At 44.3% G+C, this 144,179-nt stretch overlaps 2 protein-coding genes and 1 long non-coding RNA gene across 4 annotated transcripts; 1 reads left to right on the plus strand and 2 right to left on the minus strand.

The window, feature by feature from the left end:
• The first annotated feature begins 3,493 nt into the window (after positions 1–3,493).
• Positions 3,494–28,104, plus strand: SIAH1 (siah E3 ubiquitin protein ligase 1). Of its 2 annotated transcripts, none has more exons than XM_084756017.1 (2): positions 3,494–3,776; positions 26,176–28,104. In XM_084756017.1, exon 2 carries the CDS (start codon positions 26,178–26,180, stop codon positions 27,024–27,026), a length of 849 nt encoding a protein of 282 aa, XP_084612143.1. In that variant the 5' UTR covers positions 3,494–3,776; positions 26,176–26,177; the 3' UTR covers positions 27,027–28,104. The 2 variants fall into 2 exon arrangements, with proteins under 2 accessions (XP_084612143.1, XP_084612142.1); XM_084756016.1 differs by lacking the exon at positions 3,494–3,776 and adding an exon at positions 23,311–23,818.
• Positions 28,105–32,171: 4,067 nt separating this feature from the next.
• LONP2 (lon peptidase 2, peroxisomal) lies at positions 32,172–115,551 on the minus strand. The gene is made up of 15 exons (XM_084756004.1): positions 115,185–115,551; positions 107,393–107,627; positions 104,351–104,482; positions 102,171–102,293; positions 100,705–100,868; positions 99,329–99,423; positions 95,584–95,842; positions 85,648–85,789; positions 77,110–77,260; positions 75,742–75,868; positions 70,835–70,968; positions 40,902–41,044; positions 36,085–36,292; positions 35,503–35,693; positions 32,172–32,583 (listed from the first exon to the last, which is right to left on the minus strand). The coding sequence occupies exons 1-15, from the start codon at positions 115,415–115,417 to the stop codon at positions 32,362–32,364; spliced, it is 2,559 nt and encodes an 852-aa protein (XP_084612130.1). The 5' UTR covers positions 115,418–115,551; the 3' UTR covers positions 32,172–32,361.
• On the minus strand, positions 87,014–95,567 carry LOC311582773. Its single transcript, XR_014774227.1, has 2 exons — positions 90,193–95,567; positions 87,014–89,601 (listed from the first exon to the last, which is right to left on the minus strand). It is a non-coding gene; the product is annotated as an uncharacterized lncRNA (long non-coding RNA).
• Positions 115,552–144,179: the final 28,628 nt, after the last annotated feature.

Consider the following 144,179-nt stretch of genomic DNA (forward strand, 5'->3'; position numbering starts at 1 on the left):
AAATGGGCTTCAAGAGCAAGATGTCATGTCTGACCTGTCAGCTTTTTTATTTTATTCTGGCAAGTTTGCTGAGATAACAGTTGTGGAGTATTTTTGTTTGTTTGTTGTTGCTTTTGAGACAATGTATCATTCTGTGCTGACCTGAAATTTACAGTGTAGTCCAGGCTGGTACTGGAACTCTTACCTGAGCCATGAGCCATCATTACTTGAAACTATATTCCATAGTACCATTTTATATTAAGTTATGCAGTAATGACATCGACAAACTTCAACATGTCCATTCCAACCCGAACCCTTTTTAGCTCATTTTCCTTTCGTCGACTCACACCTGTGACTCCGAACACCTGCCCTGGTGCAGCCTCACCGGGCTCCCCTCGTGCAGCCTCACCGGGCTTCCCTCGTGCAGCCTCACCGGGCTTCCCTCAGGGGCAAAGGACTTGTGATCTCCTTGAGGTCTCAGGCCCCATTTCTATGCTTTGTACATGTGCTCCGAGCTCTGTGCATTTAAAGACTGTGCCTTCTGATGGGTACACGCCTTTAATTCCAGGCAGAGGCAGGGGGATCTCTGAGTTTGAGGCCTGCCCGGTGTACAGAGTACCAGGACACCCAAGGCTACACATTTAAGTCCTGTCCCGAAAAGCAAAGCAAAACAAAACAACAAAAAGACTACATCTTGCTTCCTTAGAACCTTAGAATATCGGTTAGGACACTGAAGCTGGCAAATTTTTTTTTTTTTTTAAAAACAATGTCTTCCAATGTGGCCTACAGTAGCTTTGAACTTTTGGTGATCCACTTGTGTCAATCTCCCAAGTATGGGGACGCTAAGTATGTCCCTCGCACTACCTGGGTTGGGTTGGATTCTGACCCTGTCACCTAGCACCGCTACGATTTTAGGTTTCATGTGTCTTACTTGTTCTAGATCCAATGGGAACAGTAATGGTAGTCATTTTGTGGAGTTTTCTTGTTTGTTTGTTTGTTTGTTTGTTTCCCCAAGACAGGGTTTCTCTGTGTAGTTCTGGATGTCCTGGATCTGAGTTCTGGGATTAAAGGCGTGTGCCACCACGCCTGGCTTGACTTGCCATTCTTATTAGCATTTTGTTTTTCATTTTTCTCTGTGTGTGTGTGTGTGTGTGTGTGTGTGTGTGTGTGTGTGTGTGTTCTGAGACAGGGTTTCTCTGTGTAATAACCTGGCTGTCCTAGAATTCTCTTTGTAGACCAGGCTGGCCTCGAACTCTCAGAGATGCACTTGCCTCTGCCTCCTAAGTGCTGTGATTACAGGCTTGCGTCACCACGCCCGGTGAGATAGATTCTTGTCTAAGACACTGCATCTCCTTAGAAAACCTCTCCCTCCTCCCTGGGTGAAACGCTCATCCCTTAACCGTGACCCACTTCAAACTTCAAAGCCGCCATGACTTCTTTTTTTGGTGTCACCAGGTTGAGAAATAGTTTGAGTTCCTTGGTCCTCAAAAGCACAGCTCTCTCTGACCCCGCAAGGCTCTTCCAAAGTGGAGAATTCTGCGGTTGTTCTTCTGCCTCATCACTGTCCCCACCTTTTACAGCCTCCCTCCAACCTGGTTAATCCCTTCCTGTCCCTCAGCGTTGGGGTAGACACCTGTGCTCTCACGTGCCTCTTAGATACTTCATTAGTACCTGGCACCTTGTTTCCTAGTTTTTTCTTTTTTTTTCTCTCACAGTTGTAGGAGTACATTAATGTTTGTGCCACGAATTGTAAATGTCTAATACAATGAAAATACGGTGGGTAGATCAATGGTAAATGAGGCTAAGGTTACAGAGTAAAACCCTATTGTATAGTTAATAACAATAATAATCAGCAGTTAATAAATACTTCCTAACTGCCCAGCCATTGCTCTGTATTCTCAGGACTAATGTGACTATCACTTGTTCAATAGACAGCAGACCTAATGAATGACTTCCTCTTTGCTAAGCTTCATGACTGAGCAGTGTACGATGGCTTATTTTAGGCTATGCAAATAAATATGTTGAACAAGAACACCATTAATATCTAAAATCTTCATGGACCTGCACAATGCAAGCGCCTTAACTGGCTTTTGGGCTTTGGGGACCAACACATTTGTAGTAGATGGTGCTTTAGGCTAGAAATATTTTTATTTTTTAAACATCTTTCTCAACTGTTTGGATGTGCTAATGGTCCCAGAGGAAGACTACAATAAGAATATTAGATTGAGGACACGGGTATCAACACAGGCAAAGACTAGATATATCGAGGGAGTGGAACAGTTTGCCTTTGAGCACAAATTTGGGTTCCGGTGGGGGTGGGGGGTGAGTGGGCGTGTTTGTGCTGGAGATAGGTCTGGGAGGAGACTTTCTTGGTTTCTTGAAATTCCATAGAAAAAGTACTTTGTTGCCGGGTGGTGGTGCCCCACGCCTTTAATCCCAGCATTTGGGAGGCAGAGGCAGGTGGATCTCTGTGAGTTCGAGGCCAGCCTGGTCTACAAAGTGAGGCCAGGACAGCCAAAGCTACAGAGAGAAACCCTCACTCGAAAAACAAAACAAAAACAAACAAACAAAAAAAGGAAAGTATTTTGTTTTTATTCAGCATTCCATTTCTACAGTTCTTCCCTGAAAATCCACTCAGGATTTCTAAGTGACCCTCCGTTAAGGTAGTCAAACTGAAGCATCCATCAGAAAATTCTAAGAGGCCCTGCCATGAAGGCTAACCACTCTCTCCACTCCCAGGACCCAAAAGTTGTCTTCCGACTTACACACACACACACAGAGCCCCCACACCACAGACTCTTTCCTCCCTCCCCCTCCCCCAGACAGGGTTTCTCTGTGTAGCCTTGGCTTCCCTGAACTCACTTTGTAGAGCAGGCTGGCCTCGAACTCACAGAGATCTGCCTGCTTCTGCCTTTTGAGTCTCATCCTAGGCAAGCACTCCACAGGAGTACATCCCTAGCCCTGATGATGAGGTTTTCATTTAATTATTTTGGATACAGGGTCTCATCGTGTAGCCCTAGGCAACTCTTCATAGATCAGAGTGGCGGCGGCAGCAAACTTGTAAGATCCCGCTTCTGCTTCTTTGGGGCTCGGTTCTGTTTTTTTATTTTATTTTATTTAATTTAAGGCAGCAGGATGGGCAGTCCCTAACGAGGCGCTTCCTAGAAGAGCGGGGAAGTAGAGGAAAAGGCGTGCTTCTAACTGGCCAGCTTCCAACTAGCCTACAGGGAAGCCTGGCCCTCTCCTCATCCAGGAGTGGGGGCTCCTGGAGCCGCTATAGGCCGCGGTCCCAGGGAGAGGCGCGGCGCAGACTCAGGCAATCCCGCAGGAAAGGCCCGAGACTGCAGAGCCGCCTCGCGGGGGGTGGGATGCTCGGCGACCGGCTCCGGTAAACCGAAGCGTCCCGACGCCAACCGCCACCGCGGGAACCAGTACCGCGGTACGCGCGCGGGCCGCAGCCTCCAGCCGCCTCTGCGCCTGCGCGGCCCCGGGAAGCCCCGCCCAACAGGGGGGCTCTCCGCGCGCGTCCGCTCATGGCGGCCGCCGCAGTGTGTGGTGCTTAGCGGGCGCGCGCGGCGGGCTCGAGGACGCGCGGGGCGGCGGCGGCGGCGGCGGCAGGGGAGCCGGGCTGCCGGGCAGGCGCGCTCTCGAGGGCGGCGGCCCAGGGTGTCCGGTCGGTCTCGGCGCAGGGAAGAGGTTGGAGGCGCGGCCCGCGGCGGCGGTGGCGGCGGCGGCGGCAGCTGGCGACCGGGCGCGTTAGACGGGGCCGGGGTCCGCGGCGCGCTCTCCGCCCACAGGTAAGCGGGCGGCCTGGAGGGAGGAGCCGGCCGCGGCCCGGGGAGGGCCGGCGGGTCCCTGGCGGAGTCGCGGCGTCTTTGTCTCGGCCTCCCCGGGCGGGCCCAGCCGAGAGCGGCCGTGTGGGGCAGTGGCGGACGGGCCGGCGCGCCGAGGCTACGGCCCCGCGCCCTCGCGCAGCCTTTGTTGTGAGGCCGGGTGTACGGCCAACATGGCGGAGGTCAGCGGCGCGCTGCGCGGGCGGCGGTCGGGCCTCGCCTCGCCTCGCCTCGCCTCGGCGGCTCCGGGAGGGAGGCCGGCCTGCCCGGGACCTGCGCCTTCATTGTGCGGGGAAGAACGCATCCTCCGCCCTTGTTTATGTCGCCACGAGTGAGCGAGCGCGCGGACGCCCGCCCGGGCCGCTCCAGCCTTTAAGCATAAGCCTTGCTCCGCCCAGCTTCCTTTGCGGGATAGTTCGGGGTCCTTCCTCCACGCTCCCAGTTGCAACTTTAGTGTGCGCGCCCTGGGCTCCCCCCGGGGACCGTGGGTTCCTGGAAAGATACGGGATTTATTTACCCCGGCCGAAGAGTCGCATCTGTGCACTCGGAAAATGAGGCCATGAAGCTGTTTTGTCAAAGTCATGGGAGCCCTGAACGTGGATGTAGGACGGGGATCTTTACTGCTCTTCCCAGCGTCGAACATGTGCCATTTCGTGATAGGTGACTGTCAAGGGTGAAATGTTAGCTCGTTGAAGGCTTAGGAACGCGGGCTCCGAACTCTACCCCCCCGCACCCCCCCCCCTTTGGTTCAAATCCTGCCCCACCGGTTTGTGACCTTGGGCAAAATTTCTAATCGTTTGGCGCTTCATTTTCCTAATCTGCAAAATGGGTCTAAATGGAGAGTATATTTGCCTTACGCCTGTTGAGAACTGATGAGACGGGACATAGTTGAAGTTCAGAGAGCTCCTATAGTAAGTGCTTAGCAAATGACCGCTGAGGCTCTTGCCTCATAAGATACGCTTAAGTTATTTTGGCATGGGTGCGTTGGAAGTACATCGACCAAAATAATTGAAATCAGGTTATATAGATTGCTAGCACTTGGGCTTTGCTGTTAATAAAAAAAAAATGAACAGGATTTGGAGGACAAAATGACGTGCTTTCTGAGATGATGGAATTTTGGGACTTGAGTAGGGGATGTGAATGGGTAGATACTATTGTACATTATGGAATTTGGAAAGTCAAACAGATTAAAAGGAAGTTTCCTTTTAGCAGTTTTAGATCATGGACCAGTTCACTTTCAAGGACTTCATTTACCTAACTTGGAAAAGTAGGACAGTGGATCTCTTTAATTAGTGTAGTTACCTGTGGTGTCACCTTCTACTTCAGAAGCTGCTGAAGAGCCTATCGTGCTGTGACAAATGGAATGGCATAGTAACTGTCTGCGGAGAGACTGGCCCACGTGGTGGGGACTGTGTTTACGTTTCTGACTAGATTTTTCTCAAAGTGGATTACATAAATTAACCATACTTTTTTGTTTTGGAAATTTAAATGACACAAATTTATGTATTCTGGATAGGTTAGTTGCAGTTTTGTCCAGAGGTTTTTACTTAAAATGGGCTTTAAGTTTTGCTTGTGGTTTAAGAAATCCCTTTTAGCATCTTTGCATCATTTTTGTAACAGTATTTAAAACTGAAATACAGTGTAGCAAATTTGGGGAATTGCAAATTTGTCTGGATAGCATCTCACACACACACAAAAAAACAAACCAAAAAAACAAAAACAAAAAAACCCCAACAACATTCAGAAACAAATGTAATTCATTTTGCATTAGAATATCTGCTCCCTTAACCCTTTAGAAATTCCTACACTGTAAAGCTGGCTTGCCTGTAGAAACCGGAACTCAAGCTACTTGCCAGGAATTCCAACATTTGGGAGGCTGAGACAGGAGAATAGAAAAGTTTTAGGCCAGCTAGGACTGTCTAGTGAAACCATGTTACAAACAGACAAACATAAAGCAAAAGCAAAAACAAAACACCACACCAAAAAATTGTTATAGCCTTAATGTTTGTAATTCAGAAGAATATTTTATTTGGTAAGATTAATAAATTGCAATTCCCAGATAAGCCACTGATTTGAGGAGTAGGATTTTGTTTTCAATGTATAAGGTGTTTTGACAACCAGTCTTACATAATTAAGGTAACAAAACAAGTTTAGTGACTTTGCATAGTTTTAGATGACTGCTTACTTTTTATTTTTTGGAATTGATACACTCAAAAAAAATTTTTTTTCAAGACAGGGTTTCTCTGTGTAGCCTTGGCTTTGTAGACCAGGCTGGCCTCGAATTCACAGCCATCCGCCTGCCTCTACCTCCCAAGTGATGCACTCAGTTTTTAAATACTGAAACTTCTCTTATCTAAATCTGTTTCATATCTTTAAATAAAAATAGGAATTTCTTTTTTTCTTTCCTCCTCTTCCTTCTCCTCCTTCTTTTTCTTTTTCTTTTTTGGTTTTCTGAGACAGACTTTCTCTCTGTAGCCCTGGCTATCCTGGACTGGCTTTGTAGACTACGCTGGCCTTGAACTCAGAGAGCCACTTGCCTCTGCCTCCCTCAGTGCTAGGATTACAGGTATGGCTAAAAATAGAAATTTCTATATGTAATTTGAAAAATATTTAAATACTTGATGTATTTCATTTAGATCTTGTTTTCAACCAGATCTTTATGAAAACTTGAGAGCTCCCCGCTTCCAGAAACAGACAAATCTGGGGAAGGAATTTGCTTCTTTACCATATTTATAGTTACTGGTAATGGTCTGATGGCAAAGGCCAGAAGAGGTCAGTCAGATCTCCTGGAGGTGAAATGACAGGCAGTTAAGCTCCCTGACAGGGGTGCCTGAACTGGGGTGCTCTGGAAGAACTGCAAGGGCTCCTAACAGCGGAGTCCTCTCTCCAGCCCTGACGAGCCATTCCTATGGCTGCCTAATGTCATCAGTGTAAATGAGCTTTCTGATTAAACTATGAATCTGACTTGAAAGGCCTTCAGTATGTATATGTAGTCCCACGTTCCCTGATGTGCTGATCGTGCAGAGCCATTTCCGAGCTGCCCCTTCTGTTATTTCTCTACCTTTTTGATGGACTGTGCGCTTCCAGGTCACTCTTTACTAAACTCACTGTCCTAGTCATCATTAGCTGAACTCCTCCTGAACTCCACCTTGAATTGGGTACCATCTCTCCACGTTTCCACAGTACTCAGTCCCCACTACAATGTCTCCTGAGCTACTTTTCTGTAGTTCTTTGCTTTTCCAAATCTCTGTAATCTCTTTGAGAGTTAGCCTTGTTTACCTCCTTGTTCAGCACTACCTTGGCATATAGTTGGTGTTCAGTAAAATCAGTACTCAGTTACTAGGTTTTTTTTTGTTTTTTGTTTTTGTTGGTTTTTTTTGAGACAGGGTGTCTTTGTGTAGCCTTGGCTGTCCTGGAACTCACTCTGTAGACTAGGCTGGCCTCAAACTCACAGAGATCCACCTGCCTCTGCCTCCCTGAGTGCTGGGATTAAAGGTGTGTGCTACCACTACCTGGCAATAACTAGTATTTTAACATTGGCTAAAGAAAATTTTCTAGCCTTATTTCTAGTGTTTCATTTTTGCCCTACCTATTCAAACTAGATTATTTTGTTCCTTGAACACAGTACATTTCTGTAATAATTTGTGGTTGTGTGTAACCTTCAATTTTGTTTTTTATTATTTTGGGAAGATTAGTTTCTCTGAGCCTTGGTCTCCAATACAATGTGATGAGCTGTTAAGTATATAACTTTACCCACCACCCAGGCCCTACTGTTGAAATACTATTGTAATTGTGTAGTTAAAAGGACAGGCCGTTAGCCGGGCGTGGTGGCGCACGCCTTTAATCCCAGCACTTGGGAGGCAGAGGCAGGTGGATCGCTGTGAGTTCGAGGCCAGCTTGGTCTACAAAGTGAGTCCGAGATGGCCAAGGCTACACAGAGAAACCCTGTCTCAAACCCCCCCCCCCCAAAGAAAAAGGACAGGCTGTTAAGAGTCAGACCTGGATGTGTCTTTTGGCCCTGTCATCTGCCAGTTTCTAAGATCTGTGAGCACAGAGATACTGCCTGCTTCTGCATTAAAACAAAACAACACTGTACAGCCAGGAGGGTGGCATGCCTTTAATTCCAGCACTCTGGAGACAGAGGCAGGGTCATATCTGGGTTCAAGGCTAGCCTGGTCTACAGAGTAAGTTCCAGGGTACCCAGGGCTACACAGAGAGACCCTGTCTCCATAAACAAACCAATGTACACATAGGTTAAATAATTAAAATTGCAATATAGTACTCTTTCTTTCTTTTTTCTCTTTTGGTTTTTTGAGACAGGGCTTCTCTTATAGTCCTGGCTGTAGATCAGGCTGGCCCGAACTCACAGAAATCTACCTGCCTCTGCCTCCCAAGGGCTGGAATTAAAGCTGTGCGCCACCACACCCAGCCTTACTTTCTTTTTTGTTTTTTGAGACAGGGTTTCTCTGTGTAGTCTTGGCTGTCCTGGACTCACTTTGTAGACCAGGCTGGCCTCAAACTCACAGAGATCCACCTGCCTCTGCCTCCCAGTGCTGGGATTACAGATTGTGCCACAACACCTGGCAAGCAGTCAGTACTTGTAAATATTAGCAGTGAGGAAGTAAAATTACAAGTTTTTTTTTTTTTTAAGTAGTATGGAAGGATTCAAAGGTATTGAAGTAGAGACAGGGTGGGAGGGACAGCTGCTTCTTGGGATGGTAACATTTAAAGGGAGTGGAAGAACTGGAGCTAGCCCTTTGGAACAGGGGAGAGCCTAGTAAAGGTCCTTGAGACTGGAGGAATTTGGAGTGTTCAAGGAACCAGGAGAATGGCCCTGAAATGAAATGATAGATTGAGGAAGCAGGCAGGTGGAGTCAGATTCTGTTGAGTCAGCAGGCAATGTGCGTTTTAAGAGTACTGAGGTGGGCTGTAGAGATGGCTCAGAGGTTAAGAGCACTGCCTGCTCTTCCAAAAGTCCTGAGTTCAGTTCCCAGCAACCGCATGGTGGCTCACAACCATCTATAAGGAGATCTGATGCTTTCTTCTGACCTGCAGGCAGAACACTGTGTACTTAATAAATACATCTTAAAAAGAATATGGAGGGGACTCTCAAAAAGCTTTACTTACGAGGATGATGTAACCTACTGATTTTTAAAGACGACTTTAGCCGTTTGGAGAGACTTGATTATTCCTTATAATTTGTGATAGCTAATTATGACCTAGATTAAAGAGAGCTGGCAGTGAAAATAAAGAGAAGTAGATGGATTTGAGGTATATTTTGGATACATAATAACAGATCTTGCTGATGGGTTAGATATGAGAGAGGAAGGAAGGACTAAGATTTCTGGCTAGTGTGACTGTGGGTTGTATTGCTGCTTGCCAGGATGAAGAACTGGAGGAGGTAATGTGCTTGTATTGAGCTGTCTATTAAATCAGAGGCATACAGTGGCATAGAAGCCAGGTGGGGCCTAGGAGTGGTGGAGAGACCTGGTACAAGAGGGAAGGAAGTGAAACATTTAGAAAGGAGAAGATGGCAGGCAGGGTTCTTCTTGAACACTGTAGGTGTTCTTGAACTTGAACACATTAGCTTCTAAGCTTTATGCAGGGAAGACAGTAGTTTAGGCTTTGGCTTCTGCTGTCTGAAGGGTGAGGTGAAGCCCTGGGTAAATGCAGGTACAGTATGTGGCAGGCCAGAGACACAGAATAATAGGTTGGCCATCTGAGCTGGGGGAAAGAGGAGCTGCAACCAAGTGCTTGCTGATGACTCCTGTTTGCTGTTCAGGGAGCTCCGAGGAGAACACAGCACTAAAGCAATTGAATGATGCACTTGGGTTCTTTTTTGATCCGCCTGCCTCTGCCTCCCCAGTGCTGGGATTAAAGGTGTGCGCCACCACGCCTGGCTGCACACTGGTTCTTAAATGTTGACAATTTACATAAGTACATATAGAAAGGTGCGCAGGTCATGTGTAGGCCTTGAATATTCAGCATTACTATTGTAACCAATCTCCCGGGTTAAGACCATTACCAGCACAAGAAACCCTCTTTTCTCATCTAATTACTACTCCCCCCAGGATGCACCTCTCGCCTTTGAGTGCCACAGATGGAATTTACTTAGGTTTGAGCTCTCTCTGAGTGGATCAGTGCTGCGTGTGCTCCTTCCCATCTGTTTTAGTTCTTGAGTTTGTTCCTGACAAGGTCACCAAGTATGACCTTGCATCCCAGTACTTGCACACTCTGTGCATGTGTGGTGTGTGTGTGTGTGTGTGTGTGTGTGTGTGTGTGTGTGTGTGTGTGTGTGTTTGGGTGTGTGTATGGGCGTGCGTGCCCACGCACGCATGCCCATACACAGATGCTACAGCTTGAATAATGCTGATAAAGTCTGACCAAATGATTCTGGCTGGCAAAGACTTTTCATTAAGTTCGACATACTGAGCTTGTTTGTATTTTCACTTGTACATTTTTTGTTTTGAACAGAGGTTTGGGCCCGTGAACCAGAAAGAGAAAAACAAATCTGTATTTATATAGAGAGACTGCCAGTGAGAACTATTTTCTTCCTTCCTTTCCCCTCTTCTCTTCTTCTTTTTGGTTTTCTGTGAGGGTTTCTGTAGCTGGACCTCCTGGAACTGGAGCAGTAGGCGGTTGTGAGCTGCTGTGTGGGTGCTGGGAACCAAACCTTGGTCCTCTGCAGGAGTAGTAAGTGCTCTTAAGCAGCATGCACCTCCACAGTTCCCAACTTATTGAAGGGTTTCTCTTTTATAACATTTATTTATTTTCAAATTATTTATTTCCAAATTTCGTGTGTGTGTGTGTGTGTGTGTGTGTGTGTGTGTGTGTGTGTGTGTGTGAGCGAGCGAGCATGCGGTGCCCTCAGAGGCTAGAAGAGGGTGTTGGGTATCATGTAGGTGAAGTTACAGGCTGTTTTGTGCTGGAAGTCGAACTCAGAGTCTCTGTAAGAACAGAGAATGTTCTTAACCACTGAGCCATTTCTTCAGCTCCAGCCATAAATCATTTAAGTTTAAAAATTTAAATCTGACTGAAATAGGCATTTTTTTCACTAAATGATTGATACCTGTTAGTAATTGTTGAACAGGCCATATCAAAGGCATTTGTGCTTGTAAGTCTTGATATCATATAACTTGGTTCTTATTTGTGATTGTAGGTACATTTGCCCCATGTCCTCTGTGCTGATTCTATTCTGTGTCTTTCCTCCCTCTACTTATTATTACTGTTGTTATTTTGTGGCACTAGGGATTAAATCTAGAGCCTCTCATATGCTAGGCAAGTGCTTTACTCCTCAGCTATGTCCCCAGAAGCCTGATCAATTTTAGCAGTTGATTCTCACATGTGTGATATATAGTCTTATGCACCACAGTATCTGTTATCTGGACCCACATTGAAGCCACTTTCTCAAGGAAGAGCTGTTTTCCGTTTATTCCTTACTATACAGGAAGTTGTAGATATTTGTGTTCAATCAGAAGAAAGACCCTTGGAAGAAAATGTGCTGGATCACAGAAATACACACTTAGAGCCTTTTCCATTAAGTATTCCCCAAGGAGTTGGAAAATTTCCCACTTTTTTTGCAAAGAGTGAAGATGAAAATCTTTGAAAACAAATTAATGTTACTTCCTTTTTAAAAAATTCTTTTCAAATTTCCCTTTGGTTGAAAAGGTTTTATATATAGTGTAGAATTCACAGGTGTTTTTGAGTTTCTGTTTTGCTGTGAGATCTCACTGTAGCCCAGTTTGGAGCTCACTGTGTAGTCCTGTCTAGCTAATTTGCAGCCCCTCTCCTGTCTCTGCCTCCCAAGCACAGAGACTGCAGGTATGAGCCACTGTGCCTAGCTTCTGCAAGAGTTTTGTTGTATTAGGGATGGACCATCGGGCCTCTCAAATGCCAGGCAAACACTCCATCACTAAGCTTTACAGACGCCAACTCACAACCCTCTGAAGGGTTTTGGTTTATTGGTTTGATTGTTTTGTTGTTGTTTCTTTATTTTTCGAGATAGGGTTTCTTAGACTCGCTTTGTAGACCAGGCTGGCTTCAAACTCAAATCCATGTGCCAGCCTCTGCCTTCTGTGTGCTGGGATTAAAGGTGTGTGCTACACCATACCTGACTTCCTGGCTCCCTGGTTCTTGTTTTTCAGGGACATCTAGGCCTAGCTGATTATTTTTGTGTTTATCATTGTCTGTTGATTTCTTGCTGTGGATGGAACTCCTGCTGCACTTTCTCTTCCCAGTTCTGCGGTGCCTCAGCTGGCCCGCACAGCTTGCTTATAATTGGACCAACATAGTGACTGATGAGTTTCCCTTTTCCTCACATCATTTAAGTTGTATTTGTTTTCTTTCTTTCTTTTTCTTTTTCTTTCTTTATTTCTTCTTTTGTTTTTGTTTTTGTTTTTGTTTTCGAGGCAGGGCTTCTCTGTGTAGCCTTGGCTGTCTTGCGCTCACTTTGTAGGCCAGGCTGGCATTGATCCCCCTGCCTCTGCCACTGCTGGGATTAAAGGCGAGGGCCACCATGCCTTTCAGTTGTATTTCTTACAGCTAGTACTCTCTGTTTTAAGCTTTACTCTGTTTTCTGTGCTTTACTGTAACAGTACCATAGCCTTTGTACTAAATGTTGAAGTTGCTTGCAGGCTGCAGACTATAATAGGTCAGTGCCTTCCCAGCCCAGGTTGTCGTTCTTACAGCTCCCTTTGCTGCACTGAGTTTACTTTAGGCTCTGCTTACTGCAGTCCCTGTGCCTTCCTGCTTCATTGCCTTGAATTTTAAGAGCTTGTCCAGTTTCCTGAGAACATATGTAGAGGAGGTAGTATTTCAAAGTCTTGCGTCATTATTTTGCTCTCAACACTTCTGGCATAGTTTGATTTGGATAGATGAGTCTCAGGATAACTATTTTCATCAAAAATTTAAAAAGCAGTACCATATTGCTTTGTAACTGGATGTTGCTGTTCAAAAGTGCAGTGCTTCTGTGCTTTCTGCTTACCCACGCAGCACTGTTTGCTGAGCGTATGCTGTGTATACCAAGCCTTACTTACGTATCGGAGATGCCTCATTGAACTAGGCATTATCTTCCAGGTGAGGGTGAGTGAGTGGGCCTGGAACGTAAACATAAGTAAATGTGTAACATATAGAAAGTAATGCAGTCTAAGTAGTAAACATCAGAGATGACTGGGAAATAGGAGAAAAGAGGGTTAACACTTAGTAAAGATTTTGAAGAGTGCACAAAAGAGGGGTTAGTGGTCAGGGCACATGCTTTTTTTTTTTCTTTCAATTTTAATTTTTTAAAAAAGCCCTTTTAAGCCGTGCCGTGGTAGTGCATGCCTTTAATTCCAGCACTAAGGAGGCAGAGGTGGGTGGCTCTCCATGAGTTTGAGGCCAGCCTGGACAACAGAGCGAGCTTGAGGACAGCCAGAGCTGTTAGACAGAGAAGCCCTATCTCGAAAAACCAAGACAAAAAACAGAAACAAAAAAACCCTGAACATTTTAAGAAATTACATTTTAGTGTATGTGGGTTGTGTATGCACATGTCCATGTGGCATAACAATGTGTGTGGATGTAAGAGGACACACACTACAGGAATCGCTTCTATTCTAGAGCTGTATGTGTAGGTCCTGGGGACTCAGGGTCGAACTGTCCTTGAATGAGGTTCCTTTTTTTTTCCCCAGGGAGGGGGTATATCATGTGAGGGTGCTGTCTATCCCCTGGAATAGCAGACAGTTGTGAGCTGCCATGTGGGTGCTGGGAATTGAACCTGTGTCTTCTGGAAGAGCAGCCAGTGCTCTTAACTGCTGAGCCCTCTCTTCAGCTCCCGTGAATGAGGTTCTTACAGCCTCAGCCTCTTAAGTTGCAGACATGCCCCTCCTTAGCCTACAATTCAAAATAGAAAAACCAGGTTGGTCTCATTGAGGAGGTAATGCATGAGTGAGGATTTGAAGGGAATGAAGGAGTGAGCCACGCGGATATCCTTCTGTTTGCTTGAACCCAACCCTAGCCCTGTCACAGAAGAATGAGGAGAAAGAAGTGATTGACACAAACACGCTGTCACATTGTGTAGGGCCTTAAAGGCCATGTATAGGATTTTAGTTTTCATCTTGTATGAGCAACCAGGGGATGGTCTGGAGCACAGGAATGAGATAATGTGATATAAATTTGATTGCACTAACACTGTGGGTGAATGTGGGAGACAAAGGTGGAAAGAGGAAGAGTAGATTAGCAAGATATTGTAATCGGTGTTTCAGGTGAGAAAATAGTCTTAGGCCACATGGTACTATAGAGATGTGGAGGAATGGTCAGATTTTTTTGTTTGTTTTTGTTTTTTTCTCTGTGTAATAGCCCTGGCTGACCTAGACTCACTATATAGACCAGGCTGGCCTAGAACTCACAGAGATCTGCCTGCCTCTGCCTCCCAGGGGCTGGGATTAAAGGCGTGCGAACCATCGCCTGGCCCTAATGGTCAGGTTCGTGTGTGTGTGTGTGTGTGTGTGTGTGTGTGTGTGTGTGTTTTGAAGGAAGGACAATAAGATTCCTGGTTGTTTTAGGTACACCTGTTGATATTACAGACAGCTGGGTTTAGATACACTTTTTATTTATTTATTTATTTATTTATTTATTTATGTATGTATTTTTTGACCTGGGTGTGGTGGTGCACACCTTTAATCACAGCAGTTGGGAGGCAGAGGCAGGTGGATCTCGACAGCTTGGTCTACAGAGGACAGCCAAGGCTACACAGAGAAACCTTGTCTCAGAAACCAAAAAAAAAAAAAAAAAAAAAAAAAATTCCCCCTCCGCCTTCAACCCTCCCGTGTATAGCTCCACTTGCTCTCTCAAACATATGGCCTCTTTTTCTTTAGTTGTTTACTTATGTGTATTGCATAGTACATAAATAAAACATGCTCAGTTTGTATAATGCTAATGATGTATATTCTGTGATCTCAGTTGACTACTTGGTATCGGATAACCAATTGGGTGGAGAGTCTTCCCTGAGTACAACCATTTTTTCTCCTCAGCCTTTCCCTGTTACTTTCTTTAGGATTGAGGCTCCCTGTGCCTTTTCCCACTTCATGCTAGCATATGCATTAGTGGTGTCCTTGTTCATGTCTTGTTTAGGCAGCCATATTGATGAGACTTCATAGGCATAGCTTCTGACATTTCTAGGAGACACGGTTGCACAGCAAACTGACAATTCCTGCTCCTCTTTCTCTTTGTTTTTTGGGGACAGGGCTTCTCTGTGTAACAGCTTGGCTGTCTTGGACCTCATTTTGTAGACCAGAACTCACAGAAATCCACCCACTTCTGCTTCTCAAATGCTGGGATTAAAGGTGTGTGGACCACTCCCGCCATCTCTGTCTCTTAATATTTCTGCCCTTCTTCCCTCTTACACAGTGATCTCTCTAACCTTAATCTCTAACACTGACCCTCAGTTGCAGGACTTTTGTTGTAGATGTGTCAATTGGGATGGGCAGGACACACCCTTTTCTCTCTGCATTTGGTTAGTTTTAGTTTTCTGTAATGGTCTGTTATAAAGAGAATTTCCTTTAATGAGGGGTGAGAAAACTTATGTGTGTATAAGAATAAGTATTTAAAATGTAATTAGAAATTATGTTGGTTTAGTAAAGTGCCACTTGTAGGTTTTCCTCCAAGAGCCATGACTTTACTAGCCCTAGGTGATTGGCTTCCGTCTTGTTGAGTGGAGCTGCCGTCTAATTAGAGAGCTGTTGGTTACTGCCAGCATGGGCATGCCGCTGCACTCTTGGGGTGTTGTGGCTCATAGGTGTCATGGCTTGGTAGGAGTATTGAATGCTTTCATCCTGTGGGAGCTTGGCACTGTGCCTTTGGTATCAAGCTAGTCCTCAAGAGGAGGCCTACAGGTTAGATCCAGTTCAGGGTCTCTGAGTCCTGCATCCAAAGTGCGTGGTGTCTTCAGCAATAGGGACTTACCTTCCACCTCTGGGAGGCAACCAAGGGCAGTAGCATGCAATGTTTGGGAGTCTGTTGGACAACCCTAACAACTCAAAATAAGGTTTCTCTGGCATAGTGTTGGATTTTTTGTTAGATATACTATGGCTCTGTGGGGAACATTGTCAGCGCAGAAGGAAATTTTTCATTAAAAAAAATATATATATACATACATATATAGACACAGATTGTATATATTCTTTCCTCCTTCTATAGTTTATATCCCTCCTTCATAACTAAGCCTTTTCATTTTTTCCATTTCTCCCACCAATTACTTGCGATCTGCTGTTCCTGTCTCTGTTGCTCTTCCTCCCTCTCCATAGTCCCCTCTACTTTCCTGGATTCTGAGGCTACTCCAGGTTTTATACTCACATTTGAAGACTTGAAGCTAGGAGCCTCAGATGAGAAAGACCTTGGGATGTTTGTCTTTCTGGGTCTGGGTTACCTGAATATGCTCTTTCCTGGTTCCATCCACTTACCTGGCTAGCCTCTGGTGAAGGGTGTACCTGGAGATACAAACTTAAAGAGTCATCCAGGCTAGCAATGTAAGAAAAGGTGGCTGTGGGCAACTCTGAAGTTCAGGCCTTTAGAGAAAAGGATGCTGAGAAGGGTTAGTAACAGAATACAATGCTATCACAGTGAATAAAGTGAAAAAAGGTTATAAGGTCCATCTGTAAACTTTGTCACATGTTGGTGATAGTTCACAACTTGGAAACAAAACATACTGAACTGCTGGGTTTCACTGCATTCAGTGTACTAAGTCTGTCTTAAGGCAGTAGTGGAATGAACCGTCAGCATGCAGGCAGATTGTTCCGGAGGTCAGAGTGCCCAGCAGGGCATAGTTTAGTTGGCAGTGTTCTTTTCTAGCAGGAATAAAGCTCTGAGTTTGACCCATAGTACTTCATACAACTGACCATTGGGCTAGGAGGATCAAGAGTTCAGCTTCGTGCCAGTGAGTTAGAGACTGCTGTGGACGACAGGAAAGCTTATCTGGAAAACAGAATGAGGCTGGGTGTGGTAGGGCACACCTTCAATCCCAGCACTCTGGAGGCAGAGGCAGGTGGATGGATCTCTGTGAGTTCAAGGCCAGCTTGGTCTACAAAGCCAGGCTAAAACAGCCAGGGCTGTTGTGTGAAAAACCTAAAAACAACAAACCCAAAATGAACACAAAAAGTTTTATTTTATTTTATTTATTACCACACCTGGCTTTATTGGTAGTCTCTTACCTGTGCCTAATTTTAAATTAAACTTTGTCAATAACACACACACACACACACACACACACACACACACACACACACACACACTCCCCAAACCAGTGTTGTATATGGTGTAATACTGTCCACAATTTCTGGCATCAGCTGTAGGTCTTGTACTTGTTCATGAATAAGGAAGGAAAAATACTGTATTGGGGTGGGCAAATGTTTTGTTTGGGGATGTTCATACTTCATTTTTTGACGTTACTGTAGACGAATTGTGTGTACTGCCTGGTAGAAGTGACTGCAGTGGTGAAGCTATGGCCATACCATTCCCACAGTGAAGTCTGGATTTGCAGAGGTCCATGTACTTGGTACTGCTGGCAGTCATGTAGTTATTCATGGGTTTGGTGCAGAGACAAGAGAACATATTAAGCCAATAATGACAGATCAGTTTTCCTTTGGTGGAAGAAAGACAGTAGGAAGAGGTTTATGGGATTCACAGTGATGATGTAACATTTAGCAGGTTTGTTTCTTGGCTTTTGGTTTTTTTGAGACAGGGTCTCTTATGTAGCTTTGGCTGGGCTGAGAACTCAGAGACGGATGTGCCTCTGTCTGCTGGGATTAAAGGTACACATTACCATGTCACCTGTCCCTCTCTCCCAAGAGCCCGGTGAAGGTGCTTCCTTTACAATGAAAATGGGAAACATATTTTCTTAGCCCTTTCAATGCTGACTGAATTCATACTCTTTTGTTCTGTTGATATGGAGGAAATTCCTTTATTTTCTCAGGTGCTGCAGTGCATGGGGGTGGGCAGGGCATGGGACACACACGTCACAAGCACTGAGCTGCAGCCTGTCATTTTAGTTTTTGGATAGGATCTCACTAAGTTGCCCAGGCTGGCCTTGAACTCGCATTTACTTGTCATTTTGCTCAGCCTCCCATGTAGTTGGCATTATTGGCCAGACTCACCAGGTCTGGGTAAAAAGGTGAGGAGGTGGGTTCTGTCCTCTTCTGACAGCCTGGTTCTTGTTTGAGGTAAACATCTCATTTCACCTTATTCTGAATGTTATTTGCTCTGTTTCTTGGGCACCTCCTTCCCTGTTTACTGGACTCTTTAATGCTTACTGTGTTCTGGTATCTTCTATTTAAAGACAGAAAAGTGAAAAGTCTCAGATCCTTTCAGCCTCCAGGCACTTGCTTCTCTGTGGGCTCCTCTTTAAGTGCTGCTCTGAGACCACACCCTCCTCATCCTTCTGGGTGATTACCCAAGTTGTGTCTCCAAGCCTGCTTTTGTGTAAGTCCCCTCTGTGGCCTGGGCTGGTGCTGTGCTGTTACTATTTACTCACCATGTGACTACTATTACTGCCTTGCTGAAGGGAGTAGGGGAAAACAACCACTTTTCTGCTTCACGTTCAAGAACCTTAACCTTGGCCGGGAGGTGGTGATGCACGCCTGCAATCCCAAGCACTCGGGAGGCAGAGGCAGGCGGATCTCTGAGTTTGAGGCCAGCCTGGTCTACAAAGATAGTCCAGGACAGCCAGGGCTCTGTTACACAGAGAAACCCTGTCTCGAAAAAACAAAACCAAACCAAACCTTAATCAGATAGGTTTGGGTTTCATACATATCAAGCTCTCCAGCCAGGACCAGTTGGGTGTCCTGTAATTGGGTCCTACACTTCTTCCCTGAAGCTTGACCCTTCAAGTTAAGCTCTGGGCTTGGAGGTTTGGATGTCCCTCTCAGATTGTAATTATAAAGTAGGGTTCACAGGACTTTATCTGATTTGATAGTTACAGTGGTTCACAGAGCTCTGGGACATATTTGGCTGATTTTTATGTGATATTATAATTAACATACGGTGAGCAGCCAAGGAGAAGAAATGAGCAAGGCAAGCTAGAAGGGAAGGGGCCTGGAACTTGTGCGCCTTTGTTTTGTGTAGACCTCTAGACACTTCCACATACCCCTCTTTCTGGAAACTAAGCTCTGTCCTTGTGGGATTTTTAGGAAGGCTTTTTGGTTTTTCGAAACAGGGTTTTTCTGTGTAGTCCTAGCTATCCTGGACTTGGCTTTGTAGACCAGGCTGGCCTCGAGCTCACAGTGATGTGGCTGCCTCTGCCTCCCGAGTGCTGGGATTACAGATGTGCGCCACCACATCCGGTTTGGAGTTTCATTATTTAAACATGGTTGACTAAATCATTGGTCTTTAGTAGTCAGCCCTACCGTAAGCCAAGTCTTTTTAAGGTCAACTTTTCGAGTGACAAAGCTATATTCTTGGCCACCAGCTCTGTCCTCTAGGTAACCTGTAACCTGCCAGCTATCAGCCACCATTAGCATCCAAATAGTTCAAGGATTTCTTCTCTTTTCAAAGTGCTGATGACTAGGGCGTGCATCCCTGTGGTAGGCTAAGACTCCCTTTCTTGTTAATCATTGGATATGTTTAGCTACTTCAATAGTAGTTTTCTTTTCTTATCTTTCTTTCTTTCTTCTTTTTTTTTGTTTTTTGTTTTTTGAGACAGGGTCTCTCTGTGTAGCCTTGACTGTCTGTAGAGTAGGCTGACCTCGAACTCACAGCAATCTGCCTGACTCTGCTGCCTAAGTGCTGGGATCAAAGGCGTGCGCCACCACCGCCCGGCAACAGCAGTTTTCTTAAAAGTTCCTTTCATTGGTATTGTTTGAGTCCTTGCATAGTTAAATGTCTGCTTATTACCATTTTACAACTTCCAAAAAAGGAATAATCTGAGTCCATGAATTTATCCTAACAGTGTTATACATTGCAGTTTTTATGTCTTTGTTTGCTTGTTTTCGAGACAGGGTTTCTCTGTGTAGCCTTGGCTGTCCTGGACTCACTTTGTAGACAAGACCGGCCTTGAACTCACAGCGACCCACCTGCTTGTGCCTCCAGAGTGCTGGTATTAAAGGCGTGAGCCACCACACCCGACTTGGAGTTTTTATGTCTTTTTACTCTGGCTTCTGCCTTCTGTTAACTTGATGTTTCCCTTTTTAGTTTTTATACTTTGTTATGGCCTCCATGTGAAGAGCAGTCCTGGCTATACTTAGAAGCACGCCCTGGAACATTTCAGAGCCCTGTTACTGGAGTAGGGTCATAGCAATATCCCACTAGGTGAGGTGTAGTCACTTATCCTCAATAAACAAATGAAAAGGACCAAAGTGAAAAGGAGGAAGGAGGATTTGTTCAATGCATCCACTTTGGGAGAGGGGCAGAGCTAAGCCCTGCCTGTCCCCGACTAGAGTTTAAAGTGGAGAGGTGCACCTGATTAAGCAGTTTGGCCAAGTATTGCCCTGTCCTTGTCTCTATTCCCTGTCTTCCCTTCAAGTTCATTTGACATGTTGTAAACCTTTGTGTTGGAGACAAGAGCCGACTCTTCTTGTCCTCCAGTGCCTCAGGCAACTCAGAGGAATTCCTATTTTGTGGGATCAATTTCAGTAAGAGAGAGAGGCACAAGCATGCCTTTAGACCAGGCAGGCTGGTTGTACTTGGCCTAGATCCCCAGAAGTACAACATACAAAACAAAATGAAATCCAGAAAACATAGCTTTAGCTCTGCCAAGTTAGAAGCTATGTTTAAAACAAGATCCCTCGATGGTTATTAAGCACAGTGAATTGAGAACCAGGGCTTCAGGTGGACTCTTCCTTTAATGAGCACCTCTCAGGTGCTGAGATGCATCATTTCTAGACTCACTCTTACTTTGCATTTTATTTATTAACATTCCCCTGCCCCCCCCCCCCCAAAATCTCTCTTCAAGGGTTTCTCTGTGTAGCCTTGGCTGTCCTGGAGTTGCTTTGTAGACCATGCTGGTTTCTAACTCAGAGATCCACCTGCCTCTGCCTCCTAAGCATATTTCTTTTACATAGTACCTATGAGGTTCTGATTAGGTGTTTTCTGAAGTGGAAGCCTCTTGAAAGCAACAGATGCCTCACAAATTTGAGTTGCCTTGAAAGTCACCCCCTGCATTCCTTTTCCATAGCAGCTGTCAGGTCCTTTTTTCGACACAAGGACATCAAATTTACCTCCCTTGAGAATGGGTCTCATTGACCTGGAACACACCAGTTTAACAAGACTGGCTGCCCAGAGGCTTCGGGAAGCCTCTTGTCTCCATTTCCTAGTACTGGAATAACAAGAACTTCCCCACACTTGGCTTTTTAGGTGTGTGAGGGGTTGAACTAGGTCCCCATGCTTGCAGAAGTGAACTATGTGGCCACATGTTTAAGTGTTTTAACTCAAATCCCTAATATAAAACATAACATGGGGCTGGAGAGATGGCTCAGAGGTTAAGAGCACTGACTGTTCTTCCAGAGGTCCTGAGTTCAATTCCCAGCAACCACATGGTGGCTCACAACCATCTATAATATGATCTGATACCCTCTTCTGGCCTGCAGGTGTACATGCAGACAAACCATTGTATACACAATAATAAACAGATCTTTAAAAGAAAAAAAAAACCACATAACTTCGCTGGGCGTGGTGGCACATACCTTTAATCCCAGCATTCAAGAGACAGAGGCAGATGGATCGCTGTGAGTTCAAGGCCAGCCTGGTCTACAAAGTGAGTCCAGGATAGCCAAAGATGCACAGAGAAACCCTGTCTTGAAAAACAAAAACAAACAAACAAAAAAAGAAAAACAAAACCAACAAAAATAAACAACCCCCCCCCCCCACAAAACCTCATAATTGGATAGATGTACTTTTATTAGCTATTTTTGCCACTTGGAATTTGAACTAAAGGCCGTGCATCCAAACCAATCCAAAATAGTTTGTAGATCTGTTGTTTTTTTAGTCTAAAAGGATAACAGAGGGCTCAGCAGTACTAAAAAGTTTTGTGTTGCCTTAGTTGTTTATAGTATTCAGCCACCATAAGATGGTGGTTAAGTCCCATGGCATGTACCCTTTAACCTTAGTAAAGATGGCTGCCAGCCATGTGACTTATTTATTTATTTATTTTTTTTTCATGTGACTTATTTAAAAGATCTATTTCTTTGCAGTGGTGGCACACATCTTTAATCCTAGAAGCAGAGGCAGGTGTATCAGGATCACTGAGTTCCAGGATAGTCAGAGCTAACAGAGAAACCCTGTCTCTAGCAGACAAACAAGAGTTGAATTCAGGTTACATCTACAGTATATTCTAAGCAAGAGAGGAAGCACATATATAGTAAGTTGTAGCATATTACGAGTACCTACATAGATTTTTACCCATAAGCCTTTTGTTAAAATTTAAAGCCAAGTTTTGTTACAGATTTTTAAAAACCATCCTGAAATAGTTTGTAGCATAGGTTTTTTTGGTTTGTTTTGTTTTGTTGAGTTCCCCCAGAGGGAGGAGCCTATTAGCAGGCTTACGGAAGAGATAGAGCAAGCTAAGAAGGGAGACGAAGCTCTAGGAGGGACCCCAGAGCGGAGGCTGCAGAGAGATAGCTTAGTGGGACTGTAGTAGTTCCTAGGGGGAGGCATGAGAAGGCTAACTGAGCTGAGGTGGACAGTGCCGCTGTGACAAGAATTTCTGTCCTGGGTGTACCCAAGCTGAGTGGCAAACCTGGTAACGAGAAAAAGATCTTCGAAACCACAGAGGAAAGGTGTTTCTTCCCATGCGACTGGGGCCCAAGTAGGGCAAGACGCTTAGTACCTGAAGTAAGGCGAAAGTAACTGTACACAGTGAAGGTAGGCAGTTGGTTGGAGTTGAAGTTGCTGAAAGTAGTAAAACCCATTGTATTGGATGCTGCTCACTTGCAGGTTTTGGTTGTATTTAAAGGCTGTCTTACGCACCATATGACATCATTTAAACCTCAGACGCTCCAGCTGACACCATCCAGGTCTGAGGTGCACAGGGCTTTATGGGACAAGGGTAATGCTTGTTTAAAAACAAGGCAAGCCACTCTAGTTTAATGAGGCCAGTTAAAGCTTTCCCAGAGTGGGGTGAAAGTATAATCTCAATTTGAAAGTAGAAGTACAGTTTTGTGTGTTTACGATTCTCACTGCACTGTAAGGGGGCATTTGAAATAGGCTGGCACACAAGTGGCAGAGTTAGAATTGAGGAAAATGGTCCCTGAAGCCTGGAAGAATCGAGTGGGTTGGGGAGAATGTTTTTCACTCTATGCAAACTTGAGAATTCACAGGACGCATTGACGTTAGGGTTGCTTGCTTGGCTGTGCACGTCTCTTCCCTGTGTGTTTCCTACCCTGGAGCCTTATGAGAGCACAGAGATCCCTCGGGAAACATGTTACACCAGACTTAACTGCTGCCAGGTGCACAGGCTTCATGTTGTGGGTGGCGCCAGCCAGAGCTGTGCAGGTGGTCTGTGGGGCGGGGCTTGAGGGAAAGCCGGCCCCCTTGCTAAGGCTCTGCCCGGCGGGAGCCCGCCAGGTGTTGTGCCTAAGCAGCAGGAAGCTGGAGCTGCAGACCTTCTTGTGTTGGTTAAGCTATAAGAGACCACTAGTTTACAATTAGAGTTCATGGGAGGTGTGGTCCCTCCTGGGGACAGGCCACCTTTGAGCTTCTTTAAGACTGAATGGAAGTGAGCAGCCGTCTCTGCTTAGGGGAGCACTCTGCTGCAGGCTGGCCTCGGGGGCTGCAGGAACCCGAGCAGTCGCTTCTCATGACCTGGAAGCCTCCTGCACTCTTTCTGCACTCCTGGAAGGGAGTCCTGCTCACATGCTTGCCAACGATTAGGACCAGGACCAGGAAGAGGAAAGGTTCCGACACAAAAGCATCTGTTTCCAAAACAGAAACTGGACTGCGCAAATCGGTGGATTCTGGTTTAGGCCACACCGCTGTGCCTGGCTCTGTGAGGACGGCAGTGAGCTTTCAGTGGAGCTACGGCAACTCTAATTTAAATGAAGCTTCAGGTGTGTCACGACTTCTCCGACCTGTCCCTGGTTTCTCCCGCCCGGCTGCTGTGTGGTTGAGAGTGTGTGTGGCTCAAGACGGAGAGGAATTCTACCTTTCCTACTCAGCAGTGGTGTAGCAGCTTTCTGTGCTGCAATTACTTCAGACCACATTGTTTATTGTGCCGAGTGAAATCAGTATGCTTTCTACAATATTTGGAAGCTAATAAAACGTAACATGATCCTGAATTACTTCTGATAAGTGCCAGAAGTATTTTGCTGGGTCTAGGCACTGGCTTGTGCTTTTCTTGTGAACTTGGTTAAATTACGTTTAAATATAAACTGAGCACTTCGATGATGTGACCGGAGCTCTGCTTTCAAGGAATCACTTTCCAATTACTGTGTTCCTTTGAGTGAGCTACACTTAAACATGGCGGAGTAGGTGGGAAACTGACCACCCTGGTAATGCCAAGCCCATTGTTTCACAAGTGACCTAAAATTGCCAAATCATCTACATAAAGAACCTGCGGGGGTGGAAGCTGCTTCCAGAGCCCCCTTCTCATTGATTCATGTCCTACCATGAGCCTGAGTGATGTGATGAGTTGTGTTACACTGTGTGTGAGAGAAACCCGAGGGCCACAGGCAAGCCAAACATGTGTTAATACCTTTTCAGCCTTTGACCTATGAGTATTGCTTTAGTCACTAAAAGAAAAAAAAAAAATTAAACCCCCACCGCCCGGCTACATTTGTTACCATTGTTTTTGAAATTTTAAGGTCTTTGCAACACAATGATTATAACTGGGAGGAAATGCTATATTAAGGATTTAGCGTAGACCTGGGGAGTGTACTGTTCGGACATTGATCTTTGTCAGCGTCTGAGACAAATTGCGACCTGCTGTATTCTACAGAAGCAGAGTCCAGGGGAAAGGAGCTTATTGTGCATGGCTCTCAGTCGCTGGTCCTTTCTCCAGACGACTCGGGAGTCCTGTGTACTGCTGTGGGTGCTGCAGCCGCACAGGGAGCTGAAGGGCGTGGGAGTTCTTTGCTTATCCTCACCCAGTGTTTGTTTCTGTGTGGCACTTTTACCCTTGTTTCCCCTATCTTTTTCTGACTTTCCCTCCCTCTTTACTTTATATGAGATTTGTGTTGCAGAATGGAAGTAGAATAAGAACTTTTAAGAAAACACTAGAGCTTTCCATGGCTTCCTGTTCTTTCAACCTTAAGGTGGCGCTGATTGATAGGAGACAAAAGTGATACCTAGCTAGCTCATTTGAAGAAAAACTTAGTAGGTAGTACAGGTGCATAGTGTGGTGACAGCGACTGCTTTCCCTGTGACCTCCGAGCCTCCTGCCCAAGAGCATACCTACAGGAGATGCTGTTCACTGCTGGGGGGGGGAGGGGCTGCTCTGATGGCCTCTGCTGGATGAGTACACAGGCCTTGAGGTCCTGAAGCTGTGAGTGAGCTCAGACTTGAAGAACTAGAAGGAGGTGGGGGCTCAGTGGAAAGAAAGTCCAGCCCAAATAGATTTTATATTGTATTTGCATAGCTCTTCTTTTTAAAGATGATTTGTTTTTATTTTACGTGTATGGGTGTTTTGCCTGCATATATGTGTGTCTGTTTACCACATATATGCAGTGCCCTGGAGGCCTCTCTTGAGCCACCATTTGGGTACTAGGATTTGAAACCTGTCCTCAGGAAGAGCAGTCAGTATTCTCAGCCGCTGGGCCCGCTCTCCAACCACCTCCAGCCCTATATTTATGTTCTTTGTTTTTGGTTTTTCAAAACAGGATTTCTCTGTGTAGCCCTGGCAGGCTGGCCTCAAACTCAGAAATCCACTTGCTTCTGCCTTCCAAGTGCTGGGATTAAAGTGTGTGCCACCACTGCCTGGCCGGGTTTACATTCTTAGTGTAGAGTTTGTAGCTCTTATTGTTTGGGATCTTTTTTGAAACTGGGGCTCACTATATAGTCGTGGCAGACCTGGGATCCTCTATGTATTTAGAGCAGACCTGCTTCTGCCTCTGAAGGGATTAAACATATGGCTGTCATGCCTGGTGATTTTATCCTGTGTAGTCCACCTGAAGATTTTCAGTTATTTTAAAACAAAGTTATTTTAAACATGCTATAGAACATTTTGGAAATATGGCTTACTCATATAACAACAAACAAACAAACAAAAAACCCAAAAACTTTAGCATATAGTTTTTATTTTATTTGTATGTAGGTTTAGAACCAAATTTATTCAACTTAATTCTTTTGTGCATGATAAATATTATGGAATGTTTTACAAGTATTTATGACATGTATACATTATTTAATAAATGCATTATAGCTATAACTGTTTTTCTCCTGTCTCCTTTTGTCTTCTTTTTCATGACAGAAATGAGCCGTCAGACTGCTACAGCTTTACCCACTGGCACCTCAAAGTGTCCCCCATCCCAGAGGGTACCCGCCCTGACCGGCACAACTGCATCCAACAATGACTTGGCGAGTCTCTTTGAGTGTCCTGTCTGCTTTGACTATGTGTTGCCACCCATTCTTCAGTGTCAGAGTGGCCATCTTGTTTGTAGCAACTGTCGCCCCAAACTTACATGTTGCCCCACCTGCCGGGGGCCATTGGGATCCATTCGCAACTTGGCTATGGAGAAAGTGGCCAATTCGGTACTTTTCCCTTGTAAATATGCCTCTTCTGGATGTGAAATAACTCTGCCGCACACAGAGAAGGCAGAACACGAGGAGCTCTGCGAGTTCAGGCCTTACTCCTGCCCCTGCCCTGGTGCTTCCTGTAAGTGGCAAGGCTCCTTGGATGCTGTCATGCCCCACCTGATGCATCAGCACAAGTCCATTACAACCCTGCAAGGAGAAGATATTGTTTTCCTTGCTACAGACATTAACCTTCCTGGTGCTGTTGACTGGGTTATGATGCAGTCTTGTTTTGGCTTTCATTTTATGTTAGTCTTGGAGAAACAAGAAAAATACGACGGTCACCAGCAGTTCTTCGCAATTGTACAGCTGATAGGAACACGCAAGCAAGCTGAAAATTTTGCTTATCGACTTGAGCTAAATGGTCATAGGCGGCGACTGACTTGGGAAGCGACTCCTCGATCTATTCATGAGGGAATTGCAACAGCCATTATGAATAGTGACTGCCTAGTGTTTGACACCAGCATTGCACAGCTTTTTGCAGAAAATGGCAATTTAGGCATCAATGTAACTATTTCCATGTGTTGAAACGGCAATCAAATATTTCTGGCCAGTGTTTAAAATTTACATTTGACTTCACAGAGAATAAGGCACCCATCTGCTTGCCAACCTAAAACTCGATCCTGGTAGGTAGAAGCTAGACACATGAAGGTAAATAAAAAGAAAGGCTGTTAATACAGGAAACAGTTGCATGTAGTAACACTAATATATTTAAAAATAATTCAACAGTAAACCACTGAAAATATATATATATATACCCAAGATGGGCATCTTTTGTATTAAGAAAGGAGACATTGTAAAATATTTCTGAACTTTGTGTTTGTTGTAGATTGATTGTATTGTTGACAACAATTTTTTTGGGGTGTGTGTTTGTGCGCGCATGCGTGCACATGTATGGTTGGTTTTCCTTTAACTGACAAGCCATCTATGTGGTCATGGACCACTGCTTTCCCCTTGTGAGTCAATACATAGTGCTGCTGTGGTTTTGTTTTGTTTTTTGTTTTTTTTGTTTTTTTTTGGTGTGTGTGTGTATTTGCTAATTTTTATTCTAGTTTTTCATTAAATAAATTTGATTTTCTTTTCTGTAATTCAGGTTTTTCTCACTTTTGTACCTTTTAAGTTAGTGTCTTTTTGATATTCATACTTGCTTATGTCAGAAGTTTGTGTTCAGTACATACTTTCTTTTCCTTCAATCAATTTATTAGAAATATTTTTAATTCAGCCCTTTTGTGAAAATAGGAATTCCAGAAAGGAAAGGTAACAGCAGAACAGCTGAAACAAGTGTCGGATGGTCTTGTCTCTCACTCGGTCACTCTCCTGTGTGAGCCACACCGGCAGGCTTACTCTTGGAAAGCTTAGGTTAGGGAGTAAACTCTGATTTATATAAATATTCAAAAGAATCAGGTTTTTCCTCTCTTCAGATGTCTTGGGCAAATCACATGTTTAAATTGGTTCTTGTATTTATTGGTTTTGCAAAAGAGTGCATCATCAAACACAGTATTTGTAATTAAAGTAAATCATTTGTTTTTAAAAAAAGCAGTTTGCAAAAAATGTTTTTGGTCTTTTATAATTCTCATTAAAAGATTATCTGGCAAATTAAAAACAATCTTAATGTGTTTACTTTAGTTCTAGGCTTGTTTGTTTTTCTTGGAGCTGAGGACTGAACACAGGCCTTAGCGGTTGCCAGCTCTCTGCTGCTGAGCTACATCCCCAACCCCTCGTCCTAAGTTTGATCAAGTCCAAAGGTATTTTCCCGTTTCAGTTTGTATTTTAGCGCAGAAGATTGCATGACACTGTTTTGAAGTATGCTAGTTTTATGCGGAAGCACAGAAAAGACGGGCACCTCCCCCTCCCATTTTGATTCCCATAAGGACTTTAGGGAGATGGCTGATAATTGCTGATCACTCTTTTCCTTTACAAAAAGTGAGTTATCCTTTCATAGCTCCTGGGGTGGTCTTGACTGTGCAGTGTGATTTCCAAGTTTCTAGGTACTAGTTTACCTCTACCCAGCTTAACCAGCTGTCTGGTCCTGGGCCCAGTTTCCTAATGTGTCATGGTGAGTATGTGAAGGGTTAAATGATGAGCAAGTACTTTAACCTGAAATAGTGCTTCACAGGCCATAAGCATCCAACCAATGTGGGCTCCTAGATTTTACCTTCAGTGTCATATTCCTAGTTACACTCGGGCACACAGCAGAAATCTAGCCATTGATAATTTTATATTTTTCTTGTGAGTGCCCCAGACTTTGAAAGTCACTGAGAATTTAGTTTTCTCCCTTATCCTGATTCTACTTCTGGATCCCGGAGCTTGGTTTTGGTTAGCTGTTTTCAGTACAGGTAAGCTTTATATTGAATTGGGTTTCATGTGCTTATGAGTTATATTTGGGGTAAAAGGAATAGTTACAGATTAGAACCAGAATTTTACTTTCATGAATGTTTGGAAAAGCAAGTGTGGGGCTGGAGAGATGGCTCAGAGGTTAAGAGCACTGGCTGTTCTTCTAGAGGTCCTGAATTCAATTCCCAGCAACCACATGGTGGCTCACAACCATCTATATATGATATCTGGTGCCCTCTTCTGGCCTGCAGGCAGAATATTAAATAAATAATTAAAAAAGAAAAAGCAAAGTGTGTGTGTGTTGAGAATGTCCTGGGCAGCCCTGAATCCCAATCTTAACCTCAGTCCTCCAAGTGCTACGATGACATGATAGATGCCACAGTGCTAGGCTGAAAGCAGCTTAGTATTCCTTTGGGAGAATATCATTTGCAGTTTCAGTGTATTTTGCCTAGACTTTAAAATCTCAACATGGCACATCCAGGGTAGATCTGTAGTCTTCACGGTGAATACAGAGCTGACTAACATTTTATTTTACAGTTAAATGTGTACACATGGTCTCGTACTCATTTATTTTGAAAATGTTGTTTATGTAATCCTCACCACATAACATGATCACTCTAGACGTTCACCATTTTGATAGTCTTGGCGAGTCTGGTCATGGTTCACACCTGTGATCTCAGAGCATGGAAGTCAAGGCAGCAGACTCAAGAGTTTGAGGATGCCCTGCTCTACACAGCAAAATTTTGTCTCAAAAATACAAACAAAAAACTTGGGCTTTTATTTTTTGTATTGGGCTTGATCTTGGGCCCCATGCATGCTCCTCAAGCAAGCAAGCTTTTCACTGAGCTGAATCCCTAGCAAAATCATTGTGTTAACTTGACCACTAGCTAATATTTTGTTGTGAGATATATCAAGATTTTTTTCCCTATGTACAAACTAGCATCATATCAGTATGTTTTGGGCATTAATTTAAAAGTCTTGATACTTTATAGACGGTTGTGAGCCACCGTGTGGTTGCTGGGAATTGAACTCAGGACCCCTGGAAGAGCAGGCCATGCTCTTAACCACTGAGCCATCTCTACAGCCCAAGTCTTGATACTTTTATTGTTGCTTCCAGGGGAGGCTTCAGTGGGACTTAGAAGTGTGAAGGATTTTGCTTACTTTCTGGTTTTGCTAATTTTAGCAAGTGAAGGCATATTTTATGTGTTTTTAGCAGGTAAGGTTGACACATTAACATTTATTCAGCAATTATAGTTAAGTCTTCATATTCTTGACACACAAAAGAGATTTGTTTCTTTGAGATTTAGCATATAACAGTTAACTCTTGCCTTCAGATGTTTTGTTAGCGTGGATAGTCTCTGCAGAGGGTTATGTTTTGTTTTTATTTATACAGTATTATTCCAGGATGTACACCTGCAGGCCAGAAGAGGGCACCAGATCTCATTACAGATGGTTGTGAGCCACCATGTGGTTACTGGGAATTGAACTCAGGACCTTTGGAAGAGCAGCCAGTGCTCTTATCCTCTGAGCCATCTCTCCAGCCTTGTCTCTGTGGAGTTTTATGTGTAGGTGTCCATGATCCTTCTTGACTTTGTTCTGCTTTCAGCACTCCTGTTTGTATTGCTTGGGATCAAACTAGCGCCTCATGGTGCACGCCCAGCTCTCAAGCTTTAGTTTGTCATTTTGAATTGAATCTTGGGCCAGTTTGGTGGGTGTGTATCAGTGGTTGGTGTAAGTTTCTTTTCTTTCTTGCTTTTTTTTTTTTTTGAGACAGAGCTTCTCTCTGTAGCGTTGACTGACCTGGACTCAATTTGTATACCAGGCTGGCCTCGAACTCACAGAGATCCACCTGCCTCTGCCTCCCGAGTGCTGGGATTACAGGCGTGTGCTCCAGGGGATCTGCCTCCCTCCCTCTTCTGGCTCTGCAGGTACCTGTATGTGCACACACAAAGATAGAAGCACATAGCACTCTTCTTTAAAAGACAAACCAACCCCTTATGACAGCACAGAAGATGCCCTGTGACATTTCCCAAGTAGATGTCAGTGCTGATGTCTAGGACCCAGAGAAGCCCACGCTTTTGAAAGATGTTCTTTGTTACCACCTCAGGCCAGCATGAGGCAGAAGAGCTGGCCGTGGAGATGCCCTGGCTGGAGGCAGTGTTGTCAGTGCTCAGGCCTTTCCCATCCACAGTGCCCCAGCCAGTCCCTGCATAGATTGCAGGCCCAAGCAGGAGTTCAGGTAACTTGCAGACCCCATGCCCACCCAGGAACTGTCCAAATACCTTTATATTATCTCTCTTTACATTTTAGAATGTAAGATTCTGACTCTAGAATTAAGTGGGTGTTATGTTGCATTCTTACTGAATCAGCAATACTGCTAAACTATTATTTCACACATGGACATGTTAGAAACTGTGTTCAGAAAGTTAACCCCTAAGGGGCTGCCTTCGATCTCTGGTACCTCGGACGGAGTCACAGGAGGGCAGGCATGGGAAGCTGACACCCTTGGGATTTGGCGTAAGTAAGGAGAAGGGGTAGCAGAGTGAGGAGTCTGAGTTAGGGACGTTTGCAGATCACACAGCTGCTTCCCCTTGAGCCTGTACTTTGAGCTGCAGGCACCCAGAGCTCCTGTGTTGCTGTAGTGACTGCCGATGCATGCCCCTTCCCCATGTAGTGTTCCCATTGATGCCTCCCTCCTAAGACTTGAACTGTCATGTCTGGGCCTCATGCTAGACTCCTTTAACACAAGAACAGTTGCCTAGCTGGGCGTGGTGGCACACACCTGTAATCCCAGCACTCGGGAGGCAGAGGCAGGCGGATCTCTGTGAGTTCGAGGCCAGCCTTGTCTCCAAAGCAAGTCCAGGACAGCCAAGGCTACACAGAGAAACCCTGTTTCCAGAAACAAAAATAAAGAACAGTTGCCTAGAGTTTTTCTTTGCTAGTTTCCCTTCTAAGTGATTGGTTACTGGATCCAATAAAGTACATGTGGGTCTCCATAGGAGTGTATGCCAACTGTTCCTCCTCCCCTTCCCCCCACCCCCCCGCCAGAGCTGAGGTTGTTTTGTTTTTTGAGACAGGGTCTCCCTATGCATCCCTGGCTGTGAATTCACAGGGATCGCCTGCCTCTGCCTCTGAGTGCCCGTGCCACTGTCACCCACAGTTATAAAGCACATTAGACATACCTGTGAGAGGGGTTCCTAGATTGACACTCCACATCTCTGAGTTGAATTTAGGTCTGTACTGGGCCTGATGTTTCTAGCAAGTTCTTTGTTCTGGGACCATGGAGAACCTCTGTTCTGTATCATTTCTAGGAATACCAAACCCAATGAAGACCAGAACTCTAGTTTTAATTTCTTTATTAAACCAACATTTCTGTAATAAACACCAACAACTATTTTGAACAGACTCGTTGCTATTTTGATTATGTCCACAAATTAGGGCTATTTTGTTTACTCTTAATGGTGCCTAAAGCCAGCCTTGCTAGGACCTCTTGGCACCTCACAACTAAAATTACAACCAGTGTTGGGGCCTAAAGTTTGCTGTCAAGAAGACCAGGTCTGGTTTTGACTGTAAAGCCACCATCAAAAGCTGCATTCAGAACTTCATCCAGGCAGCTTGCTGTGACAAAACTCAGGTCCTGCCTGACGTTGCCTGGGATCTCTTCAAGGTCTTTTTCGTTCCTCTGCGGAATTATGATCTGCTTCAGTCCTGCTCGGTGTGCTGCTAGTACTTTGTCTTTAATTCCACCCACCTGCCAGGCAAAAGAAGACAGCTTTCAAGGTTTATGGTCACTGCCAAGTGCATCTGCCTCGTCCCGACCCGTTACTGACTTAGACATTCAGCCCACCTCCCATTTTGTGATAGAAGCTGGGAAGCCACTAAAAGGCTTAATGGTCACCTATTTAAAATTTTTTTCTGTTACTCCCATATTTTTCCAGGTTATTTATTTTTTGTTTTTTTGAGACAGGGTTTCTCTGTGTAGCAGCATTGGCTGTCCTGGATTTGCCCTGTAGATCAGGCTGGCCTCGAACTCAGAGATCTGCCTGCCTCTGCCTCCTGAGTGGTGGGATTAAAGGTGTGGGTCACCTTGCTCAGCTACTTCCATATTTTTAACAACAGAAAATCTAAAAATTTGATAACTATGGATATTTAAAAAAAAAAAGATTTATTTATTATGTATACAGTGTTTTGCCTGAATGTAACACCTGCAGTCCAGAAGAGGGCACCAGATCTTATTGTTGATGGTTGTGAGCCATCATGTAGTTGCTGGGAACTGAACTCAGGACCTTTGAAGAGCAGGCAGTGCTCTTGTTTTTGTTTTCATGACAGAGTTTCCCTGTGTAGCCCTGGCTGGCCTCGAACTCACTGCAATCTGCTTGCCTCTGCCTCCCAAGTGCTGGGATTAAAGGCATGTGCCATTATGCCTAGCTATAGATAGTGTTCTTAACCACACAGCCGTCTCTCCAGCCCCCAGCCTGGCTCCTCTGTGGTTTAAGAGAAAATTGCCTGGCAGTGGTGGCACATGCCTTTAATCCCAGCACTGAGGAAGTACAGGCAGGAGGGTCTTGTCTGAGGTGGAGGCCACCTGCTCTACAGAGCATGTTCCAGGGTAGGCAAGGCTATACAGAGAAACCCTATCTTGAAACACTCCAAAAAATGAAACAAAACAAACGGAAAAAACCCTCTGCCCATAATGGCTTCTTCACAAAAGGAGGAGTCTAACTTCCTTTCTCTCCATTGTGGGCCTGGCTCTAACTTGTCTGTGTGGGAAGTGATGCTATGCGAATTTCAAGGCTAAGGCATAAAAAGAAAGCTTCTGCCTGGATTGATGTCTTGCCGTAGAGGTAGCAAGGTATCATGTTTGAGGTTATCCACAGAGACTGGTGAAGCCTCCTATGCATCATGCAGAAGCAGGTCCCCCTGCTCAGTCACCAGGTGACTGTGGCCTGCAATTGGAGACCCTGAGCCAGAAAGAGACTGCCTGCTGCTTGTCTGCTTTAACACCTGCTGCAGCCTAGCCAGCTAGGCTGTGGGCCTCCCTCCACAGCTGTCACCCAGCTTTACTGTGCTTTTCTGGAGTGTCTTCTTCAGAGCAAATTCTGAGACAAACAGTATGAAATGTCTATTTTGCACCCACGCTTGATGGAGAGCAAGACCCTATATATAATACTGTTGACTGTATATCCAGTGTCATTCAGTGAGCTGAGAGCTCCAAGAGCATCTGCTGGGTGGTGCAGCCCTTCAAGTTGAGGCTGCCTTCTGCTATAGGACATGCTCCTGCTGTCTCTGTGACTATTCCATCCCATCTTCCTGTTTGCTGTAACTTCTGTCAGACGCTGGATACGCCAGGTTGATTATACCATACACTTTTTCCTAGTCACTCTTTAACCAGTTCTAACTAAGTCACAGGCAATCACAAAGCTTCCCTTTTACGTGAATCTTAGTTAAAAAAAATTTTTTTTTAACTCTACCATTTTTTTTCATGGTCCTTACATGGTTGAATGAAAATATTTGGAAACAATAGTTTCTAGTGGTTTTTCAGTTTTTCAGTATTAGGAATTGAAGTGAGTCTTACGTGCAAGGCTAAACAAGCCCTCGCTACGGAGTCAAAGCTCTGGCTCCTTTTGACTTTGAGGCAGGGTCTGAGTTGCCCATGTTGCTACAGTCTTCCAGATTGCTGGGGTTAGGTGTGCCTGGCCCTGTTAGGGTCCTAACTACTGACATAGAATATAATCTTAGTCATAAAAAGACTTCTGCAGAGTAAAGGATTAAGTCCTTGTTCTGTTTGTTTTTTGCTATGGCTCTGTCAAAATTTTGTCCTTGTCAGACACTGAAAGCCCCTGCAGTCCTGTGTGTTTAACCACAGCATGGAGCCCAAGAACTTACAGATGCAGGCAGTCTTTCTGAATGTAAAGTTAGACAACTTTATTTCAGTTCCCATTTCTGTGCTGCTGGTTTTGTTTTAAATCTTGCCAATTACAGTAATCTAAGAGTCCTGCAAGGTGCTGGGATGTCTCAAAAGGAACTTTAAACACTGTGGAATGAACTTAAAAGCAACAGTCTCATTTTATGTACATGTAGTGCACGTGACTGTTCATTCAGGTGAACGGCTGATTCTGACAACCACACTAATATTTTTAAAAATAATTATTTATTTTTAAATAAATCTTTTTAGATGACAGAGAAGCATGGGTTATGATCATGTTTCCTTCTACTTGACTGAAGGTTTAAAATATGTTACTTACAGGTATTAAAATTTTAATGTCAGCCAGGCGTGGTGGTGCGTGCCTGTAACCCCAGCACTTGGGGAGGCAAAGGCAGGCAGATCTCTGAGTTTGAGGCCAGCCTGGTCTACAAAGCATGTCCAGAGAAACCAAATTAGTTTTGTTTTGTTTTTAGTTTTTTGAGACAGGGATTCTGTGTTATCTTGGCTGTCCTGAACTCACTTTGTAGACCAGGCTGGCCTTGAACTCACAGTGATCTGCCTGCCTCTGCCTCCCTCGTGCTGGGATTAAAGGCGTGTGCCACCACACCCGGCCCGGTACGAAACAAAATTTTAATGTCTATTTTAAACCAAAGTTTTTTACAGAAAGAAAGCAAACTTCATGTAAATTTAAAATTATTAATTTAAGTAAAAATGGTAAGCACACGATCTGTTTTCTATACTTACTGGAAGAACCAGCCCTCTCAGCGTAATCTCCCCAGTCATGGCTACATCTGAGCGTACCAGCCGCCCACTGAAAAGTGAGGCAAGACAAGTTACTATGGTAACACCAGCAGATGGTCCATCTTTTGTGACAGCTCCAGCTGGGAAGTGCAGATGGATGTCTGTGTTGTCAAGAAGATCAAAACTTCCAAAAGCTTGAAAAAGAAAAAAAAAGGGGGGCGGATTTTAATATAGAAAAATTAAACACATTTTTTTCTCTGAATAAAATCAAACATAAAAATGAATGTTTTGTGTAAATGATCCTTAAGAATATTAATGGATAGTGTACTTAGGAGTGAGGTCTGGATGGAAAGATTCATTATATTCTAAGCACTGATTTAAGACAAAACTTTGCTCTTGTTTCTAATTCAAGGACTAGGCTAAATAGCCCTAACATGGTCACTAGGGTCTCCACAGGGGTCAGAAGCCCAGCTCTGGGCTTTCCTGAATGGTGTCACCTTTGTCGAACAGTGTAGGATGCTTCCTGGATTACGATCCAAGGCCGGCCTCCCCACCCCCGTCCCCAACTGTGGCTAGGCCACATACCATTAGTCAGGTGGTATTTCTTGGCATTGCTTCGAAGCCAGCTAATGGCGAGATGGGCAGACTCCTTCATGACGTCCCCAAGCTGGCCAGTCAGTGTTAGCTGGCCTTCACCGTCCATTCGACTTGCCTCCACAAACATGATTTTGCCACCCAAGGGAGTCCATGCTAGCCCTATTGCCACTCCAGGTTGACTTAAACGCTCAGATACCTTGAAAGACGAAAATATCAGTCATGTCAACATTGTCTCTAGAGCAACTTAACCATCCTGTCCTGTACACTGCTGTTCCACAGCAGGCGTCAGCACCAACCTCTAGCTGACAGCATCTGGAGTAATGTCCCACTATCTGGACGTCTGCCACAGAGTTACTTACCTTGTTATTTAGCATTTACCAGATGCAATTTAGCCCTGGAACATGGGTAAGTACCTGACTTCCAAGAGCTTGGTCCAATTCTATATGCCTTGGGCTTCAAGAACCGCTAGCTTTATCAGTGCATAGTGCAGCCTCCTGGGTCTTCAGTACGCGAATCTGCTTCAGGGAGCAGCTATCTCTCACTATCAATTGTCTCAGAAGCAGTGGCTCGCACGGATTTCTGTTGCCACTTAGTGATATCCTAGACTCAGGACCCCGACAGCCCGACAGCCCAGTGCTGCTGGCTGCCAGCTGAAGTGGAACAAGCCGCTTGGTTGGGATTATGAGTTCACATGATAAGCTATAGGTTAGCCCACCCCAGGTACGAAAATGCAAAGTAACAGTTGGAAGACACCAAAGCTAACTTTGACTATACCCCTGTGTCTCAGACACAGAGGAAGTAAGTTTAGTATGTCACCAAGTACAATCTAGTGTGGGGCTTCTCTGCTGTCAGCTACTATGGTACAGCAGGGACTGGCTGGCTTCTGGGAGAGGCTGGGTGCTCATACCCAGTCTCTTTCTAGCAGGCATGTGCTGTGGAAACCGTTGCATCTGTGAAGCCACTGGCTAGTCAGTCAGCCCACATGAAGAGCTCACTTTGACCGTTAACTTCACAGGTAGATGGCGGATTCAGCTAGCCGTCAGCCCAGCTCACACCATAGTCACTTCCCTCTAGCACTAGCGCCTGCTTTGCTCTTTATTTAATTGAGAAACACAGGAAAGATCAATATATAGGCCTCCAGTGGTTTGAGAACAACTCAAGCCTTTAATCCTGGCACTCGGGAGGCAGAGGCAGGTGGATCACTGTGAGTTCAAGGCCAGCCTGGTCTACAAAGCGAGTCCAGGACAGCCAAGGCTACACAGAGGGACCCTGTCTTGAAAAACTCAAATAGATGATAAAACTGCTTACAATTTAAAAAGATTAATATAGAGTCAATTTTCTTACTCTATTATATGGCTTCTTTCCAGGACTGGAAGTACTAGAACCCTAGCGAGTAATCTTCAGAATACAAAGTCCTGTTCTAACAGAATGAGCCATTTGTTACAATTTTATTAACTGTCAATCATGTTCTTACAGCTGAATACTCAAAATGATTAACTGTTGTTTCAAGAACCCAGGTAAGGGGCTGGTAGCTCGGCTGTCGGGGTCGCTCATGCTTACAGAGGACCCAGGGCCAGCTGCCAGCACTCACAGGGCTGCTTACAGAGGACCCAGGGCCAGCTGCCAGCACTCACAGGGCTGCTTACAGAGGACCCAGGGCCAGCTGCCAGCACTCACAGGGCTGCTCAGCCATCGGTCAACCCCAGCCTCACAGCACCCATCCCCCCGCTGGCTCCCGTGGGCAGCATGTATGCGAGCGGTATATAGACATATACTCAGGCAAACAGCATACACAAAGTTTTAAAAGGCTGGGAGGATGGTGCAGTGGTAAAAGCTTACCCTGTAAATCTGATGACCTGAGTTCAATGCCAGGCTCAAGTAAAAAGCCGACAATGGCAGTGTGTAGCTAAGCACCAGCATCCCTACAGGAAATGGGAGGCAGCCATGGAGAGCTTGCAGACCAGTTAGCCTGAAATCTAGTGTCAAAACCTCTAAAACAAGGTGGGAAGGCAAAGGTGTGGATAGAATTCCTTACGTGGTTCAACAAAACCAACTTCTAAACCCTGTTACCCAGCAGCACTGACTATTAACTTCCCATTATAGCCACTGATTTGTGGGGTCAGCAGTTATATCAGCTAACACAGCTGGAGGCTGAAGAGATGGCTCCGCTGACCTGAGTGTGATCCATAGAAGAATTCCTATGGTGAAAGGAGAGAACTGCTTCCAAGATCCGTGCTCTGACCTGCACATGCATACTTGGTATCTGCACGCACACACGCACCTTCTAAAAACGTTTTTCTGTGTGTCAAAGTAGGATAAAAGCATCTCAAGCTCTTCCTGTCTCCTAAGGCCTGTGCAAGCGATGCTCCTAAGGCCTGTGCAAGCGAGCTCTACCTGCCTTCAGGCTGACCTCTCTTACCTTCCCACTCATACTGCAGACTAGGTTAACATGCAGATAGACTGAGGAAGCATTTAGCATGCTGAAAGAAAAGCTTAAAGAATGCTAGACTGGGTCTCTTAGCGGTTGCATTTTTTTTTTTAAAGAAAAAAATTGAAAACATTTGTGTTTTCATGTGTGTACATGCACCTGCACACCATAGCACATTTGTGAAGGTCAGAGGACAACTTTGTGGAATCTGTCCTCACCTTCCACTGTGTAGGTTCTGGGGACCGAACCTTGGATCTCAGGCATAGCGGTAATCTCTTTTAGCCTGCTGAGTTTTCTCCAGCCATAATCATTTTAATCTTCAAAGATCAACACATAGGAGCATTTGCATATCTAATGGCGGCCAACTTTATATTGCTTTTACTTCACATGCCTAAAATAGTGGTGTTTGCAAATGTGCAGAGTTCTTTGTGACCTTTTTACTCTAGAGGAAGACTTATGGACCCACCACGATTTTACAGTCACTTCAGTCCTTTCTTAAGGAGACACGGCATCCGAGACAGGCTCTGACAAACATTACAAGGATACAAGTGTGAATATGCTCGAGGACTGACAGACTACGGGAAGATGAAGGACAGTGGTACGAAAGCATAGGAAGCCACAAGCGCAGGGAGCCCTGGGGAGGCAGAGGTGGGCAATGTCAGGAGAAAGGATGAGTAAGCTCTTAAAACAAGAGTGGGGCCGGGCAAGGTGGCGCACGCTTGTAATCCCACCACTCTGGGAGGCAGAGGCCGGCAGATCTCTGTGAGCTCGAGGCCAGCCTGGTCTGCAAAGCGAGTCAGGGCAGCTAAGGCTACACAGAGAAAGAAACCCTATCTTGGAACAAACCAAACCAAAACAAGTGAGGTCTGCAGACTGCCTACTGGAATCTTCCTTTACATTCAAGTTGGTAGAAGCATTCACATGTAATAGCTAAGATGCTGTAAGCAAAATCAAATGACATCAAAGAGCACTGTTAAGCCATGTTTACAGTCTCCTTTTTGTTCTTTCTGCTGTTCCTCTGCCAGAGCTCCTGGAGTGGCAAAAAAAAAAAAAAAAAAAAAAAAAAAAAAAAAATGCATCCAAACCCAACATCAACTGAGAAGGGTTATAAAACAGAGAGATGTATCGGCCCTTGGTTTTAATATAGTCTAAATTCTCAGAGAGCTGCTAGAGTGAGCTTTTCTGTAAAGTCTAGAGAAAGAGGCCATGGCACATAGGATCAGAACCCATCTTCACTCATAAACTCACTTTAACAGCAAGAAAGCAGAATCACTAATCCTCCCCCCACCCCCACCCCCGCCCAAGACAGGGTTTCTCTGTATAACAGAACCCTGGCTGTCCTGGACTCTCTTTGTAGATCAGGCTGTCCTCGAACTCACAGAGATCCGCCTGCCTCTGCTTCCCGAGTGCTGGGATGAAAGGTGTGTGCTACTACCACCCAGGTGATGAACTACTTTTTAAAACCAAAATTAAGCTCCATTTCTTTTAAGTTCAAACCCATGGATTCTTAAGAATTCAAACAACCAAATAACGTTTTCGGTTATGTGATTCAAGTTCAGACTCACTCAAGAACAAACAAGGACTGTTCTGGTGGCGGGGAGCTCTGTGGGATGGGTACAGGGCTCTTCTCCCTAGCTGAAACCCTGGGGAAACCATCACCACTGGTAGTGATTGTGCGTTTCTGCTGGAGAGGCTGCCTTCTGCCCAGTTAACATTTTCTAGTCATCGTCACAAGCCTTTCCTAGGACCTTACCTGTGAATGCCTGAACATCTAGACACCTCAGAGGACATAATGCCTTCAACGCCCTGTTTTATAACCTATATCATCTCTGCTTCAACTCGTCCTGGCTGTTAGGTAGGAAAGGAAAGGGCAGAGAAAGATAGTGAGATGTGAAAGATAGAGACGGAGAAAGATAGGGTGAGGTGTGTCCATGGTTTAGCCCCTGAGGAGTATCCACGGGACAGCAGGGTTGGCACTAGCAGCAGTCTGCCAGGAAAGCTAGTTCCTGTGTTCAGACAGTTGGGAGCAGGCTGATTCACTGCCTCCTTCCCAGGCCCTCAGTGGCACAGGACAACAGGATGTCCTTGACTGAAATGCATTGAAACAGGTTAACTGTTTGAATTCTTCTGCAGGGGCAAGTCGGTGAACGCGAGCCACTCATGAAATAGAGGCCATGAGTGCGTCACATCAGCCTGGCTGCCCAGAAGAGGCCATGACTCGGGCCGCTTCCCTTCAAGAGCCACACTGTCACATTAGCACCTAGGTGCACCAGCAGATAGGGGAGTGTCCCGCTTATGACACAGCTTCAGAAGCCCCAGCTCTACAACCCCAACATCAAGCAGGCAGCAGTGTAAACATAGCCATGAGAATTGTCACCTCCAGCTCATACAGCGGCGGCCCCAGGATGTCTTTCAGGGCATGGGAGTCGATCAGAATGGGCATTTCCGGTGGCAGGGCCAAGTCTGCAGTGTCTCCAATGGACTCAGGCTTTGCATCTTCCAGCACATGTTCTTTGCAACCTAAGGGAGACATTTATTGAGAAGTTCCAGGAGAGCTGCTGGTTTGAAAATTCCTTAGCAGTAAGGAGCAACCGGAAGCTGAGTGAGGGCGCCGGCTGAGTCCTCGATGCACCTACAGGCAGACTTCACTTCCCTGTACACAGGCAGAGCAATCAGCCTTTCATAGCCCTGCAGGGAGTATTTGCTTTGTCTTTATTTGTTTACTGTCTCTGCCCTGTGAAAAGAGGCAACTTGACTGTCTTCTTTTAAAATATAAATTCTTTCACGGAGAATCATGTTTGGTTGAGAGGAGTGGCTTGAACCTGCCAGCAATTGGGAGGCTGCTGAAAATTTTAAGGTCAGCCTGGGCTACATAGTGAGTTCCATGCCAGCCTAGGCTATCAGATCCTGCCTACAAACAGACAACAAACATCTTCCAAAGCAATAACACAACACTGAGGCTAGTAAGATGGACTATATCCTGACCCTTGGGAGGCTCAGGCAGGAGGATCACAAGTTCAAAGCTTGCCTGGGTTATAGAGCGAATTTAAGAGTAACCTGAGCAATGTAGTAAGACTGCCTCAAAAATAAACAGCCTGTCATGATGGCGCATACCTTTAATCCACTCAGGACAGGGCAGGCAAACTTATGTAAATTCAAGGCCAGCCTGGTTTATAGAGCCAGCTCTAGGATAGTAAAGGCTCTCACTATATAGTGAGACCCTGAATAGTGCTCACATTTTAAAAAAATAGGTAAATAAATAGTAGAAGCAGCTGGGAATATATTCATTGGGAGAGTGCTTGCTTAATTTATGAGGACTTAGATTCAAAACTAAGCACTGAAAAACAAAACAACAATGAATACCAGGTACAATTCAACTAGTGGCCGCAGAGGTCAGATGCTGACGATGCAGACACAATATATTAGTACAGTTCCGTTGGATCAGCAGAGCCTGGGCCTTGGAAAAACTCAACTCCATCTTAGGGGAGTTTGATATGGTGTCCCATGTTCCTTTTTATGTTTTTGGAGATCAAGTTTTACTACACAGATTAGGCTGGCCTTAAATATTCAAACTCTTGGCCTCAACCTCCTAAGTGCAGCAATTACAGACATGTGCTACCAGTTTTTGACTGGGGGTCTTGCACTATTCTCTAATGGGCAATGTAAGCCTGGGAATTACAGAATCCATACAGGCAATGTGTGGTTTTTGTTTGTATGTTTGTATGTTTGTTTAAGATCCTTCTGCCTTGCTCTTTTTTTTTTTTCCTGCCTCACTCTTGAGTGCTGGGATAGTGGGCATGTGCCAAGGCACCTCGCCAGCAATGGGTCTTCTGTAAGATTGAAGCTCAACCTCAAGGCTGTTACTTACCCATAAATAATTGGGCATGCCTCAGTGAAAGATACAGCAGCCCAGTCTGAGGTACTTCTCCCCACTGGCGTGTGCTGCCCGATGGTAAAGTAAAAAGTCCCCGTCTTCACTTGAGTTTAGCTTATGAGGGCGGGACCATGCTGAGCTCAGAGCTTACCCTCTCACTCCCATCAGTTTTTGTAATTCATCAGGTGAAAGATACTACACGACCTGCAATCAGGTCTAAAAGGAGTTAAGGTTTAAAACTGCAGAGGTCAGGGGAGCTGGAGAAATGGCTCAGGAGCACTTGCTGCCCTTGCAGACGACCTGGGCTTAGCTCCCATCCCCACCTGGCAGCTCACTACCTTCTGGGACTCTGGTTCTAGGGGACCCAAGGCCTCTTCTGGCATTGTGAGTGCCAGGCACACACGGGGTGCAAAAAAGGCAAATCATCCATGGACATAAAAACCAAGCAAACACGGAAGACAACCCCCACCTCCAACCTGCACGGGGCTGGTGAGGTGGCTTAAGAGGGAAAGGCATCTGCAGCTAAGCCCGGCAAGCTTGGTTCCCAGGCCCTACACGGTGGATCCGAGGGCTGACTCCCTTCAGCACTCTCCTGTGACCTCTGTGTGCACGTGTGCACACACAGTTTTAAAATTAATACCAGTGGTTTTAGACAGGGTCTGGTTAGACTAGGCAGACCTCAAACTAAAAGAGATCTGCCCTTCTTGAAGGCTCAGAATTCAGAATAATGTATGCGTCACCATGCTGGGCACAAAACTGCTTAGAAATTGTAGGAAACTGTGCCTCTGTTTTGTCTCATAGCTACTGTGCTGATAAGTTTTTGTCAATGTTACAAACTGGAGTTACCTGAGAAGAGGAAACCTCAATTGAGGAACTGCTGGCCTCTGACAGGCCTGTGGGCATGTCTGTGGGTTTGTTTTCTTGGTAAATGACGGCCCAGCCCACTGTAGGTGGAGAGAATTCTCCCAGGTACCTGCTTCATTTCCATCCCTAGGCTCCTGCTCTGACGCCCCTTGCTGATGGACTGTGAGCCAAATAAACCCTTCCCTCCCTCAGGCTGATTGTGGCCGCGTTGCTTATCACAGCAACAGAAAGCAGACTAAAACACTAGCCTTGTTTTCTCTTGCCCTTGCCTTGTGTGCTAGCTTAAAATGTACTTAAACTGTTTCATCTTTTCTGAGCTTTTCCATATTCCCAACTAGAAAGTGATTACAGTGCACACTAAAAAGAAACATATAGTGATTACAGTTAGCTAAAATTATGTTCACCTTTGTTATGATTTCTCCCTATTCTTTTTTCTTTCTTCTACTCTTACAGATCACAAAATTAAGACTTCTTTTCATTGATCTCTCTTCTTGCCAAAGTGAGTCTGATGTGTCACAGCAGCACACCTACATTGACTCTCTCAGGCTAAGTGGAGTCACTATGCGGGGACCACTGAATGACACTTGGACCTAAGGTAAAGGCTCCTTGGCCTTCTCTTCACAAATGAATCATGGGTAGGTTGATGGGAGAATAAACTGAGCTATGAAAGCCTCAATACCCTCATTTCCTACTTCTGTGGGGTTCTCAGAATTACAAAGGAAATCTTCTGTAGATTCTACAATGCAGTGCACACGTACCAGAGGTGTGAAGTCTTCCCACACAGATCCTCATAACCACGCCTGCAGCGCACATGACCTTCCAAAGTTTGGCTCAATGCATCCCACGAAGCCTTTTGATCTTCCTACCTTCCTTCCCAGTACTTCTTTCACAAAAAACGAGCACCCGTTAGCTACTCTGAGGCTTGTGAAATGTCAGACTTTCTGAAAGTGACTGTTTTCCACTGCATTAGATCTTAGAGGAGAAGAGAAAGCAGCTCTCACTCATTAGTAAGGTTAGCATGCAGGGAGAAAAGCACTACTTGCTTCAGGTTACTGGCTGCAGAGTGCAGAGTGCCTCAGACAGCTGCCAGCTGCCCTGCTCTGAAGTGCCCCGCAAGTTCTGCTGAGATGCAACTGCTTTTGTTGAATTTCATTTTACTGTCACCAGAGGGGATAAGGCCACATGGGTGGAGGTCAAGACACAGTATGGAGCCAAAGCCTTGAGACAACTGACCGTTTCCAAGTGTGGCACTGGCTACAGTGCACAGAGGGAGCAGGGGTAAGAACTCTTTCCACAGAAAGCACAGCCCCGTAGGCACCAGGTCAGAGCTAATCTATACTAAGAATGTTCCGTAATTAAAACACATGCTTTGCTCCCCAGCACTGGTCTCTCTCTGCTTTTGACCACTGGCATATGGAACCGGTCACCACATGCTCCTGCTGCCACGAGGCCACCACCATGTCTTCTCCTCAAACTGTGAGCCAAAAGAAACCTCTGCTCCTTTAAATTGCTTTTTGTTTTTCTTTTTGGGGACAGAGTTTCTCTGCATAATATCCCTGGCTGTCCTAGACTTGCTTTGTAGATCAGGCTGGCCTCAAACTCACAGAGACTCGCCTGTCTCTGCCTCCCGAGTGCTGGGATTAAAGGTGTGCACCACCATGCCTGGCTTACGTCACTTCTTGTGGAGCACCTAGAAAAAAAGTGGTCTGGCAAAATGGAGCTGTTGTGATAAACATGACTATGAGGTTTGTAGGCTTCTTATAACTGGTTTGTAGAGGAAATCTGGAAGAGTTAGGAGTAGTGGGCTAGAGAGGCCAGAGGATGCTGTCAGCTCCTGGCTATTCTGATGGGAGCTTGGGCTGTGGAGAGGGTCGGGTAGGCTCATCACATTTCAGAAAAGCTCAGAGCTACTGGGAACTGCGTCAGAGGCTACCAGTGTTACATTCTGGCAAAGACTATGACTGAGTTCTATCTGGGTCCAGAAACTTTGAGTAAGTCGTAAGTATTAGTTAAGCTTTCTATGGAGGAGATTCAAAGACAGTATAATATCCAGGCCACAGCATGATTACTGCACAGTGGCCTTTGCCAGATTTACAACAAGATAGAGAAGTGTATTTTATTTTATTTATTTTATTTTATTTTTGGTTTTTTTGAGACAGGGTTTCTCTGTCTTGGCTGTCCTGGACTCCCTTTGTAGACCAGGCTGGCCTCGAACTCACAGCGATCCGCCTGCCTCTGCCTCCTGAGTGAGTGCTGGGATTAAAGGCGTGCAAGAAGTGTATCTTTAAAGCCATGTGGTTTGGTGAGGAAAGGAATATAAGTTTGAAGTTGTGAACAGAGTTAAAGTTGTGGACAGGGGCAGTGCTGACAAAGTGTGCACAATGAGATTAGTTGCTATTAAAGAGAGCAGAGGGGCTTGGCACTTGCATGGGAAACTGGAAAGCTGTCTTGAGGTAGGACCTCACCACAGAGAGCATGCATCAATGCAAACTCATCTGGAAGGAGGATGGCTGAACAAAGGGAGCCTCTAGGACATCCTACGGAACCAGGGGTACTCAGGGAAATACTCCCAAGCAGAGGCCACTCAAGCTGTGGTACAGGGAACCAAGGTATAGCGTAAGCTGGTGGTGCAACCTGGCATCACCTACATGGCACTGGTCTTACAGGCACGCCAAATGCAAGAGTTATAGGATCGTGGAGGCTTACACCAAAGCCAGGTAACCTGTCGTGGTGCTGGAGTCCCTGCATGGAGCTCCTGAGCAGGCTGTGTGTGAAGCTGCAAGAGTGAAACCCACACTGTAACAGAGACCTCAAATGCCAGAGATGCAGAAACTGTAAGCTGAGGAAAGCGGTACTCAGAGACTAACACAGCTACAGTCAAGCTGGCAGCACAATTTGGCAGTGGCGCACAAATGGTACTCGTTCTGCAAGTATGACAAACTGCATTCCTGAAGAGGTTGTGTGGATGGGCACCAATGATCCAGGAGGCTGCCAAGCCCAGGCAATGTATTTCAAGGTTGGACAATGAACTCTAACCCATAAGATGTAAGAAACCCTCTCCTCCCAGGTTGCTTTTGGTCATGGTGTTTATCGTGGTATCAGAAAGCAAACTATCGCAACACCTACAGTCCTAGCACTTGGGAGGCGGAGGCAGGATGGCTGCCAGGGATTCTAAACCAGCCTGAGCTACATCGTAGTTTGAAGCCAGACCTCAAACTGTACAGAGTGAGAATCTATTCTGACAAACAACAACAACAACAAAAATAAACAAAATCCACACAACCTCTTCTAATAAATAACCTTGCACAGTCAGTAAAATTGTTTTCCAAGTGTCTTACAGTATTATACAAAAGTTCTTTTGGTTAGCCGGGCGTGGTGGCGCACGCACTCGGGAGGCAGAGGCAGGAGGATCGCTGTGAGTTCCTTTGAAACAAATTTAGGAGGGAAATGAGGGGAGGATATAATTTCATACAGTATAACACCCCTCCACACACAGTTTTGTAGCCCTGCCTCTGACTTCTAAGTCACCCTTAACAAAGTTACTTTACCTCCTTGCATTTGTTTTTCTAATCAAACAAAACAAACAAAAAGTAGAGAGCCTCCGGAAGTAAGGCAGGTACTGAGTGACAATATTCCCCCCTTCCCTTTTTTAGAATAACACTCATGCCAGATTTCTAGACCTCAAGTGTTCCTACCCTATTGTCCTCTCGTTAAAAGGACAGAAAGTGTTCTCCACAACCTATGTCATAATTACATAATTGTTTTGAATTATGTAAATTAAATATATGTAAGAAAAAAGGATGTTAATATTCAAGACTTATCTCTGTGCTTACTGTATATTGCCAATTTATTTAATATAAACAGTATCTACTAGCCAGGCAGTGGTAGCACATGTCTTTAACCCTAGCACTTGAGAGGAAGAGGCAGGCGGATCTCTGTGAGTTCGAGGCCAGCCTGGTCTACAAAGTGAGTCCAGGACAGCTAAGGCTTCACAAAGAAACCCTGTCTTGAAAAACAGGGTTTTTCAACAAAACAAACAAAAAAGTATCTATTAAAGTTCTAGAATAACTTAGAAGCTATTACTGAAAATAATAGAGCCTGGCAGTGGTGGTGCACGTCTTTAATCCTAGCACTCTGGGAGGCAGAGACAGGCGGATCTCTGGTGAGTTCAAGGCCAGCCTGGTCTGTAGTCAAAGCTACTCCACAGGTTTCAGAGACAGGACATGGGAAAATAAAATGGATCTTTGACCTTCATGCAGCTGCATGGACAAGTCACTTCTAAGAATTCCTTTCTTTTTATTTTTTAATATTCACGCTTGCATATTACGTATCATGATGGGTTTGCTTTTGTTTGCATATTGCTCAGCTAGGTTTCAGAACTGTTATTTATGCTCCTCTGTTTAGTTTTTTCTTTTTCTTATCCTTTTTTCCCTACATATTTATTTATTTATTTTACAGTGCCTTATCTGCATGTATGCTTGCATGCTAGAAGAGGGCATCAGATCACTTTGTAGATGGCTGTGGGCCACCGTGTGGTTTCTTTGCACTCAGGACCCCTGGAAGAGCAGGCAGTGCTCTTAACCACTGAGCCGTCTCTCTAGGCCCCTGTTTTCTTATTCTCAACCCCTCCTCTTTTTACTTAAAACATTCTATAACTTTAACAGTCTCTAAAATCTGTGTACTTTCATAGTATCCTCACTTTCTATTCCTAGCTACTTTATCCACTTCATTTTTTTTCTTTTAAAAGTCAACACAGTATTTAGCCTGTATCTTTACCTACCCTACCCTTGCCTTTATTCTTCCCTCCACTCCTAGTCCAATTACTATCCCAGGCTAGACCATACTGTCCTTGGCCCCTCGTCTTCTAACAGTGGTTGGGGGCAAATGGGACAGTGTTATTAATTGGTTTGTACAACACAGGCAGAGCGGGCTAGGGTTGATCTCACAGTTAATAGTCCATGTAGGGAACAAATAGGAGGTTACGCCAGGTATCCTGAGCTCCTGGAGTAAGGAACTATTTTCTGAACTACATACTCATTAAAGCCCTACATGAACACAGCAAATATGTCAGCTGAAAGAATATTGATCATAAAAAATAAACTAAGCAAAGAAATAGTTCCAGATGTGTATATCCCTAGGCAGTAACAGAGGAAACATGAAAAGCGAAGCCAATTCCAAAAATTACTAATTCAACAATAATGGTGAGCGACTTAGATTGAATACCAGCAAAAGAACTCAAAAGAATGCCTGTAATAATTATAAGAATGAGGCAGCTGTGGCGGTGCCTCCCTATAATCCCAGCACCCGGGAGGCAGAGGCAGACAGATCTCTGTGATTTTGAGGCCATCCTGGTTTACAAAGTGAGTGCAGGACAGCCAGGGCTACACAGAGAAACCCTGTCTCAAAAAGACAAAAACGAAACAAAAAAATTCTGAAGGAACTCAGAACATAAGAAACATTTATGACAGATGTACAGCATCATACGAAGCTGGAGAAGCCCCAAAGCAGCGCCACTGTTGCCCACCTTCTCCATTCTTATGCACTATAGCACTGGGAGCCTTGAGTTCAGCAGGGTACAAGAGACCGATAGCAACAGGCCAGGAAGAAGCCACGGTGCCTTATTTGTAGGTGATATAATTCTGTATGTAAAAGACCTAAAGACTCTCCAGAAGATCCCTTAAAACTTACAGGCATTTTCAATAGAGTGCGAGATACAAATAAACACACAAAAATCACTAGCTGTATTATATACCAATGGCAAACAAAGTGAAAATGAAATCAGGGAAACAATCCCATTTGCAACAATCTTAAAAAATACACTGGTATAAACAGAACCAGGGATGGGAAAGACCTCTACCAAGTAAAAACTTGGTAACACAGTTGAAAGAAACTGAAGAGAACTGGGTGTAGCGGTACATGCCTTTGATCCCAGCACTTGGGACGAAGAGGTAGGCGGATCTTTATGAGTTTGAGGCCAATCTGGTCTACAGAGTGAGTTCCAGGACAGCTAGGGCATTATAGTCCTGTTTAGGAAAAAGAAAGAAAGAGAGAGAGAGAGAGAGAGAGAGAGAGAGAGAGAGGAGAAAGAAAGGAAGGAAGAAAAAATATTGTAAAAATGGCCATACTATAAAAAGCAATATATAGATTCAATACAATCCCCATCAAAATTACAATGCCATTCTTCACAGAAATAGGAAAAACAATCTTAAAGTTGAAGCCAGGTGTGATGGCACACGCTTTTAATCCCAGCACTTGGGAGGCAGAAGCAAGTGGATCTCTGTGGGTCTACAGGACAGTCAAGGATACACAGAGAAACCCTGTCTTGAAAAACCAAATAAATAAATAAATAAATAAATAAATAAATAAATAAAACTGATATAGAACCATGAAAGACCTCAAATATTCAAACTAATTCTGAGCAAGAAGAATACTACTGGAGTTAACACCACTTGATTTTAAATTATATTGCAGAGCCAAAATAATAAAAACAGCACGGCTGGGAAGGTAAGGTAGCTCAGAGGGAAGCACCTACAGAGTGGAAGAGGAGAACCAGTTCATACAGACTGTCCTCTGACCATATGCCTCATGGCATGTGTCCACCCACATATACACATACAAAATAATAAAATACAATAAAATAATTTGCAAAGAAGCATGGCACTACCACAAAAACAGACACAAAATTTAATGAAGTAGAGGAGAGGACTTAGATGTAATTATAGCCACCTGATTTTGACAAAGAGGTCAAAGATAGTATCTTCAATAAACAATGCTGGGGAAACTGGATAAACATGTAGAGGGATGAAACTAAGTCCTTATCTCTCACCCTTAACACAATCAATTCTAAGTAGGTCAAGGGCCTCAGCAAAAGACTTGAAACTGGCTATCACAAATAAAGCTGCTGCCGGGTGTGGTGGCGCACGCCTTTAATCCCAGCACTCGGGAGGCAGAGGCAGGCGGATCGCTGTGAGTTCGAGGCCAGCCTGGTCTACAAAGGGAGTCTAGGAGAGCCAAGGCTACACAGGGAAACCCTGTCTCAAAAAACCAAAAACAAACAAACAAACAAACAAAACCAAAAACAAAAACAAATAAAGCTGCTATGGACAACATAGTTGAGGGAAATACATACATATACACACACATACATACATACATCCTGACTACTTTTAGTGTTGCTCGTGTGTGTGTGTGTGTGTGTGTGTGTGTGTGTGTGATTCACAGATTTCTTGGGTAACCCATCAGGCCCCATTCCTAGAGAACATTGGTTCTCCATACCAGCCATTCATTGCTTACAGCTCTCCATAGGGGTGGGGCCTTGTGAGATCACACCCATCTGTGCTGACATACTAACTGCTGGTGGTGTGCAGGTCTTGTTTAGGCAACCATATTTTTGAGATTGCACAGGTCCTCTGGCTTCTACAATCTTTTCTGCTCCTTCTTCTTTGATGTTCCCCGAGCCGTCGGTGTACAGGCTGTATTATAAATGTGTACAGGATGCATTATAAATGTGTACAGGATGTGTTATATAAATGTGTACAGGATGCATTATAAATGTGTACAGGATGTGTTATATAAATGTGTACAGGATGCATTATAAATGTGTACAGGATGTGTTATATAAATGTATACAGGATGTATTATAAATGTATACAGGATGCATTATAAATGTGTACAGGATGTATTATAAATGTATACAGGATGTATTATAAATGTGTGCAGGATGTATTATAAATATATCTACAAGGCTTGGCACCCACAGTTCTTTGCTTTTTGACCAATTGTGGATTTTGGTAATAGTCGCCATCTGCTGCTTCTTTGATGAGTGGTGAGCACTATGCTCATTTAGGCATATAAGAACAGCCCGATCTACACAGTGAGTCTAGGACAGCCAAGGCTACACAGAGAAACCGTATCTTGAAAAACCAAAACAACAACACCACCACCAACAACAACAATAACAACAAAAACCAGACATTTAGAATATAGCTGGAATCATATTGGTTTAGAAAAGTGGCAGTAGTAGGTTCTCTTCTGGAGTCTTTGACCTCACCAGCCACAAGTAGTTGGCTAGATTTACAGTAATAGGCATGGCTTCCCTCCGGTTGAGCAGGCCTTTAGTCTAATTAGTCAGCTGCTGGGTGCCGTCAAGATAGAGTGCTACTATTGCATTCTTAGGAATACCATTGCAGGTTGGTAGTTCTGTGGCCCAGTATTTGTCAGATTGTTTGTTTTCTTAATGTTTAGGCTCTTGATATATATTTTAGACACTAATATTTTCTCAAATACATAGCTGGAAAAGATTCTTTCCCACTCTGTAAGCTGTCTCCTCAGCTGATTATTAGTTTCATTGGCTGGACAAAGCCTTTTATTCTTATAGGATCCCATTGGTTAATTATTGGCTTTCTTTCCTGAGTGATTAGAATCCTATTAAGAAAGTCTTTACTTAAAGCCAGTGTCTTGAGTCTACTTGCTCCTTCTTCCTGTAGCAGTTTCAGGATTTCAAGTCAGTTGTTGTTTACTTTATATCCCAACTGTAGCCCCCTCTCTCAACACCTCCCAGTCCCACACTGCCTCCCTCATCCTTGCCTCCCTCCCTCCCCTAGTCCTCAGATAGGGGGAGAGGAGGTCCTCCCCTAACATCTGACCTGAGCCTATCCAGTCTGATCTGTACTGCCTGTATCCTCTTCCTCTGTGGCCTGCCCCTCCAGGAGGAAGTGGTCAACATGTGGGGACCAGAGTCCATGTCAGAAGTAGTCCCTACTCCCCATATTATGGGAACCACATGGAGACTGTGCTGCCTGTCTACTTACTACATCTCAGTCCTCACCGTGCACGATCCTTGCTTGGTGCATCAGTCTCTGCAGCACCTCCTCCTCTGCCCGGATTTGTTGGCTCCGCTGGTCTCCTTGTGGAGCTCCTGGCCCCTCCAGGTCCTTCTATTCCCCAACTCTTCCATGAGACTCCTGCTCCACCCAAAGCTTGGCTGTGAGTCTCAGTATCTGCTTTGATGCCCGGCTGGAATCTTTCAGAGGACCTCTATGGTAGATTCCTGTTCTCTTCCTTCTCTTCAACTGCTTTTGTTGTCTTTTCTATTTGTCCTTCTGAATGAGAATTAAGCATGCTCCCTAGGGTCCTCCTTATTTAATTTCTTTAGGTCTGTGTATTGTAGAGTGTTTATCCTGTATTATGTGGCTGATATCCACTTATAAGTGAGTATATACCATGTGTGTCTTTCTGTGTCTGGGTTACCTCAGGATGATCTTTTCTAGTTCTATCCATTTTCCTGAAAATTTCAAGATTTCCTTGTTTTTAATAGCTGAGTAGTATTCCATTGTGTAAATGTACCACAGTTTCTTTATCAACTCTTTGGTTGAGGGATATCTACCTCTAACCAAGCAAGTGGAAGACCTGTATGAAAAAAAACTTCAAGTTTCTGAAGAAAGAAACTGAGACAGAGGCAGGCGGATCGCTGTGAGTTCGAGGCCAGCCTGGTCTACAAAGCAAGTCCAGGACAGCTCCCCTGTCTTGGGGGAAAAAAGACTACATATTGGGGATGGAGAGATGGCTCAGAAGTTAAGAACCCTGACTGCTCTTCCAAAGGTCCTGAGTTCAATTCCCAGCAACCACATCTATAATGAGATCTGGTGTCCTCTTCTGGCCTGCCGGTGTATATGCAGCACTGTATACATAATAATAAATAAATCTTTGAAAGAAAGAAAGGAAGGAAGAAAGAAAGAAAGAAAGAAAAAGAAAGAAAGAAATTGAAGAAGATATCAGAAGATAGAAAGAGCTCCATGCTTATGGACTGGTGGGATGAACATAGTAAAAATGGCTATCTTACCAAAAGCAATCTATAAATTCAATGCAATTCCCATCAAAATGCCAACACAATTCATTACAGACCTTGAAAGAACAATTCTCCACTTCATATGAAAAAAACAAAACAAAACAAAACAAAACAAAAACCCAAATAGCTAAGACAATCCTATACAATAAAATATCTTCTGGTGATATCCTCATCCCTGATCTCAAGCTCAACTATAGAGCATTGTAGGATCATTGTGAGTTTGAGGCCAGCTTGGTCTGCAAAGCGACTCCCAAACAGCCAGGGCTAACACAGAGAGACCTTTTATTTAAAAACAAACAAGCAACAACAACAACAAAAGTATTGTACTGGCACAGAAACAGACAGGTGGATCAATGAAATAAAATCAAAGACCCAGAAATAAACCCACACACCTATGAACACTTGGTTTTTGACAAAGAAGCTAAAACCATACAATGGAAAAAAGAAAGCATCTTCAACAAATGATGCTGGTCTGATTGTCTACATGTGGAAAAATACAAATAGACTCTTATTTCTCACCTTACACAAAACTAAAGTCCAAATGGATTAAAGATCTCAACATAAAACCAGACTCCCTAGATCTGTTAGAAGAAAAATTTCTTTCTTCAGAAACTTGAAGTTTTTTTCATACAGGTCTTCCACTTGCTTGGTTAGAGTTAGATATCCCTCAACCAAAGAGTGGATAAAGAAACTGTGGGATGACATTACAAAAAGTATGGTGACACATGCCTGTACATACAGTACAGGAAGTGATGGCAGGAATATCCAAAGTTCAAGAGTATATACTGGGTTTGAGGCTAGCTTTGCCTACAACAGACTCTGTCTTAAAAAAAAAAAGGCGAGGTAAAGAGAAAGACTATAGGGTATAAAACCTCAGGAAATTGCAGTAGGTCTCTAAAAGCCCCGAGAATTGCCTTTCAAATAAATCTTCCCCTTAAATGGCGTTCCTTAAGGTGATCTGCCTTGGAGGCCAGGAGTATAGAAAGCTTAACACCTGTGAATGAAAATTCCGGAAAAGAAGCTGTGTCTGGCTGTGGACCAAACTCCTGGAAGGGATGTGTGTCTGCAGAGACTGATGGAACTCCAGTCCTGGGGAGAGGCTGGGCTCCTGTAGGCTCAGGGGCTGATTACTTCATCCTGGGCTGGCGTTAGCTTTCTTCTTTACCCAACTCTGTATCTGAACTAACCCGTTCTGATAACAAACAAACAAAACCAAAAAACCTCTTACTGGAACACTAGCTTCCACCAATTCAAGAGCTAAGTACGTCATCAGATAACATCTTGGGCCTATAGAAAAGCTTCCCCCATCTTAACGTATCTGCCTCTGTGGTGTAATACAAATGTATTTTAAAGTTGGCTTGATTTATGACGTTCTTTGTTCTATATAACTATAAAAACCCCGTGAAACTGCTTCTACATAGGAATTTAAGGCAACACAACCTGTATCCCTGGGCCATGGCCACGCATAGTGGCTCTGGAATAAACCCTCACTCCCTTTAGGATGAGCGCTGTGATGTGAGCACCAAAAGGCAGCCCTAGGATGGACACCTGTACTCGTCATTTCTCCTCTCCATACTGCTGAACAGGCGCAGTTAGGTTCAAATGCTACACTTTGAGGTCTTTGGACAGCTCTTTCAGAGATTATGAAAGGTGTGTTTATTTCCAAAGAAAGCAGGGTTGTAATGACTGAGGGGCAGGTGAAAGCTGAAACAACAGCAAGAACCAGAGCATTGAACATTGTTAACTACAGCCGGTAACTGAGTACAGACACAGATGGGGTAACTCAGCTTATGGAAATAATTCTACATGAACAGAACTATATAAACATCTGTGCTCTTCCCTGCCGGTGTAAACAGTGCCTAGGAAGAGAGCTGCTGGATTACACTGCAGGTCTGTTTACCTTTTTGAAGAACTGCCAAGTTCTCTTCTAGAGCGGCTGCACTATCTGACAGAGATGCACTGTTGTCCTCACTTCTCCATATTCCTGCCAACACTTACATGTCCTTTAAAATTATTATAGCTACCTTATAAGCACAAAGGCCCCAAAATATAAAAAAAAAAGGGGGGGGGGGAGATGGCCCAGCTAGTACAGGCCTTGTGCAAGCAGGAACACCCGAGTTTATATCCTCAATACTCATGTAAAGCTCTATGTGGTGAAGTGTAATTCCAGCACGAGGAAACAGACAGGATCTAGCCAACTGGTGAACTCCAGGTTTGGTGAGAGGTCCTGTCTCAAAAAGTAAAGTGGAGCTGGATGTGGTCATGAACGCCTTTAATCCCCCGCACGAGGCAGGTGAATCGCTATGAGTTCAAGGCCAGCCTGGTCTACAAAGCAAGTCCAGGACAGCCAAGGCTACACAGAGAAACCCTGTCTCTAAAAACTGAAATAACTAACTAAATAAGTAAAGTGGAGAGCAAGAGGAGAGACCTGATGTTGACCCCTGGCTTCCACAGACACACACATCAACAACTCCTGCCTCTTCCCGACACACACATACTTTTTTAAAATTAAGATATAAATACCTTTGTTATTTTATAAGACAGAAGAATTATGTGCCTTAAACCCAGACCATTGACTGTGGAAGATATGAGCGTCTTCTCAGGGGAACTCAGAAAGGGCAAAACAATATTTTGAAAAATCAGAAAAATCTGAACATATCCAACTGTATAATTTGTGCTGTCAGTTTCAGGTTAATCTCTTCCAGAAAGTCCTCTTCCTAACTAAAGGAAGTATGCCAAAGGAAAGGAGAGTCAGGTTACTAACCATGGCAGACTAAGCATCTGAGCCTGCATGCTTTCTTTCTTTCTTTCTTCCCTTTTTTTTTGGAGACACAGTTTCTCTCCGTAGCCCTGGCTGGCCTGGAACTCTGAGATCTGCCTCCTGAGTGCTGGGATTACAGGTGTCCTCCACCACACTAGGCTTCAATTTTTTTCTTTTCTTTTTCTTTTTCTTTTCCCTTTCTTTCTTTCTTTCTTTCTTTCTTTCTTTCTTTCTTTCTTTCTTTCTTTGTGTGTTCCTATTTTTGTGCAGGGACAAAAATAAAGCAGAGATTAAGGAAATGTCCAGCCAATGCCTGGCTCAATCCGAGACCCACCCCATGGGAGAGAGCCAACCCCTGACACTATTAACAATTCTCTGTTATGCTTGCAGATGGGAGCCTAACATAGCTGTCCTCTGAGTGGCTCTACCTAGCAGCTGATGGAAACAGATGGAGAGACTCATAGCTAAGCATTTCAGGGTGCACAGGGAGTCTTATGGAAGAGTTGGGGTAAAGACGGAAGGCCTCAGAGGGGACAGGAGCTGCACAAGAAGACCAATAGAGCTATGTGACCAGGGCCTGGGGGCCTGTAGAGACTGAAGCTCTAACCAAGGGCCATGAATGGACCGGTCTTAGGGCCCTACACAGATGTAGCAGGTGGGCAGTGCAGTCTTCATCTGGGTCTCCTAGTAGGGGCATGGGGGCTGACTCTGGCATGGACCCTTTGTCTGCGTTTCCATCATTTTCCCCTGGCAGGGCTGTTTCCCCAGTCCACAGAGGAAGAGGATGAGCTCAGTCCTGATGTGACTTGACATGCTAGGGTAGGTAGGTGGGTGGGGCTCCCTTCTGAGGAGTAGGGGAGGGAAGACAGAGGAAACAGGGAGGGAGGGTAGGACTGGAAGGTGAGGAGGGAGGGGGCTATGACTGAGATGTAGAGTGAATAATTAATAAAAATTAAAAAAAAGAAAGAAACAAAGAAACAAGGCAGCCACAGCACCTGGGGGATAGCTTGGTGGAGAGCTTAGCAACAAGGCCCGAGTTCCACAACCACACAGAAATGGTAACGATAAACAACGTGAAGCCAGGCAGGGGCTCCAAGGCTAATGACCTGAGTTTTGTCCCCAGACCCACCTGGAAGAAGAAGACAACAATTCCTCAAAATGTCCTCTGATTTCCATTGGCGCTCAGTGGCATGCATATATGCACACACACATAAACACAATGCAATAAACAAAATTCAAAATCTCTTCAAAATACAGAATTTAATATATAAAAATATCTTTAAACTAGTAATAAATGGAGGAATCAATGGATTAAATACCCAAAGGAACCTCCATGCTAGTAATAGTTTATTTTCTTTCTGTCAATATTTTCTTCATTATTTTGGGGGTATAATAGAACCTACATATTACAAAGCATGTTTTATTTCAGCTTGCCCACAAGCATTCCACAAATAATCACTGCAGTACAGCTAGAAGTAATGACTGTGAGTCATATTTCAACCTAAGTAACAATTATTAAAATAAAAAATATAGTTAACCTACCTTTATTGTTCATATGAATTTAGATGTCTAAGTAAATTGATTTTTGTTTCAATTTATTAAAAGTTTTTAAAGCCACAGTATCTATAGTAGAAGCTGACATCCAGTTACTGCTGATGGGAATGTAAGTTAGGTCAGAGTATGGAAATTAATATGGCAGTTACTCGAAAATGAAAAGTAGGATTGCTGAATAACGCAGCTCTGCTCTCCCTGGATATTTACCAGAACATTCCAGTCAGAGAGGCGCTCACACACCCATTTCTATGGCCCTGCTCACAATGGCCAAGTTAGGGAGTCAGCCTGGGTGTTGTCAGCAGATAGTGGACAGAGATGTAGCAAGCAAATGGAGTGTTAGGAGAATGAAATTGTGTGGTTTATTGAAAAATGGGTCAACATGAGATGATCATATTAGTGAAGTAAGCCAGGCTCAGATAGAGGGAAGGGGAAGGAGTGGAGGAGGGACGGCCCAGGCGGGGAATATACTCAAAATACACAACACACTTGAAAGGAGCTTGTAACTGGGCTTTGCTACATCGTGGACTCTTCTTTCTTCCACCCTTCTTCATCCCCTTTCTTCTTCACCCCTAACACTAGATATGAGAGAAAAAGGACAGAGAAGAAAGGAAAGAGATCCCTGAACAAAGTCAGGGGTCAGAAAGGAGGTGGCGTTACCTTTAGACCACTTCCTGCTGCTTAGGGGCACTGAGCTCCTTGGGGGCAAGCTTCAGCTTCAGCTTCAAGGTATCTGATTTCTTCTTGTTTCTTCCTTCTACATGACTGCTTAACAAACCACAACTAATAGCAACCACCACCACCAACCGCCACGAACCACCAATCCCACCTAGCATTTATATGCCTTCTGAAAAGTCTCCAGAATTCCAAATGTCACACAATCGTGGAAACGATCTGCAGCTGGCAAAATCACACCCTTGTCAGGGTCGAGGCAAATGATAGCCAACTGCTGTGAAGCTGCCCCAGATCCCTGGGATTAAACCCAAAACGTTCTTATAATATTTCTGTGTTTTTAAAGAAACCAAAATTCCAAAATTTTCACTACAGGAACTGCCTTTATGAAACCCTGCACTACATGTGACACCAACAGCTATCTCTTTATGCATCTACTTCAACCAGTAGACCATACCCTGGCTACAAAGTCTACTCAATTTGCAGATATGACTTAGAGCATAGCATGCAGTCAGCTTTCAGCAATGCTAGAGGGTTTGGTAACCGAATGAACCAATATACTCCAAGCCATACACGATCCTGCTTGGTACCAGAGGAATCTGCACTCCAGTTTATCAAAGAGTTTGCAAGAGTTACCTAACAAAACTCATTTTCTATGCTGGAGATTCAGAAAGCAGTCTCAATTATTTGGATTAGTTTAGCTGCAAAGACGATGCAACAATATTTTTAAAGTCCCAGTGTAACCCCAAGTATTCTTGCAGTTTAGAGGGGCTGGTTCTCCCTGCATCTGCATACAGAGGCAAACTCCGTTCTCCTGAGCCAGGCCAGTACTCATACGAAAACAAATGGTAAGTCAGTGTAAATATCAGGCTCAGAAAAAAAAATCAGTGCACTTTCATGATATCAGCAGATGTGAATAACATATTTCACTCTAGTATTAGAATACTGTCTGATTTTAGATGTTTAGACACAACATGCTGTTAGTAAGCACAAAGGATTTACTATAAAAGCTTGCAGTCTCTGGCCCTAAAATTTATAATTTTAGTTTACAGAAGGCTATAAAAGCCCCCAAGCTTTATCAGAAAGACAAGTGTCTTGAAAAATGAAAGTGTCTCTGAAATCCATAATCCCCAATAGTAACCTCAGTTTCTTGACAGTGGCAGATTTTTCATTTGTTCTCAGCTATTGATATAATCAAAGGCCAGAAAAGAATTGACAAGATGGAGGAAGACTTTCAACACTGAAGATGTGAAACATAATTCACACTTCACGCCCTATCTGCATAACTTCAGTCTCGAGTAAGAAACTTCAGTATTGGATACAATGTTCTGATAATAAATTCCTCTCATAATGCAATGACTGTTGACTGTCACAACTTTTCAATGACCAAACTTGCTGGCAATGGCAGAGTTCAAAGCTGTACAGTCTGAAGATCAGGAAAATAGAGGTCAGCTTTATTTAGCCCCCATAATACAGAAATTGTGACCTGTCACAACCTTGCCTTCAGACCCAGGCATGATTCTAGTAACTAAATCTCACTTCTGAGTCTTGTAGCAATCCAAAATAAGCAGCCAAAGCATGTGCTTTGTGGTTTTGCTGTATGGAGGCAGATACACAAAGTATTCTCTTTATTCTAAATCCAACTAGAAACAAAGAAAGGCATGGAAGGTAACATATTTGAGGACTTTTATATGTGTATGTGCTGCTGAAGTGAGCCTGAGGACTTTTAAATGTAATCAGAAGCCTTCCAATTACTTTCACTTCACTAAAAATAGTGGGGAGTTTAAAAAATAGATTTATTGATTTTTATGTGTATAATAAGTGTTTGCTGTCTGACTACCATGTAGCTGGTCTTTGCTACTTTGTAGGTTTTTTTCCCTACCCTTTATCCACCCCAACTCTGTTTTACCCCCACCACTGATCTGATTTCTTTCCTTTTGTTTCTTCTTTGATCATGGCTATTACCAAACCACAATGGCCAGACGGTGGTGGTGCACGCCTTTAATCCCAGCACTCAGGAGGCAGAGACAGGCAGATCTCTGCAAGTTGGAAGCCAGCCTAGTTTACAAAATGAGTACAGGAGAGCCAGGGCTACACAGAGAAACCATGTCTCGAAAAAACCAAACAACAACAACAACAACAACAACAAAAAAAAAAAAAACCCCAAAAAATTACGAACGAACAACAACCAACCCCCCCTAAACAAATATCAACCACCAACCCTGCCTCTGGGGTTTCAGCATTTATATACTCTCTGAAACTTTCCCAGAATTCCAAACATCACACAATCATAGAAACTATCTACAGCTGCAAAACCACACCTCTGCTAGAGCACAAGGCAAATCAGGCAACTGCTGCAGACACTTGGACAGTTTGAAGCAGCTCCGTCCACATCAGCACACCTGGGACTAAAGCAAAAGCATATTCTTATAATATTTCTGTTTTTTTGTTTTTTGTTTTTTGTTTTTAAGAAACCAAAATTCCAGAATTGTCACTATACTACCACTTTTGTGCCTGGTGCCTGCAGAAGTCAGAAGCAGACATCAAATCCTCTGGAGTGGAGCTACAGATGGTTGTGAGCCACCATGTGGGCTCTGGGAAGCAAACCTTAGGTCCTCTGTAAGAACAGCAAGAACTCTTAACTACGGAACCATCTCTCCAGCCCCATGAATGAAGTTTTTATGTCTTGAAACAAGAACAACAAGATCCACACTGAAAGCATCGTCTCAATTTTTGCTAAAGATTCATTTACTTATGAGTCTTACAGACTTTTCTTCCCCTCAAGGCCACTTAACAATGGTCCAAACCTATTCTTTATGTTTCTGTGTCACAGAAATGTCTACTCTCTATCAACAGCCAAACACAGGATTTCTTTAGAATTCGAAACTAATTAATCTCTGGGAAATAGGGCTGCATCAACAGAGATTAGCTGTATGAACACCTCCCAAAGCAGCAATAAACTGGGCTCCCTTCGGCACTGAAACTGGATACAGAGAAGATACGCATGGGCTCTTGCTGCTACGACTCCTGCTCGGTGGAGACATGGCACAATCTACCCCTTCTCCTAGGGTTCCAATGACAAAGCAGGATGTGATTCAGCAGTGTTCACTGTGGGGAACCAATGCGTCTACTGGCTTTCTTACGGAGCTTAGGTGGTGGTTTCTTACAGCGGTGTGGGTGCTCCTAACCTGACAACCATGACTGCAAAACCGTTATCAGCAGTGATGGAGGTGTCTCCGCATCCGCACTGATGGGGCGCTCGTCCTCTAGTCTTCCCTGTGTACGTCCTTTAGCCAGGCCTCCAGGCCACATGCAATCAAGGTGGAGCTGCACACAAAAGGCAGCAGGGAACAAGAGGATATGGCTGAGTGTCTCAAAATGGTGGTGGCTTGGCTTGGAGGATAGTCACTCCAAAGTAGCACACTGCTGGGAGTGGTGGCATATGTCTGTAGTTCTAGTATTAGGGAGGCTGAGGTAGGAGAATGGTACACTCAAGGCCAGACGGGTTACAAAATGCTCACTCCCTTTAACCCTCAGCATTCCTTGCTCTCTGCTTCCTGATCCATCGGAGACCCTAGGAGTCTCAGCTGAAAGCTCCCAACCATCATGATTGACTGTCCCTTAAATGGTGGAAAATCCACCCTTCCTTTCTTCACCTGCTTCCATCAGGGGCATTGTCACAGCAACAGGTGCTAGCAACACAGTGGCAAAGCTGACTAAAGCACTGCCTGTTGGTCTTTAAAAAGATCAAACCAAGATGTGACCCCTGAATCTACCTTGTAATATAAAACACTGCAAGGAGTACACCTTGCCCTGTTAATCCTTCAGTATTCAAGACTTAACTTCCTTAGCTGTGGCAGAGCATGATTGTGTGATGGATGATCCTGGTCCTTTCCCGATAGCCAATTCCTCCTGTGCTTAACCTTTGTCAAGCTTTATGATGTGCAGAGAAAGGGGATATAAACTGAGCAGCATATAGTAGATGCTTTTTTTTTTTAATAAAACATTTAAACCTGGTCTGCGAATACAGTTCCCTGGTAGAGTGCATGCCTAAGCAGTGTAAGGCCCTCAGCTCAATTTTCCGCATGAAATAAACAAAAACTAAAGAAAAGTAAAACATGAGGGAGGCAACTGTTAATTCCAAAGATGAGAGGAGAAAGATTGCTGACCCAAATCATCATAGCCATATTAATTAAAGCAAGTAATTAATTAAAGTAAGCTTTTTAAAATCTGTGCACACAAGATGCCTCCCCCTAAGGGCGGGGTCAGCATTGGAGGTGAGGCAAGGATTTTATAGAGCTCAGGCATAGGGGGTTCCAAATGAGGGGTTTGGCAGGCAAAATAGGCAGGGTTACAGGAGCAGAACATCATAACAAGTTAGTCCTAATGACCTCCCGAAACAAAGACATGACTGTCATTCCTGGGACAAGCAGTGCAGACCCACTTGTAGTAAAGTTACCAGTGGAGCAGAACCCAATCCTCGAGAATCAGAGGTTTAATCATAAACAGGGAGGAACCTAGTTTGTCTTTACTGAAAGATGACTTTTAAGCCTAAGATGGAGGAAGGCTGGTTCTTCAGAATAAAATAAACAAGCTGGTGGGAGAGAGTCTGTTGGGTGGCTCCCAAATAACCTGTCCCTATCGCCTAGCATTCACATCTTTAGTGAGTCAGTTCCCTTTCACAGCCTATCAAAGGTGGTATGTGCAACCCAAAGAATGCGGTACCAGTATTATGAAATGTTGCCGATTCTGCCTCTGGTTTTTCCTGCCTTTCTGACCTAATGTAATAAATATATGCCGCTGGTGGCAAGCCAGTTGCCATGCCTATAGCCCATGGAAAGGCCCCATGGAAAGAAAAGAACTAGCCAACAGGAGGGAACTGGGCATGGCTAACAACTGTGAGTGAGCAGATACTCCCAAGGTGGGCTTGTGGCTGCCTGCAGTCTCAGTACAAAACCTCAGGACAAGTCCTGAATCACAGCTACTCAGTTATCTTTCCTGTTCCTGGATTCCTGGTCCATAGAAATCATGAAATAAATGCTTGACAAGTAGTTCTTAAATGCATGATAAGGAATTTAAAATTGCTGAGGGTAATTTGCTACAAAGTAACTGACAAGTAATTTGAAATCCAAGAGACAAATCCTGTAACAAGCAGAAGATTGCTACAAGACAACAAAAAGGATTTAGCAAAAAGCTGCACAAGGTGGGTATGGTGGCTCAGGCCTTTAATCCCAGCACTTGGGAGGCAGAGGCAGGCAGACTGCTGTGAGTTCGAGGCCAGCCTGGTCTATAAAGTGAGTTCAGGTCAGCCAGGGCTATTATACAGAGAAACCCTGTCTCAAAAAACCAAAAACCAAACAAACAAACAAAAACAAAAACCACAAAACAAACCAACCAACCAAACAAACACCACAAAGCACACACCTTACCACCTAAGACGATCATATATATTAGTTTTTTATTTATCTTACTTTTCTGAGACAAGGTGCCTAGGTTAGCCTCAAATTCTTGTCAATGCTCTTTCTTCCTGCCTCTTAAACTCTGGGATTAGAGTGTGACCCATGGTGCCTGACTATATGCTATTTTACATTACCATGTAACAATGTAACTTAGGGCAATAGACAGGAGAATGGAAATCTTCAAACTTGGAGACTAGTCAGAAAGGAAGTTAGAAAAAAAAAAAAAGAAGAAGAAGAAGAAGCACCTGATTTTCCTGTAGGAACAGCTTCCTGTTTTGGTTAGGAAGGACTACACTTTAAATACCCACAACATGTTTTCAACTTGAAGAGTCAATGGCAGGAAGCAGCCACAAAGAACTCTAGACAGCTAGCAGCCACCACAGGACCAACTCTTCCTGCAGAACTGGGTCCTGAGAGGAGCTCACACAGTGGGTGGGTGAGCTATCACACACAAAGTGCAGAGCAGCACTCCGTGAGGGCCTCTGAAGCCTGTCCTAAGAATATGAGCTCAGGGGTGGACTCCCATCCCTTCACCTACTCCACTCCTGTCTACAGGCAAGGCTGAGGCCAGCTGCAAGAATTAAAGTAAGTGAGTGAGAACTTGTAAGGTGCAGAATTAAAATCTTTTCTTCTGATGCATTTTACATTGTGATGGTGCTTAGGAGGGACACATTGAGGTATTAAGACACAGTATTTACATTAGACAGATCCACTGTAAGTACACCTTCTGCAGGACAATGGGACTAATACCAAGGGACTAATACAAATCAAAATACACCTCAGGCAAAACAGGATTTACACTGGACTATATAGTCTGTCCTCAACAGAGCTAGGCTGTGGTCTTGCCAGCCCAGTATTCTGTGGTCAGCAGAGGGATTGGGGGTTTATTGTAGGAAGACAGGCCTGTCTTCATGGAAATAAAATCCAACCACTAGCCTTTTCTCTTTGAAAGCACAGCTCTATCCTCCTGTGGACTAGGAGACATGCTGCCAAGTTTAAAGAGGAGTCTGCTAACTGGATGAAAGAGGTTAGGAACAGTGTCTGCCCAGGAGCACTATGGTGGGATTTGCATCCAACGGGTTATTTACATGCTAGGTGCTGGGTGGCCTAGCCTGCTACTTCTGTCTTCTGGCCAAATGTGCACTACAGACACTGAGCTGCAATCCTCCAGACCCAGAGTATGTCTTTTTTTTCTTTCCTGACTTGGGGACATGGGCTAGAACTACACATTGTCACACTGGAGAGTGCTTAGAAGATGTGTTTTCAGTTAGGGATTTGGTTTAAGTGACTATGAGATGTTAAGTTGTCAAAACAGCTTTCTTTGCCTTCCTTGACAAAGGAGCTGGGAAACTTGCCACTTAAATCCTTCCCAAATGTGACACGCTCCTAACTTAAGCATGTTCAGGGTGGGATCCCAGAAACCCAGGAGGAAAAACAACTGGAAATCGAAGGCCCAACTAGAAGTGCAACTGCCAACTCACAAGCAAGGGGTCCTAGCAGCAGTGAGAACTGCCTTCTTAGAGAACCATACTCTAGCAGTAAAGAACATATTTTAGGAATAAGGTTAAACCAGAAATAGAATAGTCCTAAACGAAGTCTTGACAGTATCAAAAGGACTGCTGGCCCCTAGTGACTGGTGAGCAGAAAATATTCCCCTTTTTAGAGAGCAGTGATTGCTATAGCCTTTATATTTGCCAATATAAGGAAGGAAGAAAAAGAAATCCTAAGAAACAGAATAAAGTTTTTAAAAAGAAGAACAACAAATAGGGGTGGGGCATAACTCAGTGGTAGACGCCTGTGAGATCCTAGGTTTGACCAGCAGCTCCATACAAACGGAAGACATGAAATAAAGTGAAACAAGACAGAAACAGACAATAACAAATATACCCACCCAAAAGCAGTAGCAGCCACAACTGGCAGGAGACACAGACAGACTCACAGCTGGATCAGATGGCTGATTGCTCAGTCTGGCACTCTGGATGCTATGCTGAGTATCCAAGAAAACAGGGGAGTGATGGGTTAAAGAGATAAAAAGAGGCCCAGGCAGTGGTGGTGCACCCCTTTAATCCCAGCACTTGGGAGGTGGAGGTGGGAGAATTTCTGAGATCGGAGGCCAACATGGTTTACAGAGCTTGCTCCAGAACAGCCAGGGCTACACAGAGAAACCCTGTCTCAAGAAACCAAAAGATATGATAGATAGATAGACAGACAGATAGATATAAAGACAATTTCAATGAGGAACCCACTGGGGGAAATAAACATAAAACATAAATGCACATATAGATAATTAAATGGACATTTCATCAGGATAAATACATGTATGTATGTATACATATACATACACTTATAATTAAATGGTCATTTAAAAAGTAAAAAGCACAATTTCTGAAAATACTAATTCCATAGGTTTAAATAACAAAATACAACAGTTATAAACTGGAAAAGAGGGCAACAAAAAAACACAACTGAATTAAGAGAGCTAAATTAATGGGGGGAGGGAGACGGTAAGAGACATGCATAGTTTTTTCTTGGAGTCCCAGTGGAAATGGGAAAAAATGAGAAAGAATATGTGAAAAAATAGCTGTCATAATTTTTCTAAAACTGATGAAAGAACTTAGTCCACTCATTCCAAAAGGCTGGGACACCCTAAGATGAATATATGTAAACAATTTTAAAAAAAAATCAGATCAGGTAGTACAAGTCTGAAATTCCATCTACTCAGGAGGCTGAGGCAGGAGAGGAAGAGGCAGGGGGAAGTGGCGGGGAGGGAGAGGGAAGGGGGCAGGGCGTGTGGAAAAAAGAAAAGAGAAAAAACTTATATTCTGAGGATATAGCTCAAAATACAGAGCTTGCTTAGTATGTGTAATGCTCTAGGTCCACCTCCCCAGTACTGCAAATAAACAAGACAAGTCACACTTTACCACAGATGCATGATATGTCTGTTCCCAGAATCCAAGAGACAAGTAAAAGTATTTACTGGAAAATGTGAGAAAGAGATTTAAGAATCACAGGAAGATCAAAGTGGACAGTTTCTCTGTTAAGGCTAGCTTCTGAGGAAAAGCCTTACCAGGCATTTCTGTAACTGGGAACAGATGACACGTAAGTACCTGAATAAGCAGTCTAACTACAGAGGATGTAAAGCTGGACACATGGAATATTTGTGTTAGTAAAAGACAGGAAAATATCAGAATAAGACTTTTGTCATGTGTTTTTATTCTTCAACCCAACTAGTACCCCAGGAGGGAAAAGGCAACGGGAATGCCGTCGTGCTTTTTTGAAGGCCTGCTGTCAGCTAACTGACGCGTCACACCCCTCTCCTGACACTATCAACCATACCTCATCTGCGTTCTCAGCCCCTCCACTGCTAGGTGGCTGGTTTGTCGGTTTGTCGCTATAATCTCACAAACATAAAGACAACTGTTGACAGACCAGAGCTGCAGAGTTTGCTCCAGAAAGCTTGTTAAAACCACTGGTGGCTCCTGCCTGTTTTGAAGCTCATGGCCCGAAGTTACTTTTCTTCTTGGCAGTGACTCTGAGCCCAGCATTATTTCTAACATTAAAAATAACTCTCCCACAGAATTAGTTGAAATGTCTGAAACAACTGTTTTAAATAAATAGCTCCTACTTTAAAGAAACCATTTTCTAATCAGAAACGCTTAGTTACTGAATTGCATTTGAAGTTTTGGCATGAAAACCTAATGCAGATTCTTTTGTAGAAAATTCCCTTTTGGTTTGTTTGAGGTCACAAACAACATTTATTATAGTTACATTATATTCTTTATATGTTGTAATTATATTTCTTGTGGTTACTCTACTATGTCTGAGGACAGCCTTTATCTCTTGGTATCAGAGCCCCTATGGCTGTGTCTCTGCCTCTGACAAGGACCAGAACCAAAGTATCTGAAAGACAAATGTCTTCTTAACTTAAGGCATTTAAGCTGGGTGTGGCGGCAGCGGCAGCGCACACCTTTAATCCTAGCTCACACTCAGGAGGCAGAGGTCAAGGAGTTCAAGGTCAGCCTGGTCTAAAAATCGAGTCCAGGACAGCCAAGGCTACACAGACAAACCCTGTCTTGGAAAACTGGGGGTGGGGTGGGGTGAGGAAAGGATGCATTTAGGTACCTTAGGTAATAGCTTAACTACCCAAATTTCCTTAACTATTTGATCATGTACAAGATAACCTGTAATTAAAAAACAAAACAAAACAACAGGAACCCAAGTAAAAACTTTATGTCTAGGGGACAGAAGGTCCTGAAGGGGACAGGAACACTACAAGAAGGACAACAGAGCCAACAAATATGGGCCCAGGGGGACCTACAGAGGCTCATTAATCAACCAAGGATCATGCATGGAGAGGACCTAGACCTCTCCATGCAGATGTAGCCAATAGAACACAGCCTCCATGTGAGGCCTGTAATGTGGGAGGAAGGGCTGCTTCTGACATGGACCCTGGTGCCCACTCATGGATCACTTCCCCCTGGTAGGGAGGCTATGCCAGCCCACAGAGGAAGAGGATGCAGGCAGTCTTGATGAGACTTGATGGGCTGGGGTCAGAAGGCAGGGCTTCCCCTTTCTGGTCAGAAGGAAAGGATCCCCCTTTCTGAGGACTAGGGGAAGGGGAGTGGGGGGGGGGAGAGGGAGGGAGGGAAGGTGGGACCAGGAGGAGGCAAGGGAGGGGGTTACATTCAGGATGTAAAGTGAGTAAGTTAAAAATAAACAAACTTAAATAAAAAACAAAACCAAAACCCTTTTATGTTCATAAGCAGTTCACAGCTTCTTGAATGAGTTCTTGAATATTTGTTAAGATAAGAACAAATAAATATGCTAATGGGGGGCTAGAGAGATGGCTCAGAGGTTAAGAGTACTGTATGTTTTTCCAAAGGTCATGAGTTCAATTCCAAGCAATTACATGGTGGCTCACAACAATCTATAATGAGATCTGGTGCCCTCTTCTGGCGGGCAGAACACTACATAAAGAAATATGCTAATGGCTATATATATATATATATATATATATATATATATATATATATATATATATATATATAAACATTAAACTCCATTATAACTATGGAAAATTCAATTTAACACCTCTGAATATATTAAAAATTCTAAAAACACCATTTAAAAATCTTAAACATAATTTCCCAAATGGATACATTTCACTTCTATTATATCACAGATACAACAAAAGGCCAGAGGTTTAGACGGCCGAAGGCTGAGCATGTGAGAGTGCAGGAAAAGCCTAGCTCTGACTCTTCAGAGTCCAGCGAGAGCCACGCTATGTCTTTGCATGGCCTTCTCTGTTCATAGGCATTGGCTCGCCTAAGACAGGCTGTACAACTACAATTTCTACAAAGTGTAATCGGAATATGTCTTTATAATTCTTCTACCAAATTCCACTGAATGCCTACTAAAATGATTGGAAATGAAAAAGTACAAACTCTTAAGGAGGTAAGAATGAAGATAACTGATAAAGGGATGCTTATAAAATTTTGGAAAATATAATATAAACAGAAAAAAATACAATAAAATTGTTGCAGGTTAGGGAAACCAGAAACCTCAATGTCTACCGTTGGGAAGGGTGATCAACAATAAATTGATTTGAGCTATAAATTCCTAAAATGGCTCAACAACTTGGCATATCCCTGAAAGTATGAGCGAGAATTGATGTAGCCTGTTTGCGCTGCTATGACAGAATGCCACAGACTAGGTAATTTACAGTGAATAAAAATGTGCTTGACTGGAGTTTGGAGGCTGAGGAGTCAAAGAGCAAAGAACTATGTCAAGGAAGGCCTACATGCAGCATGGCAGAGAGATCCCATGACAGGAGCTCCTGAGAGACGAGATGAAGGGGTCCCAAACTCACCCATCACCAGAAATCTACTACTGTAGCATTAAATCCACTTCCTCAAGACAGGGCATTAATCCAGTCCTCATGACTTACTCAGGCAGAACCCAGGGCTATGGACCCATGCAAGCCACCACTGAGCTACCTCCCTAGCTTCTCACCAGCTTCTGAAAAGTCCCCACCTCACAACACTGTGATGCCAGAGCTAAATTTCCAATACAGAAACTTGGGAGACCCAAACCATATAAAGGACAATACAAGTTTTATGTCCTTATAAGAGCCAGGGGTGGTGGTGCATGACTATAATCCCAGCACTCAGGGATGCAGAGGCAGGAGGATCTCAGTTAGTTTAAGGCCAGCCTGGCCTACAGAGTGAGTCTAGGATAGCCAGAGCTACACAGAGAAACCCTATCTGGAAAGACAAAAAAACAAAAAACAACCAAACAAAAAACCCAAAACAAAACAATTAGACTTCAATATTTACATTCTACATAGCATAACTGTATCGTTCCAATTCAGCTAACATGGAAAGAATGAACCAATGAGGTTCGAGGCAAAGTGGGATTATACAGACTCAGGAGGGTCATGTGAGTACCTACCCTTCCGTGTACTAAAACCCCCATCCGGTCTACCAAGGCTACCACAAAGTACAGTTCTTCTCTCACATTCACCTAGCTACATTCTGGAAAGAGTTTTGGAAATGGCTGAACTCTAATAAATCTGTTTCATATGGAGTAATTTTCAGTTCCACACCACTGAATGTTACCAAAGCAAGTTTTGGCAAATTATATAACAACATCCTGTGATGGTGTAATCTCCTTAAAGTTCAGGGGCAAGATGATCACACACTTTAACTGGGAAACAAAGAAAACACACACATTTGAATAACTGCAATAGCAAAATTCTCCCTAGGGTATTACTGTCAGAAAAGCTTAGGTTTAAAAAAATATATATATTATTATCATTGGTATTTTCAAAGACAGGCTCTTACTATGTAGACCAGGCTGGCCTTGAACTTGCATCAGCCTCAGAAGTACTATGATTATAGGTGTGTGTCTTCACATCTGGCTCCTAACAACTTTATATTAAATTATTCAAGTATTTAAAAATTGCCTGCACCAGTCCAAAGAGAGAACACAAAACCCTATGTAAAGTGTACCACTGTAGCAATCTGGAGAAAATTACTCTGTCATTTAAGTAGTAATACTGAATAATATATTGAAGAAGAGTTAACTCCTTCCTATTTGTAAAACAAAACAAACAAACAAAAAATCTTGCAAAACCCACCAAACCTTATGTTATTCCATACTCAGTGGACACATTACTGGTAATGTGTCAAGGACTATGTGATACCCTCCTCGCTCCACACTCAATGGATAATGCCATTTTCCTTCAGCTGCCAGACCAAGAACACCAGAACAAAGCACAAACCTTCTCCATCAGTCGCATCAGAACGGTCCTGCTTGGCTTCCTTATGCTGTCCTTCTGCAACTTTCACTGCAACGGCCCGGCAAATAGCCCCAAACTTTCTGTCTAGAGAACGGACTCCGGCTTCTCTGGTGTATCTGTTACGATAAAAACATTTTACTTTTGGGTGAACATCACCTGTAAATAAGTAAAACAGAAACAACCACACTCCACTAAAGAAACAATGTCGACTTGAAAGTTAATTAAAAAAAAAACAACAACAAAAAAACAAAAAACAAAAAAAACCCCAAAATAACCTAGGGCTGGAGAATAGCTCAGAGGTTAAGAGCACTGCTTGCTCTTCCAAAGGTCCTGAGTTCAGTTCCCAGCAACCACATGGTGGCTCACAGCCATCTATAAAAAGATCCGAGGCCCTCCTCTAGTGTACATGCAGGCAAAACACTGTGTAGGTGATAAATAAGTAAATCTTTAAAAAAAAACCCTAACTTTTCTACACATGACACATTTCATTAAAATTAACATTTTTTAAACATTAAGGTGCCTTTTCAGCCACAACTATTTTCTTAGATATAATATCTCAAACTTTTACCCTTTATCTAAAATTCAATCTTTGGCTCTGCAATTTAAACACCTGAAATAAATCTGGCAGTACATTAAATGCCACTTATTTCTTGGTGTTGTATTAAGGAGCTTACTGATCATAATTTGTCAATGTAATTTTGTGCCACATTTATTGTTTTGAAATACTGCTTAAGGAATCAGAGAAATTGATCAGAGCTTGGTGGCACCTGCAATCCCAGCACTTGGAAGGATCAGAGTCATCCTCATGAGCTGGAAGCCAGCCTGGGCTAATTGGTATACTGTCATACACACACATACACACACACACATATATATATACAATGAAACAAACAAACAAACAAAAAACAAACAAAAGCCCCAACCAATTAACCCAGAAAACTTAACCAAGAAATAGGCTAATGAGTTAGACAGTTCTCAAAACAAGAAACACAAATGGCTAATAAAAATCTAAAACAGGCTGCTGGTGGTGCACACCTGCAATCCCAGCACTCAGGGAGGCAGAGGGAAGTGGATCTCTGAGTTCGAGGCCAGCCTGGCCTACAGAGCGAGTTATACGACAGCCAAGGCTACACAGGGAAACCGTCTCGAAAAATCAAAAAACCCAAACTAAAACCTAAAACAGTGTTCAACATTCAGGGGCAGCAGGAAATGCAAATTAAAACTGCACTGAGACTTCATCTCACCCAATTAGAACAGCAGTCATCAAGAAAGCAACAGATGCTGGTGAGGATGTAGGGATGCTGATGAGAAGGTAGACCATAGGAAAGTCTGTGTAGAGCAGTGGGTTTCAACCTTCCTAATGCTATGAACCTTTAATACAGTTCCTCAAGTTGTGGTGACCCCTCCCCCCATCAAAAATTTATTTCTGTTGCTAGTGTTATAACATTAATTTTGCTAGTGTTATAAATTATAATGTAAATATATGATATGCAAGGTAGCTGATATGTGTCATTTGACTCTCAAAGGGGTCACAACCCACAGGTAGAGAACCACAGCTAGACGTTCCTCATAAAACCCAAGCTAGAACTACCAGATGGTTCAGCTATATTACTTCAGGGTGGATACCACAGGTCTATAAGTCAACACGCCACAGAGATTCTCACACACCCATGTTGATTGTTGTACTAACAGTAGCCAAAACACGAAACATGAAGCCGAGGTGTCCATCAACACATAGATTAGGAAAAGGTGGTACACAGACAGCAGAATTTTACTGAGCAGTAAAGAAGAATGAAATGATGACACTTGCAGGAAAATGGATGCACCTAGAAATCACCCACATTAAATTACATAAGCCATGCTCAAAATGAATAACATGATTTTTCTCAAATACAGAATCTAGATTTGGGTTTGTGTGTGTGTGTGTGTGTGTGTGTGTGTGTGTGTGTGTGAGATGACAGCAGAAGAGAGAGAGGGCAGAGGGGGAAGAGGACTAAGAGAAGGGTAAAGAGAGAAACTGAGGCATGCCATGGAGGCATAAGAGGAAATCTGTGAAAGGGGAAGGAGACCACGAGGAGAGCGAGGGAAGGAGCACCAAGGAGCAGGCAAGAACAAAAAGACACATACGCATGAAAACGCACAGGAAACTCATTTCTTTTAATCCTAACTAGAAAATTAATTTGAAAAAATTACTAGTGTGTCTTCCTCAGCATCAGCTTAGTAATGGAGCTGGACAAAGGACTGCAGGGCTCCATGCTCATTCAAGAGACAACTAATTAGGAAGGCGAAGTCTTAAAAGCCACCAGAAGGGACTGTGCGGAGGGGAGGCAACACTAGAGGCTGAACCCGGCTTCATGCACGGGATGTAAACATTCTGTCACTGATCTGTGACCTTAGGCTGTGAGAAGTGTTAAAGAAAGGGAACACTTGGTTTGAGGATGAGGTTCATTTATAGTATGTAGACCTGAGACTATTTCTTTTTAACTTCAGAAGGATAAATTCCAGAGGCCCCAGATGCCTCTGTAAGGCAGGAGTATAAATTCATAGGACAGTGACTATGAAAACATACAACAATCAGGGTGTGGGGAGAGGAGGGGACTAGAACACCAAGGACCATGACTCGAGGTCACAGCAAGGATGAAAGGGTCTGGCCATGATACTCTGTCTCCTATGTCTGGCAACTCTAAGTGCCTAGAGCTCAAACGGAATAGTGTCCAGTGCACTGTCTGCTGTTGTATTCTGTTTTAAGCATTAAAAGCAATAAGAGTGTTCAAGAAAGTCCCTAGTGTCTACAGCTTTTATGAGCTCATGGTTTGATCTAACACATGTATAAAAGGCAGTCATTGGGAACTACAAATAATGAACTCTCCAGCATCACCCTCAGAAGTAGGCAAGCCAGGTGTCTTCTCACGCATGTCCCCTTTTCAGATGTAGACACTAGCATAAAGGTTCAAGGAGATTGTTATAAGTCCATAGTAATGTCACTGCTGGAAGACTTTGGCTAATCACTCGATTTATTTCTTCTGGCATTATCCACAAACTTTATGTCAAAACAAATTAAGAGAAAGAAACTCTTGGGTCAGGTTTAGTCCTCCTTTCTGCATATAACTAAATAGAGCTAGGAAAAAGTTGGCACAGACCATCAACCAGTCAGAGAGGCCAAGCATGAAGAGAAAGTTCACATTTCTTGAAAACAACAGTTACTAGGAAAGGACTGTTGGAGTTCTTGGCAGACCCCAGCTGTTGGATCATGCAAGCAATCCGTAATAGTGAGCCATGAAAATTGTGAGGTTATGGCCAATATAAATTCCCAATAGGGTCTATTTTTCATTCAAACACATGACCTATAAATGAGATGATGTAATACTCTACCCATTTGAGGGTCGATAGGGTGGGGCATGGGACAGACGGGCGCCCTCTATATAGTTCTAGCTGTCCTAGAACTCACTATGTAGACCAGGCTGGCCGCGAACTCAGAGCCTAGACCCACCTGCCTGTCTCTCAGTGCTGGAAGTAAAGGTGTGTGTGTGCCATCATGGAAGTCTCTACTCAGAAAGTTCATGTGGTACTTGCTACAGGCTTAAGCACTTGGTAGCAGGCTTGGGGAAGCACATGCTCTATTGCTCCAGTCTCAACACCAGAAACTTCAAAGATTATTATTATTATTTTTTAAAGATTTATTTATTAATTATGTATGTATACAGTGTTCTACCTCCATGTACGCCTGCAGGCCAGAAGAGGGCACCAGATCTCATTACAGATGGTTGTGAGACACCATGTGGCTCTGGAAGAGCAGACAGTGCTCTTAACCTCTGAGCCATCTCTCCAGCCCCCCAAAGATGATTTTTTAAAAAAGTCTCTCAGAGAAGAAAAGAAAAAGATGAACAACCTAAAATGGGTGTCTGAAAATAGCAGCTTGATTTGAGGGTTTTGTTGTTGCTGTTTTTTCTCCTGAGACAGGGTTTCTCTGTGTAGTCCTGGCTGTATTGGAACTTGTTCTGTAGACCAACTTAGAACTGGCCTAGAACTAAGGGATTTGCCTGCCTCTGCCTCCATGCTGGGATTAAAGGTGTGTGCTACCATATGCATAAAAAAAGCACTTTTTTATTTTTCATGAATTTGGTTCTTTTTTCTTTAAAGATTTATTTGTTATGTGAGTGTTCTGCCTGCATATAACACTTGCACACCAGGAGAGGGCACTAGATCTCATTATAGATGGTTATGAGCCACCATGTGGTTGCTGAGAATTGAACTCAGGACCTTTGGAAGAGCAGGCAGTGCTCTTAACCTCTGAGCCATCTCTCCTTGGCTCTTAATCTGCTATATTAATCTCTTAGTTTGCTATTGTGGCAAAATAGAAGTTCTAGCTCAACAACGATCATTTTCAATGAAGACAATTCCACATGGTTTCACTATGAAATTCTTCTTCTTCCAGAGCTAACCATAGCAATGGCCACTGCTTTCAGCTGCTAGAGGAATTCATGTTCTGGGATGCCAGCTAACTATTTCTTCAGTGCATGGACCTTCAGTAAATTACTGGCATGGAAAAAAAAAATTCTATCTTTAGCCGGGTAGCGGTGGCACACAACTTTAATCCCAGAACTTGGGAAATGAAACAGGGGCAGGTGGATCTCCGTGAGTTTGAAGCCAGCCTGGTCTACAGAGTGAGTCAAAGGACAGCCAGGGCTACATAGAGAAACTCTGATTCAAAAACAAAAACAAAAACAAAAAGAAAGAAAAAGAAAAAAGAAAAAACAAAAACTAACCAACCAACAACAACAACAACCCAACCCAAAAACCAACCAGCCAACCAACCAAACAACACCCCCCACCCGAAAAAACAAAACAAAACAAAAAAAACCCAAAAACTCATCTTCAAGATGACTGACCTGGTAATGATGGCCAGAGTGGTAAGCTGAGGGATCTGAATTTGCTGAGGGGTCAGGCCGTGTTGTTCCAGCTGCTTAGGGATCAGGTGCCGATGGGCAATCTCTATCTTCTCCTCCTGTGTATACCCTGGAAGAGACTGTGTTCTGTAATTATCCACCAGGCTTCTACAATGCCACATTGTCTTTGGTTTTTAAAATTTATTTACTTTATTTTATGTGGATGAATGTTTTGGCTGCATGGATGCTTATGTACCATGTGTATGCTTATGTACCATGTGTATGCTTATGTACCATGTGTATGCTTATGTACCATGTGTATGCTTATGTACCATGTGTATGCTTATGTACCATGTGTATGCCTGGTGCCCACAGAAACCAGAAGACGGTGTAGGATCTCTTGGAATTGGAATTACAGATGGTTGTGAGTTCAGGACAGCCAGGGCTGTTACACAGAGACCCTGTCTCGAAAAAGCAAAAGCAAAAGCAAAAGCAAAACCAAACAAACCCCACAAAGGCAGTGTTTTACTTCACCACATTTGAAAACTAAATAAAAGAATCTACAAGGTTTGCTGGTAATTGAGACATTCAATTAACATTTACAGATGAGTAAAAAGGTTTAGAATGAAAAATATATTGCCACATTTAAAATTAGAATATATTTCCATCTACCTTATTTTTACTAAGTGAATACTCACTGATGTTGGATCTCTTTTAAGGCAAAATAATTTTGAGCAAATAAGTGAAAAGGTTAGGATCTGAGTATAACAACAACAACAAAAAAAAAAAATATATATATATATATATATATTTTTTTTTTTTTTTACACTGCAATGAAGAGAAGATAGGGCTGGAAAACACAAACAACTGTGTAACTATTTGACATCATCTGCGGGAAGAAGAGCACAGCCTGGAAGCACCATGAGCTTTTTAGGTGAGAGTGAGGCCAGAGGCCTCCAGGAGAAAGTTAGGAGAGTCAAATACTGTGCAGCATTTGAGTGGGTGGGGGGTGGGGGTGGGGTAGGGACAGCCTTCAAAAACCTTACAGAGAGAAGCTGTAACTGGGTTTTAGACATTGGTTTTATATAAATAAATCCTTTCCATCTGCAGTTCTGGGAAGGCAACGCTGGAGCTGAATGTGAAGTCGACACTGACTCTGGCTTGATGTCTTCCAGAACATACATGGCCCTTACCTGTCATGGTACAGACAGACACACTCCTGTTGTTTGACCCTGACTCTACAGAAAAGATGGTTTATACCCTGTGTACCCTGTGTGCAGTTTCTCCAGGCTGAGCAGTGACTGACAGCCCATTAACGGACCGATTTTAGAGGGAATGTCAAGGTGGGCGTGGATACTATGAACGCCGTACCTGGGACCTGAATGACCTCCATCCTGTCCAGCAAGGCAGGAGGGATAGTAGCAGTGGTGTTGGCAGTGGCTATGAAGAGAACTTGGGAAAGGTCAAAGGCCACATTCAGATAGTGATCTGTGAAGTTATGGTTTTGCTCAGGATCCAACACCTAGGAAAGAACAATTAACATTTAAATAAACTTAGTTCCAAAAGAAAGTTCCACCAACTAAAGCCCACTCATTCTATCAGCAAGGCTGATACTTCTGTGCAACAGAATTAGCTAATAAACATAGGAATAAGGAAAAAAAAAAACTAACCTCCTCATATTCTAAATCCTTTAAAAAATGTCACATGTTCGTTCTACTATCAAAATAACCGGAAGCACAGGGGGCTTACCAACACAAGACACAACTGCTGCACTGCCGAGCTCTGTCCTCAGATCTCTGTACTACCAGCTCATGTGCATCACAAGTGACCTACACTGCAGAACCACTTTTACTTTTGGTAACATAATTGTAATATAAGGTAAATATGCACATTATTTTCAAATTCTTAGGTAAATTAATAACTAGCAGATTATTCTTCAAACATTATCTGATGTCTGGTATAAATTCTTTACCTGGAAGGGCAATTCCAAATAAAATAAACTTATATAAATTGTTACTGTATTCAGATGTAGCACAATGAGATATTGACTTAAAGCACCAATAAACCTCAAAAATAGTTAACCTGATGCAATATTTTATTTATTTATTTATTTATTTATTTATTTATTTAGGTATTTATTTATTTTCAAGACAGAGTTTCCTTCTGTACCCTTTGGCTAGCCTGGACTGGTTTTGTAGACCAGGTTAGCCTTGAACTCACAGAGATCTGCCTACCTGTGTCTGTGCAAGTGCTGGAATTATAGGTGTGCCCATCTTGCAATAGCTATTTTAATAATTAGTCTTAATTACCCAATTAATTAAAAAAATTTGTACATGTATGCATGTGTGTCACAACACGCTTGTGGGGGTCAGAAGACAGCGTGTGGGAATCAGTCCTCTCCTTTCATCACGTGGGTCTGGGTGGCAGCAGGTGTCTCTACCAGCTGAGCCATATCCCTGGTCCCCTTATTAGGTTTCGTATAACTTTACACTTTGTAGTAAAGAGATAATCTTCACGCTATTGCTCATGTACTTCAAGTTACAGGCCCTCATGTTCACAAGCTACATAGAGCTATAAGCTGACCAAATCCTCAGACATGTTGCAAACCTTCAGTGTTTTCACCCAGAACTCTCTAGGGTCTATACATATTCAAAATGGAGATTGCATGACGTAAGTACTCATCACAGGCCAGGTGTGGCGGCGCACATCTTTAATCCCAGCACCTGGGAGGCAGAGACACGAAGAAGGAAGCTTTGCTTTTTACTGCTCGCCCTCACGCTTGACGGCAAGTTCATCTATTCTGCTGTTGCATTCCTTCAGAGAATTTTTTTGAAAAAAAAAAAATGAAGATATGTGTTATCTAAACAGGAGATAAACATAATAAAAGTGTCAAAAGCAAGCAAGGACATCATTTAAAGCTTCAGTGGGGTGAAGCAGAGCCAGGAACTCCAAAACTCTGCTCCTCCATAAAAGCAGGAAGCCAGCCTGCCAGCAAAAAAGCCAAACCGACCTTCTCAGATATCCTGTTCCAACCTGGAACAACCTGAGTGCTGCATATTTCAGGAAAACACTGGATCCCTGCAAGGGGTTCAAGTGCTGTGGTATTTAAACTTATTTTAACTCCACCTCCCTTTCCGTTTCCCAAATTAACAGAAGCCTGGGAAACCACCAGCTTTGTGAGGGAACCTGTAGCCGAGAAACCACCATGGGGCACAGCAGAATTAGAGCTCTCTAGCGCCACCCCTGGAGAATTGCTGGTATTTGGCCCACAGGGTATGTTCTCTGAAAAGCTCTCCATTTTTGTCCTAAGTTCTATTCCAGCAATCAGTGACAACTGTTTAACACTGCAGCTGCATGATGCAGGAATATCAGTTGGGACTAATATGGTGACCAAAAACACCCTACAAGAGGGCTGGGCATGCAGTCAGTGGTAGAAACTTATACAGCAAGTGTAAGGCCCTGAGTTCTATTCTCGGCATCAAACATACAAAACAAAACGAAACAAAACATTAAAAAGAAAAAATTGGGGAATAAGATGCTCGTTGGCTGCTTTTGTTTTTAAAGCCTTGGTGTATTTATTATGGGCAATCTAAAAGCCATAAGACTGCCATGTGCGATCAGAAAAGGCCCAAGAAGATTCTTTCTCATTGCTTTCTTTAAAGTGACCACTTACACATCTGCTCCTGACTATAAAGCAGTCCACAGCTATTCCTTTGCATACCCTGTCAATTGTCTGTTTTTTCTTCTTGTCTGCTACTTCATTTGACCCAGGATAAGACTGCCCTCTGTCTCATGGTACCCTCCTTGCTCATAATTTGTTAGCAAATTCTGACCTCATTTGTCTATTATGGAAGCATATAAACGTTGTACCTTCTGTGTGTGTGTGTGTGTGTGTGTGTGTGTGTGTGTGTGTGTTTAGGTCAGGGTTCTCAAGGTCAGAGGTCCATGCCCCTAGCCAGAGGAATGGATGGTCAAGGAGGCATAAACTGGTTTCAGGTCAAACAAGAGCCGCAGAGTATCCGCCAGAACCAGGATTCCTGTGAGGGACACAGTAGAGACCAGTGAATAGGCCATCTCCCAGTATCCTGTGGAAGGTGTTGGACCAACACCTGCATGTAGCTTACTGCAGCTTTGGCAGGACACTTTTTAACTGGAGGATCTCAAAACGTTAGCTTTCTCAAAGTTTAAATATTTATAAAAATGAACTCTAATAAACACCAAATTTAAGAAATAGTTTAAGTGTCATTCTAGGATAATATAGTAGACATTGGAATTGTAAGTTATGAATTCAGAGCAAGTGCTGAGAACACAGAGTCTAACATCCTCTACTTGAGCACATTTGCTTTGCTGTTTCCTTTTTTGATAAGAAATTTCAATTTCTCCTGTATCTTCTTTGGCCCACGGACTACTCAGGAATGTATTAAGTTCCATGCATTTGTGACTTCCTCCAATTCCCATTATTGATTTCTAGTTGCTGTGGTGCCTTAGAACACTGTATGCTTTCATCCTTTTAACTTTACTGTGGCGTGTTTCATGGTACAGCATGTGTCCTATCCTGGAGGATGCTCCATGTGAGCTTAGGAAGAATGTGTAGAAAGTGCTCCATAAGCCGCAGGGCGGCTGGGCTTCCTATTCCTCCCAGGGTCTAGTTAGTTTCCAGCATGGCTGAAAGTAGGGTGGTGACATTGTGGTTCAGCTGTCTCTTTTCCCTGTCTCTATCAGTTCTGCTCTGTGTATCTTGGGGCTGTGGATGTTGTTGTTGTTGGTGGTGTGTGTGTGTTGGGGGGACTATTACAACTTCCTGGTAGAGTTTCCTTGATAGAGAATATTACTCTTTAAAATCTATTTTGTTTGATGTTAGTCCTGGCTACTCTAGCAGCCAGTTGCTGTTCGTGTGCAGGTCTTTTGTTCAGATGTGCTTTCTGCTGCCTATGCTTCTGATTAGCCTCTTCTTTACCTGGTACAGCTTTGCTGTACAGCTGGTACAGCTTTCACATGCACACTCAGTCATATGCACACTGTCCTACAGAGCTGGTTCTTTTAAGCCAGTCAGGAGGAGACAGACAGTCCTCCTCCTGTCTTCTCCAGCGGGATCCCTTTATGGGTGTTTTGTTTGTAGCTCTGGGCTGCTGGCTTTCAACCTGAAGTTCAATCCTGAAGTTCCTGTAGGCTGAGTTTGCGTAAAGCGAATTCTTTCCCTTTATTTGGGAATGCCTTTATTTTACTTTCATCTTTGAAATATGGTTTTGTTAGGTTATAAAAAGAAAAGGACATAAAGTTAGGAGGACACAGAAGATGGGGCTGGATTGAGGAGGAGTTAGAGGGGAAGTGGGGAGTGAATATGATCAAATGATTGGATGTAGGAAATTCTAAAAAAATTAAAATATTTTTAAAAAGAAACATGGTTTCTTAACAACTTTTATGCTTAATTTTTAAAGATTATATAATGACAAGTTACAGATATATATATATATATATATATATATATATATATATATATATACAAAGTGATACTAGGATTTATGAATACAATGTGAAATAATTAAAACTTTAAAAAAACTTTATTTTTACAGAGGTGTTACCCATTATTTTCTTAAACAATTGTTCCTTTTTCTTCTGTCCCATTATACATATGTTGGTATGCTTAATGGATATCTGATATTTTCCTGACATCCAGTAAGGTTGTAAAATGTAAAAATGTACAAAATGTATCTAGATACCCTTTGTAAAGATAATCCTCTCTGGTTTAGTTGGAGGATGGCAGCTGACATTACTCTTGTCCTCCCATCTCTACTTGTTACTGGAACTGCCCATTCTAACTTCAGCCAGTTATTTCTTTCTTCACATGGGACTACAGAAGCTGCTGGTAGGTCCTTGTAGAGACAAGAAAATGGCAACTGCCAAGATCTGAGGTGCATATTTGGCCAACAATTCCCCGACATGGCCTCTGTTAGGAAGGCGGGAGAGGACAGAGAGTGTTGGGGATTCATACAGTAATTCCCCTACTCTAAGATTTCCATGGAAATTCAGTCACCACCGAACTCTAGTAGTGGGAGTGTTGAGTAGGAAACGTAAAAGAACAAACCACTAGGAAAACAACTAAGAGTTGTTACACAGTTGTACACATCCAGGTGGCAGCTGTGCACAATGTGGATAATAAGAAAAAGGAGACAAAATAAGAAAGACAGAGGTGGGTGGTAGTGGCACACATCTGTAATCCCAGTCCTCAGGATGAAGTAAGAGGAGCTCTGTGAGTCTGAGGCCAGCCTGGTCTACACAGAGAAACCATGTCTCCGAATTGAGCGGGTGTGTGTGTGTGTGTGTGTGTGTGTGTGTGTGTGTGTGTGTGTGTGTGTTAAATTAAGAAAGAAAGAGACAAAAAGCATCAGGCTAAAGAGGACAGTGGGACTTTGCTTTTGTCTAGTTTTCAAGGACACCTTATGAATTGGAAACAAGGGTTATTGGCACTGAAAATTAAGGATTAACAACAGAAGACCTCCTTCCTCTAAGTTAGCCTAGTTTGTTATTCAACACTGTCTTGGTGAAGAGGAAGAAGTTAGACAAAGTAAGCATGGCGGTCTTCTGTACCTCTCCAGCAAGAGCATTACTGAAGCCACTTGGAGAACAAGCCCCTTCCCTTACGCAGCCCTTCCTTCCCTCACAGGAGCAAAACACTAAAAGTTTACTCTCTTAAGAAAATAAAGCAGTGAGGTCTTGTTGCTGTTGTGTGGCTGGTTTGGTTTTGCCCAGGAGACACTGTGTTCTGTTCTCCCAGGGCTCAGGAAAATACACACACGTAGATGCTGAGTGCACTGACACTCTAGACCTGTTTCTTCTTAGTGCTGGCCTTCCTGTTCAAGAGACCAGAAGAGTCTTTTCTGAGTAAAAGGCAACCTGGGGAGAAAGACGGCACTGGGGGCTGGAGAGGCGGCTCAGTGGCTAAGAACTTGCTACTCATGCAGAGGACCTGCAGTTTGACTCCCAGCACCCATGTCGAATAGCTCCTAATTGCCTGTAACTCCAGCTCCGTGGGATCCAATGGCCTTGTAGCCTCCAAGGGCCCCACACATGTGCACATATACACATACACATAAATAAAAAGTTTCTCTGTGTAGCCTTGGCTGCTCTAGAACTCACTCTGTAGACCAGGCTGGCCTTGAACTCATAGAGGTTGCCTGCCTCTTCCTCCTAAATGCTGGATTAAAGGAGGATGCCACCACCATCCGCATAAAATAGATCTTGGGGAGAAAAAAAAACCCAACTAGAGGTTCCTCAACCTTACAGGTCAACCGATGACCCTGATGTAAACACAGTTAACACACTCCATTTCTGTGTTCACAACTTTCCAATCAGTTTTTTTATTCTTTGCTATTATATATGAATATACAACTAAAACTTTGCAGACATCCAATGAAAGACTCTAACACAAGACACAGGCATAACAAATAGTTTAGAGAGAAGGAAATTATTTTTAAAAAATCTATCAATACCCCTTTCATAGAATTACCTCTTTGTAACAAAAGGACGCTAAGAATAGAATATGTATGTTTTTGAAATGACTAACTTATGAAAAATTTTCTTTTCAAAAGATAAAGCCAAGGGATGAAGAGATGGCTCAGAGGTTAAAAGCCCTGTCTGCTCTTCCAGAGGTCCTGAGTTCAATCCCCCTCAATCACATTGTGGCTCACAACCATCTATAATGAGATCTGCTGTCTTCTGGCATATAGAAGAGCACTCATACATAAAATAATCTTAAAAAAAAAAGATAAAGCTGAAGAAGTTCTCACAGAAAGTAGAAAAAAACAAAAAACAAAACGAAACAGGGACTGGAGAGATGGCTCAGAGGTTAAGAGCGCTGACTACTCTTCCAAAGGTCCTGAGTTCAATTCCCAGCAACCACATGGTGGCTTACAATCATCTTTAATGAGATCTAATGCCCTCTTCTGTCATGCAAGTGTACATGCAGGCAGAACAGTCTATATATAATAAGTAAATCTTAAAACAACAACAACAACAAAAAACCAAAAAATCTAAAAACAAAACAAAACAAAACCTACCACCAACAAAAAACCAAAAGGGATGAATTCCAGGACAGAGCAGACTTAACAATTAAAGACGTAACATCTCTGGGGGTGGAAAGATGGCTCAGTGCTTCAGGCATTTGCTGCCTTCGCAGAGGACCCATACTCCCTTCCCAGAACCCACACAGCAGCTCACAGCCATCTATAACTCCAGTCACAGGCACCCAGTGCCCTCTTGTGGATACCAGACACAAACGTGATATACACACATATGTGCCATAAAAATTCATACACATAAAATAGAAATAAAATTCTGAGTTCTAGCAAAAAGGAGGGAAAATTATCAACAAAAAACTGAACAAAATCTTCTAAAATGAAGAACAAGAAACATTCAAAGGCTTTTTAAAGAATCAGCAAAAATGTCTGAGAAGAAACCCACAATATTAAAAATATAATACATATATATTATATAAAAATATATAAGCTGAACAACACTGAGATAAAGAGACAATTCTTAGTTTTTGTAGAAGGTAAAAAGTGCTTGTGCACGTAGGTAAGCACCGAGAAGCCAGGAAGGTTAAACTTGCAGGCATCCTTCAAAGGAAGGAGCTGTTTAACCTGTCCTCCTCCGAATGCTGGGAACAGATGTAGTTTACAACCTGGTGGTCCTTTGCTGCCTGATGGCCACGACTGCCTGGCTCCAAGACTTTATGCTTTGCTTATTCCAGGCCCCCCTTGCCCCAAATCCTTGAGCATTACTTCTAGGCCATAAAACTCACCCTTAAGAGAGAGATGTCGTTTGTAGTTTACAACAGCCTGAGTGATTTCTATGTTATCTTAGGGCCTTAGTCACTGCCCACTGCCCCTAGATGGTGTGGGGTGAAGGACAACACAGGGAAGCTCCATATGTGCTCCCACTGCAAGACTCACAATGGTAAAATCTCGAAGACCTGAAGTGTCTGACTGTCCTGAGAGCAGAACACAAATTGTGGAAGTAACAAAAGACAGGCAATTCCATGTTGAAAACAGGTGTGAGAAAGCAAAACGCATTCGGGAGGCAGAGGCAGGTGGATCACTGTGAGTCCAGGCCAGCCTGGTCTACAAAGCGAGTCCAGGCCAGCCAAGGCTACACAGAGAAACCCTGTCTCAGGGGGGTAAAAAAAAGAAAGAAAAAAGAAAAAAGAAAAAAGAAAGCAAAACGAAGAACAGGAACTGCACATCTCAGCTCTAAAAAGCATCCACATAATCTGTAAATGTTAATGACCAATAATGAATTAACAAAAAAAGATAGCAATTTATAAAGGAAGATGTGGGATCAAAAGAGTAAAGGCAAACCCTCCCTTTGCCATAGCAGAGACCGCACAGCAGAAGGGGTCTTTCTCAGGTTTGAACCCCTCTTTCGTCCCTCCCTGGTCTCTACTCCCTCTCTTCAGGTTCTTCCTATATAGCCCAGCCTGGCACTGAGGTTAGTCTTTTTACTGTAGCCTCCTGGGTAGGGAGAATTACAGGCGTGTACCTCTGTGTCTGGCTAAGTCAAGCTGTTTAGCAAATGGAGCAAAGTAACGACGCCTTTTAGAGGCTAAAGTACAGGAGTAGGATGGGCCCAGGGAGACGAGGACCTTATACTTGCTGCAGTAAACTTACTACTATTCTGTGAACAATGAGCATATGTAAAATTTTGTTTCACTTCATAAAAATGAAAAAATAAAGACATCAGAATGAGGAAGAAACTTGTGATTCTTATGTAGATGTAACTAGCTCCAGGCTTCAGTTTGAACTCGACTGTTCTCCTTACAACTACCTACACACCAATATATACACGACTTAGATATGGCTCATGCCCATTCGTACTTAAGTTTGATTTCATAGGGAGTTTTCTAGACCTTACCTCGAGCAGAGCAGCTGCAGGATCGCCCTGCAGGCTTTTCCCCAGCTTGTCAACCTCATCCAACAGGAACACTGGATTGTTAACTCCGACTGTCTTCAAGCCATTGATGATGCGACCAGGCATACTGCCCACGTAGGTGCGCCTGCGGAGAGCATCAGCAAAGTCACAGCAATGAGGGTCACTAGGCAACACCACGGAGAAGCGAGGCTTTGGGACTGGAAGTCCTTAGTTCACCAGCACACACCAAGGAAGCTCTATATACATAAAAGCATTATGGTATGTCAAAAGGGTGTTAGATCCAAATCTAATTTTCTACTTGATTCTAACTGTGAGCTGCCCATGACATTGAAAGAACTATAAGTCACATGGTTCTGGTTGAGGGAGAGAGATGGAGAGAGAGATCCAAATCTCTTGTTTTTAAAGGCAATAATCTGGTACTAATTATAGTAAGTAGATCTGAGATAAACTTATATAAAGACTCCATTACCCTGGTCTATTCCTGCCCCACATGCACTAAATGGCATAACTCAGTCTGGTATTACTGGGTGACACTGTTAGGGGCTGTGTTGTCATATCTGAATTAGAATTGTTATGTAGTCACAGCAGAGGTAAGCATGTCCACACCACGGAGAGCGCTGGCAAGCTTTCTGCAGCCCTCTACTGGCTTTAGTCCAGCCTTGGTGCCTCCACCAGGCAGACGGCAGACTCTGCTTCTAGATGGGTTTCAAGGGCTGTCTGCCTGAAGAACACCATCAGCAGTAAGCAGAGCAGCAGCAGTTATGTCATGGCCCACACAGCCACAAAGCCGACGTACAGAGCAGGCCTCAATGCTGCCACAAAAGCAGGCCTCTACTCTGCACAAAGTAGGGCATGATGGACAGAGTGACCTTTGAAAGAACAAGAAGGCCTGAAAACTCACAGCAATGGCTTTTATCTAGGGAAGGCGAACGGCACTGGAGCTGGATACAATAAAGTCCTTTTACAGTAGGAAATCAGCACATTCAGGGCTTCAGAATGGGGGTCTGGGGATGAAGAGCACTTGGGTAGCAATGCACAAGGCCCTGGGGCCGACTCCTGGCATCACCTAAGCCAGGCAGGTGGATCTGAGGTTCAAGGTCATCCTTGGCTGTATGGCAGGTGAGGCTGGCTTGCGATTCATGAGACCTTGTCTTAATAATCATCATTGTAAGAGCCGGAGGTAATGAATGACTCCAAGGAGACAGTGTCTTCCAGACACAACACGATCAATGCACAAATAAACTCACAGAGACTGTAGCAGCATGCACAGGACTTGAAGAGGTTCAAGCCAGCTGTGAGGGGGCAGTAGACACGGGCTCCCACCCCAAACAGAGAAGACCCAGCGGCAAAGAGAGCATGTTTTATCTAATGGAGCATCCCTTAGTATACTACCCACACCTGAGGGAGGCTCCATGCCCCGGCGTAGTGGGCTAGTACAAAAGAAAGTCAACAGTATTTTTGGAGACTTTTTGTCTCATTATGTTTTGTTTGGGCATTTTTTTTGTCTTACTCTTATTGTTTTTTTTTTTTCTTGGTTGTGTTAATTTTCATTTTTGTGGTTTGATGGGATTTTTTGTTTTGTTTTGTTTTTCTTTGTTTTGAGAGGGGGAATAAAGTTGGGTGGGTACAGAGGTGAGGATTTGAGAGGAATTGAGGTTAAAAAAAAAAACAATCAAAATACATTGCTTAGAAAAGTGTGACATCTCACTTTTTCCCTAAGCCCATAGAAAAGGTCCAATCCCTCTGTCCAGAATTAAGAATCATCACAGCAGCCGGCCCTCTCTTGCTTCACTCACAATCAAGACCCTACAAAGCCTGTGGGGTTTTCTTTACTTTGTCATGCTCCCTGTTGTGGATACGGTATGAATGTCCTTCAAGGACACCTGTGGTAAAGCCTTGGTCCCCAGGTGGCCATATCAGGAGTATGGTCTACTGGGAGGGCATGATATTTCTAATAAAGGAATTAGGATAAAATCTGAGTTAATTCTTTAATACAGGAACACACCTGGCTTTACTCACGTGCGCCAGATTCCTGATTATCAGTGTAACCACTTGTTCCAGCTATGATGTGATGCAGCCAAAGAGGGCCTGGAAGAGCCTGTCTAGTGCTGCTGGGGCTGTCAATTTTGAAAACTGTGAGCTAAGTGAATTTCTTTTCCTGACTGGTTGCTTGCCTCAGGTATTTCACTATAGTGTAAAATATTAATTAATAAATGCCTTTCCCTGACTTTGCTTGCCTGTGTATTTACCAAAACTCTCTTCAGGGAAAGATCAGTCCCACCTGGGTCTATATGTGTTCCCATATGTGTCCGTGGAGGACATGCAAACCTCATCTCATTTTGGTTTTGGTGTCTTTAAAAACTCAGTTATGCCAGGTGTGGTGGTGCACGCCTGTAATCCCAGCACTTGGGAGGCAGAGGTAGGTGGATCTCCGTGAGTTTGAGGCCAGCCTGGTTTACAAAGAGAGTCCAGGACAGCCAGGGCTACACAAAGAAACCCTGTCTCAAACAAACAAACAACAAAAAACCCACCCCAATACATACATACATACATACATACATACATACATACATACATACTCAGTTATGTTCTATGAACATGTTTTTGTTTTAATCAAAGGTGTGGGATATGGGGCTGATTCAGATTGTCCACAGCAGCAGACTCTTTGCCCCGTGTGGGCTCTGAGAGGGGCGCTTTGCCAGCTGCAGATAGTTTAATTCTAAGGCCTCTGGAGAGGGAGTACATGCCAGAGCAGCGGGAGATGGGGGCTCTGAGAAAGAAGGTTGCTGGTGCTCTTCCCTGATGCTCCTGGTTGCTGTTGATGTAGTTTGATGAGAAGAAGTTGGAGAGATCCTGAAACAAAGATTGGACTTTTCCAAGGAACCCAAGACCCCTAGCCAGCAGGAAATAGCTAAAGAGACCTACGGCCCCTTCCTCCACTAACCTTTCTCTCCTACTTGGTGTTGGGGTGTTGGAAGCAGATTAGGGAGAAGGGAGGTAGAAGCATAGAAACCCAAATAAAACAATTTAAAATGTATGCTAACAACTCTCAGAACACCCTTGTTAAGGTGACGAGTCTTTGAATGACACTATAGAACTGACATGCCACTGCAAACGTCTATGTGACTTCACAACATAGCAGAGAATCTGCACATTATGCAGCACCCAAATGTGTCACCTTTATAGACAGAGTCTAAATAAGGCGGGAGGCTTGCCAACTGTGTAGTTCCTTGAACATTACTGGAAAGTGTATTTCTTTCCATGAGCAGAAAAATGCATTGATCTAATATAAACTGGCTAGGGTTATTTGGTAGAAAGATTAAATACTATTAGTTATTAGAGGAAAAAAAGGTCTAATGTTTTAAAACTACCCTAGAAATGTAGCACTTAAGTATCTATATACGCTCAATTTGTCTGCACATGTTTTTCTCTTTGGGACTGGCTTTTGTCAGAGGAAACACTGTGGAAGAACAAGCAATTCAAAGACTGAAGACGCAGAATATGCTTTGAAGAAGCCTGTGGAATATAGACTTGGACAGTGGGAATGCAGACATACAGAAAATAAAAATATTCTCTCTCAAACCCCACAAGAAATATTAGTCACTTCTCAATAAATTAAAATACTGAATACATTAATAAACACTCTCAATAAATTAAAAATACTAAAGCATCCTCCATAGAAACCACAGAGGTAGGAAATAAGTGTCAGTGGCAAAATGTCACTTGCCTCTCTGCTACATCCCTAGCATGCGGCATCTGGATGTTAGCACGGTGTGAACACGTGTGTGGAACATCACTCGCACAACTAGCTCAGCCTCAGAGCACAACTGCCGAGAACTGAAGTAAGCACGTTCATTTAAAAACAGGAACTCTGGTTGGAGACAAGCTTCAGAGGCAGATGGTTTGCCTAGCATATGGAAGACCCTGCATCCAACCCTATCAGCAAAATAAATAAGGTGGAAAAAACCCTCAGGATTATGTGGAAACATTACATTAACAACTAAATTTTTTTTTATGTTACTAGCTAAAACTAAAATTTGAAGACTTCTTTAAAAGTATTCTAATGTGTTTGAATGTATATACACAACACACTGGACAGATGACTGAGTGGTTAAGGAAGCTCACTGTTGCTCTTCCAGGGGACCTGAGTTTGGTTCGCAGCACCAACATTAGGCAGCTCACAGGCTCCTCTGAGTCCAGCCCCAGATCTGAAGCTCTCTCCTGGCCTCTGTGGGCACTGCACTCACATGCACAAACCACACCAACTTCAGAAAATAAATCTTTAAATATTTTTCCTTAATTTTTTTCACATTCTCTACCAATGGTGTGGAGGTAGTAGTATGTGGGCATTTATTTCCTTATTAAAAAGTTTTAACGAGAAAAGGGGACGCTGAGGAGAAAGAACAGCATTCATTTTGGGAACTCCACCTACCCCTGTGCATTTATAGGTAGCTATTCTTCAAATCTGAAAAAATGTAAGAGCTTAAAAGAGATTTTAATGTTCTTCAGAAGAACAATGTGACTTACAGGTATCATGTCTAAACAAACTTGGTTGTTCCTCTTCTGGCAGTCATAGTCAAATCTCTAGAAAGACAGTTTAGACTTACCAAAAGGGCTGAATTCCAAAATATAATTAGGTTTTGACCCTAAGTAAATTCACAAAACACTTAGAAACCATGTTTAAAGCCATGTGCTAAATAAACAAAAACCATGAGGCAATACAAAGAAGTGTCAGGATCACTGTTAGGCCTGTCAAAGCTTGCTCCTTATACACAGGCTGACTGCTACACCCAAAATGTTGGAGAAAAGAAGTGTTTTGGGTTTAAGCACGTTTCTGGTTTTGGAACGTTCGTATAACAGACGTCTTGGGGCTGGGGCCCATACAACACACAAAATTCACTTATATCTCATACTCTTCCACATAAAGCTCTTGATACACAGCCTACAGGCAATGTATACAATATTTTAAAAGCACCTACATTAAAATTATTTTATTATTTCATATGCATGTGTAGTTTGCCTGAATGTATGTCTATGTACCATATACGTGTGCAGTGCCTAGGAGACCAGAAGGGAACATCAGAGCCCCCAGAGCTGGAGTTACAGGCAGTTGTGAGCCAACATGTGGGTTCCAGGAACCAAACTCAAGTCCTCCTGAGGGGCAGTCAGTGCTCTCACCCACTAGGCCACCCTTTATCCCACAGGGGCGCCTATATTTTGATTGAGACCTAGTACATGAAGTTAGGTGTGCAGTTTATTTTGGGTATTTTAGAGTACTCCATATTTACAGATTAAAGTTGCTCCATCTGTATTTACGGTATTTTCAGATGTGTTAGAAATGCCAGAGACCTAGTCACTAAACTAACGGGCACAATAAATACCATATGATTCACACAAGATGAGAACCTCACAACTGGTTGGATATGTTAACAAGGGAAGTCTAAACTTGGGCCTGCATTACTTCCTCTTCTCGTTGCCATGACAGGATACTTGATGAGAAGCCACTTAAGAGAGGAAGGACTTATTTCAGCTTACAGTTTGAGGGAGACACAGTCCATAACGGAAGGCAGGGAAGCTGGAGTGTGAAGCGACTCTTCACAGAACATCTGCAGTCAGGAAGAGACACGAATGCTCAATTTACTTTCTCTTTTTTATTGTATTTATGTATTTATGTATTTATTAAGATAGGGTCTCATTATGTAGTTCTCGCTGTCCTGGAATTCATTTTGTAGACCAGGCTGGCCTCGAACTTGCAGTGATCTGCCTGCCTCTGTCTCCTGAATGCTGGGATTAAAGTTGTGTACCACCATGCTTGGCCCACTTTCTCCTTTGTATTCATTTCCAAATGATGATGCCCACATCTGGGTTGGGTCTAACTGAATTAACCCAGCTGAGAACCCCCCCTGCGCACACACTCATATATTTGTCTCCTGTACGGCTCTAGATCTTGTCAAGCTGACAGTCAGTATTAAACACCAGGGGGCTGAACATCAATCTTTTAGAAGAGCTGTATGTAAGGGCAGGTGGTGAGGAAGATATGAGCACACCAGAGCATATCTATTGTACTTCTGTAAAAATAAATAAATAAGAACTGATACATCTATTTTTGCTCTGTAGAGAAATAGTTTATAGCTTTTCTATTTTAGTTACAGATGAAAATTTATCAACATAGAAGTCACAAGATTTTCTTCTCATCTTTTAAAACTGAGCCATTGATACCTTGCAACAACAGAACTTTATTATCTGTACATACAGGTAACAAAATTATTTCAAAGAGTCAATATAAACAGTGATTTGAGATATAGTGTAAGGATAATGTTATTTTTTAATCAAAACAACTAATAAGGAACAGACTTATGGGTTGTGAGATGGCTGGTCTGCTACCGTGCTTGATGGGCAAACAAGAGGACCAGAATTCAGATCCCTAGCTCCCACGTAAAAGCTGCAATTCCAGCCTCAGAGTAGACGCAGATCACTGAAAGAAGCTGGCTAACAGAACTACCTGAACTGGCCACAATGCTCCAGGTTTGACGGAGAGATCCTGCCTCAAAGAATATGGGCTGGAGAGATGGCTCAGCGAGTGGTTAAGAGCACTGTCTGCTCTTCCAGAGGTCATGAGTTCAATTCCCAGCAACCACATGGTGGGTCACAACCATTTATACCCTCTAATGCCCTCTTCTGGCATGCAGGTGTACATGCAGATAGTAGACTCATAAACATCAAATTTTAAAAAAAAATTTTTTTTAAAGGATAAGGTAGAGAGAAATTGAAAAAGATTCTTGACAATTGAAAGGAAATGCATTGACTCAGGAGCCCCAAGATCAAGTTCTCAGCACAAAGGAGATTTATTTGCCATAGAGGGACAGAGATTAGGGAATAAGAGACAAAGACAGGAGACAGAGGAAAAGGGAGAAGGGGAAGGAAACAAGAGAGAGAGAGGAGGGGAATTTGTCCTAGAGGACAGGGTCTCTCTGTGTAGCCATGGCTGTCCTGGACTCACTTTGTAGACCAGGCTGGCCTTGAACTCACAGTAATCCGCCTGCCTCTGTCTCCCAAGTGCTGGGATTAAAGACGTGTGCCACTATGCCTGGCTTATCGTTTTTCAACTATTAAAATTACAGTCTTTGTTTTTAAAAGCCAATCTCTGACTTACTAGCACCTTTCTTTTTTATAAACAGGCACAACTAACTAGCAAATGGTCAGAGTGCCATGCATGGGAAAATGGTGACTAAGTGAGGGCGACAAGACAAAGCAGCCACTTTTCCTTTTATCCCCACTGTGGAGCCGTGGGGAGAGTATAGCAATCATATTTTCTATCTATACCATCCATTTCTAATGAACTCAGCTACAAATACCTTAGGTAATGGAGATCATAAATTTAAATTTTCCATAGATTTACCTTTCAATACAGTCATACAATACACAATTCAGTTGAAAAGCTGTGACAAGTTTTACTTGAAAGTAAAGATTTAAAAGAGAGATGTGCTTAAATTCAATAACGTCTGTAAGAAATAACAAGACCCTGCGTGTCTATAACACCAGCATTTGGGAAGTGGAGGCAAAAGGATCTTCAGTTAAGGCCAGCCTTGACTACAGAGTAAGCTCAAGGCCATGCTGATTTATAGGGATCTTCAACACACACACAGACACACACAGACACACACAGACACACACACACACACAGACACACACAGAGACACACACGACAAGACCCATTGTAGTGCATGGGTCTAGGCAAGACACTTTTTATTTTTTAATAATTCTGCTACATAAATACCACAAATAGGATAAATGGCTTTGAATCATATTAAAGTGTATAAGAAAAAGTCATATTGATGCTTATAAACCTAGACCTGTCTTCCTGAGAATTTAGATTTAAAAGAGTAACAACACTAAGCTTTGGAGAATACTTACTTGAAAGAGAATGACAGGTTTTATGTGTAAGTAAGAATCTGGAACAGAGATGTGCTTAAATCCAACAGTGTCTGCAGGAAGTGATAAGACCTGGCACGCCTGTGTGCTGAGCACTGCACATGACAGCATTACAGCATTCCCAGCACCAACGGGGGAAGAAGAGGCCAAGCTCCCAAGCCATCATGTACATGCACCATAAACTCCCAACAGCACCTAAACCCACCACCTACATAGTATTGTGCTTCAATAAGAAAGAAAATAATCCATACAAGTTAAAATAAAATTTGTTCAAGGGGCTGGAGGGATGGCTCGTGGTTAAGAGCGCCAACTGCCAAAGGGGCTAGGTTGAGCCAGGTCCAGTTCCCAGCACCGTCTGTAACTCCAGTTCAGACATTCTCATACACACAGGCAAAACACAGCGCATGTAAAAAGTTAATTAAAATGGGAATAATAAAAAATGATACAAAGTACAAATCAAGTCACTTGGATAAAGCCAGCTTCATGAGTTTTGAGGTCAAAATCAGACTTCAGCCCCAAATTCCTTGTGTCTGGACTGCAAATGAGGGTGCCAACTTCATTATGAAAGGAAAGTACAGCCTCTAATGGCACTCATAAGAACAACAGCCTAGGCGACAAAAAGATCTTTTGAAATGGCCAGAAAGAATGACCCAAGTCAGCCCCTTTGTCCTGATGTGTGCCCTTGTTCTTTTTAGAATCTTTGCATGCTTCTTCTTTTATGCACATTCTTCATTTATGAACAAATAAAAGAGAATACCCTTTTGTTTTTTTTCTTTTTAAAAATAGTCCTCTGTAGCTCAGCTTGGTCTTGCACTTGGTAATAGCTGTTGCTGGTCTTACTGTCCTGACCCTTCTGCTTCCACTGCCCACATGGCAGGATTACAGACACGGCCACCACACGCAGAACAGAACTGCTTCCTGGAGGACAGTTTTTCAGTTTCCTATCATTACTTAAGGTCAGTGATACCTGTGAAAAAGGCCACTGGGATAATAAGGTGCTAAAAATGCGTCATATTCTTCCACCAACAGTTCAAGGTTTCCACGTTTTACAGTCTCTGCATGCGAGGCTATACCACTGAGGTGCACAGCAGCCTCCCCACACTTCTCATGCATGTACTCTAAGTGTGTCTTGTTACAGCTTGCAACTGCCAGGGAGCCTCTGTCCAAACAGACCTCGGTTTCCCTAAAGCCTCTTCCAACCAGGTCACCAGAGAGAACTACAGAACCAAATAATAGAAAGGAAAAATAAATCTGATCATAATAATGTAGGTTGACCAAATATAACTTTTTTTTTTTTTAGTTTTCCAAGACAAGATTTCTCTGTGTAGCCTTGGCTGTCCTGGACTCGCTTTGTAGACCAGGCTGGTCTCGAACTCACAGTGACCCACCTGCCTCTGCCTCCCGAGTGCTGAGATTACAGGCGTGCACCACCATGCCCGGCAACTATAACATTCTTATAGTCTTTTTTTTTTTTTAAACAGAAAGTGAGTCCAAAGCGAGAGGGTAAGCTGTAATGGTTCTGCTAGCCTTTTTCCTTAGTGCAGCTTGGCTTCCATAAAGAAAGACTGCAGGTAGAACAAGTTTTCTCTCAAATACTATACACCTCCTCATATTGCCCATAGCACTGAAATTATTCTGCTTTCTGTTATTGTTGCAGTTGCTTGCTTTTTGAGACAGGGTTTCTCCATGTAACAGAGCCTTGGCTGCCCTGAACTCACTTTGTAGACCAGGCAGGCCTCAAACTCACAGAGGTCTGCCTGCCTCTGTCTCTGTGGAGTGCTAGGATTGAAGGCTTGGGCCACCATGCCCAGCTGCAATTATTCTTTTAAATGCTAAAAAAGTTATATCATCACTTAGCTAATGTTACTAGCTCAAAGTAAGTGTAACGTCAACATGATATCCAGTCGAAAAGTTACGGTTCTATTCAAGCAGGACTGTTAAGCTGAGGGATACACTAGGCTACTATACAAATGCCGAGTCCATTACCTGTGTCCTCGAATGTCGGACTGGTCACACACACCCCCAAGCGCAATCCTGTGGAACTCTCGACCCAGAGTCTTGGCCACCGATCTCCCTACACTTGTTTTGCCCACTCCGGGAGGACCAACAAAACAGAGAATTGGGCCCTTCAGGTTGTTCTTCAGCTGTCTGACAGCCAAGTATTCCAGAACCCTTCTCTTCAATTTTTCCATGGCATAATGGTCATTGTCCAGAAGAATCCGGGCTGCCCGAATGTCCAGCCGGTCTGTCAAACAATCCAATAGAAATGATTTCAGCACTCGAATTTTTAAGTAAAAGACCTCTTTTCAAGAACTTGAATATTATTTAGAAAAAAAATGATAGAAACATAAGCCCTTTCCTCCCCTGCTTTTAGTGATTATCACAGCAATAAGACACAGCTACAACAGACACTTCCATTTTGTTTGATTATTCTATATAAGATTTAGTGTCTCCAGAAACATTCATGCATTAAAACTCATGCTTAAATCATGTAGTTTGCAATGATTTTCTACATACATATTCTTTCTTTGGGGGATATAGTTTCTATATATTTTATTGTGCTGGAATTTTTTCTGTGGAAAAAAGGGGGGAGGTGGACAAGCAAGATGGCGCAGGGGATAAAAGTGCTTGCTGCACAAACCTGACAACCCAGAACCCACAGCAATGTGAGAGGAAAGAACAAACTCCACACAGACGTCAGCCCCTCCCAGAAAATGTTAAGAATATCAGTAGTAATATTATGCGTGCCCCACCCCAAACCTAGACACTAATAAAAGAAGAAAGCAGTTACCTACGACCTCATCTCCTAACGTTTGGATGTGTTGTTTCAGGTGGTGTGAGTGTGAGTGTGCACACACATTTCTCAGAATGAGACTTTATGCTATCTTCTGTAAAGTACTCTTCTTTTCTTCCCCATTTAATCTGTGAGGCAACTTTCAATAGCATATATACATTTCAGCAACACTTTGTGGCTACTTTATGGTTTATTACTTAATTATCCATATTCACTTAACCAATTTCCCATACTGAGCTGCGCTCAAAAGCACATTAAAAGACTGATATGCCACAACCATGTGGGATGTTTTCCTGAGACTACACAGTTTAACACATATACATCAAGACAAATCCATACAATCATCTCAATAAATGCAGCAAAGCACTGGACAAAAGTCACTTTCTTTTCATGATAAAAATTCTGCGGGGGCTGGAGAGATGGCTCAGAGGTTAAGAGCACTGACTGCTCTTCCAGAGGTCCTGAGTTCAATTCCCAGCAACCACATGGTAGCCCACAATCATCTATACTGTGACTGGTGCCCTCTTCTGGCCTGTAGGTATGCATGTAGACAGAGCACTGTATACATAATAATAAATTCATAAATCTTTTTAAAAAAATTCTGCAAACTTTGGGGTAGAAACTGATGCCCAAGCTAGGAGGTGGCCAGAACTGACCGAGGCAAGCAGCCCACAGCGCATGAGCAAAGCTGTGGAAGCAGGCAAAAGGCTGGAGCTGGCCCAGGACAAGGTTCACAGGCTACTGAGAGAGGGAGTATGATTTTTTCCTTGGGGTTGTGGCCACTGGTGTGTTGCCCATGCTTCAGGGATGGTTCACACCTATGTGCACAGGGATGGCACTAGGCAGATTCAGCGGGTTACACAATAATCAAAAAGTATGGCTCTGACATAAAAAACGAACATTCATAAGAACAGAACAGAGCCCAGTAATAAATCCATTCATATATGGCCAACTAACTTTCAATGAGGCCTTCAAGACTGTACCCCAGGGAAAGGATAATCTCTTCAAACAAGTACTGTGGGGAAAACTGGGTACTGCCTGAAGATGGAGGGAACCCTTAGAGCTGTTCTTGGTAATGAATTGTTTGTTTGGTTTTTGGTTTTTTGAGACAGGGTTTCTCTGTGTATCCTTGGCTGTCCTGAACTTGCTTTATAGACCAGGCTGGCCTCAAACTCACAGAGATCCACCTGCCTCTGCCTCCTGAGTGCTGGGATTACAGGCGTGTGCCACTGGTCCCGGCATGGCAATGATAATGTTGAAAATGACATCAGGGTACATCATCAAAAGTAGAATCAGAAGCTGGGCATGGAGCACGTGCCTGTGATTCCAGGATGCAGGATGCTGGGGAAGGAGCACTGTCCCAAATCTGAGGCCAGGCTGATTCTGCTAAAACAAAGCAAACAACTCATCCTGTTCCTGTCAGGATGGCTACTTAAAACAAAACGAAACAACCACAAAATTACAGCCACACTGTGGCACAAGCCTGTAATTCCAGTATTAGAAGGTGGAGGGCAGGAGGATCCTCAGCTATATAGTGAGTCCCAGGGCAAGCTGGTCACATGAGACCATGTCTCAAACAATAAAGCAAATTATAACAGGTGATAGTGAGAGATGGAGAGATGGAGCCCTCATACACTGATACAGGAATGTGAATGGCATGTCCAGACTTGAAAACAGTGCAGAGGTTTCTCAACGATTAAAAAATAAAGCTACCATATGATTAAGCAGTCCCCACTTGTAGGTGTATGCCCGCATGAGTGAAGTCAGGACCATGGAGAGTGCCTCCATGCGGACATAAAATGCAGTGTGCTATTGCAACACCCCTGTTCAAATGTACACTGCGATGAAGAAAATGTGGTCTAGTCACGTCACTATTATCTCATTACATAATGTGCATTACACTAAGAGAAAACAGCCAGGAACACACATGCTGAATGCTTTCACTTAGTATGCGGACTTTAAAACTCTCAGAAGCCGAGTACAATGGTTGCCAGGATTTGGGGAAGAAGGGTATTGGCAGGGTGATGATGGGAAAGGGTCACAATTTCAGTTAGGTAAGTGTGAGTTCTGGAGATCTACTTCATGGCACAGTATCTTTAGCTAACAATATTGTTCTGTATTCTTAAAATTTGCTAAGAAGAGGAGGCAGGTGAATTTCTGTGAGTTTGAGACCATTCTGGTCTACAAAATGAATTTCAGGACAGCCAGAGCTACATAGTGAGGTCCTGTCTCAAAAACCAACCCAACCCAACCCAACCCAAAATTTGTTATGAAACGGGCTGGAAAGATGACTCCAAAGTTAAGAGCACTGGTTGCTTTTCCAGATGACTGAGGCTCAAAGCAAGAACCCACAAGGCTTTTTACAACTGTCTGTAATCCTAGTCTCAGGGGATGTGACAAAGCTCTGCTGGCCTCCTTGGCCACATGTGATGCACAGAAATACATAGAGGCAAAACACCCATACACATAAAATTTAAAGAATAAAAAAATGTTGCTAAGAGCATTTGTTACATGTTTTTTAACCACGTCTCCGTATCTCTCTCTCTCTCTCTCTCTCTCTCTCCAGTTGGAAGAACACAGTGAATGGGAGTTGACTTTGGGAAGTGAATGGTATATTTATGGTACAAATGATGGTGATAATTTCATGGAGGGGATTCTGAATTTCATCAAGACATAATTATAACATGTGTGCAATATTTTCTATGCCACTATATCTCAATAAAATGGTTTCAAAATAATTAAAGAAAAAATAATTTGTTGTTGTTTTTTGAGATGGAGTTTCCCAGTATAGCCCAGGCTGGCCTTGAACCTAGAACCGCCTGAGTGTAGGAATACAGGCATATATCGCTATGTCCTGATGTAATGTGCAAAATGAAAGTCTGCATGAGATTTCTGAGTGACAGTGAGACTGAAAAGCAGGTGTCATTGTGAGCTCACCAGTTGTACTTTTGTTCCAAGGAAGCTCCACCATAAGTTCCAAATAATTTCTAGTCAGAGCATATTCAGGCATGGACTGAGGCATTTTTTTGAGTCTGTGGGGAAAAAATATGCAGCCAACAGGTTCAAGAACACAGCAATTCCACAATAACTGGAAAACCAAGTATGTCTCCTTACCATGCATACTTTTCAAGCCTGAACAAAGCTTTTAAAGAGCTAGTGACAAGTTAACATAAATATACACTACAGCAAACAGGTGCTCTAGTAAACTCTGAGGTTGTCCTAAATGAGCAATCCAATCATACATCCTATGTGGTTGTTAAGGTTTTGCTTTACTTTGTACAAGGAAAAACTGACATTGTTTATGTCCTAGTGTTAACTAATTAATTCACTGCAGAACTGGGGCCTTGTATATGATAGACAAAAATGCTACTGCTGAGCTCCAGCCCTCCTCTGGAATTTACAGTCTAATGAGAAACAGACACAGCGGAGCTGGGATACACGTCAGTAGTAAAGGACATGTTTCCTGGCCACAAGGCCCTGGGTTAAACCCTTAAGACAACTATAAACATAGACCCTGGCCTGTGTATGACACTGTAACTAAACAAGGAAGCTTGGTCAATTCCTTAGACGTCAAAAGGCTGCTACAGTAGTGAGATGCGGCAGCAGAGTGCAGGTACAACAGATACGTCACCTCTCAGTCTCTGAGGAAAAGATTAGTGAAAGCGGCGGCAGCTTAGGAGTTAAGAACATTTCGCAGCTGAGCATGGTGACACAGGCCTGCCAGCTGTTCACGCAGGAAGCTGAAGCAGGAGGACTGAGCTCAAGGCCAGGGCCTGCCTGACCGACACCGAGTCCTTCCCCAAAAGCTGGGGAAAGAATGTTTCAAGACTTAGGCTGTGCAAAGCAATGAAGAGAGGGAGGGAGAGCACTGTACCAGTCACAGGTGCAAGCCAAGCATTAGGGAGGGGAGGGCTGGAAGGAAGCCCAGCAGTTACGGGCAATGGCTGTCTTCCAGAGGACCAGGGTTTGACTTCTAGCACCCACATGATGGCTCACAACCATCTGTAACACCAATCCTAGGAGAGATCCAGTGCTCTCTTCTGACATCCTTAGAAATAACCATACAGGTAAAAATAAATAAATAAAAATTGAAAAAAAAGAAAAGGATTAGGAAGGTCAAGAAAGACAAAGGTTGGCAATGAAGTAATATACATAGGTGGCCTAAGAACTGACCCAGCAAAATAAAGGAGAAAGATGGGAGAATAAACAACAACGCAGCTTTTAGTCGGTGACTCAAGGTAGCATCATCACATTTTCATGAGCAATACTTTTTAACATTAAGAAGCAAAATAAAAACACTAATGACCGTTTACCTTTTTATCTCCTTCACACAGACTTTGTGAGCCTGCTCCGGCATACTGGATGCTCTTATTTTTCTCTCCAGCATGACAATGTCATCATTATCTTCTTCCTCCTCCTCATCTTCTAAAGTTCCTGGGATGTGTGTAATCCTCCTGATGGGGCGTATTGCTATAACCTAACAAGAAAGGATATGCCAAACACATTGGAGCTGAGGCAGGGGGCTAAGAACTACAGGGCAGCCTAGGCTACAGAGTAAGCCCAGTCTCCAAAATATTAAAAATAAGACAAGAAAGGAAATAAAAAGGAGCAGTTGAGGGAGAGGAGAAGGGAGTGGAAGAGAGAAAACGAGGGAGAGGGGAGGGAGGGAAGAAGTCTTAGGCTAAGGTAAGGCCAGGATGGGTGCTACAGAAACACTTTTGTGGCTACGGTCTGTATCTTTGGGAAATACAGTTCAGAACTACTGGGAGGCAGGTACACACATTCATACTACAGAAGTTAGGAAGCAGACGGGCAGACAGTGGACATGGTTGTCAGTATACACAACAGACAGGAAGTGACTACAAGAAACACTAGGAAGCACAGGTGTCCTGCGTGCTTTACTGCACCTGCACTACCTCACGTGCATCGCTGCTTACACTCAGCAGCTGCCATGGCTGCTCCTGCACGCAAACGTCTCCTTCCACACTAACTTCATCTGTCTCTGACCCGTCCTGGGTGAGTGCCACCTTGCGTACTTACCTTCCTGCCCGGTTCTGCTTCTTAGCAAGGTGCTGTTAACTCACCCTCCCCTACCAGTTCCAACGCTTCAGTGAACTTCTGGCTTCTTGCTACAATTTGTTCTTTTTCCATTGCAAACCCTTTTCTGTGCCAATTCAAACACTCCCACACCTCTAATGGTTTTTGTTTCCCACAGTGTTGCTACCACATTTTGAAAGTGCTGTTCTTTGACTTCTCAACCGTTTAGCATCATGGACTAACGCCGGCTATTACTAGACGAGACTGACACACTGGCATCTTGGAAATGCTGGTAAGACCTGAGGCGAGGCTGATATGCTAAAAGAAAATCCAGGCAATTAAAAGAGCCGCCCTGGACACATCAAGATCTTCTCAGAAGCGATGAACTTTGTCTTCTTCATTTTCAAACCCTCTTAAGCTTTTTGTTTGCTTGTTTTCGGGAGTTGGGCTTCTGCTATGCAGCCAGGCTGGCTCCCGGTTCCTACACTCCAAGACTCGTTGCACTCCCTTCTCCCTAGCAGCTAAATACACACACACCTGGCTTCCAAGTTTTTCTTTTCTCAAAAGAACTAAATTTCCTATTACAGAGAGAGAAAATGTAATAAGAGAATGAGCTGGGTACGGTGGCACATGCCGATGATACTGGTACTCTTGAGGCTAGAGAAAGAGAACGGCTTTGAACTCAAGTCTAGCCTGGAAGATAAAGCAAGACGCTGCCAAGAAAGAAAAGAAAAAGACTTACCCGCTTGTCATCATCTTGCTTAGGTTTGCGGGTTTTCTGAAGTAATTTCAGGCCTTCAATCTGCCTGACAAGCAGGGGTATGGTCATCTTGAACCGATCCTCCAGGCTCACCGCATCTAAGATCTAGGAAGCGTGAGTCAATTAATAGCACCTTTCTCAGAAGCATATACTCTAAACACAAGTAGGCAGAACGATGATTTAAGTCCTTAAATTACAAGAAAGGTAAAACTATAATTCACATGGCCTTGGCCCTGTGTGGCCCTATGAGGGTGGTGTGGCAGTGCCTGGGCAGTTGCCACTGAGCTGTCTAAGGAGCAGCTCTGAGGCACTCTGTGTTGTCTTGGGCCTCACCTCTAGCCCCAGGCTGAACCTCTTACCTTCCAGGCATTTCACATGCTTGGTTCAGGAAGGCAGGTGGCCATAGGGAGCCATAGGATGCAGCTGTCTTGACAATTTTCAGTGTATAACCCTCCAAATTAAAAGAACCTCAACAATTCCTCAACTATATTATCAGCAAAAAGGAAATGGGCAGAATTTTTAAGACATGAACAGAAGTAATTGCTTTTTATTTTAAAATAATGTTTTATGTCATGATCAAAGCCAAATATAGCTGTGCCTGGTAGCACAGGCCTGTAATCCCAGGTACTTGATAGACCAAGGGACAGGAATCTCAAGTTCAAGGCCTAGCTAGATTAGAGTGAGTTCAAGGCCAGCCTAAGGAACTTAATGAGCTGTCTCATAACACAAAGTAGAAAAACGGGGCTGGACACACAGAATGGTAGAAGGGTGCTTGCCTAGAACACGTGAGACCCTGGGGTCTATCCTCATACTGAAAAGAGAGAGACCCAACATAGTGGATGCCAACTGTTTCTGAGAATTAGCCTATATATATTATGATCTCAGCAAATTCTAGGTTCAAAATATTAATTTGTGTATGTGCCTGTGTATGTATGTATGGTATACCCTGGTGTGTGTGTATGTGTGTATGTGGTGTACATGCACATCTGTACACGGAAGCCAAAGTTGTCAATGTCAGATGTTTTCCTCTGCTTCTTTGCAACTTATCTTTTGAGCTAGGATTTTTTTCAGTGAGCGCGGGACTCACTGTTCTGGCTGGAGACTCACAAGCAGTGAGCCCCGAGAATCCTTCGCTCTCCTGCACGCGTACCTCCATGCCTGGCTTGACACACGGGCCAAGACTCTGAACTCGGGTCCTCATGCTTCATAGCAAGCAAGCATCTTACCCACTGAGCCATCTCTCTAGCCCCAATATTAAATGTTGCTATGCATGACTGTGCACTCCCTCAGGATAACATGCTCATAAGGCTGCAGTCAGGTGACTCCAAAGCAGGCCTGCTTTTTCCTGCTTCCTCCTTTTGAATCTGCCCCAACCAGTGCCTATCAGTTGAGGGCCTGAGCTTGGATTCCCTGCAACCACGTAAAGCAGGGTGTGCTGGCTCACCTCCATTACTTGTAGGGTAGAGGAAGAGCCAAGCAGATGCCCCAGAGCTCATTGCTAGCCAGTCTAGCCAATCAGGGAGCTCCAAGTTCAATGAGAGCCCCTGTTTAAGAAGTACGGCATAACGTGATAGAGAAAGCCACCAACAGCAATCCCTGACATCCCCCCCACCCTAAACATGTGAAATTTTAAAACATTAAATTTAAATAAAAATTAAAGTTACTTTAAGAATCATTCTTTGTCTTCATAAACTGACTACTGATTGCACCCTCCAAAAACACTGATTGTGTAAACAGCAACATAAACTTTGTTTTGCCTTTGAGACACAGTCAGGCTGTGCAGTCTAGACTAGCCATGAACTGCTGGGCAGAGTGCTAGGATTACAGGCATGTGCGACCATACCTGGTAACAACAATCAGCTTTCAAAGTCAACTCAGATTCTCTCTTTCCACCTCCCATGTCTTCCTCCTCTTTTCCAAGAGAGGGTCTCACGTGGTCAAAGCTGTCTCTGAACTCCAGATGTACCCAGGGATGATCCAAGTTCTGATCTTTCTGCTTTTACCTCCCAAGTGCCTGGATGACAGGCATAATGCCTGGCAGAGTGGTTTTTTAAGTTAAAGCATTTTAGCTTCTTCCTTCGTGTTTAAGAAGGTGAAAGTTGAAACACTACCCGGACCTAAATAACAAGTAACCGCCCCTGGCATTCCAGAAGGGCACGAACCTGGAGCTTCTCTTTGTTGCTTGTTCGAATAATTGAAGTTAGAATGTCTGGCAGAGCTTCCCTTGGGAGACTATCCAGAAGCCGTCTCAATTTAGCAACTGCAGGGACTGACATATCCAACATTTCCACCAACTAAAAAGGGAAAAAGATAGTCTAATGAAACCAAGCAGTGGCATTTGTGAAATAAAACAACCAGATTTTCATGCAGGTCTAATTTTGGGGTCTCATCTTTTGAAAGATCACTGATTCATACATGGTAGGCACTTTACAGGAAACAGAAGAAACGAAGACTTTGACGAACACGTACCAGAGGGTTTGAGAGATGGCTCAGCAGGTACAGGCACCACCCCCCAGGTGTGGGGACCCTAGCTTGAGCCTCAGGAGACCCACATGGTAGAAGGAGAGAAATGACTCCTCAAAGTTGTCCTTTGACCCCACACATATACACCTCTCAAAAAAAGTAATAACAATTTTAAATGTCTATCAGAGTAAAAAGCAAAAATGGATAGTTAAGTATTTAATACTAACATTTTTATGAGGCTTTGTAAATTTATTCTAGACTTTAAAACCCATAACAAAGTTGCAAGAAGAACATGGTGACCCTGGCACTCCTGTCTGGATCCACTAGCTCTTCCTATTTTGTGACTTTTGCTTTCTCTCTGTGTACTTCCCAGACATGCCACATGTAAGCTGCAGGCATCATGCCTCTTTCTTAATAAAAGAACAATCTTTCATATAACTATAATGTAATAATTAGATCTGAAAATTGGTAGCATAGTTGGTGCTAATATAACAGCCAATTACGAGTTGAAATGTTGATTTTTAGTGTGCTTTTGGGTTAATTGGTCTGCACTCTGATATTTATTTAGTTGGGACACACACACGAAACAAACAGAACTCCATGCTAGAATATCACAACAGACTAAGGTGAAGATAAGCTTTGATCAGCTCTCCTAGTTATTAGGACAACTGACCGAAAGTCATTCCCCTTTCTTTTGAGCACACAGTAGGCCTGCTCTTTCTCACCTCCTGTGAATACAGGGGTAGCTGCAGTCCAGTGCTGATCTTTGAAATGGGAGAGGGCAGAAATACTAGGTCATGGAAATATTTGCTGGATTTCCTTTTTCTGCCTCCGCATAAGCAAGAAGACCCTGAGATTAACCCAGTCTACTTTGGTTCTTAAGTGACACCAAAAGGCAGATCATTGCGTCTATAGTTTTAGTCAGGAAGGCTTAGCAAAACACAAGCCTTTGTGAATCAGTTCTGTTTTGTGGCTAATATGCAAAACTTGTTCATGCTAACTAATTTATGAATGATATACCAAATCTTCATGTAACCAACTAAAATAAGGCCAGATTTCATAGGCCAGCACTAATCAAACAGCTCTGAAAACACTGTAATTTAGGGAACTACCCACTAATTTCCAAGACTCAGCAGAATTAAAGTACAACTATATAAAGATGGTTAGGTGGGAAAAATACATAAACAAACAAACAAGTAAACAAGGCATTAAAAACAAACAAACAAAAATTCAAAGACTCTTGCTCTCAGGAATTCAGTGTCAGAAACAAAAGTTAAATCCAAACCCCCGCCTTGAGACTAGAAACTATTTGGCAAACACAGCGTGCTGCGCATGCATGAGAGCCGACACAGGGTAGGATTCAGGTTTGTAGGAGAAGCAGGTGTGTAAGGCAGTTTCAACACAAGATGATAAGCAGTGATGGTACCCGAGTGAGCAGGCACAGGGAAGGAACAGTGACAGCACACAGCAATTGGAAAGTATACAGAGCCTAAAGTTCAGAAAAGAAAGAAGAACAAAAGGCAAAAGTCACAAGAAATAACAAATGTGGATTTTTTTTTCCTATTCACTTCTGCTTTCTATGTAGTAACTAGAGTTGTGGCAAGACAGGCCTAAGACAACAGGTGTAAAGGCCGTCACATTACTAGGAAATCCGACCTTTATCTTATGTGTATTCCCCAAGAGAACCCACTCCCAGCCTTGGACGTACCAGGACAGCTCTAACATTAAGATACACCCTCAGCCTGCCTGTTCCAGTTCACATACTGGAGGTTCGTTCTTCTAGTACATTCTCCCTTCAGCCCTGTCGTTGTAACTCCAAAATTCCCATACTTCTATTACTCTTTACCACACCAGGAGCACATATTACTGAGAGTGTACCACACCAGGAGCACATATTACTGAGAGTTTACCACACCAGGAGCACATATTACTGAGAGTTTACCACACCAGGAGCACATATTACTGAGAGTTTACCACACCAGGAGCACATATTACTTAGAATGACCATCAGACGCAAATGCCACAGGCTGTGCACACCTGCTCCACACTTTGGTTACCACTGGTGCCTGAAATCAAGATCAGGACCCTAGACACCAGCTCGTCCTCACAGATTCTCTCAGGGTAGTGGATTACATAGAAAAGCAGAAGACTACATTTAACGATATGATTTTATATTCTTATTATGGTTTTAAGTAAAACAAGGTAGAAAGAAGAAGTTGTTTTTTAAATCTACAGTTGATGACAAAAACTGACACCTAGAATTAAGAAGTGTAATACTTCATGCATAGCCAAAGCATGCTTCCCTCCCCGGATTCTAGCCAGCTAACAGTGCAACCACACTTGAAATGGTCCACTATCGCTTCACCCTTACAGTCACTAGCCTGTGCAGTTTGACCTGGACATGAAACAATAGGACTTCTATTATTCTGACTAGTATTTTAGCAGCATCTCTGTACTATTTTCACTTTAACACTAAACACTTAAGTTTAACACTGACAGGTTGAGAAGCACTGGGATTATATTTTAGGACACCTTTAGAAAGAGTTGGCCAATATGTCCAGGATGACTTAGGTATAAACCTAGGCAAAAGCAAACTGGAATATACTATAAAATACCACAAAATCATCTCAATATATGCAGCTCTACAGCCCTACAGCTTCACCACCAAACAGAGTCATCTGATCTCAGGACAGCAAAGAACCAACAGGGAAAAGGTTTAAGGGAAAGTGGAAGCCACCCACTTGCACTGCGTATCTGTAGAATTGTTCTGACAGCTCTCCCAGCTCCTCCCTGGTTTTGCAGGTATTGGGAAATTCCTCAAGTCGGTCCAGCTGTTCCACTTCAGCCACAGGATATGGCTTCTCTTTTAAGACCTGTACAATCTGGAACCGGCACAGGCCAGTGATTAGCAGAGTGTAGTGTGGCTTTGGCCAATTACTGCCCACTACCTGAACTGCCAGGGCAGCTGTTCCAATCCTGGAAAACACACAAAACATTAAGATTATACTTAATATGGCAGAACACACATTCCCTTCAAAAAGTGCGGACACAGCCAGGTGTGGTGGCTACATACCGGGAGTAGGACCAGCCCAAGAGAGGTCAGAAGTGTGCAGCAGACAGCAAAGTTGGAAGGACTGAGGCAGCTAAGGCTTTGACACTGGATATGGAGCCAGAAATTTTGGCGTTTGCCTGGCTGGGTTTGAGTCCAGTGTTTCCTCATTATGCCCCTATTCCTCCCTATTGGAAGGATGATGTGTATCCTCTGCCATTGTACGTTGGAATTGTGTAATTAGCCTTTTGATTTTACAAGGCATTACAGCTAAGAGACTGCCTGAGTCTCAGAAGAAATTTTAGACTTTGGACTTTAAAACAGTGTTTTGAGACTGTGAAAGACTATGGGGACTTTGAAGTTAGACTCAATGAATGCTGCCTTGTGATATGGCCATGAGACTATGGGGGCTGGGGAATGGACTGTGGCGTGAATGCGATGTCCCCATATTCTTGGGCATTTGAGATGACGCTGTAAGGGAGGCTTAGGAGGAATGGCTTTGCTGGAGGAAGCACATTACGAGGGGTGGGCTTGGAAGTTTCGAAGCCTCCTGCTACCCCAGTGTGCTCCTGCTGTTTCCTGCTTGTGGTGTGAGTTGTGAGCACTCAGGTATTACCACCACCATGCCTGGTGCTTGCTGCTGTGCTTCCCACCATGGTGGTGCTGAACTCTTACCCCTTTCAAACTGTAATCAATCCCAAATAAGCCCTTCTATACGTTCCCTTGGTCACAGTGTTAGAACACAGCAATAGAAAAGTAACTACTGCACTCCTTATCTCTAGGCTTTATATAGAAAAGCAAAAAAGCGAACAGCCAATGGATCTAATTTCCTACTACAATACATACATTGTCTTTACATGGTTTGTCACTGTGATGGCTAATCTAAATGCCACCTTGATGGGACTCTGGGCATGCCTGTGAGAGAGTGACTTGATTGAGTGAATCGAGCACTGTGACTGGCCTGGGCTAAGACACTGCTGTATATACGTTAGAGAGAACGAGCTGAGCACAGCATGCTTTGCTGTCTGCTTCTTGATTTGGATGTGATGTGCCTAGCTACTTCAAGCTCCTGCTGCCCTGACTTTCTTATCTAAAATGTGAGCCAAAATAAACCCTGGCTTCCTGGAATTGCTTTTGTCAGAGTATTTAATCACAGCAGAAGAACACTATAGCTGGGTGCACGCCTTTAATCCCAGCACTTGGGAGGCAGAGGTAGGCGGATTGCTGTGAGTTCAAGGCCAGCCTGGTCTACAAAGCGAGTCCAGGACAGCCAAGGCTACACAGAGAAACCCTGTCTCAAAAGACAAAAAAAAAAAAAAAAAAAAAAGAACACTATATGAAACTCGTCCTTCTAAACATCTTTGCCTTCTACTAGAACATGTGCCTTATATGTTATGGAAGCTCTACTTTGAATTTACAACTTCAGGTCCAAATCCTTTGGATGAACGGTGCTTTTCCCTTTAGGTGGCAGCTCTGCAATAAACACATCTTCTCAGCACTCTGATTTTGTTAAAGGTGAAAGAAGCTTTGAGGCTCCCAGTGGCAATGTACCTTGGAGTTTGTAAAATATTACAGAACGGTACCCTGCACGAGGTCTGAATGGGGGCTTTGGTGAATTACTCTGCACAATCCAAGTGTTCCAAAACCCTCTCCATATTGGTAGGAAATCTAATTGGAACAATCAAGAAAGGCAGTCTTCTCAGATGAGGGCAGGATGGAACTGTCTAAAGTTGGTCCTGTCTACCAAACAATGACCTCTGTTGTCATTGCTGCTTCTGTTCTACTTATACACCCTCTATTCAAATCAGAATGCACAACCCTCCAAGACTTTTTCTGTAACGGCACTAGCTCAGTTCTGTCCAAACTTGGGAAATGCAGGGCTCTCCACTCCTCTCCTCAACCCCTTCCTATGAAATCTACATTTAAAATTACCTATTCAGAGCACACCACCACCATGAGGACTAGGTGGAGAGTGCTTTGCAGTTGTAAAAAGCTTCTGTGAGTATTACTTTGCTATATTTCCCTTTTTACCCACAAGAAAGTGCCAATGTCTCCTGTGACAACTGAGTAATTGAGATTCAAAACCGGAGAAACAAAGTGTCTACCCACAGTTACAAATATGTTTGCTAGCAATGGAGTTCTTAACTTAGGTCTTATGACAGGTCTCATCTTATCTCACTACAATGGATGACATGAATCTGCACTATCAAGAACTATAAAAACAAACAGTTATCAGCATAGTGACCTGGCTAGTTTTATGTCAACTTTAAGCAAGCTAGAGTGATCTAAAAGGTGGAAGCCTTGGTGGAGAAAATGTCTCCATAAGATCAGGCTATAGGTAAGTCTGCAGTACATTTTCTTAATCAGTGATTGATGGGGGAAGGTCCAGCCCACTGGGAACAATGTTAGGTAGGGGCCAGTGAGATGGCTCAGTGGGTAATGGTGCCATCTGCCAAGCCTGCAGACATGTGTTAAATTCCCGGGACCTACATGGTGAAGGTGAGAAATGACTCTCCCAAGCTGTCTGTCCTCCACAGGTGCTAGATGGAGTGCATGCCCCCAAACACACACAAATAAAAACTTTCTAAAATGTGTGGTTGAAAAATGAACGGCACTGTGCAAATAGTGTTAAATGACTGCCCCCTTTCACTAATGAAACAGCAAGTCACACAGGGGCCACTAATAATACGGTTAAGCTAAGCAAAGAAACGCAGGCAGTTGTTAGGTGGCATGTAAGCCACATTCACATTCCTTTAAAAAAAAAAAGCCTCCTATCCAGTAACACCCATATACTACGCACGGAGAAGGGCTGTGCTGCACAGAGGAGGCAGCAAACAGCTGCTGGTCCTTGGCTACTGGGGCTGCACCAGGAGGCTGTAAGGCAATCAGGCAGGAACCAGCCCTCCATTCATCTCTGGGCATTGCTAGCATCCAGAAAAGGAGGGAACTGGTAAGGACAGAGGTGTGTACAGAAACAGGTGACCACTAGACAGCTCAATGCTCATACTAGTAAAGCACAGAGCATCTGAAAGCCATAACAGAGAAGACTCCAGAATCTGAGGAGTATAGTACAATCTTTCTATATATAGACTTCTCAGGTAAAAACACAATTTCTAGTATAGCTATAGCCTGGTGAGCTCTTAAGTGCTGAAACTCTGTGAAGACTTCTTATAGTAACTTTCTAATGGAAATGAGGACTAGGTGGGGCTCAGTGGAAGAGTCCTTTGCTTAGCATGCTGAGACCCTAGATTCTATTCCCCAGAAATGTAAACAAACCAACAGCACTGCCAGCTAACCTAAAAGAAAGGAACCATGTGAACACTAACATTAAGATTTCCACATTATTGAATTATTGATTAGTTTTAGTCAAGGAGAACTTACCTACTGTTATTTGAAGTTATTTATGTGAAAGCAATTAGTAACCTTCAAAATCACAATATAAAACATTTTACAAATGTTAAAAGCCCCACAGTCTTTACAAATTCAAACACTTTAAAATTCAGCTTCTTTTAAGATCTAAAATTTATTTTAAAATTCAGTCTCTCAAGTGGGGCTCCTGTAAAATCAAATGAGTTAAATGCTTTCTTACTTCAAGAGAGAAGAACCAAGGCGCAGTCACAATTTGAACAAAATAAAACCAAACCCCAAAGGTGTAAATAACACAATGTCCAGTTATCTGGGATTCAGTCATGATCTTCCGGGCTCCTCCAAGGAGCCTGGGTCACTTCTTTCGCACTGCCCTCTGCAGTACACAGCGCTGGTCTTGTGTGCTCCCACTGGCTCCACTCCACGGCTGCTATCCTATCGTTCTGGCTTCTTCAAAATGGTGGGGTCTCTTGTCCAGCCAGCTCCACTTTTACCAATAGCCTTTGCTGGGCTCTCTTCAAGGACTCCAGCCTTGCCACACAGTGCCAAGCTTCAGTCGCTCTCTCTGAGCCCTTTATGCCTTTAAAACCAGTACACTTACTGGGTGACACTTACACTACCAAGTTCAGAAGTAAAACCTTGGTCACCTCTGGAACACAGCTAGTGAGTGCTGACTCTGAGGAAATACCTTCCAGATGTTATCACCTCAGTGATACTGGTCTCTTCTTAATCACAGCTGGTTTTTCAGCACCAGCTGACCAGCATCCATTGTTCAAGCAAAGCAAAGATTTAATCTCAGTGGTTCTGGTCTCACAGCCAATTCTTCAGCTCCAGCAGAGCAGACGCCACAGCTTCTTCACACAGAAGGCCCAGCAGAGCCTTTGCTTTTCTCTGAGGCGTCACAAGCCACTGCTCCCAACATTCTTATCTTCCAAGTTGTCACAGAAAAAGCTCACCAAGCTTTGAACACTGAATGGCCTCTTTAGCCCAAAATTACAAAGCCCTTCACAATCCTCCCAAATCCAAAATGGTGAGGTCTGTCACAGCACTAATTCACAATCTCAGTACCAGTTTCTATCTGATTTGGGGTGACTAGTGCTGTGATGGAACACCACAGCCAAAACAATTTGGGGAGGAAAAGGTTTATTTCACTTATCCTCCCCTATCACAGTTCATCATCAAAAGCAGATAGGACAGGAACTCAAACAGGACAGGAAGCTGACGGCAGGCGCTGGTGCAGAGAGGGGTGCTGCTCACTGGCTTGTTCCCCATGGCTTGCTCAACCTGCTTTCTTATAGGACCTAGGGCCACCAGGCCAGGGTTGGCGCCACCCACACTGGGTTGGGTCCTCCTCCATCTATCAGTAACTAAGAAAATGTCCTGCATCTTATGGAGCATCTTCTGAAGACGTTTTCTCCTTTCAAATGACTCCATCTTGTGTCAAGTTGACATAACACTAGCAGCCCAACATCTAAGGGTCTTGACCACGTTTGTTTAACCTGCTAGTTAAGAGAATTGAAAGGCAGAAAAAATTTTGAGCTTGCCTACAGCCCAATCTTATGGAGGCATTTTCTCAATCGAGGTTCCCTCCTCTCAGATGACTGTAACTTGTGTCACGGTGCCATAAAATTATCCAGCACACATTAGAAATAAATCAAGCTAAACCTAGTAACACGGACATAGAATCCTGATTACTTGGCGGGCTGAGGCAGGAGGGTGACCAGTTCAGTACTTGATTGAGCTACAGAAGAGTTCAAAGCCAGCACGGAGTACTTAGTAAGACTCAGTATCAAAATTAAAAGTTAAAAAAAGGGCTGAGGATACAGCTTAACAGTAGAGTACTTACAAAACAAGCCTGAGAACCACAGGTCCAGTCTCTAGTGCACTCCCCCAAGAAGAAATCAAACAAACAAACAAATAAACAAACAAAATCTATTCAGAGAATTTCTGCCTCAACTAAGTGATTGAACACAATGTAAAATAACATGGGAGAAATAGCAGAGCTTTAAGGAATGAGGTCATATGTTAGGTAACTAGTGCCAAATATAATTTGTTGTAATAAAGTAATGAAACTTTAGTGTCCAACCCTATTTAGGCAAAAGCCAGAAACAGTTTAAATGGGGATCAACATTTTTCATGATGCTACTATTGAGTTGTTGTGGGTCTGTTTCATGCTTTGCTGTTTTGTTTTTTAAAGAGCTATCAGTCTCCTTTGAAAACATGAAGAGAAGCTACAAATTGTCAAAGTAACGTAGTCAGTCCCACTTATGTAAAAATAATGCATTTTAAGCTTTATCAAAAGCCATTTAGAGTCAGGAGCCCTTAATTTGAAAATAAGGAGGGGAAGGAAGCTCTCCAGCCTGGATAAAGACCTTCAGTATAATAGGAGAGCAAGAACGCAGGAGAAGAGCATGAAGATACCATCTGCTGAGACGTGCTATAGATTAGTACTGTCCAAGAAATACCTGTGGTTTTAGTATCCATGTTGTTTTAAATGAAAATGCCAAACATTTTATTTTACTAATAAAGACCCAGGAGCCAGATGCTGGGGTGAAAACCTGCTAGCTCAGAGAGGCAGAGAAAGCACTCACCTGATCTTCCTAGATCAGCTGATGTCTCAGAAGGAAAAAGGCCCAAAAAGGCTCACTAGCTCAGCTGACAGCCCAGGAAGAAAAGGGCAAAAACCCAAGGCCAAAGGCTTGCTGGCTCAAAGCCCAAAAAGCCAAAGGCCAAGGAGCTGAGGAGCTCAAGAGCTAAAGACCCCTTCGACTTCTGCACGCTGTCTTAAATACCCTTCAACTCAAAGTCCCTCCTACTCTTCAATGCCTGTCAGCTGGGTTCTTGCTCTGCCTCTTAACCTAGGGTTAACTTTATTAACTCCTGTGTACAGAAAGCTCTTGAATAAAGGTGTGTGAGGGCTCGAATCGTGCCAAACAAAAGACAGGATTTTACAGTCCACAATGTCACGGATCACAATGGGATCAAATATCCTGCACCAATGGTCCAAATACTAGCATTCCAACCTTTACTCTATGTGACATTAATCAACACTTTCATGCTTTCTCAAAATTTGGTGTGCCCTGTATGTTTAGAGCACATTTAGGGTTACCAAGTGCCTTAAGTTTCCTGGAACTGCCAGCCTTTCCGGGCACACAGGCACGCCAGTGCTAGAGTTCTATTAGACCAGCCAGACTTCAAGTGCCCTTTATCCACAATCACTGTACAGTCCTGGGAAGCACAGCTACGCAAGCTATCCATCAAGCACAGTGCAAAGCAAGCAGTCTACACAGACTGACCTTCCTAACACACTTAAGAGATGCTTGCGGTTTCAAAGTCAGACACAGGTGAAAGCTACCACCCAAGTCACAGAACTAGGGCCAGGACACTGGGCTATCCAGGGCCAGGCCCCGAGCCTAAAATAAGAAAATGCCCAGGAAAGAGGAGAGGTGAGATAAGAGGCTAGAAAGGTTGCAGAAAGAGACTCCAGGGAAAATGAGAAGAAAGACCCTTCAAGAAGTGTGTGTGTGTGTGTGTGTGTGTGTGTGTGTGTGTGTCTGTCTGTCTGTCTGTCTGTCTGTCTGTCTCACTGGGAATAGAGAAAATGGGTAGCATAGCGTGTAAAGCAAAACATCCAAAAGTTAACGGCACAGTTTAGACATGGACAGGAAAAAAAAAAGAAAGAAAAAAGAAAGAAAGAAAGAAAAGAAAAGAAGAAGAAGAAGAAGAAGAAGAAGAAGAAGAAGAAGAAGAAGAAGAAGAAGAAGAAGAAGAAGAAGAAACCTTCTAGATTACAATGTTTCGACTGGAGACCATGACAGGTGGTTGGTGGAAAGGAAAGAAAGGAACAGGGTGAAAGGTGGCATGGGGGAGGGGCCTGCGAAGTAAACAGTACTGGCCCAGCGCGGCGGAGAGGGCCGCGTCGGACACGGATTCAAATCCGATTATCAAGAGCAACAGGCAGGCGGTAATGAACAGCCCAGAGCTTCCACCCGTGTCAGGTCCTGCTCCGCGACTTATCTGGCTCACTAACGGTCACTGGTTAAAAGCGTCACTCCCACTTTTCACCCGAGGTGACTGAGACACAACAATTCACAGAGGCCTTCGGGTGCCCGGCCTACCTGTGCAGTGGTGGCAGGTCCTGCGCGTCGCTGGCCGGGTCGGGCGTGTTGGGGATGACTCCTAGGATGGTGCTCTGCAACGACGTGCCTTTGAGCAGGCGGCTCCGCACCAACTGCAAGTTGCGGGCCGTGTCCACACTCGTGCGCATAGTGGAGCCGGGCAGCAACACCCCCTCATGGGTCAACAGCAGCGGAAGGCGGCTGGGGATCTGGATGGGGCTCACGGACGACATGGCCACAACCACCGTTAGCACCCGGGCTTGTCAGGAGGACTCCAGCTGAGAGCTCTGCGCGTCCTTCTCCGAGGCCACCCAAGCACAATACAGACAGCGAACTACGGCCCGCCCCCAGGTCTGAATGCCGCCGCTTCCGGCTCCGCCCCCCTTCTCTTCCCCTTGCTCTAGGCTCTAGTCTGATGACTTCGGTCCCGCCCCCAGGCCCATGTGCCGCCGCTTCCGGGCCCGCCCACAACTCTTCCTGAAGCCGGAGCGACTAGGCTTCGGTCCTTGCGCTATGGCCCGCCCCCAGACCAAAACATAGGGCCTTCTGACCCCGCCCCTAGGCCCAAGCCCCTCAATTTCTGGTCGCACCCCCAGGCTGGAACATCTCAGTTTCCGGTAGCCCCGGGAATAGGGTGGACCCCCCCTGGCCCAATCTCTGCCGCTTCGCTCTGCCCTTCTCTGCCAACCGGTGATGCCAGAGTCAATACAGAAAGCGTGGAGCACAGCCAGCGTGAATAGTTCCTACATTTATACTCAAAAGGAAAGTTGAGAAAGATCGTGTTTGAACGGTGTACACTAGGCTTTCTTTTTTTTTTTTTTTTTTAGCCTTTTATTGAGTAGATTTTAGATTTTTAACAAGCTCCAAACACCTTTCACCCGGTTTTCCCTACTATATTACATAATCAGGGTTCATTATCAAAACCAGGAAGTTAATATTACATTACCTAATCCACAGACCTTCTCCCAACTTTGTGGGTTTTACTATCGTCTCCATTTTCACTTTGCCTATCTCCTAGATCTCTTAAGTCTGTGATATTGCTTCCATCTCTGCTTTTTTAAAAAAAAAATTTATTATTTTATGAATGAGTGCTCTATCTGCATGCACACCTGCCTGCCAGAAGAGGGCATCAGATCCCAGTATAGATGGCTGTGACCCACCATGTGGTTGCTCTGGAAGAGCAGACAGTGCTCTTCACCACTGAGCCATCTCTCCAGATCTCCATCTCTGCTTTATTTTGTTAATATTTTAGACAGATACTTTTAAAAGGGCATTTCATTATTTTGTAGAAGGTCTCAGTTTGAATGATACTGGCTGTGATCTGAGTCACTGAGGTCTATAGGGAGGGTGAACTGGGAGTTGATGATCTTGGTTGTAACACATATTCCTCTGGGCGTGCATGGTGTAGATGTCTTGAGAGAGAGTCTGGGAATGATAAGAAGATAAAATATGCAAGGCCCAGGTCCTCAAGAGCTTACCTTTTCATTAAGAGTCTCATCTGGAGGATGAGGGCTTACACTCTCTGAGTCTCCTGGTATCTTTAAAAATGGTACTGGGAACTGGACCACAGGCTTTGTACTTGCTAGATATTTTAATGAGGAAACTCTATAGCTAGCCTAAAAACTCTGGGGCATATTTTACAACCAGATGTTTAGTGCTTTTAACCATGCACATGTATCCTAAAAGCAACAAACCTGTAAGTGTTTCATTGGCAAAGTGATCGCTGGGCTTATGGTTAGTAAATTAATAATTTTATCATATGAGACAGTGTCTTTGTGGGTAACTGAATCACATGGGAAAATCAAAGAAAGAGGGTCACTCCCAGATGAAAGATGTCCTTGTAGGGAGCAGAGAGGTCCAGGCTCTGATGAACTGAACCCTAAAAGCTGTGCAGGAGCAAATGTGTAAATTGTCATACAAAATGTGTTTTTAGAGTAAAGCTAATTTCTCACATGAAAATCCAGATCTAATCTACATGTCTCTTGAAGGAGCAGAAGTAAGAAGGGAGAGGCCACCATGAGTCAGGGAAGCCTGTAAGGGTTTCTCTGAGCAGTGAGGTAGTGTTGACCCCAACCCCAAAGGCTGAGGGTGGCCTGGCTCTGCAAGGGACTGGGAGAAAAGTTTTCCAGCCATAGGCTAGGACTAATGTGAAGTGTGTGTGTGTGTTTGCTTCCCAGTTCCTAGAACAGAGGAGAAGTCAAAAAGACTGATAGATGGGGATTCAGCAGGCAACAAGATGGACAGTCTCTGTTTTTTAGCAGCGGCTGGGGACTTATGGGAAGAAAGAGCCTAAGAACAAGCAAAGTTAATAGTGTGGTGAGCCCAGGAGGACAGCAGGGGCAAGATCTAATCCCCTAAACTGTTCCTACATTTAGTGTTTTACATTAGCACACATAGTCAGAGATTTCATCATGACATTTCCATTCAAATATTTTATGGCGTGCATTTGTGTGAGTGTGTGTTACCAGCTAAAAAGCAAAAGAGACTCTTCATTTACTTGGTCTCTGAGAATCTGTTCTTTCTCATGATCAGTTACTTGCTGATGAATGCAAGGAAGATATACGTTCAAACTTACCATTCTGGGACTTTTATTGGTGGCAGTGACACAAGTAGGTTGTAATCCTGGCTGGCTTCAGGCTTTCTGTGTAGGCTGTGATGGCCTTGGATTCCCAGTAATCCTGCCCCCCACCCCAATTGCTGGGATGCACCATCATGGTGAGTGATTTATATCCATTTATACCACAGGAAAGCTAACTGCCATGCAGGCACAGCAGTAGCAGTGCATAGAGCACTTAGGAGGAAAAGTCACCATTATGAAAGTGTGTGTGTGTATGGGTGCGCGCACACGCGCGCTTGTGTGTGCGATGTTGGCAAGAATGCCACCACACTCATGCAGAGGCCAGAAGGTAACTGTTAGGAGCCAGTTCTTTCCTTCCACTTAGTTGAGACGGCGTCTCTCTCGTGTCTGGCACTGTGATGCATACAGCAAGTTATCTAAGCGGCAGCTTCTGGGTGATCCTCCTGCCTCTGCCTCTCCTCTCGAAGCAATAGTGCTGGGATCACAGATGCACGCGCATCATCTGACTACATGCTCAGGCCATCAGGGCTTAGGCAGCTCGTGTTTTCCCTGGCTAAGCCATCGTAGCCACTCCAAGTCACCACCCTTATTCAATGGGCTGCTCATTGGAGCCTGCTCACAGTGACTCATGGAAACTGATCGCCAAGACACAGGAATTTTGGCAGTTTAGTTTTACAATACAAATATTATTTTTAAATACATTGTATTAAACTTAGAGTTAAACAAATTATAACAAAATGGAGGTGTCTTAGTTTGGGTTTCTATTGCTGTGATGAATACCACGACCAAAGCCACTTGAGTGTTAGGTTTACTTGGATTACATTTCTTGGGTCACAGTCCATTGAGGGAAGCCAGGCAGGAACTCAATCTGGAGGCAAGAACTGAAGCAGACACCATGAAAGAACTCTGCTTAAAGGCTTACTTTCTTTTATTTTAAACAAGGTCTCCCAATGTAGCCTTGGTTGGCCTGGAGCTTGCTATGTAAACCAGGCTGGCTTTGAACTCACAGATGTCTGCTTGCCTCTGCCTCCTAAATGCTTGGGATTAAAGGCGCGTGCCATCACGCTGGGCATCAGTTTGCCTTCTGCCCAGGGCTGGTACTGTACCCAGTGGGCTGGGACCTCTATATCAATCATTAATCAAGAAAATGTCCTACAGACTTGCCTATAGCAATTTGATGGAGACATTATCTTAATTAAGGCATTTCCCCAGATAACTATAGCTTGTGTCAAGTTGACAAACAAACAAAACAACAAAACAACAACAACCCCCAATCAATCAAACAAACAAACAAAAACCAAGACAGGAGAAAAGGTAATATTCAGCATTGGTCATATAATTGTTTAATGGTAAAATACTATTTGCATTTTGAAGCTCACACTACATGGTAGCAATGCTGTGGAGGGGTGCTGCTGTTCGCAGTTTTACATTTAGTGGAGTTTTAAGGCTTCCTTGAAATCAGCCACCATGGGAATATTTACAGAGCAGAAATTGGTAAAGGATACACATGAAGGCTTGACTGTTATTTTGTTCTTATGTGGCCTTAAACAGGAAGTGCAGGAAATGTTAATAATATAAATTACAATCACAAGTGTGTTGTCTCTAGCCAAAACTGTATGAATAGTTGTTGGGGAGTTTCAGCATTAGAAAGTATTCAACAGTTACTAGAGTTATTGACAAACACGTGTAAATACAACCCGCCTATGTCTTTGGCAGTTCACTTTTTCTCTTACTCATTAATGTAAGGCCAAATTTCAAGCAGCCCTGAAGTTTGTGATGTGATTGTGATGGCTAGCCTTATCATTGTGACACACTTGGGAAGAGACATCCTCAGTTGAAGCCTTGTTTCCATCCCATTGGCTTTGGGCATGTCTGCGGGGCATTTTCATGATTGCTTATTGATGTAGGAGGGCCTGGCACACTGTAGGTGGTGCCACCCCTGGGCAGTTGGGCCTGGACTCTACAAGAAAGGTAGCTGAGCGAGGCAGGCGGAGCAAGCCGGTGAGCGACGTTCCACCAGGGCCTCTGCTTCGGTTCCTGACTTCCGGGTTTCTTCCTTGAGCTCCTGTCTTGGCTTTCTTCAGCCATGGACTATTTAACCCGGAAGCCAAATAAACCCTGGCTCCTCAAAATTGCTTTTGGTCAGTGTTTTATCAGCAACAAAGAAACAATCTAGGACAATGACCAATCATTTTTTTTTTTTTTTTTTTTTTTTTAGGTTAGTTACAGATGCATTTATAAAAGCTCCAGGGATACAGCAATTTGCAATCTGGGATTTTCTGCCTCCACCCCTCCCCCACCCCCACCCCCACCTCTGTGTGAACAAACCTCACAGCAGGAAGCCTGAAAGCTTCAGAGGATTGAGTCATATCAGGTTTTGCCTCAATGTGTTTATGACCTAGGCCATGGCATGTTTCTGGAAAACTGGCCCCCTCTTAGGATCTTAAGCACAGAGTGAGCAGTACTCTCTCTCACCCCCCCAACCTCCTTTCCCCCACCATTCCTGAAGGGCCCACATTCCACCCTCATGCAGCAAGCACACACAGCCTAATGCCCCAGCAGGAAAGTCCGTCCTCCCCAAGCGAAGTCTACCGGAGTTTTTGTGACTTGTTAAAGGAAGTAAGGTAGGATAAAGAAAATTAGAAAATACTCTCTCAAAAACACTTCCTGAGCTTGTAGTCTATTCATTTGTAGCATAACCTAGCCTGAACGACACAAACCGTATCTGGATCCCAGGGCTGGAAATGTAAATTGCTGTCTCTAATCCTAGGTGAAAATCCCAGGTTCCTGTAACCTAGGCAAGCCTCCTGCATGGTGCTACCAAGTTCTGGGATGGCAGGCTTTTCCACCACGGCTGCCTGAGAAGATGGCTTTATGAGTGGGCCTGTGGTGCGTCAAAAGAAGATCCAGAGATGGAAGCCTGGGAGCAAAGTGGTGAGGGTGGCTAAAGAAAATTACTCTAAGTGATACCCCTGAGGCCTGAGAATTGAGCCCAGGCACGTTCCTAGTGGCAAGAAGAATAAGGACACTGTGGCAATGACATATGTAGGCTTTCACAATTACATGACTCATAATGCATCTTTGTGACACACTTTCCACAGCTTATGCATGCATATCTGATCCCGTCCATCTCTCGCCCTGCATCCATGCATAAACCATCTATTCCATTCACTTATTCGTCTACTGGTAGTACACATCTGTAAAAATCATCACCAGCATAGCAACTTGGACCTTCACCATCACATCTGTCTTTCTATGTGCCGTCTCCTATTGTCTAGTGGAGAGAATCTAAGCTCACTTAGTAGACAAACCTTAGGCAGATCTATGAGAAAGTCTCAGGATTGGGTTAACTGAGGTTGGGGAGACATACCTCGAGTGCTGGCGTACCTGAGGATTCTGGGCTAAATAAAAGAGTGCAAGCAAATGGAGCACCAGGGTTCACCTCTCCCTGTTTCCTGATGGAGGACACACGCGACCCTCTGCCTCACATTTCTCCTGCTACATCTTCCCCATCTTTATGGCTGTATCCCCTCAAACTGTAAGCTCCCCCTCAAAAAAACTAAAACCCAAACCCAAACCCTTAAGTTCCTTCTTGTTAGGTGATTGGTCCCAGCAACAGGAAAGGAATATAACCCTCTTCCCCACATCTTACTTCCATGTTCATTCAACGTATCACAAACACTATCCTCGATCTTTTTCTACCTACTCTATGCTAGACTTTAAAAATAGCATTACAGTCTTTTCTGATTCCCGTGATAAGTTGATTCCAGACCCACAGAGAGACCAAAACTGATGGATGCTCATATCTCTTATTAAAAAAAAAAAAAAACCCAAAACAAAAATCCCTGCCCTACACACACCTTCAGAGGTGACTATAAGTCATCTCTAAATTACTTGTAATACCTAATACAATGCAAATGTTGTGTGCGTAGTCACTGTATTACTTGGAGAATAAAGGAGCAGGAAAGTAAAGTGTACCTGTTCACTACAGAGGCAGTGTCCCCCATCCCCAGTCTCTCAAGTGGAACCTGTGATGTGCATGGCCAGCCATATTAGTTTTAAACGAGGTCCTAAAGTACTGCCTTTCTTTCCATTTTAGTTATCAACAGGGTAGCATAGTGTTTGAGGATTCATTTCTTTGATTACTGATCTGCTCTTTAGTAGGCTTAACCACAAAGGGCGATAAACTGAAGGTAACTCCCTTGAAGAGCTGCAATCCTCAATATTCATATGCTGGAACTGCCCCAGATTTGGAGCTATGTTCCGGCATGGCCATTTTACCTCTACAACCTCCACAGTGGCCTATGGCACATCAGAGAGATAGTCATTATATGTTTATTCATTTGGTCATTAATTGGTTCATTGGCAAGGACCATGGAGTACCTACTGTGTCAGCCACTGTCGGGGACCACAGGAGACGGACCACGGGGTTCACAGCAGTGAACCAACAAACAGACATGGAAGAGAAAACCAGTTGCAAAGTAAACTCATAAATAATCGTGTGCCTCTGAGATGGTTAGGAAGGATGCTGTGAAGAAGTGTAAAGGAAGAGGAGGAGGAGGAGAGGAGAAGGAGGGGGAGAGGGGAGGAAGAGGGGAGGAGGAGGAAGGGAGGAGGAGAGAAGAGGAGAAGAGGAGGAGGAGGGGAAGAGAAGAGGAGAGGGAGGGGAGGAGGGTAGGAAGGGAGGGGGGAGGAAGGGAGGGGGAGGGAAGGAGAGGAGGAGGAAGTCAGTTTCTCCTCTCGATGGAATCAAATTGCTTTCTAACTGAATACAGCTTTACTTCCCAGAATCCTCAGAGGATCGCACCCCCCCCCCTTAGTATGCACATGTTCACGTGCTCATTTTTTGCTGATGGGACTTTACTACTCTTCCAGTCCAATAGCTCAGTTCTTCATCACTAAGAATGCCTCTTGTGCTTTTGAGTCTCCCTTTTCTCCAACATGATTTCTGTGAACTTATCAATCCTCAAACTCCCTCTCGTTTTCCCATTTTTTCAAAAGCTGAGTCTCTGTGCGTGGTAGCTGGGCTGTTACCCAGCTGAATCAATACTGACATCCAGAACAAAGTGCAGCTTCCACTCCTAGTTGGTTCTTCAGTTCAGCCTGGTGGCCTCACCTTGCACATTTCAGTTGGCCTGTGCAACACTAGCACTAGATCGCGGACCTTTGTTCTCCTTTGGCGCCACAGAGGCCTCTGCAGCTGCTGCTGCTGCTCTTCCTCCATCCCCTCTAAAGTCACACCTTGGCAAAATGTGACTACCCTTGTCCAGAACACACAGCTGTAGTATGAAGGGTCAATGAGTGGAATAAAAGGCCACAGTGATGCCTACTCAACTCCACACCTAATCTCTTAAATTTGACATCATTTTTACCCAATATCTATCTATCTATCTATCTATCTATCTATCTATCTATCTATCTATCTATCGTTGTTTTCTTCATATTGAAATACATAACATCAAAAGTAATTCTAAAAGTAGAATACTTATATATGCTCTCTGATATGGTCATTTCTAGTGTGTGTGTGTGTGTGTGTGTGTGTGTGTGTGTGTGTGTGTGTTGTATACATACGTGCAGGTGCTTGCACCTATATATGAGCACATGGAGGGCACAGGAGGAAATTGAGTGACTTTCTCTGTTGCTACCTGACTTATTCCCTCCGGAAAGGAACTTGCTGAACCTGGGGCTCACGGTATTTTTTGCTCAGCTAGTGGCCAGCAGGTTCCAGCGCTCTCTTCCAGGCTCTGACACAGTCCTGAGTTATCGGTATTTTATTTGGGTGTTGGGGATCCAAACTCAGGTGGTCCTTATGCTCGCACAGCAAGCATGTCTGCCAACGGATCCATCTCCCTAGCCTTTTGTCTACATTTTTGAGTCAAAGACATGGTTGATCTTGGCCCCATGCTGACGGGAGACAAGTGGAATAATGAAACGATGCAGCCAAGAGGCCACAGTTCTTGGTTCAGGGCCAGAGACCCTGCCAGCTCTCGTCAGTGCTCCCCAAGGGCTGGCCTGCTGACTGATACTTGGAGGCCTTGAGAGAAGCCTGGAGGCGATGCCTGGAATGCTGCTGTGGGCTCCTAGTTGTGGCAGTCTCAGATCCTTTGACAACTTGTTTAATTTACAAGCCGCCCCCATTAATGTCAAAAGGCCTAGAGTACCGGTGCCTCAATTGGCATCTTGTTGTCCTGCGGACGCCACAGCATCATGTATAGAGCCGACTCATGAGGACCTGCTGGCCCAGTGCCAGCTGCAGCCCCTCACTTTCTTCCCCTATGTCATGTGCAGGTTAATGGCATCACCCCCGCTCTCACCCCAGTGTGGCTAATGCAAGACAGACTCCTGATACTTCTACATTAAATCTGCCCAGCCCTGGTGAAATCTGTCTACTGGCCATCTTGTACTCCTCTTTTCCCAGTCTTTGCTGATACTAGAAGGCTGTGATCGTGTTTGAATGTTTCTCATTGATGCCTGAGATCCCTGTCCCTCCTACCTGTTCCACCCTGCCTGCCGTCTCCAGGACAATTATTCCAGAACAGAGCTCCCCTCTGGCCTCTGCTTTGTGAAGACTCAGAAATTTCATAGAGGTTTCCTGCTGGATATTTAAGGTATAGATGTTTCCACCAAAGAGTGCAAAGAAACACACCCGAGGACACTCACTGCATGCTGCTTATAGGACAAAGGGCTAAACACAAGCCAAGGGTGCGCTGTCAGGGTACTTGTTAAGTAACCTGTGGTGTCATCTTACAGTGGACTCCTAAGGAGCTATTACAGTAGTATTGGCCAGCCATATATGATACACACCTGTAACCCCAGACTCAGGAGCCAGGGGTGGGGAGATTGTAGTTCAAGACCAGTCTGGGCATATACTAAGTTGCAGATTAGTCTACACTATGTAGCAAGACCCTGGTTCAAAATCAAAACAATAATAAAGTAACAACAACAACAAAAACATTCCCAAGTCTAACAGACAGTTAAAACAACATGCATCCATCTATCCTGTATAATACACATATGTGAAAATTGTTTCTGAATAAGTAGATAAGATAGTATGCTAATGGCTGCTTCCTAGGAAAACAACTAAGAGTCAAGGATTGGAGGGAGGCTTTTCACTGTATCTTTGTTTCTGCTGTTCCTGCCCACAGCTTTGCAAATGGTGTGCATTGGTTTAAAACTGGCTCTCAACCTTCCTAATGCTGTGACCCTTTAATGCAGTTCATCACGTTGTGGTGACCCTTAACCATAAAATTACTTTCATTACTACCTCATAAGTGTAATTTTGCTACTGTTATGAATCACAATGTAAATATCTGTGTTTTCTCATGATCCCAAAGGGTCGCGACCCACAGGTTGAGAACTACTGGTTTAAAGACGGAAAGAAGTGAAAAAGGCTTCTGGTGTTTGCTACAGCACAAGGTCAAGTCTAAATGTCTCAGCATAGAATTTGACGTCTTTCCTTTCGATACTTGGGATGGTCTTCAGTGGCCTGAAGTCTGGCCACCTGCTGCTTTAAGCATCTTGAGGTGCTCCACTGTTGTTCCTAAATCAGGCTTTGTGGGCATGACTGAGGCGGAAGTAAATGCTGCTGCTGCTCGGATAGGATTCTGTGCTGCGTGTTCAGGCTGCCTTCCTAGAAGGTAGAGGGACACCAGCTCTTCTCTGAGCAGGCACGTCTTTTCCAAAAGCTACTGCTTCAAGGGCAAGAACGAGGCTCTCCTCTTGGAAGAGAAGTTAGGACTGGTGCTGTAGGGGAGAGAGGCAGCTTTACCCCACCAGAGCTGGGGAGGCGTTGGAGCAGAAAGCAGGTCATGCTGGGTGTCCTTCTGGCCAGCACGTTCTCTGCCAGCGGGGACATAGCCAGGACCACACAGGTGGTCCCACTTCCAATTGTAATGTTTTCCTGATGACTTGCCCTTTACAGCTACTTTTAACCCACATAAGATCCCTCTCCCAATATCAAGCTGTATTACTCTCTCAACTTTACTTGGTTGAGCCCCAAACCAGCTTAGTCTGCCAAGCACTGGCTACGTTACATGCAAACAGAGTATTCAGCGATGTGAGCATGGTGTTTTGGAGAGCTTCACATGACCCTGAGAGGGTCCTCTTATTATCCTTCTTTTAGAAAAGGGATTATAAATCACTGGGGACAGAGATCTCGATTCTCATATGTAAAGTTTTTTCTTCAATGCGAAGAACAGGCATTAAAATGGCGTTAAGTTGCTGCCTGTCTCTGGCTGCTGTGAGGTTTGGGTGAAAGAACATATACATAGTATTTTGAATAGTGCCAAGCTTGGAGCTATGTGTCATTGCATAACAACTTGTTGGATGAGTGAATACATGAGGGCACTGAAATTTGGCAAAGTAAAGCAGCTTGTCCAAGGTCACACGGAAGTAACCTTGAATCACAGGAGTGACAAGGGAGTCTCTCATTCCTTCCCCACCTTTGAGACAGGGTCTCTGTAGCCCAGGCCGGCCTTGAACTCACAACCCTCCTGCTTCTGGCTTCTGAGTGTTGGGGTTACAGATGAGGGTCTTGTCTAGCCTTTAGACTCTTCTTTACAGAGGCCTTGGAGTTCCTGGCAGTCTAAGGCTTAAAGTCTGGCTTCTGCATCATCGTTGCCTGCCTGTAGGATGGACCAGCCAGGAACTACCTGCCATGACAATCCATAAGGAGACCTTGTGTGCTGCTCAGTATCCTAGGTTTCTATCCTGCACTCCTAGCCCATCAGGTGCCCTGTGAATTGACCTTACCACGATGGTCACTGTGAAGCCTCAAGCAATCACAGCCCTTTCTATTGGTTGGTGTACAGGGTACAAAAGTCTTAGATGACGCCCCAGCCCTTGGTGGTTCAGCAGTCATAAGGTACAATTAACAGATTGAGTCGGTATGTGGGGCATGGGGACGGAAGGGATTAGGTGGAGGAAATATGACTGGGGGGGGGCAATACTGGGAAAGACAGGCGGGGCATCTCAGGGACAAGCCAGGAACTCTCAGGAACCTATGAGGGTGACCCTGGCTAAGACTCCCTGCAATGGGGCATACAGAGCCTCAACCGGCCATCTCCTGTAATCAGGCAAGACTTCCAGTGGAGAGACTGGGACACCAGTCCAGCCACAACACTTTTGACCTACAATTTGTCCTGCTTACATAATATGCTGGGGTAAAGGTGGTGCAGAAATTGTGGGAGTGCCCAGCCAATTTCTGGTCTAGCTTGAGACCCATGCCATGAGAGGGAGCCCACCCCTGACACACTACCTGGAGGGCCAGGACCCAGAGACCTAGGCTAGACCAAACAGGACTGGCAAAAAACAAAAAAACAAAAAAACAAACAAAAAAAACCCCCAAAGTCAATGAAAGGATTACTAATGATATTCTGCTATATGCACATGTTGAAACATGCTCAAAAGAATCAACAATGGTGAACAGCACCTTATGGAACCATGAGAGAGGCTTCAGGAAGAAAGGCAGAACCTTCGGAAGCACCATGAGGTTCTCTCTTCCCTCAGGTATGAGACCCAGGTGACCTCTTTGTTCAGTCTCCCGCTCTCCCTTTCTGGGGGTCCTCTCCTTCTGCATTTACACCTCTGCTCTCTAGATGGGCTGCTGTGCTACCACAGTACCACAGAGAACACAGGCAGCCATGGAGAAACCCAGAAGTGGATGTGGGGCAGAGGCAGGACCAGGGTGGCTTGGGCCTGAGTGGCCACAGATTTCCTGGAAATCCTGCTAATCAGGTCAGACCTCCACCAAACCCACCTCCAGCACCAGCCTTCCTGAGAGTGTTAGACAGCAGGAAAGACGGTGTCGCAATGGCCTTCTCTGATCCTGAAATTTTTGTTTTGTTGAAAAGACAGACTCTTTTGCTGTTCTCCTATCTTGACGTCATGAGATGATCCTGGAGATGAGTTGAATCAGATGGAAGGCTTTTGCTTTTCATGCCCAAAGTCTGGGTCTTTGAAAGCTTGCAACAAACTCCCTACAAAGTAAGCTGAGTATCTTATGGTTTGCCTTGGCATTACGGTAGCCAATTTCTCACTTTTTGTTGAACAATGTCCTTTCATCTGCAATTCCTCTAATCTGGGGTTCTGTTTCTTTTTGAGACATTATAGGAGCCATGTTGGTGAGGCAGGAGTTAGTTTTCTGTAGGCAGTGTGGGCAAGGGCGTCACAGTAAACCATCAGCTGGTTCTAGAAACTTGAGAACAAAGAGAACATTGCTTATTGACCGCCAGCAAGAACATCAGCCAAGGAGACTGGCAACTCCAGCGAAGGTGGCAAAGATCAGAGGCTGTCTGGTGAGCTGGGGCGGCAGCGCAGAGAACAAGTCAGAGGTGGATAGAGTGGGACTTAGTGAGTGACCACCTCCCTAACTGGGTGAACAGTGTGAGAGCAGTGTATGGTTGTCTCCTCAGCTGGGGCGGAGGAGCATGCATACGCAGAGTGTGCCCCTCCACAGGCTTAGCTCTTTGTATGCTCCAAGAACTAAGCAATTTTAAGAATAAATACCCCAGTCTTTGTTTAGTTTTTACCATAAGCCTCTAAGTAGCTCCAGGCAAGTAGCTCTGTGGTTTCTCCCTTTCTTAGGACCCTCTCAAAGTCAGAGATGTGAACTGCTGGGATTAAAATAAAATAACCATTGATGGGCTAGTGAGATTGTTTACCAGGTAGAGAGGCACTTGATGCCAAACTCATGATTGGAGTTTGATCCCAGGATCCCACATGGTGGAAGGAGAGAGCTGAATTATGAAAGTTGACTCCCACATGCTCACCATGGCACACACACATTTGTAAACACACACACACACACACACACACACACACACACACACACACACGTAATACAAAGTAATAGGCAAAGGTCTATATTTATTTTTATTATGCAAATTACCTGGTAGGAAAATGAAAAGCAGGGGTTAGGTCCTTGCTCATAGCAGCAGATGAAGTAGGAAGTGGAGGACCAATTGTACAGCATGGGGGAGGGGGCGACATTTAAGCTGTATCCAAGGTGTGCTAATCTCCTTAGTGAAATGAGAAATCCTACCTGCCTTCTAGGTAACATTAAATGCCTACCATTTGTAAGTACTGTGACTCACGTACATCGCACAGAATGGGTGGCTGATATTCCTGTTTCTAAAAGTGATCCATCAGACTCTGTGGAAGAGAAACTTGTAGGCTCAATTTTTTTTTTTTACAAACAATTATACTTTATTATGAACTTATTAAACGAGCATACTTTCCTTATAGTCCGACTAACCCAAACAATAGGAAAAGGAGATTAAAGAACACAATAATGAAACCTTAAAGATATCAGTCCCGAGGAATGATTCTCCTGGTGTAGTCAGCAGGATCTCAGCAAACCCGCAATTTAACCAAGGTGGCTGCTGGAACCTGGAACAGCAGCCGAGGCCCAGAGCCTCAGCCAGAGCTCAGAGCCTTGAAGCCTTCCCTGGAGCAGTTCTTTGTAGGAGCGTCTCTTGAACTGTAGTGATGAACAGTCAAAACAATCCCAGGTCCTCTCAGTCTGTTCAAGGATGTATTTTTTACCAAGCTCCCCCATGAAGTAGTCCGACTTCTAAGGGGATAAATATCACCTGCTCTCTCACAAATCTGTTCCTTATCCCACACTGGCAATCTAAGCAAAAACATGTTTATCTCGCTTTCGGGAACTACCTCCTCTGGAAGTCAGGGCACCTGACACATGTCATCTCACAGTGTCTCCAGCATGGTGTGAGGCTGGTATGACAGTCACCACGTTATAGGCAAGGAGGAGGAATGGGAATGACACTGACTCTTGCTAGTTAATCTGCGCAGCCAGAAGCCAGACTCTGAGCTGAAACTTGAATTCAGGGCTCTTTGACTTGGCCCAGCTCTTCCCAGTCTTCCAAGATGGATGAAGTGGGTTCACTCACTGGTCTATAGCCTTGGGTAGGCTAAGCATCTCTCTCAGTAGCTGCCTCCCTGCTTCCTGAGGCACCCATGCATCACTTCATCTCCTTCTCATTTATCTCCCTCTCAGGTTGCATGTCTATCATGTCTTCCCTTCCTGTGCTACAATCATTCTTCCTCATCATCATCAGCTTCCAGTGGCCAAGCCATTGGCCGGTGGAGATGATGGGGAGGCTGCATCTCTGGGGGCTTTTAAAGGTGGGATTTCTTGCTCCCTGGGGCCCATAGAGCAGGGTTAGATTAGAGAACTATTGGGACTGAGGTATGCCTGGCTTCCCTCCTGGCGTTGGCCTCTAGCTTTGCAGAACAGACCATCACCCCACAGTCTTTTCGGGATGATCAGGACTTGGGTACCCATGCATACCTCTTCAAGGAAATTTTCCTCTAGTTTGGGATTAGCTTCTTTGTTGAAACTTTGTTTAAAATATGCTCCCTGGTAAAGGGCTAGAGCCTTGGTGTGTTGTGCTGTGTCAGGTAGGTTTTCCGTTCCTGATCACGCTCCAGGTAGATAGCACTCTTCTCTTCTTGTCTGTGAGGACAATGTGTCTATAGAGGCTATGAAGCCTGGCCCAGGACCTGAGGAATACAGCACTCTGAGCCAAAGCTATATTTTCCTCTTAGTTAACTTTGGAGTTAGATACTAAATGGACAGGACAGTGGAAGTCACATTAGGCATTTAGAACTTCCAAAGACTTAAGGTTGCCAGTTAGAGGCTTCCATTCCCACTGGAAGTGCCAGAGGAGATGGAATGTGGTCATCAGTGACCAGCAGTCAGAGTGAACTGAAGTGACACATGGAAGAACAGACACCAGTTGGCAAAACTACATTTCTCACGTTCAAGTTGCTACGAGGGAGTAAGAGTACCTCCACAGTCCTCCAGCCTTCAGATTCCCCATGAGCGCCTCTCCTGAGTCTGGGAGTTCAGTGTTCCTTGTGTGGTCTCGTGGCTGAGCACTGATGTATATAATTGCTTGTAATTGTCCCGTGTTTCATTCAAGCATGTGTGAGCACTTACATTTGACAACTGAGAAGGCTGAAGTCCCAGGTATTAGGGCAGAATTTACATGCTTGATATAGTCATAGCATTAAGCTGTTCACGGAAGCACACCTTTTCTCAGAACTACCACTTTCCACTTACCGTCATTAAATGTTACCAGTGCCAGATTTGTTAATGGTCATTAGGCTTATGGTGATGATTGAACAACGCAGAAAGGCCCTGGTCTATTGTGGGCTTATTATAGTCAAAGAGAGGATGGTGCTAGAAATAGACCACTGTACTACGGTATACGTTTACCACTGGGTGTGGCACAAAGCCCATTGGAACATGAGAAGCACTCGGCCTCCGTTTGGGTGAGATAGAAGAAAGTTCTGGGGGTGGGGACAGGCTAGGAAGGCTTCTGGAAAGAGATAATGACTTTTTGGAGGATAAATTGGCAATAAGCCAACTCCAGGTTAGGTTAGAAATGAGCAGAATTCGGGCGTTTCCTAAGGGAATGGAGTTGAGAAAGGCTGGGACTCGGGGTGTGGAGTAGGGTTTAATGGTTTGGATGAGAAGGTCCTGCATAGTCTCAGGCGTATGAACACACGGTTCCCACTTGGTGAGGCGCTGTCTGGGAGGGCGGGGTCTAGGAGACGTTGCCTTGCTGGAGGAAGTATGTAACTCAGGGCAGGTATTGACGTTTCAGAGCCTCACACAGCACTCAGTTCTCTCTCTCCTTGTACCCTGGTTTTGGCTCAGGACGTAAGCTCTCGGCTTCTACACAGCTCTGCCATCATGGACTCTTACCCTCTGGAACTGTACGCCCAAATGAACTTCTTCTTCTATAACTTGCCTTGATTATGGTGTTTCATGTAACAGGAATAGGAAAGTAGCTAACAGGGTACCCAGCAAGAAAGGAGGGCCATTGTTCCTCACAGCTTGAGTGTGAATTAGGTTGCTGTGAAATCAGCTTTGGGAGGATGAAGTGAAGACTTTCATCACCTCTCAGACAAGCCAGAAGCAGGAGGGGAGATGCTTCCCGAGGCTTGGGGTTGGCACCTGCGCCTCCTGGCTGAGGTTGACCTCATGGTCTTCAAGTGTAAAGGTTAGGTTGTCAGCTCCACCTGATCTGGAGTCAGTTAAAAGGCTAACCTCTAGGCAGACTTGCGAAGCGTTATTTTGATTAGGTTAATTAAAAGGAAAGGAGCTGCCCTAAATGTTGATCACACCTTCCTGTGGTGGCCCAGATGAGGAAAAAGCTTTTTGATTTTTATATATTTAATTTATATATTTATATATTTTATATATTGCTTGCCTTTGGGTCTCCTTGGTGAGTTCATTCAGCCCATTTGGGAATTCATCTATCTTGTGGCTACCGACGCCCCTGTTATGCCATCCTCTGCTGACGTCAGAACCTAGCTTTTCCACCCTTCCGGTGTGGACCGAAACCAGTGGTTCTCCAGGATCCTCTAGGCCTTCAGCACTGGCTTGTGATTGCTGGGGCATTCAGCAGCATGGGCTGAGAAGCTACTGGATTCTCAGCCTGTCCCGTGTGAAGAGAGCCATAAATCCCTCCTTAATGTACAGCCAGTCTATTGGTCCTGTCCTCCAGGAAGCCCGATTGCTATACCAAGGTCCTAAAGTAGCCCGCGCCCGAATCCGTGACACTTGTATCTTAATTTCAGAAAATGCTCATTTCTTTTTATTAAAAAATGATTTGTATTTGAAATATTTTCCTTCCTCTAGTCTGCGTATGTCTTTACTGATGTTTAATTTGCCTTTGTAGGTTTAAATAATCACACGTAATGAGTAAATCTCTGAAAACTCAGCTCAATTCCAAGATCAGAGGAGGGGGGAAAAAAAAAGCAACATTTAACCAACTAATAACTCATCCTGCCAGCTTGGTATTCAGAAACAGCCGCCTTTCCTCCGCCGCCTCCTCACTGTCTGGGCCAATCCTCAGTGTGCCAGGCTCTCCACACACAGGACTGACAAGACAAGATTTTTGTGTTCTTATGCTCCAAGGCCCAGGAGGTCTGGGACTCCCTGAGGGATTGGTCTGCTTGCCTTTTAATTTCTTCTAGTGATTATGAAACTTCCAATTGTCATAACCTAATCCCTTAACAAAGGGATCCTGGAAATGAAACTAGGATTTTAATTAAGCTAAATGCGGAGGCATCTGAAGCAAGGTAGCTTTCATCTGTTCCTGACCCTCACATATTCCCCTACTTCCGGAGAAAGCAGGCCTGAGGGAGAGCTTGGCTCGGTCAACAGGACCTGGATGTTCTCAAGGAGGGCTAGTTGAAGGCGCTCTGTGAGGATAGTAACATGTCTGTAGTGAGACAAAATCCGCCTCTGCTCTCCTTTAAGATTAGTCTTAGCCGGGTGGTGGTGTTGCCCACCTTTAATCCCAGCACTTGGGAGGAGGCAGAGGCAGGCAGATTGCTGTGAGTTCGAGGCCAGCTTGGTCTACAAAGCGAGCCCAAGATAGTCAAGGCTACACAGAGAAACCCTGTCTTGAAAAACAAAAAACAAACAAACAAACAAACAAACAGAAAAGATTGGTCTTAATGGGCACTGTTAACTTCTAATTGTTCCAATTTTCAGTGACAGAGCATTTGACCCCAAGAACTTTAGGGAGGGATTATTTGTTTTGCGTCACAGTTCAGAGGTTTCAGCCCCTTGGAGCAGGAAGGACACAGAGCAGAACACAGTAGAACAGAACGGCCCACATGACAGCATCCAGGAAGCAGAGAAAATGAGAACAAAGGAAGGACAGTGGGTGAGATGGAGCCTTTGGGGACCCGTCCTCAGTGACGTACTTCCTTTCCCACCTCGCAGCGGTCTACTCAGATTTTTATACCATTAGTGTGTCAATCTATCCATTAGATCAAAGAACACAAGTGCTAATCACTTCCAGGAGGCCATCACCTGGCAGCCAGGCTTCCCATGCGGGCCTGGAAGGGTGGAGGTGGTGGTTGTGTATTCAAGCCGTAGGTAGCACTTACACAACGGATGAAGAAATACTTGCAGAAATGAGGGTGGCCAGTCAGTTGGCTCCATGTGCTAGGGGTGGGGGAGCCCAGAGAAACCTATCTAGGTCAAAGTTGTGACATTTCCTATTTGGGTGATCTTGAGCAAATGACAAAAGCCACTTTCTCCTTCTTCTAACTTAGTAGAATGAAGGCAGCAAACCAGATGCTTATGTTGGAGCCCTTTCTAGGGTGAAGCGTTCACTGCTCTTCCAACAACCTCCTGGCTGTTGGCTAGTTGAGGTCACGTTGACGTCCGCCCTAAGGAGGTAATTTTGGCTCAGACCCAGGGCCTGTGAGATTGAGTGCCATAGAAGCTGCTGGTCTTTGGCAAGCCTGGGCGAACTGTCCTATCTGTAGGAAATGCTGAGAGCTTTGCCAGGGCAAAGCTGTTCTGAGTCCTGTCCATGTGCATAACATATGGCACGCACACCATGGTACTGACCCTTTAAAACTGTACAGCTCCTAGGGAATTAGTGTATGTGCAGAGCTGTACAATCCTCCCAGCTCTAGGAAATACTGTCACTCCCGTTTGATCAGGGAGGACCTGGAGACTCTGAGGGAACAGGTATTTAGCCAATGATGAGGCAGCAGTGGTGCTGGCAGGAGGTAAAGGGCCGGGGAAAAAGAACGCCAGAGCCCCTCGACGGTTTCACGTATTGTCACGCAGCCTTTGGATTTTATCTTACACTTCATCACAACCTGAAGGAGTGGGCAGCCTTTGTCCAGTGTCCAGCCAGGTCGGTGGCCAAGCTCATAGTCCTCCTGGGCACTGTCCCTGCAGGGTTCCAACATGCTCCACCAGGTACTTGGACACAGGTCAGCAGGCCAACGTTGTACTGCATGGTGGGGGCATGGCTGAGTCCCATTGACGTTGATTGACACTGAGGGGGTTGTGCTAATATTTATCTCCTCTCTTCCTCTTTTCATTTTTAGATCATGTTCTCATTTTTTAAGACTTCTTTTCTCTGCTCGAATTCAGTAAAGTTATACTTTGAAAAGGATATTGCCTAAGTTAAGGTGGCTAATTACACTGCATTGAGTTGTCTACTGAGACACAAGTCTGTGACTTGTACTGTTTTCAAATGTGGGTTTAAAAACAAAAACAAACCCCCTCAAACCCCCAAATATTTGACATTGCTTCTCCTTGCATTGGAAAACTGCCCGTTCTTCTATTGTGCCTTTTTCATGTTCAGCCAAAATGAAAATGGTTTAAATGAGCTATGATGTGTAAATGGCACCCAACACAAACTTTTAAAAAATTAGTAAGACATTTGTTTAAAGTTGCATTTGACCCTTTTCATAAGGATGCTTAACATGTTGTATGTTGAACCATTATTACCTAATGTTAAAGACTGCTGTGTTTGCCATTGAGCTACATCCCCTGCCCTTAGTGATTTGAGACAGGGTCTCATTTCGTAGCTCAGGCTGGCCTCTACCTCAGGATCTGCCCTCCCCCCCCCCTTTCTCCTCTTCCTCCTGAGTGCTGAGCTCTTAGGGTTGGTTGGGCCCTTGTGGGCTGCCTGTCCCATCTCTGGGAGCTCTGGCTGTCAGAGATAATAACAACATTTGGAACCAGGAGGAACCTGCAATGAGTTGCCAAATAAAACGTGTCTGAATGGAGGAACCTGCATCCTGGATCCTTCTGTGCCTGCCCACCTTCCTTGTATGCGTACGACTGTGAACACAGAGTGCAAAGAGCATCATGGGTCTGTCCCTATGGCAACTGGCTGCCTAAGAAGTGTTCCCTTTGTAGAGGCTGGCTGCCTGGCTGTGGTGGTCATGTGATGGGCTAGGGTCTTATAGTCCAGGACGGTGGACTAGCACCATCTATGCCAATCACATTCATTCTATCTGGCATTTCCTTTTTTTCTAGAAAAGCAAGTGTAGGTGTTATGTGAATTTGGTGACCAGTGGGCTAACAAAGTTGATCATTTGCCCTTTGTTTTAAAACAGAAGGGTCTGACAGATGGACTCTGGAGAGGCTCGTGGGGGAATTCAGAGGGTACGGCAGCGTGTTCTACGATCAGGAGAGGTGGTGCTTTCCTGTAATCCCAGCATTTGGGGAGGCAGAGGCAGGTGGGTCTCTGTGAGATGGAGGCCAGCCTGGCCTACAAGGCAAGTCCAGGACAGCCAAGGTTACACAGAGAAACTCTGTCTTAAAAAAACCAACCAACCAACCAACCAACCAACCAACCAACCAACCAAATAAACAACCAAACCAAACCAAACAACAACAACGACAAAACCAACCAACCAGACCTAAACACAGGAAAGATTATTAATCAATATGTAGGAGCCAAGCATGGTGACTACATGACTGTCATGCCAGAACTGGGGAGGCAGAGATAGGAGAATAATGAGTTCATGGTTAGCTTGGGGCTACACAGTGAACTCCTGTTACTTATGTTTTGATTTGGAAAATTGTGAGAGGTGTCCTGTGAAAACTGCAGGTCTCTTTCAAGTAGAAGTGTCAAGACAAGACCAATCCCAATGAGCTTAGCAGAGGCTTTAAAAACAACACATATCACTGATTGCTAAATTAGATAGAAGGCCTGGAAATGGTCCTTAAATCAGCATTTTAACTCGTTTGAACTTTAAAATGTCTATAACGAAAGGCTCGGGAGGAAGAGGTAGTGTCTGCTCCGTCTCTCTTGGTGTCCTGATGTCTGAAGCTGGGAGGAAGGAAACAGATTCTGGAATGGGTGGGTTCGCCAGGATTCCAATGCTGGGAGTGCTGCTGCTGGTGGTGGAGGAGGAAAAGGCCTTCTCTGAGGAATTTTAGCATTTATACCTCTTTTAGCTTGGTAGGTGATTATAGCCCTTCCCCAAGAGGGACAAGAAGAAAAGAAGTCTGACTTGAACTCTCTTGCCCCCTATTTGACCACTTCCCCTTGGTGGGGAGACCTGGTGGCATTCAGAGGAAGAGTAAGCAGGCTACCAGGAAGAGACCTGATAGGCTGTGATCATATGGTGAGGGAGGAGGTTCCCTTCTGTCACTGGCCTATGGGGAGAGGAGTAGGGTGAAAGAGGGGGGGGGGGACGGGAGGATACAAGTGAGGGGATAACAACTGAGATGTAATCTGAATAAATTCAGAACCTAGCCTGCCAGAGGGTTCAAAGGTCTAGTGGTAGATGTTCCGAGAGAGAAAGCCCTCTGAATTGGTCCTCCATGTTTTACAACTCAGTGAAAACAGCCACTTAGTGAGCAACTTATGTCTGTTTAGTCCATGGCGAGCAAGTACTATATGAACCTTAGGGAGCCCGGGAGAGGTTGTTGGGGTGAATGCACTTCATTGGCTGTGGCTGGGATGCTCTATTTGCATCCAGGTGCCGGCGGCTGTGTGACTACCTGTGGCTACCTTGACAGGTGGGGGGGCAGGGAGCGGGGGCGGGGCGGGGGGGGCGATCACTAGCCTACCTGTCTCGGGGCGGTGCGTGCAGCTGTGGAAACAGGGAGGGGGTGAGTCTTACTCCTGCCGAGATCCCAAGTTTGAGATGTCTGGAGTTTGAACAAGCCCACCTTGCCAGTTCCCCTGGTGGCACTGTTTGCCATGCCCCACAAGTTAGAACGCTTTTGTTGGGAGAAGCGAAACTTAAATGAGGGAACAAACATCCACAGGGAGGACTGGACCTTGGGCTCAGCCAGTGCCCTCTGGTGCGCCGGCAGCGGACTGTCTCCTTTCTTAGCCTGATAGCGATACTTGGTTTTCACCACCTTGGAGACTCTCGGGCAGGCTCAGGGTCCCCTCAGGGGAGCAAACCGGCAATCTCAGACTCTTATGCGTTCACTTAAAGGGATTCCTTTCTTCCATGCCACTCACACACATAGATCCCGTCATTTACTTAACATCACACCAGGAAAGCACAGTCAGAGAGCTCTGGGTCAGGTCGGGAGTGAAGTTTTAACTATGTTTTTTTGTTTTGTTTTGTTTTTTCTTTCCAGGAGATGAGTTAGTGATCTCTGTGCTTTGGGACCTGAGTTTTTCCATGGACTTGCGCTAGGTAGGTGAGAGGGGACATAGATTAGAGTGGCCAGTCAAGGGTCATCGTCCACTGAGTTCCAACGGAGGGTGGTAGGCAAAGCACTGCGGAGCTCTCAGGGTACCCTCCCCTCAGGTTTACTCATTAACCTCAAGTTTGTGGCCTTTCCTCTATTTGGCTTCTCCTCAGCATGGAGAAATTATTGGGGTGTGGCATAGCAGTGTCTTTGCCCCTCGGGAGCCCCCTGCAGCGTATTATATCCGTGCTAGTCACATCGTGTAAGACAAGTCTCCTGTACACTCAGAATTCAGCTACGTAGGCTCCCATGCTGTGCTAGCATCCAGATCTCACTGCGGCAACATCTAGGTTTACCAGAAACACTCAACTCAGTGTCTGCTCAGTCTGAGTCCCGGTGGGACACTGTCCAGGAGGGCAAAGAGCTGGGGCTGGACAAGTGAGGTGGAGTCCTTTGCACACATGAGATCACTCTTCCGCGATGGGGACAGATAAAGCGTGTGGAGACACCTGACCTGCAGCCAACTAGATCAAAGGCCACAGAAGGGCAGTTAGTGAGTCTCTTTCCCTCCAATCCTCCAAGGTGTTCAGGAACTGTTGCTCCGTGGTAGTTCACAATAATCATCTCTAGCTTTCAAATACACATTGGCACACATGAGCACATACACAAACGCCACCAGGGTAGAGCTGCCCCCAAAGTCTTTTAGGACTCTGGAGTGGTGTGTTAGGGCCCCGGGAATCCTTCTGGGGCTGTGTGAGACACGGGCCTGGAGGGCAGAGGTCACACAAAGCTGTACAGCATGGGAGTGGAGGCAATGATCCCACAGAGAGGGACGGAGCTCCGGTTCCAACATTTGTCCAGGCTCCTGCCCAGAGATGTTTCTTTCCTGTAGGAGGCCTGGGTCGGCTTATTTTCTGACATGGCATACAGCAAGCTGTGCTTTCCCTATTTTCCAGCTCTGAGTAGAGCATGGAAGATGCCGTCTGGTGTCCTGAAGGTGTATAGGGTCTCTTTACGTGTTGGCTAGTTTTATATCAGCTTGACACGAGTTAGAGTCGTTTGGGAAGAAGGGACTTCAGCTGAGAGGATGCTCCCTCCAGACTGACCTGTGAACAAGACTGTGACGCATTTTCTTGATTGATGGCCGATGTGGGTGGGGCCTAGCTCACTGTGGGCGGTGCCAGGCAGAGGACAAACCGTTCTTGTGCACACAGATAAGCACGGGAGAAGCCAGGGACTGTTAAACATGCAGACTTAATCTCTTGAAAGAAAAAAGGTATTACCCGTTCTTCTAGAACCTTGGGGGGGGGGGGGGATGGAGTTTACAGCCTAGTGATCCGTTGTTATATGTAGGGTTAAGCTTCACGTGTATCTCCCAGGCTTTATGTTTTATTTATCCCAGACCCTGCCTTCCTAAATCAGTGCTTCTAGGCCACGCAACCCATCCTCATGAGTGATGTCAGTTGTGGTTAACAACAGCAGGGCCAATCCTGACACCCACAGGCATCATGTTTACATCCGTCATTCTCCCTAGACCCTAAATCTCGGGCACTATCTCTGAGTCAATGGTGCCCAGCTTTGTGCAAGAAGCCGGATGGACTTTGTGAACAATCAGTTTGATCCAGTGATGGCTGACTAAGTAAGCTGAACCAAGTCTCATTTTTTACCTCACCCAGACTGTTACCCTGCTGGCTGTAAAGCCTGCAGGGACCCCCACTACCCCTGGGATGGTGGTCCTGGGTTCTATAAGAAGGCAGGCTGAACAAGCCACAGGAAGCCACCAGGCCTTTTGGATTTCTGTAGAAGCTTTATTGTATAGCATAGTTGATTTTATCCTTAGCTACTGGTGATCTCAGCTCAAGCTCTAATCCTCCCTCCCCTCCCCCCCCAGCCCCCCCCCCCCAGGAGGCTGCGGGGTACAGCTGGAAGCCCAACTCTTTAATCTGTGCCTTGGTTTTTCCAGTAAGTGCTCCCATCTTGAAGCCACCTAGGGCCCTAGACCCTAATCACTTAATGACGTACTTAGCACACTGAACATTCTAAAGGAGTTGGGAGTTTTTTGTTTTTGTTTTTGTTTTGTGTGCTTAGAAACAGGTGATAATATATATTTTCATGTTTTACAGCTTTGATATGGCTCTTGGGTTTTTTTTAAATGTCTGTTGTGTGTTTTTCTCATCTCCATTCCATGTGACACCTCCTGAGCCTTCCCATCCTGTAGGTGAGCACCCAGACCACGGCTCATATCTGTGATCTAAGTTGTACAGAGGCAGATTAAGGGAAGAAAGATCTGTTTTAGATTGTGGTTTCAGAGCAGTCAGCCCATCACAGCGGAACAGAGCAGCTCACATTATGTCAACAGTGAACACAGAAAGGAGAAGAGGCCAGCACTGTGCTGGCTTCCTCATCCCCTCTTTTACTCTGCCTGGGTGCCCATCTATGGGGATAGTGTCCTCCATATTAAGGCGTCTTCTCCAGTTAATCCCCTCTGAAGAAGAGCACTCTTTCTCACACAGCTATGCTTTGATGTTCTCCAACGTAAAATTTAAATCCAGTCAGGTTGACAGTGAAGAGTAACCATCACATGAGAGAGAGTGGTGGTGAGACACTGCCGTGGAGAGTGGGGGAGGGGGAAGGGAAGGGCTGCCCTAAGGCTCTGAGCTACAAACATGGAGCTTCATTCTTTTTGCTATCTATATCATCAGTGTTCTCGGTCCTACTTCTTTTTTAACAGTTTAAAAAAATATTTATTTATTTTATTTATTGCATATGAGTGCTTTATCTGCAGAAGAGGGTATCAGATTACATTATAGGTGGTTGTGAGCCACTATGTGGTTGATGGGAATTGAACTCAGGACCTCTGGAAGAGCAGGTGGTGCTCTTAACCACTGAGCCGTCTCTCCAGCCCTTTAACAGTTTAAAAAAAACTAATTTACTTTTATTTTCTGTATATGGGTGTTTAGCTTGCCTGTATGTCTGTCAACCATGCCCAGGCCTGATGAAGGTGAAAGCCAGAAGAAGGTGTTCGATCCCCTGAACCTGGAGTTACAGATGTTGTGAGCTGCCATGTGGACGCTGTGAACCAAAGTAAGGTTCTCTGCAGGAGCAGCCAGGGTTTCTAGGTCTTTGGAGCTTCACATGTGTTCTGGGTCATTACCTCAGGTTCCTTCAGTGTGCATTTAAGTCACTATGGAGTGAAAGGTTACTCGTTATGCGATGTCCCTCTGACCACACAGGCAGCACTGTGGCCATGTGTAGGCTTGGCTGGGGTTGAGGACACATCCAGTGGCTGGGAGCACATCTGGTGGCTGGGAGCACATCCAGTGGCCGGGAGCACATCCGGTGGCTGGGGTTGAGAACACATCCAGTGTCTGGGAGCACATCCAGTGGCTGGAAGCTGACAGATCCACGGGGCCTGGGCAGAGGTTGATGCAACTGTCGGTTTCCTTGTCTTTCTTTAAAAACAAGACGTGTGTCTTTGTGGGTCCTTTAAACATGGAAGGTGCAAGTTGTTCACTCAGGGAGACACAGCAGAAGAATGTCACATTCTAGGAGTGTCCCCAGAGGCGACACACCTTTCATCCTCTATGACATCATCAATGGTCCACATGTGATTTATTCATTCGCTGCTGAGAAGTGGTGGGCCTTGGTGGCTTGTAAGAAAGCTACTCATGGGCTGGAGAGATGGCTTAGAGGTTAAGAGCACTGACTGCTCTTCTAGAAGTCATGAGTTCAATTCCCAGCAACCACATGATGGCTCACAACCATCTCTTCTGGCCTGCAGGCAGAATGCTGTATACATAATAAATAAATAAATAAATAAATAAATAAAAGAAAGCTACTCATGGCTTTGGATACTCCTGAGAGCGGAGACCCAGCCCTCTTAGCCTCTCTGGAGTCAATGTGATTGACAAGGGGCACCGAGGGCTGTTGGTCAGGTGTGAAGGATAGGGTGATATAGGCCTCCCTGGAGAACCACTGTAAGGGGTACGAGGAGTCCAGGCAGCCTGCAGAGCAGCTGGCACAAACGCCCCAGCATCATCTTCACCATAATGTCTGCTTCCTCGGAGCTCAATGCAGGAACTGAAAAAAAAATTATTTTTTTCTCAGATGAGTGCTGCTGCTAGTGCTCATCACTGGAAAGGAGGCAGAGGTGTGGAGATGGGAGGACTGGGCCTTTAAAACTGGTCCAGTTTTGGGCAATGGCTCAGTCCTTGAGAGCACTGGCTGCTTTTGGTTCACTTTCCAGCACTCACACCGCAGCTCACAACCAAACTGCTCTTCCAGTTTTAGGTGATCCGATGCTCTCACCTGGCCTCCACAGGCACCTGGCATACATGTGGCACATGGACATGCAGGTGAAACAAATTACGTTCTTAGAGGCAACTTTTTTTTTTTTGTTTGTTTTTGGAGACAGAGTTTCTCTGTGGAGCTTGGCTGTCCTGGACTCACTTTGTAGATCAGGCAGGCCTCGAACTCACAGAGATCCACCTGCCTCTGCCTCCCAAATGCTGGGATTAAAGGTGTGTGCCACCACCACCCTGCTGTGGCAACATGTTAAAACTGACCCCCAACCTCGTTTTTCCTTATTCTGCCTATTCAACTGGCCTTTTCTGAGCCACTGCCAGGTCCAGACACTGTGACAGCTATGGTCTAGAAAACATTCTTCATAGAAGTGTCCCCAGAAGCTACGGCTCCTGTAACAGGAAGGTCCAGAAAAGGTTCCAGGTTGGTGCCTGTGTAGACAGTTCACCGATCTTGAAGACACTGCCTCTCCTTCAGGCCACCTTCCACTTCCTGGTGGCATCACAGTGGCCAGAAGCTCCCGGCTCTTGGCCTCCCAGGTTTAGCAATGCCTAGTCAAGGTTTCGAGCGGAGATATACCTCTCACTGGATTATCTCAGTCATATGTTCATCTCTGATGCAATTGTGTTAGGTTGTTAAAAGTTGGATTTGGCAGGCTCAAGTCCTGTGTAGGAAGATAGGGTCAGCCTCTCCAAGTCACATGGACTGGACGGAGGGGTTGCCTTCTCTAGACTCAAGTGGCTTTTGCTATGACAAGGGTAAATGGCTATGGATGCCAGCAGGGCCCCCCTCCCCCTCACATGTTTATAGATACTGAGAAAAAGAAACAAATTTCAACGTCTAGGCAGATCTCTATAGGGGAAAATGTTTCAAAGGTTTTTGTTTGTTTGTTTGTTTGTTTGTTTTGAATCAGTGTTTGTCTTTGTAGCCTCGGCTGTCCTGGACTAGTTTTGTAGACCAGGCTGGCCTTGAACTCACAAGATATCCACTTGCCTCAGCCTCTAGGAGTATTGTGATTACGGACATGCGCCATCGTACCCGGCTTCAAAGCTTTTTAAAAAGTTATTTTCAAATTATGATTACCAAGCTCCTTAAAATTCCACAAGAAAAACTAATCCAGCAAGCCAATGTCCCTATGGTTTTGCACACCGCTGAAGAGCTGAGGCTAACCGGTATCCTGCCTGGAAGATTTGGACTCTTGTGACACGAAGTAAACAGTAAGCAAGCCTGTTAGTGGGCCGTTCCAGCGCGGTGCCAGGAGGTGTCGACAAAGAGCAGAGATGAAGTTCTGTAGAGCTTGCATTCCCCAGGGGACTTGCCGCCCAGGATTCCCTAGAGCGGCAGCAAACAAACATTTACTCAGATAGGAAGGATGGAGCCTGGGAAGAAGGTCCAGAGCTTTGCTAGAGGGCGATGCGATCTCTACTGCAAGTAACAGTATCGACAGTGAAGATGGGGAAATAGTCTCATCCTCTCGTGTCCTGAGGCTTCTACAGTGGCACCTATTTCTCCCTGTAGGGTGTTTTCTTGCTGTGAATGCCTATTTCCTCCTAATAGCCATTTGCTCTGGTGTTTTCTCCCTTTAACCTCTTTGCTCATAGCTTTGCTTTAGAGTCCCGAAGAGCAACTGAAGGACCCTGCTAGTGCCATCCCGTCCGGTTTCTGCCAGGCCAGAGTTGCTAGTTGAAAATTCCTGCCCATCCTAGACCTGCTGTATGACAGTGGCCGGCTGTACCAACAGAATGCTCTTCCCCACACAATCCTCATCCTTCCAACTTCTTCCTAGGCGTCCTTCCCCGACTAATGTAGCTGCATGTTTTCCTCAAGTTGGCCAGCAGATGGCAGGTTCGTCTCATTAATGCAGGAAGGCTTGGTTGACTGCAATGATCCACAGAGAATCCAGTACCGAAAACCCAGACCCGGAGTCAGAGGCTAGGAAAGAAGCCACTGCGTCAGATCTACAGGGCCCTCCCCACTTTCCCACGCGCACTTCCCTCAGCAGCCTCCGTTTCTGGGCCCAGTCTCAAACTCAGCAGCAGCTAAATCACTCAGAGTGAATCTGCAATCCAGGCTGGCACAAAGGCTGGTTTCAAACTCACTATGTGGTTCAAGCTGGCCTTGAACTTGTAGTCCTCCAGTTCCAACCTTCCATGTGTCT

The sequence above is a fragment of the Acomys minous genome, assembly GCF_964271855.1.
Source record: "Acomys minous genome assembly, chromosome: 14".
In the NCBI taxonomy this organism is placed as follows: domain Eukaryota; kingdom Metazoa; phylum Chordata; class Mammalia; order Rodentia; family Muridae; genus Acomys; species Acomys minous.

What these genes read in the sequence shown, in the direction of transcription:
- SIAH1 (XM_084756016.1), top strand. Translation starts at nt 23,482, where the DNA reads ATGGAAGTGAGCAGCCGTCTCTGCTTAGGGGAGCACTCTGCTGCAGGC. An exon ending in TAATTTAAATGAAGCTTCAG is followed by an intron (nt 23,819 to 26,175) that starts GTGTGTCACGAC and finishes TTTTCATGACAG; the next exon opens with AAATGAGCCGTCAGACTGCT.
- LONP2 (XM_084756004.1), bottom strand. Translation starts at nt 115,417, where the DNA reads ATGTCGTCCGTGAGCCCCATCCAGATCCCCAGCCGCCTTCCGCTGCTG. An exon ending in TCTACAGATACGCAGTGCAA is followed by an intron (nt 104,483 to 107,392) that starts GTGGGTGGCTTC and finishes TTCCCTTTTTAG; the next exon opens with TTGGTGGAAATGTTGGATAT. An exon ending in TTGGAACAAAAGTACAACTG is followed by an intron (nt 95,843 to 99,328) that starts GTGAGCTCACAA and finishes ATTGTTTGACAG; the next exon opens with ACCGGCTGGACATTCGGGCA.